General features: G+C 40.1%; 1 pseudogene; it reads right to left on the minus strand.

Moving 5' to 3' along the window:
- Positions 1-3,475: 3,475 nt before the first annotated feature.
- On the minus strand, positions 3,476-101,358 carry LOC119532547 (annotated as a pseudogene).
- Between the last annotated feature and the right edge of the window lie 509 nt (positions 101,359-101,867).

Below are 101,867 nucleotides of genomic sequence, written 5' to 3' on the forward strand. Positions count from 1 at the left end.
GACTCTTAGGCACAATTACAAGTGGGCTTAGCCTCCCCTTTGCAGTAGGAAGCTTCATAAGGGCAAGCCCTAAGGTCAAGGGCTTGGCCTACTAAACTGGTAGTTCCTAATGCTTGTGAGGAGATCAGTAATTCCCCAGGTGGGGAAGTTTAATATTTCCTCATTTTTCCCCAGTCCCTCAAGGGGGCTTTGCAAAAACTTTTTATTCTCTGCCCAAATTATTCTGGGATGTATCAGGGCTTCACACCAACCTGTACAAACCTGTCAGATCTTACTTCCTATTCTAAGTTCCATGTAATTGTGGTGTTTGAATAAACTGATCATGCAGGTTAAATTACATAGGGTGCTACAGAAAATATAAATTTTATGCCAATTAAACATCTCTTCCTTTGTTTTTGTGTTTTTTTTTTTTTGCAAATTGTTTATATTTCCAGTTGTTGAGACAACTATTTTTTTTTTTTCATTTTTATTGCGATTGTTCAGATACCATACAATTATCCAAAGATCCAAAGTGTACAATCACTTGCCCCTGGGTATCCTCATACAGCTGTGCATCCATCACCACACTTAATTTTTGTTCAATTTTTAGAAACTTTTCATTACTCCAGACAAGAAATAAAGTGAAAGATGAAAAAAGAAAAAAAGAAAAGGAAACTCTAAACCTCCCCTATCCCTAACCAACCCCCTCAATTGTTGACTCCTAGTATTGATTTAGTACGTTTGTTACTGTTTATGAAAAAATGTTGAAATACTACTAACTGTAGTATATAGTTTGTAATAGGTATATAGTTCTTCCCTATATGCCCCTCTATTATTAACTTCTAATTGTATTGTCATACATTTGTTCTGGTTCATGAAGTGATTTCTAGTATTTGTACAGATGATCATGGACATTGCCCACCACAGGATTCAGTTTTATACATTCCCATCTTTTGACCTCCAACTTTCCTTCTGGTGACATATATGACTCTGAGCTTCCCCTTTCCACCTCATTCACACACCATTTGGCGCTGTTAGTTATTCTCACATCTTGCTACCAACACCCCTGTTTATTTCCAAACATTTAAGTTCATCCTAATTGAACATTCTGCTCATACTAAGCAAGAGCATCTACATTTCTTCCACAAGGCAGGAGGGAGAGTCAAAGACAGTAGAGAGGCAAAAGAAAGAGGAAACAAAAAAAATGACAGCTAGGAAGCAGCAAAAGGAAAAATAACCTTAAATCAAAGTAGAATAAAGAACCAGACAACACCACCAATGTCAAGTGTCTAACATGACTCCCCTATCCCCCCCTCTTATCTGCATTTACCTTGGTATATCACCTTTGTTACATTAAAGGAAGCATAATACAATGATTCTGTTAGTTACAGTCTCTAGTTTATGCTGATTGCATCCCTCCCCCAATGCCTCCCCATTTTTAACACCTTGCAAGGTTGACATTTGCTTGTTCTCCCTCGTAAAAGAACATATTTGTACATTTTATCACAATTGTTGAATACTCTAGATTTCACCAAGTTACACAGTCCCAGTCGTTATCTTTCCTCCTTTCTTGTGGTGTCTCACATGCTCCCCATCTTTCTCTCTCAACCATATTCATAGTTACCTTTGTTCAGTGTACTTACATTGTTGTGCTACCATCTCCCAAAATTGTGTTCCAAACCACACACTCCTGTCTTCTATCACCCTGTAGTGCTCCCTTTAGTATTTCCTGTAAGGCAGGTGTCTTGTTCACAAAGTCTCTCACTGTCTGTTTGTCAGAAAATATTTTGGGCTCTCCCTCATATTTGAAGGACAGCTTTGCTGGATACAGGATTCTTGGTTGGTGGTTTTTCTCTTTCAGTATCTTAAATATATCACACCACTTCCTTCTTGCCTCCATGGTTTCTGCTGAGAGATCCGCACATAGTCTTATTAAGCTTCCTTTGTATGTAATGGATCGCTTTTCTCTTGCTGCTTTCAGGATTCTCTCTTTGTCTTTGACATTTGATAATCTGATTATTAAGTGTCTTGGCGTAGGCCTTTTCATATCTCTTCTGTTTGGGGTACGCTGTGCTTCTTGGATCTGTAATTTTATGTCTTTCATAAGAGATGGGAAATTTTCATTAATTATTTCCTCTATTATTGCTTCTGCCCCCTTTCCCTTCTCTTCTCCTTCTGGGACACCAATGATACGTACATTATTGCACTTTGTTTCATCCTTGAGTTCCCGGAGACGTTGCTCATATTTTTTCATTCTTTTCTCCATCTGCTCCTTTGCGTGTAGGGTTTCAGGTGTTTTGTTCTCCAGTTCCTGAGTGTTTTCTTCTGCCTCTTGAGATCTGCTGTTGTATGTTTCTATTGTGTCTTTCATCTCTTGTGTTGTGCCTTTCATTTCCATAGATTCTACTAGTAGGTTTTTTGAACTTTTGATTTCTGCCGTATACATGTCCAGTTCTTCCTTTACAGCCTCTATCTCTTTTGCAATATCTTCTCTAAACTTTTTGAATTGATTTAGCATTAGTTGTTTAAATTCCTGTATCTCAGGTGAAGTGTATGTTTGTTCCTTTGACTGGGACATAACTTTGTTTTTCTTCGTGTAGGTTGTAATTTTCTGTTGTCTAGGCATGGTTTCCTTGGTTATCCAAATCGGGTTTTCTCAGACCAGAACAGGCTCAGGTCCCAGAGGGAAGAAATATTCAGTATCTGGTTTCCCTGAGGGTGTGTCTTAGAAAATTGCTCCACCCTTTGATGCCTCGGGTCACTGTGCTTTTCTGCCCAGCAGGTGACGCCTGTTAGCCTATAATTCTTGACTGGTGTGAGGCAGTGTGGCCGTGTTCCCCCAGGCTCTGGGGTCTGGTTCTGAATGGAAAGGGCCCCACCCCTTTCCTCCTAGAGAAGACAGACCCCCCAGGTGGAGGTCATTAGCATTTCAATGGTCTCTCGCTCTCTGCTTGTGGTGTCTCCACCCTTCCGGGAGTCACAGCCCTGGAAACTGAAAATGACTGGGGCTTTCTCCACTGAGCCGAAAAAGAATCAGATAGCCCCCTTCAGACCCAGTCCAAGGCTCTCCAAGGTCAGTCGTCACCCAAAGCCTCTGTCTGTTTTTTGGGGCTGCGTACCTGTAGTGAGCAGTTCACACTCGCTACTTAAAACCCCAGCTGGAGCTCAGCTGAGCTGTATTCGCTTGCTGGGAGAGAGCTTCTCTGTGGCACCACGAGGCTTTGCAGCTCGGGCTATGGGGGAGGGGGTCTCCCGACCTGGTTCCGCAGGTTTTACTTACAGATTTTATGCTGTGTTCTCGGGCATTCCTCCCAATTCAGGTTGGTGTATGATGAGTGGATGGTCTCATTTGTCCCCCCGCAGTTATTCTGGATTATTTACTAGTTGTTTCTGGTTTTTTGTAGTTGTTCCGGGGAACTACTTAGCTTCCACTCCTCTCTATGCCGCCATCTTGCCCGACTCTCGAGACAACTATTTTTGAAAGTTGAGTTTACCTCTAGTGTTGAAACCAGAGCCAGCTGTTAAGCAGCCAGAATGCTACAGTAATTGAATACGTGACCATTTCTCTTTATTCTCCTCTTAGAAGTTGTAGATGTCTATTTAGTTTGATGATCTGTCGTCTTAACGAAGCTGCCATCTACAGCAGTCATGTCGTCTGAAGTTCCTTCAATTGATGTATCTGTGTTTGAAACGCCGCACCTGACGTTGTCACGATGAGGATCACAAGCGGTGGCAACAGACCCACCACGCAGCACAGGTGTGGAATCAGTTCTGGCCAGTTGTGCATTTTGGGAACCGCGTTTTCACTCATAGAGCACTCTCTTTTTAGCCTGCCAACTGCACGGATTTCTTCATTTTGAGGGGTTGGAGGAGGTCTTTCTAAATCCAGAAAATCTGGTGGTCTTTCACTTAGCATGACTACACGAGGTGGTGTTTTTAATGCCAGAGGTTTAAAGGGAGTTGCCTGAATAAGGTCAAGATCTGCCAGTCCTGGAAACGGAATGTCTTCATCATTTCCTGCCTCGAGAATCCTCTCTGGAGCCTGCATTATGACACCAGCACTTGGAACTCTGTCTTGGAATCCTTGTTCCATGTCAGCACTGGGTGGTGCTACCTTTAATTTTTCTGGGACCCTCATTTGCTGACTGATACCTTTGGTGCATTCCATTTCGTACTGAATTCAACTAATTTCTGCCACCGCAGCAGCAGTGGGAGTGAGAAATGCTGCCCCACTCGCCGATGTGTACCAGCGACTGCTTGCTATTGGGCATTATCTGCTTCTGTGCTTCCCATTAAATTCTTTAACTTACATCAGTGTGTATGTGATGGGCCTAGAGCCACTTTTGTCCCCCTGGGCCCACAGGAGGGTCCCCCGCGAGGGACATTCTCAGAGGCCGCTGACCGCACGAAGGCACCTGGGCAAGCACCAGCCAGAGCTGCCCCAGTGGGCTGGGAGAGACTCGTCGTCCACAGTCTTTTAACCTAAACCCTCCTCCACTTGTTTTTCCTGACAATGATGCTTCTGTCCTCAGGAGCTTTTCAAAATGCTTCATGAATTACAAAAAATTATCAAAGTATAATATAGATACAGAAAAGTTCACATTTCATGTATACTCCGAGTTGTATTTTCATAAACTGCAACCAGCAAGAATGGAACACACCAGCACCCTCAAAACCCCCAGGTTCAACCCCATCCTGACTTCTAACCATGGATAGGTTTACCTGATTTTGACCTCTACAGAAGTGGAGTCATACCAGCATGCACTTTTTTGTGCCTGACTTCTGTCACCCAATGTGACGCGTGTGAGTGTCTGTAAATTTGGACGTGGCTGTGGCTCATTTGTTCTCATTGCGTGTAGTAAGCCACTGGGTGACAATTCTGCAATGGAGTGGACCATCCCACTGTGGAGGGGCATTTGGTTATCATGACCAGACGTTGTAGCTGGTTCACTTCTCTTGGTGGATACGCTCCTTTGTTCATCCCAAGTAAAGCCCTGGAAGTGGGACCGCGTATGCTCAGCTTTTCGGTGGAGTAGCGGGTCCCCTTCAGGACCAAGTCATGTATTTTCCCAGCTCTTGGGGACCTGAGGGCTGCCATCCTCAGTTGGGTGTCCTCTCCGGTGGTTTAAAGCAACGCAGCTTTACTCTCTTACAGTTCTGGAGGTTGGAAGTCCAAAATAGATTTCCTATGTTAAAATAAAGATGTCAGCAGGGCCTGTTCCTTCTAGAGGCTCCAACATAGAATCTGTTTTCTTGTCTTTTCTGCTTCTAGAGCCTGCTGCATGCTTTGGCTTGTACCCCCAGACAACAACTGGATCCCCCCGACTTCTGCTTCCATCAACACATCTCCTTTTCTCGTTCTCCTGTCTCCTGTTTCAATTCTGGGGACCCTTTGATTACCTTGGGCCCACCCAGCTGATCCAGAATCTTCTGCCCATCTTGAAATTCTTAACTTAATCACAGCTGCAAATCTGCCTTGGACAGGTTGGGTCACATATCCTCAGGTTCTGGGACCTGGGCATGTTTGAGGGCCAGGATTCTGCCTGACACAGCACCCAGTGACTGGCTGATGGACGGGCATAGAGGCCCAGCCCCCAGCCCCAACTTGGGTCAACTTGGAAGGGCTGCCCCAGCTCCGGAGCTCCGTGGGGGCTGGGGTCTCACTGGGACTGCATTGCAGCCACCTTCTCCCAATGCCCAGTCTTGCTTCCTGTGCTGGTTTGAATGTATTATATCCCCCAGAACACCATTATCCTTGATGTACTCTTGTGTGGGCAGAGCTATCAGTGTTAATTAGATTGTAATTCTTTGAGTGTTTCCATGGAGATGCACCCCACCCAACTGTGGGTGATGACTCTGATTGGATTATTTCCATGGAGGTGTGGCCCTGCCCATTCACCATGGGCCTTGATTAGTTGACTGGAGCACTATATAAGCTCAGATGGAAGGAGGGAGCTTGCTACAGCCAAGAGGGACACTTTGAAGAACACACAGGAGCTGAGAGAGGAGCTGCAGCTTACAGAGACATTGTGGAGACGGCCGTTGGAAGCTGACACTGACATTTTAGAGAATGCCATTTTGAAACACAACCTGGGAGCAAGCAGACACCAGCCATGTGCCTTCCCAGCTAACAGAGGTTTTATGGACACCACTGGCCATCCTCCAGTGAAGGTACCCTGCGGTCGCAGTTGAATTGTCTGGGGGGGGGGCGGCCGGTTGCTGAACCCTCGGCTCTCGGCGTTGCTCGGAGGGTACCGGCGGCGGGGGCTCTTTCCCGGAGGCGAGGGCGAGGCGGGGGACTGGGCCCGGTCCCCGGCGGAGGCGTGCAAGGTGTGGAGGGCGGCGAGAAGGAACAGGCAGGACACGGTTCTTTGAGGGTGAAGAAGCCAAGAGAGTTTATTAGGGGTGAGCACAGGTTATATAGGCTGGCATAGAGGGCGGGGGTAGTTACAAGTCAATGCTGAGGGGATAAAGGCTAGGATTGGTTCTGAGAGGGTGCGGAAGTTAGGATTGGTTCTAAGAGAGCACGGAGGTTGTTTGAAAAGGGGCGGGAGTTGCTCTGGCAACGGTGTCTGGCAACAATGTATGCGCACTGGTGGTGATGGGAGTTGCACTGGCAACGGGGAGTGTCCGGGCAAGATAAGGGGGTGGGGAAAAGGCGGTTCCCTCCGGCAAGCCTCCCCTAACAGTGGTATTTTGGGTGAGGAAATGGGGCCTGCCTCCGGCCTCACTTTCCCAGGCCCGGGGGGCTGTGAAGGGCGCTGTTCACCCGTACCCACTACCCTCCCCAGGGGTGGCCGATCCCCTGGCCCAGGCCCGCCAAGTCGAAGCACGTAATCAGTGTCCCGCAGTACCCGATTGTTGATGCCTTACCTTGGACACTTTATGGCCTTAAGACTGTAACTGTGTAACCAAATAAACCCCCTGTTATAAAAGCCGATCCGTCTCTGGTGTTTTGCATTCTGGCAGCATTAGCAAACCAGAACCCTTCCCTTCTCTACTTCCTACAGAGGTGAATCCCAAGGACACTCCATAACAAAGCTCCTGCACTGTGGGAATGTTGCTCCTCCCATGCTCAGTGATCTTGGACTATGAACTTATTGCTTGACCTTACTCTACGGGACCCCTCTGTCCTGAGGTGAGGCAGAGTTCTTCTAGAGATGATTTGCTTCTTCTTCTTTCGCCAGTCGCCAAGGGATGGGGCCGAGTGGGGATCACGTTCGCCCTGCAAAGGTCAGCCGTCGATGCAGGGTTCTGGGGTTCAGCCTCCAGCACCCCCGGCCCTCCTGGTCACCCAACATGCAGATGCCAGCTCCCCAGTTTTTGCGGAGATCAGTGATGCCTCAGGGGGGTTTGCTCTTTGCAGTGCCCAGTCGGTCCTCAAGGGAGGAGCCCCTCCACCGGGTGCCAGAAGCAGGGTTTTGCTTTTTGCCTTTCCTGCTTCATAACTTGGCTGTCCTCCCTAAAACAGCGTTGGGTCAACGTGGTGGTTCTGAGTTAGTCCTCTCTTTTTCATATTTATAGGAATGACTTTCCTATTTTACTGTTTGCCTGCTGTTGGCTTTTGGTAAATAAACAGTCTTTACCAAGTTTAGGAAGTGTCTTCCTATTAAAATTTAGTCTTTGATTCTCTAATTTGTTGTTGTAATTGGATTATGTCCATTGGTTTTCTTGAGATTGGTCCATCCTTGTTTATCTGAAATGAATACTACTTGATCATAGTGCGTTATTTTAATATATAATAGATTAAATGTTATAATGCTTTATTTATTTATTTTTTCTACCCATCTTAAGAAATGAAAATTCTTCATTTCTTTTTTGGAATAACTTAAGAACATTTTCATGATAAGGATATGCTAACTTCACAAATTGAATGGAGAAGATTTCTAACTTTTTTATGGCTTGGAATACCTTGACTATTATAGAAATTATCCTTATTTGAATGTCAGCAAGAACTAATTTGTAAAACCATCTGGGCCTATAACTTCTATGGGGGCTTCCATTGTTTATACATTTTAAACATTAAAATGTAATTTGGTGTTTGCTTCTGGTAATTCTGAATCCCAGGTAATTTGAAACAGCTCCCCTTTCAAAGACAGCAAGAAAAGCTCCATCAAATAAAATCTTGAAGGTCCTTGAGATAGAATAAGATAGTGGAGAATTACTGCACCAGAATCTGAAGGGAAACAACCCAGGGAAATGAGCCTGGCATTTTAGGTTGCATCTACCCCGGGGGAATTGCTGATTCTATATGGGGGTGTGCCAGTTTGAATGTATCATGTCCCCCAGAAAAAGTCATATTCTTTGATGCAATCTTGTGGTGCAGACATATTACTGGGGATTAAGTTGGAATGTTTGGATTAGGTTATTTCCATGGAAATGCGCCCCACCCAACTGTGGGTGATGACTCTGATTGGATAGTTTCCATGGAGGTGTGGCCCCGCCCATTCAGCGTGGGCCTTGATTAGTTGACTGGAGCACTATATAAGCTCAGACAGAAGGAGCGAGCTTGCTACAGCCAAGAGGGACCCTTTGAAGACACACTGAGAGAGGAGCTTCAGCTTACAGAGACATTTTGGAGATGGCCGTTGAAAGCAGACTTTTGCTCTGGAGAAGCTAAGAGAGGACAAATGCCCCAAGAGCAACTGAGAGTGACATTTTGAGGAGCTGAAGCCTAGAGAGGAATGTCCTGGGAGAAAGCCATTTTGAAACCAGAACTCTGGAGCAGATGCCAGCCATGTGCCTTCCCAGCTAATGGAGGTTTTCCAGACACCATTGGCCATCCTCCAGTGAAGGTACCTGATTGCTGATGTGTTACCTTGGGCATTTTATGGCCTTAAGACTATAACTATGTAACTAAATAAACCCCCTTTATAAAAGCCAGTCCATTTCTGGCGTTTTGCATTCCGGCAGCATTAGCAAACTAGAACAGGGGGTACTGAGAGGCTGAGTGATGCTTTCTTTGAAAGTAATATTTTTAGTGAGTCTGGCTATTTCTGATGTTTTCTCTCTTTCTTTTGTTTTCTGAAGTTTTACCCTAATGTCTCTGGGTGTGCCTTCTCTCACTTCTGGTTGGGGTTTAATAGTTTCCTAAGTCCGTGCTTCATTGCTTTCATCAGTTTGGGTCAATTCTTTGTCACTGTCTCTTCAATGATTATTCCACCCCTTTAATGTGTATTGTCTGATTATGGTTCTGCCGCTATACACATGTAATTTCTTTGTTTTTTAAATACACTTTTATTGTGAAATTTAACATATATACATAACAGTGATATCTTTCAAAGTACAATTTAACAAGTAGTTAGATAGCAAATTTCAAAGAATATTGTAGGTTATAGTTCCACAGTTTCAGTTATCTCCTTGTTGTGAAATATAAGATATATACAGAAAGGTGATAACTTTCGAAGTACAATTTAATGAGTAGCTATAGAGTGAATTTCAAAGAATGTTATGGGTTACAGTTCCACAATTTCAGTTATTTCCTTCTAGCTATTCTAATACTTAGCATCTAAATTATATATAAATATATACACACACACAGATTCGGTATTTGTAATACTTTGTTAAATCCTATCTTGTCTATTGCTACCCCTTCCTCTCATTTTATCACTTTCTCAATCTTCAGGGGTGCCTAGGCAGTGAGCACCCTAACTTGTTCATATTGGAAAGGGGTGTCAACCTTAAGGGGAAGGGGGCTGCATCTGGTTGGTCTTAAAGAGGCTGTTGCCTCTGGGTTTTAGGACTTGTCTGACACAGGAACGCTCTAGTGGATTTAAGTTTCTGAGAGATAAACTTAGTGAGTGAAACTTTTACAGAGACTCAGTTGGGAACATAGGTATTTGGGACTCCTGTTGGTTAGGGCTTATCATACTGTGGCCGTTTGACATATCCAGCTGGAGCTTGCACAAGAGTAACCTCCAGGACAGCCTCTCAACTCTATTTGAAATCTCTTAGCTACTGTAACCTTATTTTGTTACCTTTCTTTTCCTCCTTTTTTTCAAGAAGGCACTTTCAATCCCTCAATGCCAGGGTCAGGCTCATTCCTGGGAGTTGTGTCCCGCATCACCAGGGAGATTCACTCCCCTGGGAGTCGTGTCCCACATGGGAGGAGGGAAATGAATTTATTTGCAGAGTTGGGCTTAGAGAGAGAAAGGCCACATCTGAGCGAAAAAAGAGGTTCTCTGGAGGTGCCTCCTAGGCATAATTATAGGAAGGCTCAGCCTCCCATTTACAGCCCTAACTTTCACAAGAGCAGGCCTCAAGATCAAGGGCCTGACTTATTAAGTAGGGGGTTCCTAATTTCACATAGCATATATTCTGTCCAAGGTAAACAATCAGTGTCTTGCATTATCTTCACTTAGTTGTACAATCCTCGTCACTCTCAATTTTAAACAATTATCATCACACAAAGCATCCCAGAGCTCTTATCAGCCACTAATTATTTCTCCCTAGGATTAGTGTAGTGCTAGTAAGGTATTACTATTAAATATAGTCTATAATATGTAATGGGTAGTTTTTCCTTATACTACTCTGTTGTTAACTCTTTGTACCAGTGTCATACCTTAGAAGTATATCATGCAAACACTTATTTACATTTGTAGTGCTGATCTGTGGTTTATATTACTTTAAACAACCGCTTTCGATCATGTTCGCCTTCAATGAAGCTCTGATACTTATAATCCCATTAATGAACAATCATCACCCCTTCCTTTAAGTTTGCCCTCATTATCATGTCTGTACATATGAGGTTATTATTTCCCCCTCACTAGCTTCTGTTTGTCTCTAGGTCCCCTATATTCTACAATATACTGATTTGACATTGTTCAGGGAGTTCACATTAGTGGTAACATACAATATCTCTCCTCTTGTGTCTGGCTTATTTCACTCAGCATTATGTCTTCAAGGTTCATCCATGTTGACATATTTCAGGACCTCATTCCTTCTTATTGCTGCATAGTATTCCATCGTATTTTTATACCACATTTTGTTTATCCACTCATCTATTGAAGGACACTTGTATTGTTTCCATCTCTTGGCAATTGTGCACAATGCTGTTATGAACATCTGTGTGCAAATGTCTCTTCGTGTCACTGCTTTCAGATCTTCTGGGTGTATACCGAGAAGGGAAATTGCTGGATCGTAGGGTAACTCGATATCTAGTTTTCTGAGGAAACATCAAACTGTCTTCTGCAGTGGCTGTACCATTATACATTCCCACCAGCAATGAATAAGAGTTCCAATTTCTAAACCTCCCCTCCAACATTTGTAGTTTCCTGTTTGTTTAATGGCAGCCATTCTTATTGGTGTGAAATGATATCTCATTGTGGTTTTGATTCACATTTCCCTAATAGCTAGTGAAGATGAACATTTATTCATGTGTTTTTAGCTATTCATATTTCCTCTTTGGAAAATTATTTTTTTCATATCTTTTGCCCATTTTATATTGGGCTGTTTGTACTATTATCATTGAGTTGTAGGATTTCTTATATATGCAGGATATCCGTCTCATTAGATATATGGTTTCCAAATATTTTCTCCCATTGCATTGGCTGCCTCTTCACCTTTTTGACAAATTCATTTAGGTGCAGAAGCTTTTGAATTTAAGGAGTTCCCATTTATCTATTTTTTCTTTTGTTTCTTGTGCTTTGGGTGTAGGGTCTAAGAAGCTACCTCCCAATAGTAGGTCTTGGAGATGTTTCCCTACATTGTCTTCTAGGAGTTTGATGGTACTGTCTCTTATATTGAGGTCTTTGATCCACTCTGATACACTTTTTGTAGAGGGTGTGAGGTAGGGGTCCTTGTTCATTCTTTTTTGCTATGGCTATCCAGTTCTCCAAGCCCCATTTGTTGAAGAGACTGTTCTGTCTCAGCTCAGTGGATTTGGGGACCTTATCAGAAATCAGTCAACCATAGATCTGGGGTCTATTTCTGAACTCTTGATTCAATTCCATTGATCAACACATTTATCTTTGTGCCAGTACCATGCTGTTTTGACTACTGTGGCTTTATAGTAGGCTTTAAAGTCAGGAAGTGTAAGTCCTCCCATTTTGTTCTTCTTTTTTAAAATGTTTTTAGCAATTCAAGACCCCTTTCAATCCAGAAAAATTTGATAACTAACTTATCCAAATCTGCAAAGTAGGTTGTTGGAATTTTGACTGGAATTGCATTAAATCTGTAGATCAGTTTGGGTAGGATTGACATCTTAATGATGTTTAGCCTTCCTAGCCATGAACACAGAATATCTTTCCACCTCTTTAGGTCCCCCTTTCTTTTGGTAAAGTTATAAAATTTTCTGTGTAGAGGTCTTTTACATCCTTGGTTAAGTTTATTCCAAGGTACTTGATATTTTTAGTTGCTATGTGAATGGAATTTTTTTTTCTTGAGTGTCTTTTCAGTTATGTCATTTCTAGTGTATGGTAACATTACTGACTTTTGTGCATTAATCTGGTATACTGCCCCTTCGCTGAATTTGCTAGCTCAAATAGCTGTGTCATCAATTTCTCAGGATTTTCCAAATGTACAATCATATCTTCTGCAAATAATTACAGTTTTACATCTTCCTTTCCAATCTGGATGCCTTTTATATCTTTGTCTTCCCGGGTTGCTCTGGCTAGAATTTCTAGCACAATGTTGAATAATAGTGGTTACAGTGGACATCCTTGTCTCATTCCCAATCTTAGGGAGAAGCCTTTCAGTCTCTCCCTGTAGAGTACTATGGTGGCTGTGGGTTTCTCTTATATGCCCTTTATCATATTTAGGAAGTTTCCTTCAATTCCTACCTTTTGAAGTGTTTTTATCAAAAAAGGATGCTGAATTTTGTTGAATGCTTTTTCAGCATCTATCAAGATCATTTGATTTTTCCCTTTTGATTTGTTAATGTGTTGTATTACATTGATTGATTTTCTTATGTTGAACCACCCTTGCATGCCTGGAATGAACCCTACTTGGTCATGGTGTATGATTCTTTTAATGTGTCTTTGGATTCAATTTGCAAGTATTTTGTTGAAAGTTTTTGCATCTATATTCATTAGGGAGATTGGCCTGTAGTTTTCCTTTCTTGTAGCATCTTTATCTGGTTTTGGTATTAGAGTGATGTTAGCGTCATAAAATGAGTTAGGTAGTGTTCCTTTTTCTTCAATTTTTTGAAAGAGTTTGAGCAGGAATGGTGTTAGTTCTTTTTGGAAAGTTTGGTAAAACTCCCCTGTGAAGCCATCTGGCCCTGGGCTTTTATTTGTAGGAAGATTTTTGATGATGGATTGGATCTTTTACTTGTGATTAGTTTGTTGAGCTCTTCTATTTCTTCTTGGTCAATTTAGGCTGTTAATATATTTCCAGGAAGTTATCATTTTCCTTTAAATTGTCTAGCTTGTTGGAGTACAGTTGTTCATAGTATCTTCTTATGATTTTTAAAATTTCTTCAGGGTCCACAGTAATGTCCCCTCTCTCATTTTTGATTTTGTTTATTTGGGTCTTCTCTCTTTTTGACTTTGTCAGTCTAGCTGAGGATATGTCAATCTTGTTGATCTTCTCAAAGAATGAACTTTTGGTTTTTATTTATTTTACTGTTTGTTATTCTCCATATTATTTACTTCTGCTTTAATCCTTGTTATTTCTTTTCTTCTACTTGCTTTAGGGTTAGTTTGCTGATGATTCTCTAGCTTCTTCAGTTGTTCATTTAGTTCTTTGATTTCAGCCCTTTCTTCCTTTTCAATGAATGCATTTACAGCTATAAATTTCCCCCTCAGCACCGCCTTCACTGCATCTCATAGGTTTTGATAGTTGTATTCTCATTTTCATTTTCTCTAGATATTTAGAAATTTCTTTTGCAATTTCTTCTTTTATCCACGGATTGTTTAGGAATGTGTTGTTTAACCTTCACATATTTGTGAATGTTCTGGTTCTTTGATGATTAGTGACTTCTAGTTGCATTCCATTATAGTCAGAGAATGTGCTTCAAATAATTTTAATCTTTTTAAATTTATTGAGCCTTGTTTTATACCCCAGCATATGGTCTATCCTGGAGAATGTTCCATGAATGTTGGAGAATAATGTACATGATGTAATGCTCTATATATGTGTATTAAGTCTAATTCATTTATCACATTGTTTAGGATCTCAATTTTCTTTTTGGTCCTCTGCCTGGTTGTTCTATCTATAGAAGAGAGTGGTGTATTTTGAGTCTTCCACAATTATTGTAGATACATCTATTGCTTCCTTCAGTTTTGCCAATGTTTTTCTCATGTACTTTGGAGCACCATGATTGGGTGCATAAACATTTATGATTATTATTTCTTCTTGGTGATTTGTCCCTTTTATTAATAAATAGTGTCCTTCTTTGTCTCTTATGACATCTTTACATTTAAAGTCTATTTTGTCTGATAATAGTATTCTACCCCTGCTTTCTTTTGGCTTTATCTTGCATGAAATATTTTTTTCCATCCTTTCATTTTCAATCTCTTTGTGTTGCTGGGTCTAAGATGAGTCTTTTGTAAATAGCATTTTTTAAATGGTAATGTAGTATTTTATTTATACTATTAATGGACATTTGCAATATTAATGGAACTTAATCTAAGAGAAATTCAACTTACATTATGTTTTAAAAAATCTCAATACCATTTATTAATAAGAGAATCAAAATAATTATGGTCAAAATTCTTATATCAAAAACATAAATAAATGCTTGGTGTTAACATGTCTACATAAATTCAGTTTTTGGTGTAAAGTTCTTTGGCTGCAAGAAAGAACATTTGGTTTACTTCACTAATAGGAATATCTCTTAATGCCGTATATATGTTACTAAAATGGCTGCTTCGTGGTATTTCCTCTGCTGTTGATTTTTTTCCCATTTTTTAAATGGAGATTGTTCACATACCATACAATTATCCAAAGATACAAAGTGTACAATCACTTGCCCATGGTACCATCATACAGCTGTGCATCCATCACCACAGTTAATTTTTTTTTTTCAATTTTGAGAACATGTTCATTACTCCAGAAAAGAAATAAAGACACACAAAAAAGGAAACTCAAATCCTCCCATACCCTTAAACAACCACCCTCCATTATTGATTCATAATATTGGTATAGTACATTTGTTACTGTTGATGAAAGAATGTTAAAATATTACTAACTATAGTATATAGTTTGCAATAGGTATATATCTTTTTCCTCTATAACCCTCTGTTATTAACTTCTGGTTATAGTGTCATACATTTGTTCTAGTTCATGAGACAGATTTCTAATATTTGTACAGTTAATAACAGATGTTGTCCACCACAAAATTCACTGTTTTATACATTCCCATCTTTTAACCTCCAACTTTCCTTCTGGTGACATACATGACTCTGAGCTTCCCCTTTCCACCACCTTCACTCACCTTTCAGCACTGTTAGTTATTCTCACAATGTGCTACCATCACCTCTGTCCATTTCCAAACTTTTAAGTTCACCCTAGTTGATCTTAACATCCTGCTCATAATAAGCAACTGCTCCCCATTCTTCAGGCTCATTCTATACCCTGATAACTTACATTTCATGTCTATGAGTTTACATATTATAATTAGTTCATATTTGTCCTTATGTGTCTGTCTTATTTCACTCAATATAGTGGCCTCAAGTTTTCCTCATCAACCCATTTTTTTAAAGATGGTTTTGTTCAAACACCATATATTCTGTCCTAAGTAAACAACTGATGTTTCCCTGCATAGTCACGTATTTATGTATTCATCGCCATCGCCACTATCTGTGTAAGGACATCTCCATTTCTTCCACAAAGGAGGAGGAAGAATCAAAGAAGGTAGAGACACAGGAGAAAAAGAAAAAAGAAAGAGAGGAAAATAAGAAAAACAAAACAAAACAAAGCATGACAGCTAGGAAGCAACAAAAGGAAAGATAGCATTAAACTAAAGTAGAATAAAGAGTCAGACAACATCACCAATGCCAAGAGTCCAATACCCTTCCCCTATGTGCCCCTCATATGCATTTAGCTTTGGTATATTGCCTTTGTTATATTTTTTTAGTAATTCAATTTTATTGAGATATGTTCATATACCATGCAGTCATACAAAGCATGTCAATCAATTGTTCACAGCACTACCATATAGTTGTGTGTCCATCACCAAAATTAATTTTTGAACATTTTCAGTACCACACACAAAAAAAGTGATAAGAATAAAAATTAAAATTAAAGTGAGAAAGAATAATTAAAGTCAAAAAGAAAAAAGATCACTGGGTGCTTTTTTTGCCCCCATTTTTCTACTCATCCATCCATACACTACTGGACAAAGGGGAGTGTGATCCCCATGGCTTTCCCAATCACATTGTCACCCATCATAAGCTACATTTTTATACAATTGTCTTCAAGATTCAAGGGTTCTGGGTTGTAGTTTGATAGTTTCAGGTATTTACTGCTAGCTATTTCAATTCATTAGAACCTAAAAAGGGTTGTCTCTATTGTGCGTAAGAGTGCCCACCAGAGTGACCTCTCGGCTCCTTTTGGAATCTCTGTCACTGAACCTTATTTCATTTCATTTCACACCCCACTTTTGGTCAGGAAGATGTTCTCCATCCCATGATGCCAGGTCCAGATTCCTCCCTGGGAGTCATATTCCATGTTGCCAGGGGTATTTACACCCCTGGGTGTCAGATCCCACATAGTGGGGAGGGCAGTGATTTCATCTGCCAAGTTGGCTTAGCTAGAGAGAGAGGGCCACATCTGAGCAACAAAGAGGCATTCAGGGAGAAGGCTCTTAGGCACAATTATAAGCAGGCCTAGCCTCTCCTTTGCAGTAACCATCTTCTCAAGGGCAAGTCCCATGATTGAGGGCTCACCCCATCAAACCATCAGTCCCCAATGTCTGTGAGCACATCAACAACCATCGAGGTGGGGGAGCCCAGCAATGTTCACATTAGTGGTAGCATATAATGTTTTTCTTTTTGTGCCTGGCTTATTTCACTCAGCATTACGTCTTCAAGTTTCATCCAAGTTGTCATATGTTTCACGACATTGTTCCTTCTTACTGCTGCATGGTATTCCATTGTGTGTATATACCACATTTTATTTATACACTCATCTGTTGAAGGACATGCGGGTTGTTTCCATCTCTTGGCAACTGTGAATAATGCTGCTATGAACATTGGCGTGCAGACATCTGTTCATGTTACAGCTTTCAGATCTTCCGGGTATATAACGGGAAGTGCAATTGCTGGATTGAAGGGTAACTCTATATCTTGTTTTCTAAGGAACTGCCAGACTGACTTCCAGAGTGGCTGAAACATTATACGGTCCCACCAACAATGAATAAGAGTTCCATTTTCTCCACATCCTCTCCAGCATTTGTAGTTTCCTGTTTGTTTAATGGCAGCCATTCTAATTGGTGTGAGATGGTATCTCGTAGTCTTAATTTGCATCTCTCTAACAGCTGGTGAAGCTGAATACTTTTTCAAGTGTTTCTTGGCCATTTGTATTTCCCCTTCAGAGAACTGTCTCTTCGTATCTTTTGCACATTTTATAATTGGGCTGTCTGTGCTATTGTCATTGAGTTGTAGGATTTCTTTATATATGCAAGATATCAGTCTTTTGTCAGATGCATGGTTTCCAAAAATTTTTTCCCATTGATTTGGCTGCCTCTTCATCTTTTTGACAAATTCCTTTGAGGTACAGAAACTTCTAAGCTTGAGCTGTTCTCATTTATCTATTTTTTCCTTTGTTGCTTGTGCTTTGGGGGTAAGGTCTAGGAAGCGACCTCCTAATACAAGGTCTTGAAGATGTCTCCCTACATTATCTTCTAGGAGTTTTATGGTACTGTCTTTTATATTGAGGTCTTTGATCCACTTTGAGTTAGTTTTTGTTTAGGGTGTGAGGTAGGGGTCCTCTTTCATTCTTTTGGATATGGCTATCCAACTCTCCCAACCCCATTTGTTGAAAAGACTGCTATGTCCCAGTTCAGTGGCTTTGGGGGCCTTATCAAAGTTCATTTGACCATAGATCTGGTGGTCTATCTCCTAATTCTCAATTTGATTCCACTGATCAATGTAACTATCTTTGTCCAGTACCATGCTGTTTTGAGTACTGTGGCTTTATAGTAAGCTTCAAAGTCAGGGAGTGTAAGTCCTCCCACTACATTTTTCCTTTTTAGAGTGTTTTTAGCAATTCGAGGCATCTTCCCTTTCCAAATAATTTGATAACTAGCTTTTCCAAGTCTGCAAAGTGGGTTGTTGGAATTTTGATTGGGATTGCATTGCATCTGTAGATGAGTTTGGGTAGTGTATTTGTTAGGGCTCTCTAGGGAAACAGAATCAATGAGAGGTGTCTCTGATTATCAAATTGTCTAATCAGCACCAAAACGTCTGCCCCACAAGACTACATCAAAGATAATGGCGTTTGGGGGACACACATTCAAACTGGCACAGGTAGAATTGACATCTTAATGACATTTAGCGTTCTTATCCATGAACATGGAATATTTTTCCATCTTTTAAGGTCCCTTTCTATTTCTTTTAGTAGATTTATGTAGTTTTTTTTGTATAGGTCTTTTACATCTTTGGTTAAGTTTATTCCTAGGTACTTGAGTTTTTTAGTTGCTATTGAAAATGGTATCTTTTTCTCGAGTGTCTCTTCACTTCTTTCATTTCTAGTATATAGAAACATTACTGACTTATGTGCATTAATTTTGTATCCTGCTACTTTGTTAAATTTATTTATTAGCTCCAGTTGCTGTATTGTTGATTTCTCAGGAAATAATGACAGTTTTACTTCTTCCTTTACAATTTGGATGCCTTTTATTTCTTTCTCTTGCCGGATTGCCCTGGCTAGCACTTCTAGCACAATGTCGAATAACAGTGTTGACAGCGGGCATCCTTGTCTCATTCCTGATCTTAGAGGGAAGACTTTCAGTCTCTCACCACTGAGTACTCTGCTGGCTGTGGGTTTTTCATATATGTTCTTTATCATATTGAGAAAGTTTCCTTCAATTCCTACCTTTTGAAGTGTTTTTTGTCAAATGCTTTTTCAGCATCTATTGAGATGATGATTTTTCTCTTTTGATTTGTTAATGTGTTGTATTACATTGATTGATTTTCTTATGTTGAATCATCTTTTCATGCCTGGAATGAACCCCACTTGGTCATGGTGTATGATTTTTTTAATGTGTCTTTGGATTCGATTTGCAAGGATTTTGTTGAGAATTTTTGCATCTATATTCATTAAGGAGATTGGCCTGTAGTTTTCCTTTTTTGTGGCATCTTTGCCTGGTTTTTGTATTAGATTGATGTTCGCTTCATAAAATGTGTTAGGTAGTGTTCCATTTTCTTCAATGTTTTGAAAGCGTTTAAGTAAGATTGGTGTCAGTTCTTTTCAGAAAGTTTGGTAGAATTCCCCTGTGAAGCCATCTGGCCCTGGGCATTTATTTGTGGGAAGTTTTTTGATTACTGGTTGGATCACTTTGATTGATTGGTTGAGGTCTTCTATTTCTTCTCTGTTCAGTCTAGGTTGTTCATATGTTTCCAGGAAATTGTCCATTTCCTCTACATTATCCAGTTTGTTGGTATATAGTAGCTCATAGTATCCTCTTATAATTTTTTTAAATTTCTTTGGGATATGCAGTAATATCACCTTTTTCATTCATTATTTTGTTTATATGGGTCTTCTCTCTTTTTGATTTTGTCAGTCTAGCTAGGGGCTTTTCAATCTTGATCTTCTCAAAGAACCAACTCTTGGTGTTATTTATTCTCTCTATTGTTTTTTTGTTCTCTATGTCATTTATTTCTGCTTGAATCCTTGTTATTTCTTTTCTTCTACTTGGCTTAGGATTAGTTTGCTGTTCATTTACTAGCTTCTTCAGTTGCTCCATTATTTCTGTGATTTTAGCTCTTTCTTCCTTTTTGATGTATGCATTTAGGGCTGTAAACTTCCCCCTCAGTACTGCTTTTGCTGCATCCCATAGGTTTTGATATGTTGTCTTCTCGTTTTCATTCATTTGTATATATTTAGCAATTTCTCTCGCTGTTTCTTCTTAAACCCACTGATTATTTAGGACAGTGTTGTTTGACCTCCAGATATTTGGACATTTTCTAGGTCTCGGTTGGTTATTGACTTTTAATTGTATTCCATTGTGGTCAGAGAATGTGCTTGGAATAATTTCAATTTTTTAAAATTTATTGAGGCTTGTTTTATGTCCCAGCATATGATCTATTGTGGAGAAAGTTCCATGAGCACTAGAGAATAATGTGTATCCTGGTGATTTGGGATGTAATGTTCTATATATGTCTGTTAAATCTAATTCATTTATCAGATTGTTTAGGTTTTCAGTTTCCTTATTGGTCTTCTGTCTGGTTGATCTATCTATAGGAGAGAGTGATGTGTTGAAGTCTCCCACAATTATTGTGGAAACATCAATTGCTTCTTTTAGTTTTGCCCATGTTTGTCTCATGTATTTTGTGGCACCATGATTAGGTGCATAAACATTTATGATTGTTATTCCTTCTTGTTGAATTGCCCCTTTTATTAGTATGTAGTGGTCTTGTTTGTCTCTTATAACATCCTTGCATTTAAAATCTATTTTATCTGAGATTAATATTGCTAATCCTGCTTTCTTTTGGCTGTGGCTTGCATGAAATTTTTTTCCCATCCTTTCACTTTCAATTTCTTTGTGTCCCTGTGTCTAAGATGTGTCTCTTGTATGCAGCATATTGATGGTTCATATTTTTTGATCCATTTTGCGAATCTATATCTTTTAATTGGGGAGTTTAATCCATTTACATTCAAAGTTATTACTGTGAAGGCATTTCTTGAATCAGCCATCCTATCCTTTGGTTTATGTTTGTCAGATATATTTTTCCCTCTCTCTCTTATTGTCCTTTAATGAACCAATATTGAATCTCTTTAATACTGAAACTTTCTCCATCTCTCTCTCTCCTTTCTTTGTTACTCTGTTGGTAGGGCTTCCTTTAGTATCTGAAGTAGGGCAGGTCTTTTATTAGCAAAATCTCTCAGCATTTATGAAAAATTTAAGCTCTCCCTCAAATTTGAAAGAGAGCTTTGCTGGATAAAGAAATCTTGATTGGCAATTTTTCTCTCTGAGAATTTTAAATATGTCATGCCACTGCCTCTTGCCTCCAAGGTGGCTGCTGAGTAGTCACTACTTAGTCTTGTGTTGTTTCCTTTGTATGTGGTGAATTGCTTTTCTCTTTCTGCTTTCAGAACTAGCTCCTTCTCTTCAGTATTTGACAGTCTGATCAGAATATGTCTTGGAGTGGGTTTATTTGGATTTTTTCTATTTGGAGTTCCTTGGGCATTTATGCTTTGTGTATTTATGTTTTGTAGAAGGTTTGGAAAGTTTTTCCCAACAATTTCTTTGAATACTCTTTCTAGACCTTTACCCTTCTTTTCCCCTTCTGGGACACCAATGAGTCTTATATTTTGGACGTTTTATTTTATCTATCATATCCCTGAAGTCCATTTTGATTTTTTCAATTTTTTCCCCATTCTTTCTTTTGTTCTTTCATTTTCCATTTTGTTGTCCTCCAGGTTGCTGGCTTATTGTTCAGCTTCCTGCAGTCTTTTACTATGAGTATCCAGAATCTTTTTAATTTGGTCAATAGTTTCTTTTATTTCCATAAAACATCTATTTTTTTATTTACTCTTGTAATTTCTTCTTTATGCTCTTCTAGGGTCTTCTTCGTGCTGAGGGCTGGCCTAACCCTCAGCAACGGTCAGGGTCCTGATAGGGGGGCTGGAGTTGGCGAAGAAACGAGACAGACACCTTGTTGTGTCTGGGTACGAAGATGAAATCTCCGACCAAGCAGAGCATCAGAGCTTTATTTTTATAATTTTCTATAACATACACACTAGCATTCAGGCATGCAATACTAGAATAGTTTGGCTAAATTTCAGACATTATTTATTCTTACACAATGATCAATGGGCTAGCAGGGACAGACTCCCTGGAGCGTAGCAAGACACAGCGTTTCGGCACAGACATAGCAGTTCTTATTATTAGCACCAAGCAACCTATAACTATTTTTTGTGTTCATGTTTTAGAGTCTGTTAATCATTACCTTTTTGTTTCTTCTAACTAACTCTTTCAAAGCTACTTATTTCTTCTAGCTAACTCTTTCAAAGCTTGGGAAGGGGGATTTCTGCCTAGTTGACAGGTGGCCAGTGGGAGTGAGCAGAAAGGGTGACCTAATGTCTTCTAAGGAAGGAGCAGGCATTGTCACTTACGCTGAAGCTAATGCAGGGTAAGCCACTGGCTCATTAATGTAGCTAGGTGTGGGAGCATTCCACCACCACAGAGCCCAAAAGACGCCAAATGAGAAAAAGAAGCAGTATGAATATAAGAAACAGCAGCAAGAAACAAATTCCCTTTAGGCAGGAGTCATAGGCGCCACTCGACCCTCCGCCTTGTGGAACGGTCACCACGACATGTACTGAAGGCCCAGGGACCGTGCCACTAGGCCGACTGCTGGGTGCTGAGTTGGCTGCCCACATCTTCGTGTCCTTTATATTCTGTGCCATGCTCTCATTGTTTGTCTTTAATTCTTTGATTAATTGCTCCAATTACTGCATCTCTGTTGATCTTTTTATTTGGGTGTTTGGATTTGGGTTATCCGTATCACCTGTTTTTTTCATATGCTTTAAATTTTTCTGTTGTTTTTGGCCTCTTGGCATTTGCTTAACTTGATAGGGTTCTTTTAGGATATGTAGGCTGATTCAAAGACTAATGTCTAATTTGCCAGATCTATAGCTTGGTGGTGTACACTTTCTCTAATTAACCAGCAGGCGGCGTCCACAAGTCACCTATTTCCTTCAAGTCAGTTCTCCCCAACTTTGTCTTGGTGGTGCGTGTGGGTCTGATTCTTGTTGGGGTCCAATTGGTGCACCAAATTTGGGTGTGTTGTTGGTGCTGTCCGCCCTGAATGTGGGGTGTCTGTCTGAGCGGTTAGGGAGGGAGGGTGGCTTTAATAATCAAATGTCCCAGGTGTTGCTGGAGATTTGAGGCTGTTGCAAGAGTCTAAACCTTCATTTCAGTCTCACCACAGATTGTCTCTGCCGCTGACCCACAAGTTCTTGGTATTGGCGTAGGGTCCCTGGGATTTCCGAGTGGATCCCTCTTCCAAACTGTGCCCTCCTAGGGCCTCTGCTGAGGGAAGGTTGTGCTACATCACAAGTGCATACCATCCCTCAAGGGAAGTTCTGGGCTGCAGGGCTATGTAGGGGCATCCCAGCCTGCCAAAAGGATGGCTGTATGGGGCATGTTAATTTCCCCCTTTTTGCACAGCTCCGCCTTCCTAGCTCCGGGACACTTAGTCGTGGGTACATGAAAGGCTATTGTCCATGCCCGATATTGTGGCATGTGCACATGATGCTGGAAACACTTCCCATCACACTGGGGTTTTTGGTGCGGCTCTGGGCTGTGGCACTGGCACCAGGCAGGAGTGTTCCCAGCTCACTGGGAAGATGGCTGTAAGGAGTGAGGTTATTTTCCCCTTTGGGCTCACTTCTGCCTTCCTCACTCAGAGACAATTAGCAGCCAGATATTGAGGCATACCCACAGCCCATTCCTGCCACGCTTCACTGTGTGGTTCTCACTGATGTATCCACAGCTGCTTTTGGGTTTTTTAAAAAAGAACTAGTCTGACTCCAAATGCCAACCCATGATTTCTCCACACCACAGCATGACTGCCAGATATTCAGCAGGCTTACTCACTCATTTCAGAATGCAGACTCCTGGTTTCACCAAGTGCATGGTCTCTGTAGATTTAGCAGACCTTGTCCAGCTGGTGCATCACTGGAACTGGTGTTCTGGGTCACTTTCTGGCTTTTATCTAGTATTTTTCATCGAGGTTTTTTTTTGCCCTGTCTCTCCTAACCACCATCTTCTGGAAGTCACCTTTGTTGTATTAAAGGAAGCATAATACAATGTACCTGTTAACTGTAGTCTCTAGTTTGCATTGATTGTATTTCCCCCCAATCCCACCCCATTTTTAACACCTTGCAATGTTGACTTTCATTTGTTCTACCTCATGTAAAAACATATTTGTACCTTTTATCACAATTGTTAAGCACCCTATGTTTTCCTGAGTTATACGGTCCCAGTCTTTATCTTTCCTCTTTCCTTCTGGTGTCCCACATGCTCCTAACCTTCCTCTTTCAACCATACTCACAGTCATCTTTGTTCAGTGTACTTACATTGCTGTGCTAGTATCTCCTAAAATTGTGTTCCATACCTCTTACTCCTGTCTTTTCCTTTCTGTCTTTCCTTCTCCCTTTAGTGTTTCCTGTAGAGCAGGTATCTTGTTCACAAACTCTGTCATTGTCTGTTTGTCAGATTATATTTTAAGCTCTCCCTCATATTTGAAGGACAGTTTTGCCAGATATAGGATTCTTGGTTGGTGGTTTTCATCTTTCAGTATCTTAAATATATCACCCCACTTCCTTCTTGCCTCCATGGTTTCTATTGAGAAATCCACACATAGTCTTATTAAGCTTCCTTTGTATGTGATGGATTGCTTTTCTCTTGCTGCTTTCAGGATTCTCTTTTTATCTTTGACATTTGATAACCTTATTTTTAAGTGTCTTGGCATAGGCCTATTCAGATCTATTCTGTTTGGGGTACACTGCACTTCTTGGATCCATAATTTTATGTCTTTCATAAGAGATGGGAAATTTCATTGATTATTTCCTCTATTATTGCTTCTGCCCCTTTTCCCTTCTCTTCTCCTTCTGGGACACCAATGACATGTACATTCCTGCATTTTGTTTTGTCCTTAAGTTCTTGGAGATGTTGCTAATATTTTTCCATTCTTTTCTCTATCTGTTCTTTTCTGTGTAGGCTTTCAGATGCCTTGTTCTCAAGTTCCTGAGTGTTTTCCTCTGCCTCTTCAGATCTGCTGTTATGTCTCCATTGTGTCCTTCATCTCATGTGTTGTGACTTTCATTTCCATAGATTCTGTCAGTTGTTTTTTTAACTTTCAATTTCTACCTTATGTATGCCCAGCGTTTTCAGTATATGTTTCCTCTCTTTTGCCATCTCTTCCCTAAACTTTCTGAATTGATCTAGCACTCATTATTTAAATTCCTGTATCTCAGTTGAAGTGTAAGTTTATTCCTTTGACTGGGCCATAACTTCACCCCTCCTAGCTTAAGTTGTAGTTTTCTGTTGTCTGGGCATCTGGCCTCCTTGGATACCCCAATCAGGTTTTCCTACACCAGAACTGGTTCAGGTCTTGGAAGGAGGTGATAGTATCCTGTCTCCCTGAGGGTGTCTTAGAAGATTGGTACACCCTGTGAGGCCTCAAGTCACTGTGATTTTCTGCCCAGCAGGTGGTGCCTGTCAGCCTATAGCTCCAGACTGGTGTAAGGAGGTGTTGCCTGTGGCTGTTTTCCCCCAGGCTCTGGGGTCTGGTTCTGAATGTAAGGCAGGTAGCAGAGCTTGGCACCATCTCTTTCCTCTTAGGGAAGATATACCCCCAGGGAGAGGTCATTTGCATTTGAATTCTCTCTGACTCTGTTATCTCCACCCTTGTCTGGGTCTGAGCACTGGGAATTGACAAGGGCTGAGGCTTTCTCCACTGAGCCAAAAAAGGGACAGAAAGACCCCCTTCAGGGTCAGTCTGCAGTCCCCTTCAGTTTCACCCATTGGCCAGAGACAGCACCTGGTCCTCTGGGCTCCCCCTCCCTCCCAGAGAGGTCCTCTGCCTCTCCAAGCTCAGTCATCACCAAAAACCTCTGTCTGCTTGGTGGGGATTTGTAGCTTGTATCGAGCAGTCCATGTTTCCTAACTAAAACCCCAGTTGGAGCCCAGCTGGGCTATATTCACTTGCTCAGAGAGTGCTGCTCTCTGGCACAGTGAGGCTTTGCAGTTTGGGCCATGGGGGGAGGGGGCTCCCAGCTTGGGTCTGCAGTTTTTACTTACAGATTTTATGCTGTGATTTCGGGCATGCCTCCCAATTCAGGTTGGTATATGATGAGTGGACGGTCATGTTTATCCCCCCACAGTTACTCTAGATTATTTTCTAGTTGTTCCTGGCTGTTTATTAGTTGTTCCAGGGGGCCTAACTAACCTCCACTCCTCTCTATGCTGCCATTTTTTTTCTCCTCTCTGTAAATAGCATTTTGATGGTTCATACTTTTTAAACCATTCTGCCAATCTGTGTCTTTTAATTGGAGAGTTTAATCCATTCACATTCAATGTTATGACTGTGAAGTCAGTTCTTGAATCAGCCATCTTATCCTTAGGTTTTTATTTGTCAGATCTTCTCCTGCATGCTCTTTTTTTTCTAACTCACCCTTATTAATACTCTTCAGTTCTGTGCCTTTCTCTAGGCCTCCCTCTACTTTCTGTTTTTCTCAGCTGGTGGAGCTCCCTTTAATATTGCTTGTAGGGCAGATCCCTTGTTAACAAATTCCCTTAGCATTGGTTTGTCCATGTATATTTTCAACTCTCCCTGAATTTTGAAGGAGAGCTTTACTGGATAAAGAATTCTTGCCTGGCAATTTTTCTCTTTCAGAATCTGAAATATGTCATACCACTGCCTTCTCGCCCCTGTGGTGCTTGCTGAGCAGTCAGTACGTAGTCTTATGTTGTTTCTCTTGTATGTGGTGAGTCGATTCTCTCTTGCCACTTTCAGAACTTTTTCCTTCTCTTCAGCATTTGACAATCTGATCAGTATATGTTTCAGAGTGGGTTTACTTGGATTTGTTCTATTTGGAGCTCATTGGGCATCTTTGATTTGCCTATTTATGTCATTTAGAAGGGTTGGGAAGTTTTCCCCAACTATGTCTTCAAAAACTCTTCCTAGCCCTTTACTCTTCTCTTCACCTTCTGTATGCATTTATTCTTATAATTGTGTGCTTCATGTTGTCCATCATTTCCCTGAGATCCATGTCAAATTTTTCAATTTTTCCACCATTTGTTCTTTTGTGCATTTGCATGCAATTCTCTTGTCCTCTAGTTCCCTTAGTATTTCTTCTGCCTCTTCAAATCTGCTGTTTTGTGTCTCTAGTATATATATATTTGGCCCTTAAGGAATTTAATGAGGTTTTTTAAATACTTTCACAAAAATTTTAAAAGACCCCCTTTATGATTATGTTGTAACTCAAAGATAACAAATGTGGAACATTGTATCACATCTTTAGGGGGGTGTTTTATACACACGTATACACACCTGCTAAATACACAAACACACTTTTGATTCTTTAAGAATTTAAAATATAATCTAAAACTTGTTTTTCTTAGTCTGTTTTGTGCCTTAAGGTAAGATCCCAATCAGATATTTCTGCTCCACACAGCAAAGACTTGCCGTGGAGCACTGTGCAGTCCACACGATTCCTCCCCAGCTCACTGTGCTTTCTTCCCTTTTACTCCCACCAAAGATAGCACTTCAGGATTTAGGGGTGGGAAGGATATTAACGAATAGTTCTAGTTTATATTCAAGGTAATCAACCTAAAGCCTTAAAACTTTTATTACTCATATTCAGTCCTTACAATATACTTTATAACAACAGTTGTTTTCTTTTTTTAAATAACAATAGTTTTAAGAATGAACAAGTCACTCAAATATAGGGAGAAAGTATAAGTTGTCTTTATATTTTAATCTATTTTTCTAATGTCTACTTTTTGTTTTCTAATATACATATTAGCACAGGAGTACATACACATGATTTACACAACTTCATATTGGGGCTGTGTACATGCTTTATTTTTCAGTAGGATGCAAAATCTAATATTTGGAAGGCCTGTGGTTGAAGAGGGGTGAACTGGGGCTGGTTCCCAATCTTAGCAAATCGGGAAGTGAATCCTTTCTCTTTTCATTCTACTGAAGACTCATGAAGTAAGAAAGCCAGTCTGCTGGGCTGCTATATTTATTTCAGTTGAAATCAAGTACTGGCACTTGCTTCTGGCTCCATTTCATACCTGCAAGTTAGGCCCTTATGGGGCTGGCTTCCAAGCATCTTGCTAATCTACAAAGGCAATATAAAGGTGACTGTTCTACTTGGTATAACATTATATCCTTTAGTAAACTGAGGTTCTCCAACCAGTGAGAACTGATTAAATTATTCTCTCTCAGCCCCAGGGAGCAATTAAACACTAACTAAATGTTAGATTAGAAGTTTGGAAAGAGTTATAACAGATAAGTGAAATCAGTACTTAAGATTTTTATAAAGTTTAAATGCAAAAACCCCAACAATGATTACAATTGAGATTTGTTTAAAGTAATACATTTGTAGCCCAAATAGTTCTTAAATTGTACATTTTAGGTTTTACCAACTTCATAAAAATACTTTGGGGACAGCTGTATCCACATTTCAATTACGTGATTATTTCTTTGCCCATTCTTCTCTCTTTTCTTTCCCGAATAACTTCTTTCAGATATGGTTCAAGTAAGAATTTATCCTCCTCATATTTTTATTATTATTTTTTTTTGTTAAATTCAGTTTTATTGAAATACATTCACACACCATACAATCATCCATGGTATACAATCAGCTGTCCACAGTATGATAACATAGTTATGCGTTCATCACCACAATCTATTTCTGAACATTTTCCTTACATCAGAAAGAAACAGAACAAGAATAAAAAATAAAAGTGAAAAAAGAACACCCAAATCATCCCCCCATCCCACCCCATTTGTCCTTTAGTTTTTATCCCCATTTTTCTACTCATCCATACCCTAGATAAAGGGGGTGTGATCCAGAAGGTCTTCACAATCACACTGTCACCCCTTGTAATCTACATTATTATATAATTGTCTTCAGGAGTCCAGACTGCTGGGTTGGAGTTTGGTAGTTTCAGGTATTTACTTCTAGCTATTCCAGTACATTAAAACCTAAGACGTGTTATCTATATAGTGCATAAGAATGTCCACCAGAGTGACCTCTCGACTCCATTTGAATCTCTCAGCCACTGAAACTATTTTGTCTCATTTTGCATCCCCCATTTGGTCAAGAAGATACTCTCAGTCCCACGATGCCAGGTCCAGATTCATCCCCGGGAGTCATATTCTGCATTGCCAGGGAAATTTACAACCCTGGGAGGAGGGGAGGGGGGCAGCAAGTTCACCTGTCGAGGTGGCTCAGTTAGAGAGAGGGCCACATCTGAGCAACAAAGAGGTACTCAGGGGGAGACTCTTAGGCACAATTATATGCAAGTTTAGCCTCTCCTTTGCAGTAACGAGCTTCATAAGTGCATGTCCCATGATCGAGGGCTCAGCACATCAAACTGCCAGTCCCAGTGTTTGTGACAACATCAACAGCGGTCCAGATGAGGATGTCCAACAATTCTGCACCTTCTCCCAGATCCTCGGGGCTGGGGAGGGGGAGGCTGTAAATATATTTTTTATTATCTGCCCAAATTACTCTGGGATGTGTCACTGTTTCACTCCAGCCTATACTAACCTACCGTATCTCACTTCCTATTCAAAGTTCCATGCGATTGTGGTATTTGAACAAATCGACTGTAGAGTTCTACCATTTAGAAAATTTAGATCCTGTACCAAATAGATATCTCTTCCCTTGGTCTCATATGGAAGTTGAAGTTTTAAAACACAGTCAGTTTCGACCTTTACCTTTGGCCTGGCTTGCCCTGGTCTTAACCAGACCTGCTTCATTCATATCACTAACTGAAGTCTGGGCTCTTTTTCAGCTTTTTTTTTTTTTTTTAAACAGTGGCTGTATGCACTAACACTGACATTCATATCTGCCGAGCTCTAGCTCTGAGTTTCAGGTGTCTCAGAGATACGCATTGTTCCAGAGACCAATCAGGTTATACGCTAGGGGATCAGCATCTCAAAGTTTAGAGATAGGCCTTACAATTCAGGGATAGAGTTAACTGCTGTAAGAGCTTACAATCTAGGGACTATTACAATAATTATGTCCACATTAGGCTATGTTCTAAGATTCAATTCTGAGTTTACACATTGTAGATAGTCCATATTGGTGAGGCATTAAAGTGTTTGCCTTTATTTGTGGTGCACTTCACTCAAACACTGTATACAGGATCCATTCACCTCGTTGTGTGTCTCACAGCTTCACTCCTTCTTGTAGTTGCTCAATGTTCCACTGCATGCATACACCACAGTACACCATTCCATTCTTCAGTCAATGTACCCTTAGGTCATCTCCACCCTTTGCAAATCATGATTACTGCCTCCATGAACACTGGTTTGCAAATGTCCATTCATGTCTCTGCTCTCAGATATTCAAATGACATACCCCATAATGAGGTTGCAGGACCTTTTGGTCCCCACATACTTAACTTTTTGTGGAACAACCACACTGACCTTCAGAAAGGCTACACCATACTACCTGCTCATCAACAGTAGACAGGTACATCACTCTCACCATGTTTTCTCCAACACTTTGACTCCTATATATATATTTTCCTACAATTTTATAGAGTTATATTCACATACCATACATTTATCCACAGTGTACAATCAGTTGTTCATGGTATCATCATAAAGTTGTACATTTATCACCACAATCAGCACTTGAACATATTGATTACTACAAGAAAAATTGTTTTTTTTTTTAGCAATAAGAAAAAAAATGATAAAAAGAAAAATAACATGTGATACAATACAATATAATAGTAAGGACAGCAAATAACACCACTACCAAGAATCCCATATTTCTCCCCTATATCCCCCTCTCATATACATTTAGCATTGGCATATTGCCTTTGTTACATTTAATGGAGGTATATTACAATGTTACTGTTGACCATAGACTCCAGTTTGCTTTGATTATTTTTTTTCCTGAATACCATCCCTTTTTCAACTCTCTACATGGTTGACATTCATTTGCTTTCCCACATGCAAAAACATTTTTATATTTGTATATTTAGTGACAGTCATTGGCCACTCCAGTTTTTGCCACGTTATACAGTCCCAGTCTTTATCATCTATCTTTACCTCTGGTGTCTTACATTCTCCTATCCCACCTCTTTCAGCTTTACTCACAGACATCTTTGTTCAGTGTACTTACAATACTATGCTACCATCACACAGTATTATGCTATCTATTTCTGGATCTATGCAATCAATCCTAAACATTCTGTAGTCCTTCAGCATCAAATGGCTGGTCTCTGCCCTCTTTCTATCTCCTGGTCGCCTGTGTTGTCAGCTTTTAACTCCCAAAGTTTGTTTATGAATGTCTGTTCATATTAGTGAGACCATACAGAATCTGTCCTTTTGTTTCTGGCTAACTTCACTCAACATAATGTCCTCAAGGTTCATCCACATTATTACATGATCCATGTCTTTGTTCTGTCTTACAGCTGCATAATATTCCATCATGTGTGTATACCACAGTTTGTTTATCCACTCGTCTGCTGATGGACATTTGGGCTGTTTCCATCTCTTGGCAATTGTGAATAATGCTGCAATAAACATCAGTTTACAAATGTCTGTTTGTGTCTTAAGTTTCAGTTCCTCTGAGTATACACCTAGCAATGGAATAGCTGGGTCATATGGCAAATCTATACTCAGCTTCCTGAGGAACCTCCATACTGTCTTCCAGAGTGGTTGCACCATTCTACATTCCCACCAACAATGAATAAGTGTGCCTCTTTCTCCACATCCTCTCCAGCACTTGTCATTTTCTGTTTTTTGGATAATGGCCATTCTGGTAGGTGTGAGATGATATCTCATTGTGGTTTTGGTTTGCATTTCCTTAATAGCCAGTGAAATTGAGCATTTTTCCATATGTTTTTGCGCCATTTGTATTTCCTCTTCAGAGAAATGTCTGTTCATGTCTTTTGCCCATTTTTAAATTGGATTGTTTGTCTTTCTGTTATTGAGATGCAGGATTCCTTTATATATTCGGGATATTAAACCCTTATCTGATATGTGGTTTCCAAATATCATCTCCCATTGTGTAGGTTGCCTTTTTACTTTTCTGACAAAGTCCTTTGATGTACAAAAGTGTTTAATTTTGAAGCAATCCCATTTGTCTATTTGTTCTTTGGTTACTTGCGCCTTGGGTGTGAGGTCTAAGAAACCACCTCCTATCACAAGATCTTTAAGATATTGCTCTACATTTTAATCTAAGAGTTTTATGGTCTTGGTGCTAATGTTTAGGTGTTTGATCCAATTTAATTTAATTTTTGTATAAGGTGTGAGATGGGCATCCTCTTTCATTCTTTTGGAAATGAATATCCAGTTCTCCAAACACCATTTATTGAACAGGCTGCTCTTTCCCAGTTGCTTTGGCTTCACTGCCTTATCAAAGATCAGTTGTCCGTAGATGCGAGGGTCTACTTCTGAACACTCAATTCAATTCCATTGATCAGTATATCTGTCCTTATGCCAGTACCATGCTGTTTTGAGCACTGTAGCTTTATAATATGCTTCAAAGTCAGGTAGTATGAGACCTCCCACTTCGTTCCTCTTTCTCAAGATATTTTTGGCTATTCGGGGCACCTTACCCTTCCAAATAAATTTAGTTATTGGTTTTTCTATTTCTGTAAAGTAAATTATTGGGATTTGAATTGGTATTGCATTGAATCTGTAAATCAGTTTAAGTAAAATTGCCATCTTAACTATATTTAGTCTTCCAATCCATGAACATGGTATGTTCTTCCATTTTTTAGGTCTTGTTCAATTTATTTTATTTTTTATTTATTTATTTTTTAAATCTTCATTTTATTGAGATACATTCACATACCACGCAGTCATACAAAACAAATCGTACATTCGATTGTTCAAAGTACCATTACATAGTTGTACATTCATCACCTAAATCAATCCCTGACACCTTCGTTAGCACACAAACAAAAATAACAAGAATAATAATTAAAGTGAAAAAGAGCAATTAAAGTAAAATAGAACACTGGGTACCTTTGTCTGTTTGTTTGTTTCCTTCCCCTATTTTTCTACTCATCCATCCATAAACTAGACAAAGTGGAGTGTGGTCCTTATGGCTTTCCCAATCCCATTGTCACCCCTCATAAGCTACATTTTTATACAATTGTCTTCGAGATTCATGGGTTCTGGGTTGTAGTTTGATAGTTTCAGGAATCCACCACCAACTACCCCAATTCTTTAGAACCTAAAAAGGTTTGTCTAAATTGTGCGTAAGAGTGCCCACCAGAGTGACCTCTCGGCTCCTTTTGGAATCTCTCTGCCACTGAAGCTTATTTCATTTCCTTTCACATCCCCCTTTTGGTCAAGAAGATGTTCTCCGTCCCACGATGCCAGGTCTACATTCCTCCCCGGGAGTCATATTCCACGTTGCCAGGGAGATTCACTCCCCTGGGTGTCTGATCCCACATAGGGGGGAGGGCAGTGATTTCACCTTTCAAGTTGGCTTAGCTAGAGAGAGAGGGCCAAATTTGAGCAACAAAGAGGCATTCGGGAGGAGGCTCTTAGGCACAAATATAGGGAGGCCTAGCCTCTCCTTTACAGCAACCGTCTTCCCAAGGGTAAAACCTATGGTAGAGGGCTCAACCCATCAAACCACCAGTCCCCTATGTCTGTGGTCATGTTAGCAACCATCGAGGTGGGGTAGGCGAATACCCCTGCATTCTCCACAGGCTCCTCAAGGGGGCACTACATATTTTTCCCCCCCTTTTTTTTTTTAACTTTTTTTCTTTTTTAAATCAACTGTATGAAAAAAAAAATACAACAAAAGAACATTTCAAAGAGACCATAACAAGGGAGTAAGAAAAAGACAACTAACCTAAGATAACAGTTTCTTATAGTTTTCTATGTAAAGGTCTTTTGTGTCCTTGGTTAAGTTTATTCCTAAATACTTGATTCTTTTGGTTGCTATTGTAAATGGGATTTTTTTATTGATTTCCTCCTCTTGTTGCACATTACTTGTGTATAGGAACACTACAGATTTTTGTGTGTTGATCTTGTAGCCTGCCGCTTTGCTGCATTCATTGACTATTTCTAGTAGCTTTGCTGTAGATTTTTCTGGATTTCCTACATATAGAATCATGTCATCTGCAAATAGTGAAAGTTTCACTTCTTCCTCTCCAATTTTGTTGTCTTTTATTTATTTTCTTGCCTAATAACTTTAGCTAGAACTTCCAGCACAATGTTGAATAACAATGGTGATAGGGGTATCCTTGTCTTGTTCCTGATCTTAGAGGGAAAGCTTTCAGTCTTTTGTCATTGTGTATGATGTTAGCTGTGGGTTTTTCATAGATTGCCTTTATCATATTGAAAAAGATCCCTTCTATTCCTATCCTTTGAAGTGTTTTCATCAGGAAAGGATGTTGAATTTTGTCGAAAGCCTTTTCTGCATCAATCGAGATGATCATGTGGTTCTTCTGCTTTGATTTATTGATGTGGTGTATTACATTAATTGATTTTCTTGTGTTGAACCATCCTTGCATACCTGGAATAAATCCCACCTGGTGGTGGTGTATAATTCTTTTAATGTGCTGCTGGATTCAATTTGCGAGTATTTTGTTGAGGATTTTTGCATCTATATTCGTTAAAGAAATTGGTCTATAATTTTCCTTTTTTTGTAGTATCTTTGTCTGGTTTTGGTATTAGGGTGATGTTGGCTTCATAGAGTTAGGTAGCTTTCCCTCTTCTTCAATTTTTTTGAAGAATTTGAGCAGGATTGGTACTAATTCGTTCTTGAATGCTTGGTAGAATTCACATGTGAAACCATCTGGTCCTGGGCTTTTCCTTTTTGGGAGCTTTTTGATGACTGACGCAATCTCTTTACTTGTGATTGGTTTGTTGAGGTCATCTATTTCTTCTGGAGTTAATGTTGGTTGTTTATGCTTTTCTAAGAAGTTGTCCATTTCATCTAAGTTGTCTAGTTTATTAGCATATAGTTGCTCATAGTGTCTTCTCATTATCTCCTTAATTTCTGCAGGGTCGGTAGTTATATTTCCTTTCCCATTTCTGATTGCATTTATTTGCATCTGCTCTCTCTCTCTTTTTTTTTTTTATTAGCCTAGGCAGCAGTCCATTGATTTTATTGATTTTCTCAAAGAACCAACTTCTGGTTTTGTTAATTCTTTCTATTGTTTTCCTGTTCTCAATTGCATTTATTTCTGCTCTAATCTTTGTTATTTCTTCCCTTCTGCTTGATTTGGGGTTAGTTTGCTGTTCTTTCTCTAATTCCTCCAGGTGAACAGTTAACTCTTCAATTTTTGCTCTCTCTTCTCTTTTAATATAGGCATTTAGGGCAATAAATTTCCCTCTCAACACCGCCTTTGCTGAATCCCATAAGTTTTGATAAGTTGTATTTTCATTGTCATTTGCCTTGAGGTATTTACCAATTTCTCTTGTAATTTCTTCCTTCACCCACTGGTTTTCTAAGAGGGTGTTGTTTAGCCACCATATGTTTGTGAATTTTATGACCCTCTACCTTTTATTTATTTCCAACTTCATTCCATTGTGGTCTGAGAAAGTGTTTTGTATAATATCAATATTTTTAAGTTTGTTGAGACTTGCTTTGTGACCCAACATGTGGTCTATCCTAGAGAATGTTCCATGAGCACTTGAGAAAAAAGTGTATCCTGCTATTGTTGGGTGTAGTGTTCTATAAATGTCTGTCAAGTCTAGTTCATTTATCATACAATTCAACATCTCTGTTTCTTTAGTGATCCTCTGTCTAGATGTTCTGTCCATTGATGAGAGTGGTGTATTGAAATCTCCAACTATTATTGTAGAGGTATCTATTTCTCCTTTCAGTGATCGCAGTGTTTGCCTCATGAATTTTGGCGCATTCTGTCTTGGTGCATAAATATTTATGACTGTTATGTTTTCTTGATGAATTGACCCTTTTATTAATATATAGTGTCCTTCTTTGCCTCTTTTAATTGTTTTACTTTTGAAGTCTAACTTGTCTGATATTAATATAGCTACTCCCACTTTTTTCTGGTTGTTGTTTGCATGAAATATCTTTTTCCAACCTTTCACTTTCAGTCTATTTTTGTCCCTGTGTCTAAAGTGAGTTTCTTGTAGACAGCATATAGATGGGTCCTGTTTTTTAATCCATTCTGCCATTCTGTGTCTTTTTATTGGGGAGTTTAATCCATTTACATTTAGCGTTATTACTGTAAGGGCAGTACTTTCTACTACCATTTTGTTTTTTGGAATTTATATGTCATATCTTATTTTTTCCTCTCTCTCCTTTTACCTTTCCTGATAATCTTCATTTCTGCACTCTTCTCCAACTCTCTCTCTCCTGTCTTTTCCTATCAGCCTGTAGCACTCCCTTTAGTATTTCTTGTAGTGCTGGTCTCTTGTTCACAAACTCTCTCAGTGTCTGTTTGTCTGAAAATGTTTTAATCTCTCCCTCATTTTTGAAGGAAAGTTTTGCTGGATATAGAATTCTTGGTTGGCAGTTTTTCTCTTTCAGTATCTTAAATATATCATGCCACTATTTTCTTGCCTCCATGGTTTCTGCAGAGAAGTCTGTACATAGTCCTATCGACCTTCCCTTGTATGTGATGGATCGCTTTTCCCTTGCTGCTTTCAGAATCCTCTCTTTGTCTTTGACATTGGGCAATCTGACCAGTAAGTGTCTTGGAGTAGGTCTATTGGGATCTATTCTATTTGGGGTACGTTGTACTTCTTGAATCTCTAATTTTCTGTCTTTTATAAGAGTTGGGAATTTTCAGTGAACATTTCTTCTATTACTCTTTCTGCCCCTTTTCCCCTCTCTTCTCCTTCTGGGATACCCATAACACGTATATTTGTGCGTTTCATGTTGTCACTCAGCTCCCTAAGACCCTGCTCATATTTTTCCATTTTTTTCACCATCTGTTCTTTTGTGTGTATGAATTCGAATGACCTGTCTTGCAGTTCACTGATCCTTTCTTCTGCCTGTTCAAATCTACTGTTGTGTCCCTCCATTGTGTTTTTCATCTCCTCCATTGTGGCCTTCATTCCCATGAGTTCTGCCATTTGTTTTTTTGTTTATGAATTCTTCTTTATGGTTGTCCAGTGTCTTCTTTATATCCTTCAGCTCTTTTGCTATATCTTCCTTCATTTCATTGAATTTATTTAGCACTAGTTGTCTCCAGTCCTGTGTCTCAGCTGAGCTATTAGTTTGTTCCTTTGGCTGGTCCATGTTTTCGTGTTTCCTGGTATGGCTCGTTATCTTAAGTTGTCTAGGCATCTGATTTTCTTGATTAGTTTATTTTGGAGCTTGTTTTCTGTCTTTTACCTAGTGGTTTTCTTGTTGGTTGGCTTTGTTCTCTGGCCTCTGTTATTCAGTTCAACTTATTCTAGACCTCTAACTTAGGTTCTATTTAGTTGATCAGAATTTTTCCCCTCTTGTTTTTTCTGTTTCTTGCTTTGCCTCTATGTAACCTTTTTGTGAGTGGGTCTCCTCAGATATGATCGACCCTAGTCAGATTTTCCCAGTCTAGTGAGGCCCAGGTCTCATTGGGAGGGTATGGAGTTTTCCTGAGAATGAGACCCTCCTATGAGGCCTTTAGAATTGGTGCTTTTCCTCTCCTGTCCAGCAGGTGGTGGTAGCCAGCCCACAGCTCCCCCACCAGTGTAAGGAGGTGTGGAGACTTTAGTTCTCCTGGTGACTCTGATCCTGTCAGGTGTCGGAAATAAAGCGGTACCTGTAAGGGAATAAACGCTCTCTCGGTTCTGGAGGAGAAAAGAATTTATTTACGATCTTGCAAGATGGGGCGTCCAGCCAAACACGCGGAAGGCTGGCGCGCCAGAGGAAGAGAATGGCGATCTTTAAATCTCCTACTCCTAATTCGCAAGTCCCTCCCCTGTTTCCCCATTGACTGGGTACTACAGAGGTTACAGCCTATCCGAGAACACTAACTAATTCATCTTTTGAGATTTTAATTTGTACAGCCAATCCCAGAGAGCCAACTAGCTCATTATTGAGATTTTGAACCGATTAGCCAATCCCCCCCCCAAATTTTTATTTTTTATTTTTTTGCTGTGAGTTCCCGCCTCTGATACTACATCATATCTCTTTACATCAGGCAGATTCTCTCTTCTCTTTGTCTGGGGCTTGTTTAAACTGGTTTTGCCTCCATTTCCCTTATTCCATGCTGTCTCTATGTGAAAATGAAACTTATTCCTTTCTTACATCAGGGACGTGGCTGACTGAAGCCGGAATCTGAATTCCAGGCCCTGGGGTCTGAATTCCCAGAAGGAGGACTGCCAGTTGAGCTGGACCTCCCTCCAGTCTCCCAATCCTCAGAACTCCAGTTGTCTCTCAGGGGCACTATTCCCTTCTCCTCTCTCCTCTTTGGGGCCTCTCCAGGTAGATTCCTTGGTCAGCCTGAGTTGCCAACTAAAGACGGGGGTGGAGGCCTTCAGTAGTGAATACGGAATTAAGAGACACTGTGGGTACTCTGTCTCCCCCAAGCCCAGCCCAGTCCCCCAACCTGGGCTTTCCGATAGAAAATAACCACATGTATTACTTTTAGATTAAAAAAAAAAAAAAAAAAATAGAAAAGAAAAACAAGAAAAAGAAAAAAGAAAAAAAAAAAGAGTCTCTTTTAAAAGTCTTTCCCCAGCCTGGAAGTTTTGTCAGTGTCAGAATAGAGCATTTAAAGATATGCTTTGGGCTATTGTCTGATAATTACTCTCCAACCGCTTCAGTTCCACCCCTGCCGGGGGCTATTGAAATGCAAAAAGATAAGGGATCAGTGAGAAGCCAGAAGGGACAAAATGTAGGGGGAAAAAAAATGGCTTTTTTGGAGTCTGGGAATGGGTGCCCGCTTTTACGTGCCCCACTTCTCGGAGCCCAGCCCTTCTTTAGCACCCCAGCTCCCAAAGTTAGTTAATTAATTCTGCAGTTGAGGCTGGGTTGAGCCCCACTTCTTGCCCTCCGCAGATTGCCGTTTTTTGTTTTTTTTTCCCCCCTTTCAGGGAGCCGGCAGCAAGATAGTCTGTGAGGTCTGGGTGGGGAGGGGCGCCAGACCCCGGGGCCGGGGAACTTACAATGTTCCCTGCGATCTCAGTTTTTCCTCCAATTCCAAACTTGCGTCTGATGTGTGACTGGTTACTGGAGACCCCAAAAACAGTGTTTCATATAGTTCTTGGGTAATTGCCAGCTGCTCTAGGGGAGAGACAAAATTCTGCACCTCACCACTCCGCCATCTTGCCCCGCCCCTTATCCTCCTCATATTTTGTCCACTGCTCTTTAGGCAAGATCTCTGCTGTCTCATGTTTGGGTCCAGTGCTCTCCTAATGCAAAAACACCCTGTCATTATAAAGGTTCTCAGGAAGCCTTCTTATGGCTTCTTTTACATCTCCATTCTCAGCTATTGTATTCTCTCCCACTCACCCCAGCTGACTGAACTCTGAAGCATTACATACCATTTTCGAATCCCATCCAGCCACCAGCCCGATGCTACAAAGCAGGCAGCCCACCGTTCTGACCCCTCTAGTATACTTTTAAGTTTGATCAACAGTATCTTTTATTTCCATAAGCCCTGCTGTTTTTTATTCACTCTTTCTTTATGCTCTTCTAGAGTCTTCTCAATGTCCTTTATGCCCTTAGCCAACTCACTGAAGTTGTTTTGGAGATTTGTGTGTACTTCTTGATTAATTGCTCCAAGTCCTGGGTCTCCTCTGGCTTTTTAATTTGGTCATTTGGGTTGTCTATATCTTCTGGTTTCTTCATGTGCTGTATGATTTTCTGTTGTTGGCCTTGGGGCATTTGCTTATCTTGATAAGGTTATTTTGGGATATGCAGGGATATTTTAGCATTTATCTATAATTCGGCAGAGCTACAGCTTGGTGGAGTGCACTCTCCCTGTCCTACAAGCAGATGGCACCCTTGAGACACCTTTTCCTCTCAGGCCAGCACTCCCCCAACTCACCTGTGCACTAAGTGGGATCCAGCCTGGATGGGCATCTGATCAGTGAACCAGTTCTCCATGTGCACTTGGGACTGCCGGCCCTGTGGGTGGGGGACGGGCCCCGTGCAGTTTGGCAGGGAGTCTGCTCCAGGACACCGTGGTCCTGGCTGAGCGTGGAGTGCTCTGGGGCTGTGGCGCTGTGCATCTCACCTTCCAGCTCAAATGCACCGCGGTCCCTGTCCACCCTGCACCTGCGAGTCCCTGGGGTTGGAGAGGGGCTCCTGGCACTTCCGTGTGGTGCCCTTGCCTCTCGGCTGTGCTCACCTCAGGCTTCCATGGAGGAAGAGTGAATATAGTCACAAGTCCACCGAATCCTGAGTTTCCTCATGGGAGTCTTGGCCACGGGGCCGTGAAAGGTTATCTCCCAGCCAATGCTGGAATGAGTGCATGGGGCATGGAAAGCTGTCCCTTCCCACTCTCAGTGGCTGGCTCCAACAGCCAGTCCCCGGCACAGAAGCTCTCGGCTGCAGGGCCATGAAGGGTTATCTCCCAGCCAACTCCATGGAAATCTGCTCCCTCCCACACTTGTCAGCTGGCTCCAGCTGCCCGTCCCTGACAGTGGTCTGGGCCAAACCCAGTCACCCGTCCCTTCAAACGCAGTCTCTCTGCCTCTTCAGCTAAGTCCCCAGTATGTGGTGCAGAGGTCCCTGCCCGGGCCGGTGACACCCTGGAACTACTGTTCTAGAGCACTTTCTGCCCTTTATCTAGACTTTTTCATGGAGGAGAATTTTGCTCTGCCTTTCCTAATCTGCCATCTTCCTGAAGTATGTGTAATTTTCTTTACACAGATGTTGGACCTTTCACTTTCTCTTCTGTTTCTCTTAGCAGCCCTTCTGCCCCTCCCCATTCTTTTCTTTCATTGTACTTTATTCTGGATATTTTCTCCAAAGCCAGCTTTAGCTTAATTTAATTTGTTATTATGCCTATCAATTAACTTTGTAATTTCAATTATTTTCTTATTATTTATGACAATGGTAAGTTTTTATGTGAGCCCTTTGATCCTGGAAAACAGCAAAGGCTAAGAAATCCCCCAACCCCGTGTATCCCTGAAAATGGGCCACCATAAAGAATGGCCCTTCCCTGTGTTTCTGGGTGAGACTCTGATGCCCCCTCCGTGTTCCCCAGGACGCAGCCGGACCCCGACCCTCCCCACCCCTGGCCTTCGCCTCATAAACAATTAGCTGAGCTGCTTGTCCCCTCGGATCCTTGTTAACCAAACTCTGGTGAAGCGTCTCCCCTCCCCCAGGCCCCTGAGCTCCAAGGCCTCCAGGAAAGCAGCTGTTTTACCAGAACGTGCTCCTGTCTCCCATCGGATCAGGCCTCCCTTGCACCCCACTTCCCTTCCCAGCCCTCTAGGAAAGAGAGACCCCCCAGCCTCCCAGTCAGGACAGGACAGCAGGGCCTCCCTAGAGCCGCAGCCCCTCCCTCCAGTGCAGCAGCCCCTCCCCGCTGAGCAGGCCGGGATTTGTTTTAGTTGACGCTTAGTTATGGAATTTTACTTGGCTTCTGTCTGAGCCGGGGGTTCCCTAGAAAGCAGCGTGAGGCAAAGCTTTGCGCTACTGTCTTGCTGGAGAGTGAGGAAAAAGGGCATGGGGTGGAATGTCGGCAAGTCAGGGCAGGAAGTAACTGCAGCTCGTTCTCCCAGGCGCGTCCTGAGAGAGGGTGTAAGACGACGGTGCATCAGCCGGTTCCATGCAGGAGGAAGGGGGAGTAATTTATTTACCAGTGTCCAAATCCTGTTTATCAAAGGTCCACTCTAAAGGAGGTTAATCCCCCCTTCCCACCTTCGGGCTGCACGTTTGTGGATCCTAAGCAGGTCCTGTGGCAAAAGGCAAGACCTGGGGCTCAGCAAGTTTGAATTCCAGAATTTCAGAGTTGACCAAGATGGAAATTTGACCCCTGGGTTGCTGTGATCCAGGGGTCAACGGCCGCTGTGTTGGCAGGTGTGCCCTCACACCAGGGACAGGTGACGTGACCGAGCCTCCAGAGGGGAAGCAGGGCAAGGGACAACTCCCAAATTCCTGGGGTGCAGGAGAAAGGAAGGGCGTCGGGGAGCTTGTGTGTCCGGTGTTGCAGGGTCAACACAGTGGGGAGCCAGAGGACTTCCAAGGGCTGAAGCACCGCGGGGCCTTGTAGGGCCAGGCTCTTATCCCATCAGCCGAGAATGGATGCTGGACAAAGCTGACAAAGTTTTGCAGAGTATGCAAAGCAAGTTAACTCTAAAAGGCCAAAAGTTGTTTATCTGGGCTAGTTTATGTAAGAAAGGGTTAAGTTTAGCTTTCACATAAAGGCAACACGGAGTAGGGAAAATGGAAACTAAACAAGACTGGCTCAAACGGGCTCTGCAGTTAAAGGGAAGGAGAGAGCCCCTGACGTAAGCCCAGAGTTGGTGCTAGCTATAATCAAAGGCGGGAATTCTCAGCAGGAAATTTAAACTGGATGAGCTCTCTCAGATACGCTGTACAGCTCAAAATCTCGAAGGCAGGCTAGTTAGTTTCTCAGGTAGCCTGTAACCTCTGGAGTACCCAGCCAATGGGGAAACAGGGGAAGGACGTGAGTATTAGGTGTAGGATATAACTATCGCCATGTTCTTTTTTTTGGCATGCCTGCCACGTTTCTGGCTGTGCGTCCATTCTTGCAAGATCGTGAATAAATTCTTTTCTCCTCCACAACTGGGTGAGCATTTTTAAGGCATAATGCTTGTTTCTAACAGTTTAAAGACAAGTGACCATTTGTATATCTTTAGAGAAACATGTATTCAAAGCCTTTGCCCAATTTTTAATTGTGTTGTCTTTTTGTTGTTGAGTTGTAGTAGTTCTTTATATATTCTGGCCACTAAACCCTTCACAGATACACAGCAATTTTCTCCCATTCTTTAGATTGTCTTTTCACTTCCTTGATAGTGCCCCTTAAAGTTACAAAAGTTTTTAATTTTGATGAAGCCCATTGTTTGGGTTTGCTAAGGTTGCCATTATGCAAAACACCAGAAATGGATTGGCTTTTGTAAAGGGGGTTTATTTGGTTATAAAGTTGCCATGAAAATGTCCAAATTAAGGCATCAATACAAAGATACCTTCACCAAAGGAAGGCCAGTGGCATCCAGAAAACCTCTTTAGCTGGGAAGGCACGTGGCTGGCGTCTGCTCATCCTGGGTTGTGTTCCAGCTCCTCTCTTTTGCATTCTTCAAAATGTTGCTCTTGGGGCATTTTGTCCTCTCTTAGCTTCTCTGCAGCAAACACTGGGCTAGCATCCCCAAAGTGTCAGCAAAAGTCTGCTTTCAGTGGCTGTCTAAAAAAATATCTCTCTGAGCTCTTCTCCAAAATATCTCTCTCAGCCGCAACACTGAGTTCCTTCTGTTTGTCAGCTCTTTTATGTGGCTCCAGTGATTTAATTAAGACCCACCCTGAATGGGTTGGGTAACACCTCCATGGAATTTATCCAATCAAAGGTCTTGCCCACAGTTGATTGCAACACATCTCCATGGAAACACTCAATCAATAGGTTGCAACCTAATCAACACTAATATGTCTGCCACCACAAGACTGCATTAAAGAACATGGCATTTTTGGGGACATAATACATCCAAACTGGTACACCCATTTTATCTATTTTTTCTTTTGTTGCTCATGCTTTTGGTGTCATATCTAAGAAATCACTACCAATCCAAGTTTTTGAAGTTCACCCCTATTTTTCTGTCTAAGAGTTTTATGGTTTTGGCTTTTATGTTTAGGTACTTGACCCATTTAGAGCTGATTATTGTATATAGTGTGAGGTGGGGGGCGGTCCCCCTTCATTCTTTTCCAAGTGGAAATCCAGTTTTCCCAGCACCATTTATTGAAGAGACGATTGTTTCCCCAATTAGTGTACTTGGCCTTTTTGTCAAAAATCAGTTGGGTGTAGATGTATGGGTTTATTTCTGAACTCTCAATTCCATTCCATTGGTTGATTATGTCTATCTTTATGCCAGTACCACACCGTTTTGATTACTGTGGTTTTGTACTGAGTTCTGAAATAGGCAAGTGTCAGTCCTCCAACTTTCTTCTTCCTTTCCAACAATTATTTGCCTATTTGGGTCCTTGTGCTGGTTTGGATATATTATGTCCCCCACAAAAGCCATGTTTTAATCCAATTTCTTGGCACATTTGGATTAGGTTGTTTCCATGGAGATATGACTCACCCAAATGTAGATGAAACATTTTGATTAGATATTTCCATGGAGGTGTGGCCCTGCCCATTCAGGGTGGGCCTTAATTAGATCACTGGAGTCCTTTAAGAGGAACAAGACCCAACATAGATGGAGATGCTCGCTGATGCTTAGAGTTGAGGACAGAAAGACATTTGGAGATTCTAAGTTAAGAGATGAAGCCCAGAGTTTGCCCTGGAGAAGCTAAGAGAGGACCCCCAGATGCTTAGAGAGAAATGCTCTGGGAGAAAGAAGCAAGGATGCACAGGAGCATGGAGAGGAGCTAAGACAGAAGCCCAGAGACATTTGAAAAATGCCATTTTGAAGCACAACCTGGGAGCAAAGGAGCAGCAGATGCCAGCCATGCACTTCCCAACTGACAGGGGATGCCATTGACCTTTCTTCAATGAAGGTATCCTCTTGTTGATGCCTTAGTTTGGACACTTTCTTGGCCTGAGGACTGTAAATTTGTAACCAAATAAACCCCCTTTATAAAAGCCAATGCATTTCTGGTATTTTGCATTCTGGCAGCATTAGCAAACCAGAACAGATTTTGGTACCAGAGAAGTGGGGTGCTGCTGAGTTTGCAAATACCAAACATGTTGGAGCAGCTTTTTAAATGGATAAGGGGAAGATTCTGGAAGAATTGTGAGGAGCTTGATAGAAAAGGCCTAGATTGCTTTGAAGAGACAGTGGGTAAAAATATGGACTCTAAAGATAATTCTGATGAGGCCTTAAACAGAATTGATGAATGTGTCATTGCCAACTGGAAGAAAGTGATCCTTGTTTTAAAGTGGCAGAGAACTTGGCAAAATTGAGTCCTGGTATTGGACGGAAGGCAGAATTTGAAAGCAACAAGCTGGGATACTTAGCTGAAGGGATTTCAAAATGAAATACGGAAAATGCAGCCTGATTTCGCTTTGCAGCTTATAGTACAATGTGAGAGGAAAGAGATAAGCTGAGAACTGAACTCTTGGGTACGAGGAAACCAGAAATTGATGGTCTGGAAAATTCTGGGCTTCCAGAAAGTAAGACCCCAGAAGACAGTGTACCACATGAGAATTTAATGAAAACTGGAACCAGCCAGCCATTTCAGTACAAGCCAGGATTGGTGATAGAATTATCTAGAAAGGATTTGTGAAAAGTCCTATTTTCTGTGGATTTGACCCCTGTATGCTGCATGCCAAGCCAACAGTTTTTTGTGAAATCTGTATAGATGGAACCACTGCCAGTCTGGACTAAAAGGGACAAAAAAGGGACAAATTGAAGGAAAGAAGACTTCAAAGGCTGAACTATGGAAGCTAAGGTCTGGAGCCAAGAAGCCTCAGTCCAGGAGAGCAGACCTACCCATGCATGTAGAAAGGGCGAGTTTGCCCCAGAGGCAGAGGGTGGGCCTTCCACCTCCAGGCCCAGGAAGAGAGCTGCTGCCCCAGGCCTCAGAGAGGGTGGAGCACATACCCTGGGGACTGGGGAGAGCCTGGCTGCTACCCCACTGTTGTGAAGGGTTGAGCATGGGTCCCAGAGATGGAAGAGAATCTGGGTGCTGCCCCGAAGTTTGAGGAGGGTGGGGCCAAGAAGAAGGTGGTCTCCCCAATGTGTGGATATATTGGAGCATTCACCCCAACATTTGGAGAGAAAAGGGCTGCTGCGTAAGCCTTTGGAAAGGGCGGGACTGCTGCTCTCTCAAACTCCAAGGATAAAACATTCTGTAAATGATTCTCAGACTTTGAAATCTAATGAAGTTTGCCCTGCGGGTTTTAGGAACTGTTTCAGATCTTTGAACCCTGTTTTCCTTCCAATTTCTCCCTATGGCAATGGGAATGTTTATCTGTGGACTGTCCCTCCTTTGTGTATTGGAAGCAGATAACTTATTCTAAGTTTCACAGGTCCATAGCTAGAGGGGAGTTTTGCCTTAGGACAGACCATGCCTGTAACTGATTTTGATAAAACTTACACATACCTGTTGTTACTGAAATGATTGACGCTTTTGTGATATTGTGATGGAATTAGTGTATTTTGTAAATGGAAAAAAAAAGTCTTTTGGGGGTCCAGGGGGCGGAATGTGCCAGTTTAGATATATTATGTCCCCCACAAAAGCCATGTTTTAATCCAATCTTGTGGAACACTTGGTCTAGGTTTTTCCATGGAGATATAACTCACCCAACTGTAGGTGAAACACTTTGATTAGATATTTCCATGGAGGTGAGACTGCACCCATTCAGGTTGTGCCTTAATTACGTCACCAGAGTCCTTTAAGAGGAACAAGAGCCAACACAGATGGAGATGCTCGCTGATGCCGAGCGATACTTGAAGTTGTCAACAGAAGGACAATTGGAGATTCTAAGCTAAGAGATGAAGCCCAAAGTTTGCCCTGGAGAAGCTAAGAGAGGACCCGCAGATGTTTAGAGAGAAATGCCCTGGGAGAAAGAAGCAAGAATGCACAGGAGCTGAGAGAGAGGAGTGAAGACAGAAGCTCAGAGTCATTTTGGAGAAAGCCATTTTGAAACACAGCCCAGGAGCAAAGGACCAGCAGATGCCAGCCACGTGCCCTCCCAGCTGACAGGTGTTCTGGACACCACTGGCTTTTCTTCAGTGAAGATATCATATCCTCTTGTTGATGCCTTAGTTTGGACACTTTTATGGCCTTAGAACAGTAAAATTTGTAACCTAAGAAATCAATAAAAGCCAATCCATTTTTGGCATTTTGCATAACGGCAATGTTGGCAAACCAGAACAGGCCTCTTGCAATTTTATATGAATTTGAGGATCAGCTTTTCCATTTCTGCCAAAACTGCTGCTGGGATTTTCATAGGGATTGCATTGAGTCTGTAGATTGCTTTGGGAAGTATTGACATCTGAATAATATTACTTATAATAATTATACATAATATAATAATTATACATATTATTATGGTCTTCCTATCCATGAACACCAGATGCCTCAACATTTATTTAGGTCTTCTTTTATTTCTTTCAGTAATTCTTTGTAGTTTTCAGTGTACCTGTTCTTCACCTCCTTGGATAAATTTATTCCTAGTTATCTAATATTTTAGGAGCTATTGTGAATGAGATTTAAAAATCATTCCATTTGAGACTATTCTTTGCTAGAAATGGTCAATAAGCATATGAAAGAATGCTCAATATCATTGGACATCAGGGAAATATGAAAAAATACCACAATGAGATACCACTTCACACCCATTAGGATGGCTATTTCTAAAAAAAAAAACAAAGTAAGTGTTGGCAAAGATGCAGACAAATAGAAACCCTTATGCATTGCTGGTGACACTAGAATGGTGGAAATCAGTTTGGCCATTCCTCAGAAAGTTGAAAATAGAATTACCATATGACTTACAAACCCACTTCTTGGTACATACTCAAAAGAATTGAAAGCAGGGACTTGAACAGATATTTGTGTGTTTATGAAAGCATTATTCACAATAGCTAAAAGACAGGAACACCCAAGTGTCCATTGATAGATGAATGGATAAATAAAATGTGAAATAGATACGCAATGGAATATTATTCAGCTGCAAAAAGGAATTAAGTCCTTATACATGCAACATGGCTGAAACTTGAAGACATCTTGCTGAATGAAATAAGCCAGACGCAAAAAAACAAATATTTAAAGATTTCACTTATATGAAATACCTAAAAGAAGCAAACTTCATAGAGACGTATAGTAGTTACAAGTTACCAGGGGTTGGGGGTGCGAAGAGGGGGCTGTAGCTAACGGATCAGGAGTTTCTGTTGAGGTGATGAAAAAGTCGGGGTAATGGATATTGGTGAGGGTAGCACAATACTGTGAATGTAATTAATGCTGCTGAATTGTATGCTTGAATGTGGTTAAAATGGGAAATTTTGAGTTGTATATTTGTTGCAACCATAAAAAGTGAAAAAACAGACCAAAACCAAAAGAAAACAAAAAACAATTGGATGAGTAAGAATTTGAGCTTGGTGCCAGTGTGTTTTTTTCTAACAGACCCGGGCTGCTGTGAAGAGATGAAGGAAACACTGAACCACTCCACAGAGACCATCTTTGGCTCATCTACGTACAGCAAGGACGGGAGGTTAAAAGCTCTTGAGTTCCTTCTGTGTGGAGTCGTGGCTTGGCATAGAACTGGTTACCATGGTGACAGTGCAAGCCAAACAAACGATGGGAGAAAAAAGCTCTGGGGATAGATGAGGCCAAGAGAGTGGGCAGTGATCCAATTCTTTATTTTTTAAAATTAGTTTTCGGACCTCTGCCAAAATTCTCTATCTTATCTGTTATGTCCTTAAAGAATGCATATTTTGATATCTATGTTGGATAATTTATGATAATTTTGCTCTCTGGGTTTTCTGTAGGCCTGCTACTATTTCCACTCATTTCCCCCACATTTTGGGGTGTCTCCTTGTACCCCTCTCATGGGATGGACCCCACGTTTGCCCTGTGACAGGAAGACTTCAAGATGCAGCTGTGACTGGAGTTTCTCCATCAGACGCCAGAGGGCACCAGAACTCTACGGATGCCTTAACCCAGGTTTAGGGAGTCGGGATTCCAAGGTGAACTTGACTTTCCACCCCAAAGGCCGGGATGCTCCGGGCTTATCCCGAGGCCAAGCCCATGGGTCCCTAACCAAGTGCGTGAGCAGGTGTCTCGGACCCCACCTTCGGTGTGCCTTGGACCCCATCCCTTTCCCTCTGGCCCTGGGGCAGACACGACTTAGAGCTGATTTTCAAGAGTCATAAAGGAAATCAAAGGCCCTGGAATGGTATCTCTAAGCACCGAAAGAAAAATAGCTGCCAAAGTAGGATTTTCAATGCAAATAAAATATCTTTCAAGACTAAAGGTAAAAAAAATAAAGGCATTTTCAAGGACAGCAGAGAAAATCTGTCATGAGCAGGTTCACAATAAAGAAATACTAAAGAACATTCTTCAGACAAAAGGGAAATGAACCCAGATGGAAGGTGAGGGATGTGGGAAGGGATAAAGAGAAACAAAATAGTAAATATATGGGTAGATCTAGATTAGTATTCACAGGACAGAATAACAATAACATCTCCTTCGTTAAAAATATACATAGAATGAAAATGCATTGCAACATTGGCCTCGAATTTGTGAGAGTAGAAAGAGTTAAAATGTTCTAAAATTTTTGCATTGTTCATAAAAGTATCATTTAATATTAGACTTTGAGAAGTCCGGGAAGCAGGTTGTAATTTCTAGGTAATTACTAAAGGAATAATAAAAGACCATATAACTTCTAAGTTCATAGAGTAGAAAAGATGTAATAATCAGAAATAATCATTCCAGTTACTTTTTTGTGGAAATAGAAAAACTTATCCTAAAATCCTTATGGAATATCAAGGGACCCTGAATAGTCAAAATGATCTTGAAAAAGAGGAACAAAGTTGGAGGACTCACACTTTCTGATTTAAAAATTTACTACAAAGCTATGATGATCAAAACTGTGTGATACAGGCACAAAGCTAGACATATAGACCAATGGAGTAGTATAGAGAACTCCTAAATAAACCCTCATATTTAGGGTCAATTGATTTTTGACAAGGGTGCCAAGGCCATTCAGTGGGGAAAGGGCAGACTTTTCAACAAATGGTTATGAGAAAAATGGATATCCATATGCAAAAGAATAAAATCGGATCCTTACCTAACACCATATATAAAAATGAACTCAAAATGGATCAAAGACCTAAATGTAAAGCTAAAACTATAAAATTCTTGGAAGAAAACCTGGGAAAATTTTCCTGACCTTGGAGGTGGCAATGGATTCTTAGATTTTTACACCGAAAGCACAAGCAACAAATGAAACAATAGACGATTTGCACATCATCAAAATTAAAAACTTTTGTGCATCAAAGGACATTATCAAGAAAGTGAAAAGATGACACAAAATGGGGGAAAATAATTGTAAATTATAGATCTGATAAAGGATTAATATTCAGAATATTCGAAGAACTCTTACAACTCAACAATAACAACAAAACAAGCCAGTTAAAAAATGGGCAAAGCACTTGTGCCAGTTTGAATGTATTGTATCCCCCAAATGCCACTATCTTTGATGTAATCTTGTGTGGGCAAACCTATCAGTGTTAATTAGATTGTAATTCTTTGAGTGTTTCCATGGAGATGCACCCCACCCAACTGTGGGTGATGACTCTGATTGGATAATTTCCATGGAGGTGTTGGCCTGCCCATTCAGGGTGGGTCTGAATTAAATTACTGGAGCACTATATAAGATCAGACAGAAGGAGCAAGCTTGCTACAGCCAAGAGGGACACTTTGAAGAAAGCACAGGAGCTGCAGATGAGAGACAGTTTGAAGATGGCCATTGAAAGCAGACTCTTGCTCCAGAGAAGCTAAGAGAGGACAAATACCCCAAGTGCAACTAAGAGTGACATTTTTGAGGAACTGCAGCCTAGAGAGGAACATCCTGGGAGAAAGCCATTTTGAAACCGGAACTTTGGAGCAGATGCCAGCCACGTGCCTTCCCAGCTAACAGGTTTGCTGGACCCACTGGCCATCCTCCAGTGAAGGCACCCGATTGTTGATGTGTTACCTTGGACACTTTATGGCCTTAAGACTGTAACTGTGTAACCAAATAAACCCCCTTTTATAAAAGCCAATCCATCTCTGGTGTTTTGCATTCTGGCAGCATTAGCAAACTGGAACAGCACTTGAATAGGCATTTCTCCAAAGAAGATAGGTAAATGGCAAATAAGCCAGGAAGAGCTGCTCAAGATCATTAGCTATTAGGGAAATGCAAATCAAAACCACAATTAGACGCTACTTCACGCCTAGTAGGATGGCTATTACTAAACAAGCAGAAAATAACAAATGTTGGCAAGGAGGCAGAAAAATAGGAACCCTGGTACATTGTTGTGAATGTAAAATAGTGCAGCTCCTACAGAAAACAGTTTGGTGGCACCTCAGGAAGTTAAACGTAGAAGTATCATGTGACCTGGCAATTCTATTTCTAGGTATATACTCAAAAGAATTGAAAATAGGGACTTGAGAAATTTTACACCAATATTCATAGCAGCATTATTTTCAATAGCCAAAAGGTGGAAGCAATCTAAGTGTCCATCAACAGATGAATGGATAAACAAAATGTGGCATATATATACAGTGGAATAATACTCAGTTATATAAAAATTGAAGTGCTAATACATGTTACGAACACGGATGAACCTATCATGCTGAGTGTAATAGACCAGACACAAAAGGACAAATATTTTATGATTTCACTTATATGAAATACCTAGAATTAGCAAATACATAATGACAAAAAGCAAATTACACTTTACCAGGGATCAGGAGGTGGGGGGATGGGGAGTTATTGCTTAATGGGTACAGAGTTTCTGTTTCGGGTTAAAAAAATGTTTTGGTAAGGGGTGGTGGTGATAGTGGCACTATGCTGTGAATTTACTGTATCTCCAAATTGTACAAATGAAAAGTGGTTAAAATGGGAAATTTTGTATTGTGTATGTTACCATAAATTTTTTTAAATTTCAAAAAAAAATTAGTAATGAACAACTGGAAATTGAAATTAAAAACATCACCAGTTACAATAGCATAAAAGTATGAAACATGAAATATGGAATACATCCAACAAAATAGGTGAAAGACTTGCACCCTGAAAATTCTAAAACATTACTGAGTGAACTTAAAGACCTAAATTAATGTAGAAATAAACCTTGTTCATAAGTCAAAGACTTAACATTGTTAAGATGTTAATTTTCCCCAAATTGTTTTATAGATTCAACACAATCTCAATCAAAATCCCAGCAGGCTTTTTTTTTTTTTCGGGGTTAGTTGGCAAACCGGTTCTAAAATTCCTACGTAAATGCCAACGACCTAGGTTAGCCAAAACAACGTTGAAAACAGAACATCATTTGGAGACTATTCACTACTGATTTCAAGACTTATTTACAAAATGATGGCAAACTAGATAGTGTGTTATTTGTGTATAGATAGACAAATAGATGAATGGAACCAGAGTTCAGAAATAGACCCACTTATATATGGACAACTGATGTTATCAAAAGTGCAAAGGAGAAAGGACAGCCTTTTCATGAATTGATGCTGAAACAATTGGAAATCTGTATAAAAATGGATTTTAACCTATTTCTCACACCATGTACAAAAATTAACTCAAAATAGATCATAGACATAAATATAAAAGCTAAAACTGAAAAACCATAAAACTTCCAGGAGAAAATAGTCATTACTTAGGATTAAGCAAAGGTTTCTTAAGTATGGCACCAAAAGCACAATTTATAAAGAACTAATTGATAGATTGTATTTCATCAAAATAAAGAACTTCTACTCCTCAAAAGACACTATAAAACAATAAAAAGACAAACCACAGAGAGAAAACATTTGCAAACATTCACCTGAAAAAGACTTGTATCCAGAATATATAAACATTTCTCAAAAACTCAATACTAGGAAAACAGACAATCCAATAAAAATGGCCAAAGGATTTGGACAGACAGTTCATTAGAGCAAATGTACAGATGGCAAAGAAGTACATGGAAAGATTTGAACAGCTCCTTCACCAAAACAGCTCTATGGCACAGAAGCACATGAAACGTCATTAGGGAAATGCAAATTAAAACCAAGACGAGATATCACTACCCATCTATTAGATTGGCTAAAGTAACAACAACAACAAAACCGACCACACAAAATATTGGCGGGGATGTGTGGGAACTGGACTGTTCATACATTGCTGGTTGGGAATGTAAAATGACTTAACCACTTTGGAGATAGTTTGGCATTGTCTTAAAAAGTGAGTCACACACCTACCACATGATGAAGCCATTCCACTCCTAGTTATTTCTCTAAGAGAAAGGGGACTACATGCCCATACAAAGGGTTGTCCCTGAATGTCCACACCAGCTTTATTGTTGCAGCTAAAATGTAGAATCAACTCAAGTGTCTATCAAGTGGTGAATGGATACACAAAATTCTATACAATGGAACAATAAGGAAGAAAATATTGATGCATGCTGGAACACAGATAAACCTCAAAAATATTGTGCAGAGTCAAAGAAGCCAGACACAAAAGACCATACATATGAAACCTCCGGAGAAGGCAAACTTGTAGAGACAGAAAGTAGATTTGTGGTTGCCTGGGGCTGGGGGTGGGATGGGGTTGGGAACTGAGGATTAGCTGCAGACAAGCATGAAGAATCTTATTGGGGTGTTGAAATTTTTCTAAAACTGGTGATGTTTGCTCAACTTAGTAAATTTTCTAAGAATCATTTACCGGCATTTTTAAAATGGGTGAATTTGATGGTATGTAAATTATATATTAATAAAGTTCTTGGAAAAAACTTCTGAGATGCATCTAAAGTCAAGTTTAGCGGGGAATGTAAAGTTTGAAATGCACATATCATAAAAGAATAAAGGCTGGAAATCACTAAGCTATGTATCATTCTCGAGGGTAGAGAAAAGAAACAACAAATTAAATGCCAAGAAATGAGAAAAGAGATAATGAAGAAGAGAATACAATGATGTAGAAAACAAGTAGAAAGGGTCTGTAAAACTCTACTTTTGATCTTTACACAGGTTAATAAAATGGATGAACCCAGGGAGAGACTGATAAAGGATATGAGAAAACCTAGATAACGTCAGGATGAAAGTCAGGGAGTTACCACAGATCCTGCAGATACTTAAAACATGAGCATATTATGAACAATGTAATGCCAATCCATTTGAAAATTTATATGAAATGACTCCTACAAAAACAGAACCTACCAAAAAGGACACAAGAGGGGATAGAAATTATGAATATTTTATAATTGTTAAATAAATTGAATCCATAATTTAAAAGCTACAAGGAAAAGTCCATTCACAGACTGAATTACTGGAAAGTGCTACCAAGTGTGAAGAAAGAAATAGATTTGGTTTTACATAATCTCTTCCAGTGAATCAAAAAATGAGGAATATTCTTTATCTTATTTTAGGATATGAGCATAATTTTGACACTAAACCTGTGAATAACATTTTGAACAAGAAATATAACAGGTCAGTCTTACTCACAAACATAGATTCAAAAATCCTAAACAAAATATGAGCCCATGGAATCCAGTATTATATAAAGAAGTTAATTCAGCTCCACAAATTTGGGTTTCTTCCAGGGATGTTAAGAGTGGCTTGGCATTTGAAAATCAATGTAATTGACATTAATAAAATAAAGGATGGATATTATATGATCCCCTCAACACTGTAGAGAAAGTGTGAAATGAAATTCGACATCCATTCCTGATAAACAGTTCTCTTAGTAAAGAAGGAAAGAAGGTAATTTCCTGACTCTGAAGGAGGATATTGTCTCAGTTTGCTATGTTGCCATTTGCAAAATCCCAGAGATCGATTGGCTTTTATAAAAGGGGTTTGTTTGGTTACAAAATTAGAGTCTTAAGGCCATGAAGTGTCCAAGGTAAGGCATCAAAAATAGGGTAGCTTCACTGGAGAAAGCCATCGGCATCTGGAAAACCTCTGTTAGCTGGGAAGGCACGTGGCTGGCGTCTGCTTGCTCCAGGCTGTGTTTCAAAATGGTGTTCTCCAAAATGTCAGCTTTCAATGGCCGTCTTCAGAATGTCTCTCTCAGCTGCAGCTTCTCTGAGTGCCTTCTGTCTGAGCTTTTATAGGACTCTGGTAAGCTTATCAAGACCCACGCTGAATGGGTGAGGACACACCACCACGGAAATAATCTAACCAAAGGTATCACCCACAGTTGGGTGGGTCACATCTCCATGGAAACAGCCTAATCCAAGATTCCAACCTAATCGACACTAATATGTCTGCCCCCACAAGATTGCATCAAAGGACATAGCATTTTGGGGGACATAATACATCCAAACCAGCACAAGTATCTACAAAAACCCCTGTGATAGGCCTCCGGCTTGGAGGTGAGCTGGGGAAATCTTTCCTTTTGAGAGTGGAAACAAGAGAAGAGTGTCTCTATTATCATGCTTCAGAAAAGAAAGAATGAAAAATGAAAGGAAAAGGGATTGGAAAAGAAAGCTTTCCTTATATGCAGATTATATCCGCACACATATAAGCTATGCACAAAATAAAACCTAGACTGCTGCTTGCACTGTGAGAATGGAGGCCACGCTGGGCCGGCAGGTTGTCGACTCCCCAGAAGACGTGGCCTCCCGGAGGGGTGCGCGGTCACCGCGGAGGGCCCCGGAGGAAGCTGTGGGGACTTGAGTCCCCTCCACGCAGAGCTCAGCTTCTTGGAAGGAGAGGAAGGGGCTTCGTCCTGCAGAGGGTGTCCTGCGGGCTGCAGGGACAAGTCAGGGTCTGCGTGGGCTCCCTCAACGGGACTATTCGGGGGTGGGTCTCTTGTTGAGATCCGAATTTTCTTGGGTGAAAGACGGACCTCCAGGTTTGGGGGAGGCCAGACATGGCTTGTTCAAGCCCAGAAAGATGAGTTAATTCTTGAAGGAAATGACACTGAACTTGTCTCAAATTCAGCTGCTCTGACTCAGCAAGCCACTGCAGTGTAGAAGCAAAGATAGCAGAGCAAATTTTGGACGTTATCTGTATCTCTGCACACTGGTGAATTAGATCTAGGAGCTGTCCAGCTGTGGAAACAAGATGCCAGATGAGTCCAAAGACCTATTTGTGGTATTTTAATGCAGTAAAATTCATCTGTTGGAAAAGACAGGGGAAATGTAAAATACAAGTTACAAAGAAATTAAAAAATAAAAGTTACAGGTTAATTCTCAGAATTAAGTGAGTTTATCAAGTTTGTTATACTCAAGGGCAATATTCAAAATCAACTGCATTTCTAAATATCAGTAATAAACACATAGACATCAAAATAAAAAGATGACATTTCTAATAAACATATTATATACCAAAGAATAGATCTAACAAAAGATAAAATTTCTGCACAGAAAACCATAAAATGCTATTGAGAGAAATTAAAGAATACCGAAGTAAATGGCGAACTTTATCATGTTCATGAATTTGGAAACTCGATATTGTAAACATGTCAAACCAATCTATAGGCTTACTGTAATCCCAATAAAAGTCCCAATGGATGTTTTGTGGAACTTGTCAAGCTCATTCTAGAATTTATATGGAAATACAAAGAGTCAGAATAAAAAAGACACTCGAGGAAAATAAGGTGGGAAATTTGTTCTTCCAGGTATCAGCTGATTTTACATAATATTGACAAAGAATAGAAAAACAGAATAATGGAATAGAACCCATAGCCTCCAGAAACCCACACCATATACAACGAAGGTGACCTCACAGGACAGTTTTCTTAAATAAGACATAAGAATATTAATAATAAAAATTGATAATTTGGACCATGTTAAGTTAATAACTTCTGTCATTTAAAGACACCATTGAAAGAGTGAGAAAGCAAACTATAGAATGAGAAAAGATTGGAAATACATATAAATGACAAAGGACTGATATTCAGAATATGTGAAGAACTGCTGCAAATCTATCAGAAAAAAGAGGGAAACCCAAGTGAAAAATGGCCAAGAGATTTCATCATGCACTTCTCAAAATAAGATTACCAAAGCAAATAAAAATCTGCAAAACTCTCAGACTCATTAGCAATGAGTAAACTGAAAATTAAAGCCACAACAATAAACCCTTCTGCACCCATCAGAATGGTTAAAATAAGAAAGTCAAAACAAATGTAGGTGAGACTGTGAATCAATGAATGCTCAATTACTGGTGGTTGGAGTTGGTTTTGGTAACTTGGAATTACCATGTCATAAAAGAATTTGGCATTATCTACTAATGTTGAAGATATCCAAATACCTTATGACCCAGGAATTTTACTCCTAGATAAATATCCAACAGGATTAGTGAATTGGAACAAAAAATGGAAAGAATGGAAAATAAAGAGGCAAGTGGGATAAAATGAAAAGGTAAAACATTTAACTGAAGTCTCAGAAGAGAGAATGGGAAGAAGTAATATTTGAAGTGATAATGCTCAAGAATTTCTCCAAAATTGCTGAAAGACACAACTTGCAGATTTAAGAAGCTCTGCAAATCTCAAAGGGGAAGAGTATCGCACCTAGGCAAATCATAGCATGACTACCAAAAACCAAATATAAAGGAAAAATCTTAAAAGAAACCAGAGGACAAAAGACAGATGACTTCTGTTATGGATTGAATCATATTCCCCACAAATGCATGCTCAAGCCCTATACATGGGAAACCTTTTGTGAACAGGGTCTTTGAAGATGTGATTGGTTAAGATGAGGCCAAACTGAATCAGGGAGGACTTAATCCAGGATAACTAGAGTCCTTACAAGCCAAGGAAATTTGGACACGGTAGGAGGAGCCGCAGGAGACAGAAGGCCATGGGACGGAGGCAGAGGTTGTGGTTTTTTTTTTTTTTTTTTTTTTTTTAGGAATAAAGAATAAAGAGCCTAGATTTTATTTAGGACATAAAAATATCCCCCACCCCCACCAAAAGAAAAGACATTGAAGCCACAGATGTAGGGAAAGAAAGATATGGGAGGGACCCACAATTCATTTTATGTTAACAGAGAAGACAATACTTATTGGCACAATTTACTACGTAGGTAAGTCGCTGTGGATACAGTTTTGAGTTACACGAGCAGTGTTCCAGAAGGGAAAGTAATTTTGGTAAATGCTCTGAGGTTAAGAAGAATCTTTTGTAAGTGGCATATTCACTTATTTGATGTTTAATAGCAAAGCCAAGGACTGATGGCATGGCATGTGATGGGGATCTTTTGATGCTTCTTTCCAAACAGCTTAGTGATCCCCTCCAGTCTGCCACCAAGTCACCCCATCTGCAATCCCCAGCTGGACTGGGCTACCTGCTGCATTACTTGGTTGCCCATCAAATGAGAATCAAATGTGTCTCACTGACAAGCCCCAACTCACGATGAGACTTCATTGATTTGCTCACAGCAGAATGTGGTTTTCCTTTGAACTGGACCACTGATTAATCCTGGCCAGCTACTATCAGATTGATGAGATCATTCTCTGTCCTCACCCCTTCTGGGGCCATCAGTTACACATTCACTCTGTCAGCTAAATCCATTTTCCTTGGTTGTTTCCAGAAGCCATCTTTGTTGCAGGCCCCACAGTAAAGCTCTGTCCTTTCTGTCCCAACTATATGGCTGGCAGAGGAATGGCTAAGGGTAGAGGGAGAGATTTCTACTTTTTACTCAATCTTGTATTTGTGATATGCAGTCATGTGCATAATTTATTCACATTCACTTCTGAATATTAATTTGTTTGATAATTGTATGAAATTTAAGTATCCATTTGCCTGTTCATGAATTTTAGGTGTTTCTAGGTTTTAAGAAACACCCAATACATTAGGTACTACTGATATTGCTAGGAATGCTTGGGTACACATCTCCTGGTGCACATGTGTGAAGATTTCCCAGTGGAATTGCTGGGTTATGTTATGCACATTTCCAATCGGATATTGCTACATTGTTCTCAAAATGGTTCCCCTCATAGTCTCAAGGTGGCTGCAGCAGTTCCAGACATCACGCCCAAGCACTATAGTAGCCAAAAGAAGAGAGACTTATTCTTCTGGTTCCTCCCCTTGAGAATGAGTTCATCTTTCCAACAGGCTTTTCCTCAAGTCTGTTGACTGGGATTAATTCATATGCCCATTCCTAAACCCAGCATTGGAAAATGGAATGGGTTATCACAAATGGCAAAGACCCGAGTTTCTCAACTTTGGTACCACTGGCATTTTAGACAGGATAATTCTTTGTTGTGAGGGGCTCTTCTGTGCACCCTAGTTTAACAACATCCCTGGCACTACCCACTAAATGCCAGTATTGCTTGCCTCATTGTGACCATTAAAAATGCCTCCAGACATTGCCAGATATCCTCTAGGGGACAAAGTGTCTCTTGTTGAGAACCACCAGCTTAGAGTAATCATTTGGTGAGGAACAGAAGGTGGGAATTCAGCCACCATGAGCACCACAGGCTTCAAGCTAGGATCAGTGCAGGATGCACATGAACCTCCCAGAACCCTATTTTTTTTAGATTTTTTTTATTGAGATTTTTCAGATACCATACAACTATCCAAAGATCCAAAGTGTACAATCACTTGCCCACAGCACCACCATACAGCTATGCATCCATCAACACAATTATTTTTTTTCAATTTTTAGAACATTTTCACTACTCCAGCAAAGAAACGAAGACAAAAAAAGGAAACTCACATCCTCCCATACCCCTAACCATGCCCCCCCATTATTGATTCATAGTTTTGGTATAGTACATTTGTTACTGTTGATGAAAGAATGTTAAAATACTACTAACTGTAGTGTATAGTTTGCAATAGGCATATATTTTTTTTCTATGTGCCTCTCTGTTATTAACTTCTAGTTATAGTGTCATACATTTGTTCTGGTTCATGAGAGGGATTTCCAATATTTGTATAGTTAATCACGGGCATTGTCCACCACAAGATTCACTGCTTTATACATTCCCATCTTTTAACCTCCAACTTTCCTTCTGGTGACATGTGTGACTCTGAGCTCACCCTTTCCACCACCTTCACACACCTTTTAACACTGTTAGTTATTCTCATTACATGCTACCATCACCCCTGTCCGTTTCCAAATATTTAAGTTCACCATAGTTGAACATTCCGCTCATAATAAGCAACCGCTCCCCATTCTTTAGCCTCATTCTATATCCTGGTAACTTATATTTCATTCTATGAGTTTATATATTATAATTAGTTCATATCAGTGAGACCCTGCAATATTTGCCTTTATGTGTCTGTCTTATTTCACTCAATATAGTGCTCTCAAGATTTCTTCATCAATCCATTTCTTTTAAGATGGTTTTGTTCAAACACTATACATTCCATCCTAAGTAAACAATCGTTGGTTCCCTGTATAGTCACATATTTATGTATTGAGCACCACTGCCACTCTCTATATAAGAACATTTCTTCCACAAAGACAGAGGAAGAGTCAAAGAAGGCAGAGAGGCAAAAGAAAAAGGCAAGAGAGAGAAAAACAAACAAACAAACAAACAAGCAAACAAAAAAACTTGATAGCTAGAAGGTGACAAAAGGGAAGATAGCATTAACCTAGAGTAGAATAAAGAGTCAGACAACATCACCAATGCCAGGAGTCCCACACCCTTCCCCTATTCCCCACCCCCCATATGCATTTAGCTTTGGTCTATTGCCTTTGTTACATTAAAGGAAGCATAATACAATGTTTCTGTTAATTCTAGCCTCTAGTTTGCATTGATTATATTTTCCCCCCAATCCCACCCTATTTTTAACACCTTGCAATGTTGACATTCATTTGTTCTACCTCATGTAAAAACATATTTGTACCTTTTATTACAATCGTTGAGCACCCTAGGTTTCCCTGAGTTACACAGTCCTAGTCTTTATCATTCATCTTTTGTTCTGGTGTCCCACATGGTCCCTGCCTTCCTCTTTCAACCATACTCACAGTCATCTTTGTTCAGTGTACTTACATTGCTGTGCTACTACCTCCCAAAATTGTTTTCCAAACCTCTCACTCATGTCTTTTCCTTTCTATCTGCAGTGCTTCCTTTAGTGTTTCCTGTAGAGCAGGTTACTTGTTTACAAACTCTGTCATTATCTGTTTGTCAAGAGAATATTTTAAGCTTTCCCTCAGATCTGAAGGATAGTTTTGCCAGATATAGGATTCTTGGTTGGTGGTTTTTCTCCTTCAGTATCTTAAATGTATCACCCCACTTCCTTCTTGCCTCCATGGTTTCTATTGAGAAATCCACACAGTCTTATCAAGCTTCCTTTGTAAGTGATAGATCGTTTCTCTCTTGCTGCTTTCAGGATTGTCTCTTTATCTTTGACATTTGATAATCTGATTATTAAGTGTCTTAGCATAGGCCTATTCAGATCTATTCTGTTTGGGGTATGCTGTGCTTCTTGGATCCATAATTTTATGTCTTTCATAAGAGATGGGAAATTTTCATTGATTATTTCCTCCATTATTGCTTCTGCCTCTTTTCCCTTCTCTTCTCCTTCTGGGACACCAATGACATGTAAATTCTTGCTTTTCATTTGGTCTTTAAGTTCCCAGAGATGATGCTTATATTTTTCCATTCTTTTCTCTATCTGTTCTTTTGTGCGTAGGCTTTCAGGTGCCTTGTTCTCCAGTTCCTGAGTGTTTTCTTCTGCCTCTTGAGATCTGCTGTTGTATGTTTCCAGTGTGTCTTTCATCTCTTGTGTTGTGTCTTTCATTTCCATAGATTCCACCAGTTGGTTTTTTGAACTTTCAGTTTCTACCTTATGTACGTCCTGTGTTTTCATTATACAGTTCATCTCTTTTGCCATATCTTCCCTAAACTTTTTGAATTCAGTTATTATTAGTTGTTTCAATTCCTGCATCACAGTTGAAGTGCGGGTTTGTTCCCCTGACCGGGCCATAGCCTCATTTTTCTTGGTGTAGGCTGTAGTTTTCTGTTGTCTAGGCATGGTTTCCTTGGTTACCCCAATCAGGTTTTCCCAGACCAGAACGGGCTCAGGTCCCAGAAGGAAGAAATATTCAGTATCTGGTTTCCCTGAGGGTGTGTCTTAGAGAATTGTTTCCTGTGATGCCTCCGGTCACTGTGCTTTTCTGCCCAGCAGGTGGCACCTGTTAGCCTATAATTCTTGACTGGTGTAAGTTCTGACTCGAAGGTGGGTAGTAGAGCTGGGCCCCACCCCTTTCCTCTTTAAAGAAGACAGACACCCTAGGGAGAGGTCATTAGCATTTCAGTGGTCTCTCTCTGCCTGTGCTGTCTCCACCCTTGTCTGGGTCAGAGCACTGGGAACTGAAAATGGCCGAGGCTTTCTCCACTGAGTCGAAAAAGGAACAGAGCTAGTCCAAGGCAACCCTCCAGCTCTCCAAGGTCAGTCATCACCCAAAGCCTCTGTCTACTTGTTGGGAAATCGTACCTCATAGTGAGCAGTTCACACTCACTAATTAATACCCCAGTTGGAGCTCAGCTGAGCTATATTCGCTTGCTGGGAGAGAGCTTCTCTCTGGTACCACGAGGCTTTGTAGCTTGGGCTGTGGGGGTGGGGTCTCCTGATTTAGATCCGCAGTTCGTTCTTACAGGTTTTATGCTGTGATCTCAGGTATTCCTCCCAATTCAGGTTAGTGTATGATGAGTGGACAGTCACGTTTGCTCCCCTGCAGTTATTCCGGATTATTTGCTAGTTGTTTCTGGTTTTTTTTAGTTGTTCCAGGGGGACTACTTAGCTTCCACTCCTCTCTATGCCACCATCTTAGATACTCCTCTCAAGGTTGAGTTTTGATGGCCAGCAGGCCACTGTCACCGCTTATGGAGCTACTGGACTTCTACACGAAAATATGAACTTCGGTTCCCTGCCTCAAACCATACACAAGAATTAATTAGAGATGGATCATAGACCTAAATGTGAAAGGTAAAATAATGAAACATCTAGAAGAAAACAGTAGAATGTCTTTATGGACTTGGCTAGGCATTTGTGTCTTGTATTTCTTAACAGGACACAAAAAGCATAAACCATTAAAGATAACATTGATAAATTACAAAATTCAACAATTTTAAGAATGAATATTCATCAGAAGACATAATTGAAAATTGGAACTGTTGAGGTGCCACCTTGCAACTATCATGGTAAGAATTGATTCAGGCAGGAACCATCAATGGGTACATAAAGATGGGAGTGGGGGATTTTGAAGAAGAAGCAGAATAGTCTCAAAACATCTTGCAGATTACTGCTTACAGTGGGAAAAACAGACTAAGTGACCAAATGAATGTCACCAGTAAGGACAAAACCAATACTATGTGTCATCAGAAGTAATTCCTTGAGAAGGACTGAATGATCTTAATATAATTAAGAGAAAACTCAAGCTAACCAAATTGAGGGACACTATAAAATAATTGGCTTGTGTTCTCCACAATGTTACTGTCATGGAAAACAAAGAAAGGAAACTGAAAAAGTTTTGGCAAGTATGTGCAATCAGTGATCTAGGACTGCATAATATACTAGAAAAAATTGCTATAGGGTACATTATTGGGACAATTTAGGAAATTCGGATATAAGACTGTGTTTTAGTTTGCTAATGTTGCTGGAATGCAAAACACCAGAGACGGATTGGCTTTTACAAAAGGGATTTATTTGGTTACACAGTTACAGTCTTAAGGCCATAAAGTGTCCAAGGTAACAAATCAGTAATCAGGTACCTTCACTAGAGGATGGCCAATGGCGTCCGGAAAACCTCTGTTAGCTGGGAAGACACGTGGCTGGAGTCTGCTCCAAAGTTCTGGTTTCAAAATGGCTTTCTCCTGGGACGTTCCTCTCTAGGCAGTTGTTCCTCAAAAATGTCACTCTTAGTTGCACTTGGGGTATTTGTCCTCTCTTAGCTTCTCTGGAGCAAGAGTCTGCTTTCAACGGCCATCTTCAAAATGTCTCTTATCTGCAGCTCCTGTGCTTTCTTCAAAGTGTCCCTCTTGGCTGTAGCAGCTTGCTCCTTCTGTCTGATCTTATATAGTGCTCCAGTAATTTAATTCAGACCCACCCTGAATGGGCGGGCCAATACCTCCCTGGAAATTATCCAATCAGAATCATCACCCACAGTTGGGTGGGATGCATCTCCATGGAAACACTCAAAGAATTACAATCTAATTAACATTGATAGGTCTGCCCACACAAGATTACATCAAAGATAATGGCATTTGGGGGACATAATACATTCAAACTGGCACAGACTGTAACTGCATCAATGCTAAACTTCCTGGTTTTGATAAACGTATTGTGGTTATGTATGTTTTTCCTTAGGAAATACACTTTTGATGTATTAAAGGGGTAAGATGTTCAGAGCCCAAATTCAAATGGTTTCAAAAAAATAGTTACACACATACACACATTATAAATAAACCTATTTTACCATTCCTTAACAACTCTTTATGGACATAGGATTTCATTTCTCTTGCTTTTTTTTTTTTTTTTTTGGCAGGAAGACTATATAAGAGATTCTTGTCCTTCTTAGGATATTGGAGGCACTTAATGGAAGTCTCTTCCAATACTCAGTGTCACCATTTATTACTTGTTTAGGTGAGCCCTTCAGTTTTCTTTACTGTAAAAGAAAACTTTCCTACTTTGTAATAAATAAATAATCTGTGGGGAGATACTTTGAAACTATTTGTTTGTCCTCTTCCCCAACAAACTTTAACTGAATGATTTTAGCACCCATTGATGATTCTTGACAAAATCAGTTATTGACCATAATGGCTGCAAGCATGTAATATTCTAACTCTATCACTCTTACCACATGTAGTAGCTGGAATTCTATGAGAAATGGGTTTCTCTTCTTACTTATTTGCTTACTTATTTATTTACCTTTTTTTTGGTAACAACTTTACTGAGATACAGTTCACATATTATATGATTCACCTATTTAAAGTGTACAATCCAGTGGTTTTTAGCATATTTATAAAGTGATGCAATCAACACCAGTAGGTTTTAGAACATTCTCATCACCCACAAAAGAAATCTCGTACCCCAGGTCCTTTAATATCATGCACCATTCCCCACCTCCATGCCCCACAGCCCTGAACAACCACCTATCTGCTTTCTGTCCCTACATGTTAGCCTATTATGGACATTTCATATAAATGGAATCACATAATATATGGTCTTTTGTGACTGGCTTTCTACATTTCACTTAGCATAATGTTTTCAAGGTTCCATCATATTGTAACACATATCAGTACTTAATTCTTTTTTATTGCCCAATAATATTCCATTTTATGGAATATATCACATGTTTATCCATTCAGAACTTGAGAGATATTTGTTTTTTTTTCCCACTTTTTGACTATTATGAATAATGCTGCTATGAACATTCGTGTACAAGTTTTTGTGTGGACATGTACTTCCATTTTTCTTGGGTATATACCTAGGAGTGGAATTTTTAGAGTCAAGTGTTGACTCTATGTTTAACTTTTTGAGGAACTCTAGGCTGTTTTACAAATTACCATTTTACATTGTCACCAACAATGATACGAGGGTCCCAATTTCTCCACAACCTTGGGAACGACCCTGATTATCTGTCTTTTTATTATAGCCTTCTAGTGAGTATGCAGCAATATCTCATTGTGGTTTTGATTTGCATTTTCCCGAATACTTATGATGTTGAGCATGTTTTCATGTGCCTGTATATCTTCTTATTGGCCACTTGTATATCTTTTTTGGAGAAATGTCTATTTCAAGTCTGTTCTATTTCCTTGTCTGATCAAGCAAATTCTATGCAATGCGTTGGCTTAAACACTGGGATTTTATTGCCTCACAGTTTCGATGCTAGGAGGAATCCAAAATCAGGGTATCATCAAGGCAATGCTTTCTTCCCAAAGACTTGAGTTCTGGGGCCGGCTGCTGGTGATCCTTGGTCCTGGGATCCCCTGTCACAGGGCAGTGCACATGGTGGCCTTTCCTGACCTCTCCCTTCTCTTCTGGGTTCTGTTAATGTTTAGCTTCTGGCTTCTCCCTCTGTGGCTTTCTCTCTGTCTGAATGTCATTCTGCCCTTAAAGGACTCCAGTAATAGGATTAAGACCCATCCTGATTGGGTTGGGCCACATCTTAACTGAAGTAACCTCATTAGAAGGTCCTACTTACAATGGGTTCACTCTCACAGGAATGGATTAATTTAAGAACATGTTTTTCAGGTATACATAGCTCCAAACCACCATAAAGTCCTTTATCTATTTTTCAGTTGAGTTGTCTTTTTATTGAGCTGTGAAAGTTCTTTGTGTATTTTAGGTACCAGCCCCTTGTCACACATTTGATCTGCAAACATTTCTACCATTATGTGGGCTGTCTTTACACTTTCTTGATAATGTTCTTTGATGCACAAAAGTTTTAAATTTTGGTGAAGTCTAATTTATTTTTCTTTTGCTGCATGTGATTTTAGTGTCATTGCTAAGAAACCATTGCAAAATCCAAGGTCCAATAAATTTACCCATATGTTGACTTCTAAGAATTTTATAGTTTTAGCTCTTAAATTTAGATCTTTGATGCATTTTGAACTAATTTTTGTATATGGCATGAGGTAGGGGTCTTCACTCATTTCTCTGCATGTGGATATCCAGTTGTTCCAGAACCATCTGCCGAAAAGACTATTCTTTTCCCACCAAATGGCCTTGGCACTCTTGATGAAAATCGTTTGACCTTAGATATATGAGTTTATTTCTGAACTCTCAATTCTATTCTATTGATTTATATGTCTATCCTTAATGCCAACAACACATTGTTTTGAATACTGTTGCTTTGTATTGAGTTTTGAAATCAGGAAGTGTGAGTCTTCCAAATTCGTTCTTTCACAAGATTGTTTTGGCTAATTTGGATCCCTTGAGTTTACATGTGAATTTTAGAATCAGCGTGTCAATGTCGACAAAGAATCCAGCTGAGACTCTCATAGGAAAAGTGTTGAATCTGTGATCAATTTCAGGAGTATTGCCATATTAACAATAAATATTCAGTATCCCAATCCATGAGCATGGGTTGTCTTTCCACTTAATTACAGCTTCTTTAATTTCTTTCATTGATGTTTTGTAGTTTTCTGAGCATAAGCTTTGTACTTCTTTTGTCAAATTTAACCCCTAGCATTTCATTCTTTTTGATGCCATCATAATGGAATTGTTTTCTTAATTTCATTTTTGGTTGATTCATTGCAAATGTATAGAAATACGATTGATTACTGCAACCTTACTGAACTCATTTATCTGTTCAAATAGCTTTTTACTGTATTCCTTAGGATTTTCTATATACAAGGTCATGTCACCTGAGAATATAGTTTTACTTTTTTCTTTCCAATCTGGATGCCTTTTATTTCCTTTACTTGCCTAGTTGCCCTAGCTAGAACCTCCAGTGCAATGCTGAATAGAAACGGTAAGAGTGGACACCCTTGTCTTGCTCCTGATCTTAGGGGAAGGCACTCAGTGTTTTATCTTCAAGTTGAAGTTTGCTGTAGGTTTTTCATAGATGCCCTTTATCAGTTTGAATATGTTTCCTTCTATTCCTATTTTGTTGAATGTTTTTATCATGAAAGGGTGTTGGATTTGTCAAATCAAAAGTTCGTGAAGACTCAATATTAATTTGTCAAATATTTGGTAGAATTCACCAGTGAAGCCATCTGGACCTGTGTTTTTCTTTGTGGGTAGTTTTATGATTACTAATTCAATTTCTTTGCTTGTTCTATGGCTCATCAGATTTTCTTTTTTTCCTAGTGTCTGTTTTGGTAGTTGTGTCTTTATGGAAAAATTACCATTTTATTTAGGTTGTCTAATTCATTGGCATACAATTACTCATAACATTCCTTTGTAATTAAAAAAAAATTCTGTAAGATTGGTTGTAATGCCCCGTCTTTCCTTTCTGATGTTAGTAATTTGAGTTCTGTCTCTTTTTATCTTGGTCTGTTTAGCTAAAGATTTGTTAATTTTGTTGATCTTTTCACAGAACCAACTTTTGCTTTTGTTGATTTTCTCTATTATCTTTTCTATTCTCCATTTCAATAATTTCTTTTCTAATCTTTATTATTTCCTTCCTTTTGCTCACTTTAAGTTTAGTTTGCTCTTCTTTTTCCAGTATTTTAAGGTGAAAGGTTAGGTTATTTGACATCTTTCTTCTTTTTTTAAATGTAGATTTATAGCTATAAATTTTCCTCTAAGCACTGCTTTAGCTGCATCCCATAAGTTTGGGTATGTGTGTTTTCATTTTCATCCCAAAGAATTTTTAAATTTATCTTGTGATTTTTTATTTATCTATTGGCTATTTAGGAGTGAGTTGTGTAATTTCCACAAATGTGAGAGTTTTCCAACTTTCTTTCTGTCATTGAACTCTAATTTCATTCCACTGTGGTTAAAGAACATTGTATTATTTTTACCCTTCCAAATATATTGAGGTTTGTTTCATGACCTAACATATGATTTACCTTGGAGAATGTTCCATGTACACTTGAGGACAACGTATACTTTGCATCATTGGGTAGAGTGCTTGATAGAATCTGTTAGATCTGTTTGGTTTATAGCCTTACTCAAGTCTTCCAGGTCCTTTCAGTTTCTGTCTAGAAGTGAGCAGTTGCCATCTTGGATTAGGAGCCTTACGTATAACATTTGGGTGTCCTACTTCAACCCATTACAAGTGTCCAGTTTGAAGGGGGTTCGCTGCTTGGGCTTTCCAGAATAACTTTAAATAGAAGTTGTAATAGTGCATATTCAGGCCTTGTTCCCAGCCTTAAGGGGAAAACATTCAGTATTTTACAATTAAGTGTAATGTTAGCTATAGGTTTTTTGTAGAGACCATTTATTAGATTGAGGAAATTCTCTTCTATTTGTAGTTTATTGAGAGTGTTTTCTAATCATGAAGAGGCATTTATCAAATCTGTTTCAGTTTCTATTGAGCTGATCATATGGTTTTCTACTATATTCTGTTAATGCAATAAATTACATGACATGTTTGATTTTTAATGTTAAACCAACTTTGCTTTCCAGGAATAAGCCCCATTTGGTCCTTGTTCTGGTTTGCTAATGCTGTCATTTGCAAAATACCAGAAATGGATTGGCTTTTATAAAGGGGGTTTATTTGGTTACAAAGTTACAGTCTTAAGGCCACAAAGTGTCCAAGGTAAGGCATTGTGCCAGTTTGAATGTATTATGTCCCCCAAATGCCATTATCTTTGATGTAATCTTGTGTGGGCAGGTGTTATCGGTGTTGATTAAATTGTAATTCTTTAAGTGTTTCTGTGGAGATGTGCCCCACCCAACTGTGGGTGATAACTCTGATGAGATAATTTCCATGGAGGCGTGGCCCCACCCATTCAAGGTGGGTCTTGATCAGTGGAGCCATATAAATGAGCTGATGGGCAGAGGGAACTCAGTGCAACTAAGAGTGACATTTTTGTGGAACTGCAGCCTAGAGAGTAACCTCCTGGGAGAAAGCCATTTTGAAACCAGAGCTTTGGGGCAGATGCCAACCACATGCCTTTCCAGCTAACAGAGGTTTCCGGACACCATTGGCCATCCTCCAGTGAAGGTACCCGACTGCTGATGTGTTACCTTGGACACTTTATGGCCTTAAGACTGTAACTGTGTAACCAAATAAACCCCCTTTTACAAAAGCCAATCCGTCTCTGGTGTTTTGCATTCTGGCAGCAATAGCAAACTAGAACAGGTGCCTTCACTGGAGAAAGGCCATTGACATCTGGAAAACCTCTGTTAGCTGGGAAGGCAAGTGACTGGCATCTGTTTGCTCCCAGGTTGCATTTCAAAATGGGATTCTCCAAAGTGTCATCTTTCAATGGCTGTCTTCAAAATGTCTCTGGAAACTGCAGCTCTGATTTCCTTCTGTTTGTCAGCTGTTTTATATGACTCCAGTGATTCAATTAAGATATACTCTGAGTGGTTGGGGTAACACCTCCATGGAAATTATCCAATCAAAGGTCCTTCCCACAGTTGATTGCATCACATCCCCAAGGAAACAATCAGTAGGTTCCAACCTAATCAATACTAATATGTCTGCCCCCACAAGATTGCATCAAAGAACATGCCATTTTGGGAGACATAATACATCCAAACCAGCACAGTCCTGATGTATTATCCTTTTAAAAATATATAAAACTTGATTTGAAACAATATTTCTTTTTTTATTTTTTCATCTATGTTCATGGGGGTTAGGGCCTGTTATTTTCTATCTTGTAAGGCCCTTCTCAGATATTAGTATCAAGGTAATTCTGGACTTGTAAAATGAGTTAGGAAATACTCCCCTTTTCTCTAATGTCTTGAAGAGTTTTTATAAGATTGGTGATTTTATTCCTTAAATGTTTGGAAGAATTCTTGAGTGAGGCCTTCTTGACTAAAGTTTTCTCTGTGAGAAGATTTGACTTTTATTACAGACAAAATTTCTTTAACAGGTATATGACTATTGAAATTTTTTATTTCTTCTTGGGCCATTTTTCAAGGGTTATGTTTTTTAAATTGTGTAGTTTTATTCATTTCATCTGAATGGTAAGTTTCTTTGCATGATTTTATTCCTAATATTTCTTATTTTCTACAGTGATGTAGATTCATTATTTGTGCTTTCCTCTGTCTTTTTTAAAAATTAAATTAAGTTTTATTGAGATACAGTCACATACCATACAATCATCCGAAGTGTACAATCAACTGTTCACAGTACCATCATATAGGTATGCATTCATCACCAATCTATTTTTTCCTTTTTAATTTTTATTGGTATTGTTCAGATACCATACAATTATCCAAAGATCCAAAGTGTACAATTGGTTGCACCTGGTACCCTCATACAGCTGTGTATTCATCACAGCACTTAATTTTTGTTCAATTTTTAGAATCTTTTCATTACTCCAAACAAGAAATAGAGTGAAAGATGAAAAAAGAAAAAGAAAATAAGAAAAGGAAACTTGAATGCTCCCATATCCCTAACCAACCCCCCTCAATTGTTGACTTGTAGTGTTGATACAGTACATTTGCTACTGTTTATGAAAGAACATTGAAATATTACTAACTGTAGTATATAGTTTGCAATAGGTATGTATTTCTTCCCTATATGCCCCTCTATTATTAACTTCTAATTGTATTGTCATACATTTGTTCTGGTTCATGGAAGAGATTTCTAATATTTGTACAGTTAATCATGGACATTGCCTACCATAGGATTCGGTTTTATACATTCCCATCTTTTGACCTCCAACTTTCCTTCTGGTGACATATATGACTCTGAGCTTCCCGTTTCCACCTCATTCATGTACCATTTGGCACTGTTAGCTATTCTCACATCTTGCTACCGACATCTCTGTTCATTTCCAAACATTTAAGTTCATCCTAGTTGAACATTCTTCTTATACTAAGCAACCACTCCCCATTCTGAAGCCTCGTCCTATATCTTGGTACCTTACATTTCATGTCTATGAGTTGACATATTATAATTAGTTCCTATCAGTGAGACCCTGCAATATTTGTCCTTATGTGTCTGGCTTATTTCACTCAGTATATTGCCCTCGAGGTTTTGTCAATGCTTTTTTTTTTTTAAAAGATGGTTTTGTTCACACACCATACATTCCATCCTAAGTAAACAATTGATGGTTCTCTGTATGGTCGTATACTTATGTGTTCACCACCTTCACCATTATCTATATAAGGGCATCTACATTTCTTCCACAAGGCAGGAGGGAGAGTCAAAGAAGGTAGAGAGGCAAAAGAAAGAGGAAAAAAAATGACAGCTAGGAAGCAGCAAAAGGAAAAGTAACCTTAAATCAAAGTACGGTAGAGTCAGACAACACCACCAATGTCAAGTGTTTAACATGCCTTCCCTACTCCCCCCCTTATCTGCATTTACCTTGGTATATCACCTTTGTTACATTAAAGGAAGCATAATACAATGATTCTGTTATTTACAATCTCTAGTTTACTTTGATTGCACCCCTCCCAATGCCTCCCCATTTTTAACACCTTGCGAGGTTGACATTTGCTTGTTCTCCCTTGTAAAAGAACATGTTTGTACATTTTATCACAATTGTTGAACACTCGAGATTTCACCGAGTTACACAGTCCCAGACTTTATCTTTTCTCCTTTCTTCTGGTGTCTCACATGCTCCCAACCTTCCTCTCTCAACCGTATTCATAGTTATCTTTGTTCAGTGTAATTACATTGCTGTGCTACCATCTCCCAAAATAGTGCTCCAAACCATGCACTCCTGTCTTCTCCTATCACTCTGTAGTGCTCCCTTTAGTATTTCCTGTAGGGCGGGTGTCTTGTTCACAAAGTCTCTCATTGTTTGTTTGTCAGAAAATATTTGGAGCTCTCCCTCATATTTGAAGGACAGCTTTGCGGAATATAGGATTTTTGGTTGGCGGTTTTTCTCTTTCAGTATCTTAAATATATCACACCATTTCCTTCTTGCCTCCATGGTTTCTGCTGAGAGATCCACACATAGTCTTATGAAGCTTCCTTTGTATGTAATGGATCACTTTTCTCTTGCTGCTTTCAGGATTCTCTCTTTGTCTTTGACATTTGATAATCTGATTATTAAGTGTCTTGGCGTAGGCCTATTCAGATCTATTCTGTTTGGAGTACGCTGCGCTTCTTGGATCTGTAATTTTATGTCTTTCATAAGAGATGGGAAATTTTCATTGATTATTTCCTCTATTATTGCTTCTGCCCCTTTTCTCTTCTCTTCTCCTTCTGAGACACCAATGATATGTACATTCTTGTACTTTGTTTCATCCTTAAGTTCCTGGAGACGTTGCTCATATTTTTTCATTCTTTTTTCCATCTGCTCCTTTGCGTGTAGGCTTTCAGGTGTTTTGTTCTCCAGCTCCTGAGTGTTTTCTTCTGCCTCTTGAGATCTGCTGTTGTATGTTTCCATTGTATCTTTCAACTCTTGTGTTGTGCCTTTCATTTCCATAGATTCTACTAGTTGTTTTTTTGAACTTTCAATTTCTGCCTTATATATGCCCAGTGTTTTCTTTACAGCTTCTCTCTTTTGTGAAATCTCTAAACTTTTTGAATTGATTTAGCATTAGTTGTTTAAATTCCTGTATCTCAGTTGAAGTGTACATTTGTTCCTTTGACTGGGCCATAACTTCAATTTTCTTAGTGTAGGTTGTAGTTTTCTGTTGTCTAGGCATCTGACCTCCTAGGCCGCCCCAATCAGATTTTCCCAGACAAGAGTGGGCTCAGGTCACAGAAGGAGGAAATATTCAGTATCCAGTTTTCCTGATGGTTTTTCTTAGAGGATTGACACACCTGTGCTTTTCTGCCTGGTGGGTGCACCTGTCAGCCTGTCACTGCCTGTGTAAGAGGGTGTGGCCTGTGGCTCTCCTCCCCCAGGCTTTGGGGTCTGGTTCTGGAAAGACTGAAAGACGGGCAGTAGAGCTGGGCCCCTCCCTTTCCTCTTGGGAAGCTATGCCCCCTCCAGAGAGGTCTTCTGCACGTCAATAAGTTCTTTGTTTCTGTGACTCTGCTGATCAAAGTGTTTTGATTTTAAAATGGCTGAGGCTGTCTTTACTGCAAAGCGCTGTGGGGTGAAAACAGCTGAGGTTTTCTCCACAGAGGGAGAAAGGGACAGAAAAGCTCCCAGGTTCACCCGTGAGCCAGAGATAGCACCCGATCCTCTGGGCTCCCCGTCCTGAGACCAATATGTCCCCCAACTCTCCGAAGGTCAGTTGTCACCAAAAGCCTCTGTCTGCTTGTTGGGGATTTGCTGTCTGTATTGAGCAGTTAATAGTAAAACCCCAGTTGAATCTGGGCTGAGGTCCACTTGCTTGTTTGGAGAGTGCTGCTCTCTAGCACCACGAGGCTTCCGTGAGGGAGCGGCTCTCGGCTCTTGGCTCTCAGCGCAGGTTCACAGTTTTTACTTACAGATTTTATGCTGTGATCTTAGGCATTACTCCTAATTCAGGTTGGTGAATGATGAGTGGACAGTCAAGTTTTTCTCCCCGCAGTTATTCCAGGTTATTTACTAGTTTGTTGGTCATTTATGAATTGTTCCGGGGGGGACTAACAGTCTTCCATGCCTCTCTATGCCGCCATCTTAGCTCCTCCCCAAGAATGCTGGCTAGGATGTGGACACTTCTGCTCACTTAGGGTGCTAAGAACATAGCTTCCACCTGCAGGATCCTGACCTCAGAGGACTCAGGGGTTGGCAGGGTGGTGACGCAGAAAGGGTGCAGGGTCCAGGGGCTCCAGTGGGAAGTGGCTGTCCCCTTCCAGACTGAAACCCAATTCCACCAGCTTGGCAAACTGCCAAGCCCACCCTCACTCCCCCACCCCTCCCAGCACCAGAAGCTCTGGGACCGCAATCTACTTTTGAACATTTTCCTTACATCAAAAAGAATCAGAATAAGAATAAAAAATAAAAGTATAAAAGAACATCCAAATCATCCCTCCCATCCCACCCTAGTTTTCATTTAGTTTTGTCACCATTTTTCTACTCATCCATCCATACAATGGATAAAGGGAGTGCGATCCACAAGGTTTTCACTATCACACTGTCACCCCTTGTAAGCTACACTGTTACACAATTGTCTTCAAGAGTCAAGGCTACTGGGTTGGAGTTTGATAGTTTCAGGTATTTACTTCTAGCTATTCCTATACATTAAAACCTAAAAAGTGTTATCTATGTAGTGCGTAAGAATGTCCACCATTGACTTCTTGACTCCATTTGAAATCTCTCAGCCACTGAAGCTTTATTTTGTTTCATTTTGCATCCCCCTTTTTGTCAAGATGATGTTCTCAATACCATGAAGCCAGGTCCAGATTCATCCTCACGAGTCATATCCTGTGTTGCCAGGGAGATTTATACCCCTGGGAATCAGGTCCCATGTTGGGGGGAAGGCAGTGAGATCACCTGCCAAGGTGGCTTAGCTAGAGAGAGAGTCCACATCTGAGCAACAAAGAGGCACTCAAGGGGAGACTCTTAGGCACAATTATAAGCAGGTTTAGCCTTTCTTTGCAGTAATGAGCTTCATAAGGGCAAGTCCCGAGACAGAGGGCTCTGCACATCAAACTACCAGTCCTCAGTGTTTGTGAGAACAGCAGCAACAATCAGGTGAGGAAGCCCAACACCCCCGCATCTTCCCCCAGCTCCTCAGGGGGGCCCTGCATATATATATTTTTATTTTCTGCCCAAATTACTTTGGAATGTGTCGCTATTTCACTCTAACCTATATAAACCTACCATATCTCACTTCCTATTTGAAGTTCCATGTAATTGTGGTGTTTGAATAAACTGACTGTAGAATTTATACTGTTTAGAAAATACAGATCCTACACCAAATGCACATCTCTTCCCTTGGTCTCACATGGAAGTTGAGGTTTTAACACACAGTCAGTTTCAACCTTTACCCTTTGGCCTGATTTGCCCTATTCTTAACCATATCTGCTTCATTATTATCTCTAATTGAAGACTGGGCTCTTTTTCAGCATTTTTTTTTAACAGTTTGTGTATGCATTAATAATGACATTCATATCTGCTGAGCTCTAGCTCTGAGTTTCAGGTGTCACACAGATACTCAGTTTTCCAGAGACCGATCAGATTATACACAAAGGGATCAGCATCTCCAAATCTGGAGAGGGCTGTTATGATTCAGAAATAGATGAGACTGCTGTAAGAGCTTACAATCAGGGACCATTACATTAAGTGTTCCCCTGAAAGGCTGTGCTCTAAGATTCCATTCTGAGTTTATACATTGTAGTTAGTCCATATTGATGAGGCATTATAGTGTTTGCCTTTGTTTCTGGTGTACTTCACTCAAAATGCTGTTGACAGGATCCATTCACCTAGTTGTGTGACTCACAGCTTCATTCCTCCTCGCAGTTGTCCAATATTCTATTGTATGCACATACCACAGTTCACCATTCTGTTCCTCAATCGGTGTACCCTTAGGCCACCTCCACCCACTGCAAATCATGCATACTGCCTCCATAAACACCAGTGTGCAAATGTCCATTCATGTCTCTGCTCTCAGATATTCCAAGTACATACCCATAATGAGGTTGTAGGACCTTATGGCCCCACATACTTAGCTTCCTGTGGAACCATCACAGTGACCTCCAGAAAGGCTACACCATTCTGCCTCCTCATCAACAGTAAATAGGTTCATCCCTCTCTCCATGCTTTCTCCAGCACTTTTACCCCTATTTATATTTTTTCCTATAATTTTATAGAGATACATTTACACACCACACAATTATCCACAGCATACAGTCATGGTATCATCATATAGTTTTACATTTATCACCACAGTCAGCACTTGAACATATTGATTACTATGAAAAAAAAAAGGTTTTTCTTAGTGAATAATAAAAAAGATAATAAAAAGAAAAATAAAATGTCACACAATACAATATAATAGTAAGGGCAGAAAGCAACACCACTACCAAGAATTCTATATCCCTCCCTTATATCCCCTCTCATACACATTTAGCTTTGGTATATTGCCTTTGTTACATTTAATGGAAGCATATTGCAATGTTACTGTTGACCATAGACTCAAGTTTGCTTTGATTATGTTTTTTGCTTTGATTATGTTTTTTTTTTCCCAAATGCCATCTCTTTTTCACCACTCTGCATGGTTGACATTCATTTGTTCTCCCACATGTAAAACCATTTTTATATTTGTACATTTAGTAACAGTCATTGGGCACTCCATTTTTTGCCAAGTTATACAGTCCCAGTCTTTATCATCTATCTTTACCTCTGGTGTCATACATTCCCCTATCCCATCTCTTTCAGCTTTACTTGCAGATATCTTTGTTCAGGGTACTTACAATATTGTGCTACCATCACAGTATTATGCTATCTATTTCTGGATCTATACAATCAATCCTGCTGAACATTTTGTAGTCCTTCAGCATCAAATGCCCTATCTCTATACTCTTTCTTTCTCCTGGTAGCCTGTGTTATCAGCTATTAACTCTCAAAGTTTACTCATTAATGTTAGTTCATATCAGTGAGACCATACAGTATTTGTCCTTTTGTTTCTGGCTAACTTCACTCAACATAATGTCCTCAAGGTTCATCCATGTTATTATATGTTCCATGTCTTTCTTCTGCCTTACAGCTGCATAATATTCCATTATGTGTATATACCACAGTTTGTTTATTCACTCATCCATTGATGAACATTTGGGTGGTTTCCATCTCTTGGAAATCATGAATAATGCTGCAATAAACATTGGTTTACAAATGTCTGTTTGAGTCTTAACTTTCAGTTCCTCTGAGTATATACCTAGCAATGGAATAGCTGGGTCAGATGGCAAATCTATACTCAGCTTCCTGAGGAACCTCCACACTGTTTTCCAGAGTGGTTGCACCATTCTACATTCCCACCAACAATGAATAAGTGTGCCTCTTTCTCCACATCCTCATCAGCACTTGTAATTTTCTGTATTTTGGATAACGGCTCTTCTGGTACTTGTGAGATGATATCTCATTGTGGTTTTGATTTGCATTTCCCTAATAGCCAGTGAAGTTGAGCATTTTTTCATATTTTTGAGCCATTTGTATTTCCTCTTCAGAAAAGTGTCTGTCCATGTCTTTTGCCCATTTTTTTAATTGGATTGTTTGTCTTTCTATTGTTGAGTTGTAGGATCCCTTTATATATTTGGGATATTAAACCCTTATCTGATATGTGGTTTTGAAATATCATCTCCCATTGTGTAGGTTGCCTTTTTACTTTTCTGACAAAGTCCTTTGATGTACAAAAGTGTTTGATTTTGAGGAGATCCCATTTGTCTATTTGTTCTTTGGTTTCTTGCACTTTGGGTGTGAGGTCTAGGAAACCACCTCCTATCACGAGATCTTTAAGATATTGCCCTACATTTTCTTCTAAGAGTCTTATGGTCTTAGCATTGATGTTTAGGTCTTTGATCCATTTTGAGTTAATTTTTGTATAAGGTGTGAGATAGGGGTCCTCTTTCATTCTTTTGGAAATGGATATTCAGTTCTCCAAACACCATTTATTGAAGAGGCTGCTTCATTTATTGAAGCTGCATTGGCTTGACTGCCTTATCAAAGATCAATTGTCCATAGATGTGAGGGTCTAGTTGTGAACACTCAGTTCAATTCCATTGGTTGGTATATCTATCCTTATGCCAGTACCATGCTGTTTTGACCACTGTAGCAAAGTCAGGGAGTGTGAGATCTCCCACTTTGTTCCTCATTTTCAAGATATTTTTGGCTATTTGGGGCATCTTGCCCTCCCAGATAAATTTGGTTATTGGTTTTTCTATTTCTGGAAAGTAAGTTGTTGGGATTTTAATTGGTATTGCATTGAATCTATAAATCAGTTTAGGTAAAATTGCCATCTTAACTATGTTTGGTCTTCCAATCCATGAACATGGTATGTTCTTCCATTTTTTTTAAGGCCCTGTTTGATTTCTTTTAGCAGTTTCTTGTAGTTTGGTGTGTAAAGGTCTTTTGTGGCCTTGGTTAAGTTTATTCCTAAATACTTGATTCTTTTGGTTGCTATTGTAAATGGAATTTTTTTCTTATTTCCTCCTCTTGTTGCACATTACTTGTGTATAGGAACACTACAGATTTTTGTGTGTTGATCTTGTAGCCTGCCACTTTTCTTTATTCATTGACTAGTTCTAGTAGCTTTGCTGTAGATTATTCTGGATTTTTTACATATAGAATCATGTCATCTGCAAACAGTGAAAGTTTTACTTCTTCACCTCCAATTTGGATGCCTTTCATTTCTTTTTCTTGCCTAAGAAGCTAGAACTTCCAGCACAATGTTGAATAGTAATGGTGAAAGTGGGCATCCCTGTCTTGTTCCTGATCTTAGAGGGAAAGCTTTCAGTCTTTCCCCATTGAGTATGATGTTAGCTGTGGGTTTTTCATATATTGCCTTTTTCATATTGAGAAAGCTCCCTTCTATTCCTATCCTTTGAAGTGTTTTTTCAAGAAAGGGTGTTGAATTTTTTCAAATGCCTTTTCTGCATTGATCAAGATGATCATGTGGTTCTTCTGCTTTGATTTACTAATGTGGGGTATTGCATTAATTGATTTTCTTGTGTTGAACCAGACTTGCATACCTGGAATAAATCCCACCTGGTCGTGGTGTATAATTCTTTTAATGTGCTGCTGGATTCAATTTGTGAGTATTTTGTTGATGATTTTTGCATCTATATTCATTAAAGAGATTGGTCTATAATTTTCTTTTTTTGTAGTATTTTTGTCTGATTTTGGTAATAGGGGGATGTTGGCTTCATAGAATGAGTTAGGTAGTGTTCTAGTTTGCTAATGCTGCCAGGTTGCAAAACACCAGAAATGGATTGGCTTCTATAAAGGGGGCTTATTTGGTTACAAAGTTATAGTCTTAAGTCCATAAAATGTCCAAGGTAAATCATCAACAATTGGGTACCTTCACTGGAGGAAGGCTGATGGCATCTGGGTAACCTCTGTTAGGTGGGAAGGCACGTGGCTGACATCTGCTCCAGAGTTCTGGTTTCAAAATGGATTTCTCCCAGGACATTCCTCTCTAGGCTTCAGCGTCTCTCCAAAATGTCACTCTTAGTCACTCCTGGGGCATTTGTCCTCTCTTAGCTTCTCCAGAGCAAGAGTCTGCTTTCAACGGCCATCTTCAAACTGTCTCTCATCTGCAGCTCCTCTCTCAATTCCTGTGCATTCTTCAAAGTATCCCTCTTGGCTGTAGCAAGCTTGCTCCTTCTGTCTGAGCTTATATAGTGCTCTGGTAAACTAATCAAGGCCTGAGATAATGGGCAGGGCCACACATCCATGCAAATTATCCAACGAAGGATCTTGCCCACGGTTGAGTGATCACATCTCCATGGAGACATCCAATCAAAAGTTTCCAACCCAATCAACACCAATATGATTCCTGCCCACAGAAGACTGCATGGAAGATAATGGCATTTTAGGGGACATAATACATTCAAACTGGCACAGGTAGCTTTCCCTCCTCTTCAATTTTTTTTGAAGAGTTTGAGCGGGATTGGTACTAATTGTCTCTTGAATGCTTGGTAGAATTCACATGTGAAGCCATCTAGTCCTGGGCTTTTCTTTTTTGGGAGCTTTTTGATAACAGACTCAATCTCTTTACTTGTGATTAGTTTTTGAGATCATCTATTTCTTCTTGAGTCAATGTTGGTTGTTTATGCTTTTCTAGGAAGTTGTCCATTTCATCTAAGTTGTCTAGTTTATTAGTATATAGTTGTTAATAGTATCTTCTCAATATCTCCTTTATTTCTGCAGGGTCAGTAGTTATGTCTCCTTTCCCATTTCTGATTGTATTTATTTGCATCTGCTCTCTCTCTCTTTTTTTGTTAGCCTAGCTAGTGGTCCATTAATTTTATTGATTTTCTCAAAGAACCAGCTTCTTGTTTTGTTGATTCTCTCTATTGTTTTCCTGTTGTCAATTTCATTTATTTCTGCTCTAATCTTTGTCATTTCTTCCCTTCTGTTTGCTGCGGGGTTAGTTTGCTGTTCTTTCTCTACTTCCTCCAGGTGAACAGTTAATTCCTCAATTTTTGTTCTCTGTTTTCTTTTATTATAGGCATTTAGGGCAATTAATTTCTCTCTTAGCACCTTTGCTCCATCCCATGAGTTTTTATTTTTTATTTTTTTAAATTGAGATTGTTCACATACCATACAATTATCCAAATATCCAAAGTGTACAATCACTTGCCCATGGTACCATCATACAGCTGTGCATCCATCACCACAGTTAATTTTTTTCTCAATTTGTAGAACATTTTCATTACTCCAGAAAAGAAATAAAGACACACAAAAAAAGGAAACTTACATCCTCCCATACCCTAACCAACCCTTCTCCATTATTGATTCATAGTATTTGTATAGTACATTTGTTACTGTTGATGAAAGAATGTTAAAATACTACTAACTGTAGTATATAGTTTGCAATAGGTATATATTTTTTCACTATATGCCCCTTGTTCTAGTTTGCCAGTGATGCCAGAATGCAAAACATCAGAGATGGATTGGCTTTTATAAAAAGGGGTTTATTTGGTTACACAGCTACAGTCTTAAGGCCATAAAGTGTCCAAAAAAAAAAAAAAACACATCAACAATCAGGTACCTTCACTGGAGGATGGCCAATGGTGTCTGGAAAACCTCTGTTAGCTGGGAAGGCATGTGGCTGGCATCTGCTCCAAGTTCTGGTTTCAAAAATGGCTTTCTCCCAGGATGTTCTTCTCTAGGCTTCAGCTCCTCAAAAATGTCACCCTTAGTTGCTCTTGGGGTGTTTGTCCTCTCCTAGCTTCTCTGGAGCAAAAGTCTGCCTTCAAAGTCCATCTCCAAAATGTCTCTGTAAGCTGAAGCCCCTCTCTCAGTTCCAGTGCATTCTTCAAAGTGTCCCTCTTGGCTGTAGCTCCTCTTCAAGATGTCACTCCCAGCTACACTGAGTTCCTTCTGTTTGTCAGCTCATTTATATGGCTCCAGTGATTTAATTTAGAGCCACCCTGAATGGGTGGGGTCACAACTCCATGGAAATTATCCAATCAGAATCATCACCCACAGTTGGGTGGGGTGCATCTCCCCAGAAACACTCAAAGAATTACAATCTAATCAATGCTGATATGTCTGCACACACAAGATTACATCAAAGATAATGGCATTTTGGGGGACATAGTATATTCAAACTGGCACATGCTTCTATTATTTACTTCTAGTTATACTGTCATACATTTGTTCTAGTTCATGAGAGAGATTTCTAATACTTGAATAGTTAATAATGGACATTGTCCACCACAAGATTCACTGTTTTTTACATTCCCATCTTTTAACCTCCAACTTTGCTTCTGGTGACATACATGACTCTGAGCTTACCCTTTCCACCACCTTCACACATCATTCAGCACTGTTAGTTATTCTCACAATGTGCTACCATCACCTCTGTCCATTTCCAAACTTTTAAGTTCACCCTAGTTGAACATTCTGCTCATAATAAGCAACTGCTCCCCATTCTTTAGCCTCCTTCTGTATCCTGGTAACTTACATTTCATGTCTATGAGCTTACATGTTATATTTAGGTCATATCAGTGAGACCCTGCAATATTTGTCCTTATGTGCCTGTCTTACTTCACTCAATATAGTGCCCTCAAGCTTTCTTCATCAACCCATTTTTTAAAGATGGTTTTGTTCACACACCATACCTTCTATCCTAAGTAAACAATTGATGGTTCCCTGCATAGTCACGTATTTATGTATTCATCGCCATTGCCACTATCTGTATAAGGACATCTCCATTTCTTCCACAAAGGAGGAGGAAGAGTCAAAGAAGGTAGAGAGACAGGAGAAAAAGAAAAAATAAAGAAGAGAGGGAGAAAAAAACATGACAGCTAGGAAGCAACAAAAGGAAAGATAGCATTAAACTAAAGTAGAATAAAGAGTCAGACAACACCACTAATGCCAAGAGTCCAATACCCTTCCCCTATGTCCCCCCATATGCATTTAGCTTTGGTATATTGCCTATGTTATATTAAAGGAAGTATAATACAATGTTTCTATTAATTATAGTCTCTAGTTTGCCTTGAATGTATTTTCCCCAATCCCACACCATTTTTGAAGCCTTTCAATTTTGACATTCATTTGTTCTACCTCATGTAAAAACATATTTGTAGCTTTTTATCACAATTGTTAAGCACCCTAGGTTTCAATGAGTTATACAGTCCCAGTCTTTATCTTTCCTCTTTCCTTCTGGTGTCCCACATGCTCCTAACCTTCCTCTTTCAACCATACTCACAGCCATCTTTATTCAGTGTACTTACGCTGCTGTGCCAGTATCTCCTAAAATTGTGTTCCAAACCTCTCACTCCTGTCTTTTCCTTTCTGTCTGTAGTGCTCCCTTTAGTGTTTCCTGTAGAGCAGGTATCTTGTTCACAAACTCTGTCATTGTCTATTTGTCAAAGAATATTTTAAGCTCCCCCTCATATTTGAAGGACAGTTTTGCTGGATATAGGATTCTTGGTTGGTGGTTTTTATCTTTCAGTGTCTTAAATATATCACCCCACTTCCTTCTTGCCTCCATGGTTTCTATTGAGAAATCCACACATAGTCTTATCAAGCTTCCTTTGTATGTGATGGATCGCTTGTCTCTTGCTGCTTTCAGGATTCTCTTTTTATCTTTGATGTTTGATAATCTGATTGTTAAGTGTCTTGGCATAGGCCTATTTGAATCTATTTTGTTTGGGGTATGCTGCACTTCTTGGATCCATAATTTATGTCTTTCATAAGAGATGGGAAATTTTCATTGATTATTTCCTCTATTATTGCTTCTGCCCCTTTTCCCTTTTCTTCTGGGACACCCATGACACATTTCATGTTGTCATTTAATTCTCAGAGATGTTACTCATGTTTTTCCATTCTTTTCTTTATCTGGTCTTTTGTTGTGTAGAATTTCAGGTACCTTGTTCTCCAGTTCCTGAGTGTTTTCTTCTGCCTCTTGAATCTGCTGTTATGTCTCCATTGTATCCTTCATCTCATGTGTTGTGCCTTTCATTTCCATAGATTCTGTCAGTTGTTTTTTTGAACTTTCAATTTCTACCTTATGTACGCCCTGTATTTTCATTACACACTTCATCTCTTTTGCCATATCTTCCCTAAACTTTCTGAATTGATCCAGCACTAGTTGTTTAAATTTCTGTATCTCAGTTGAAGTGTAAGTTTGTTCCTTTGACTGGGCCATAACTTCATTTTTCTTAATGTATGTTGTAGTTTTCTGTTGTCTAGGCATCTGGTATCCTTGGTTACCCCAATCAGGTTTTCCCAGACCAGAATGGGCTCAGGTCTTGGAAGGAGGCAATAGTATCTGGTTTCCCTGAGGGTGTGTCTTAGAAGATTGGTACACTCTGTGAGGCCTCAAGTCAATGTGCTTTTCTGTCCAGCAGGTGGCACCTGTCAGCCTGTAACTCCAGACTAGGTGAGGAGGTGTGGCCTGTGGCTGTTTTCCTCCAAGCTCTGGGGTTTTGTTCTGAATGGAAGGTGGTTAGTAGAGCTTGGCACTACTAAGTGTATTTTTCCACTTGGGGAAGATACACCACCTGGGGAGAGGTCATTTGCATTTGAGTAGTAGCTGACTCTTCTATCTCCACCCACGTCTGGGTCTGAGTGCTGGGAATTGAAAATGGCTGAGGCTTTCCCCACTGAGCCAAAAAAGGGACAAAAAAACCCCTTCAGGGTCAGTCTGCAGCTCCCTTCAGTTTTACCTGTTGGCCAGAGACAGCACCTGGTCCTCTGGGCTCCCCCTCCCTCTCAGAGAGGTCCTCCAGCTCTCCAAGGTCAGTCATCACCAAAAGCCTCTGTCTGCTTCTTGGGGATTTGTAACTTGTATTGAGAAGTCCACATTTGCTAATTAAAACCCCAGATGGAGCCCAGCTGAGCTATATTCGCTTGCTTGGAGAGTGCTGCTCTCTAGCACAGTGAGGCTTTGCAGTTTGGGAAAGTGCTGCTCTCTTGCACCATGAGGCTTTGCAGTTTGAGCCTTGGCAGGAGGGGGTTTCTGGCTCAGATCCACAGTTTTAACTTACAGATTTTATGCTGAGATCTTGGGCATTCCTCCCAATTCAGGATGGTGTATGATGAGTGGATGGTCATGTTTGTCTCCCCCCAGTTATTTCATATTACTTACTATTTGTTCCTGGTTAGTTATTTGTTGTTCCAGGGGGACTGACTAGCTTCCACTCCTCTCTATGCCACCATCTTCTTCCCTGCATCCCATAAGTTTTGATATGTTGTGTTTTCATTGTCATTTGCCTTGAGGTATTTACCAATTTCTCTTGTAATTTCTTTCTTTACCCACTGGTTTTCCAAGAGTGTGTTGTTTAGCCTCTATATATTTCTGAATTTCACACTCTTCTGCCTGTTATTTATTTCCAACTTTATTCCATTATGATCCAAGAAAGTGTTTTGTATAATATCAATATTTTTAAATTTGTTGAGACCTGCTTTGTGACTCAACATGTGGTCTATACTAGAGAAAGTTCTATGAGCACTTGAGAAAAAACTGTATCCTGCTGTTGTTGGGTGTAGTGTTCTATAAGTGCCTGTCAAGCCTAGTTCATTTATCATACAATTCAACATCTCTGTTTCTTTATTGATCCTCTGTCTAGATGTTCTATCCATTGATAAGAGTGGTGTATTAAAGTCTCCAACTATTATTGTAGATGTATGTACTTCTTCTTTCAGTGTTTTCAGTGTTTGCCTCATGAATTTTGGGGCACTCTGGCTTGGTGCATAAATATTTATGATTGTTATGTTTTCTTGATGAATTTACACTTTTATTAATATATAGTATCCTTCTTTGTCTCTTTTAATTGTTTTCCTTTGGAGTCTAATTTGTCTGATATCAATATAACTACTCCTGCTTTTTTCTGGTTGTTGTTTGCATGAAATATCTTTTTCCAACCTTTCACTTTCAGTCTATTTTTGTCCTTGCATCTCAAATGAGTTTCTTGTAGACAGCATATAGATGCGTCTTGTGTTTTTAATGCATTCTGCCAGTCTGTGTCTTTTTATTGGGGAGTTATTCCATTAACATTTAGTGTTATTAAGGGCAGTACTTTCTTCTACCATTTTTTCTTTTGGATTTTATATGTCATATCTTATTTTTTCCTCTCTCTCCTTTTACCTTTCCTGATAATCTTCATTTCTACATTTCATTTCATACCTCTCTCTCCTGTCTTTTCCCATCAGCCTGTAGCACTTCCTTTAGTATTTCTTGTAGCACTGGTCTCTTATTCACAAACACTCTCAGTGTCTTTTTGTCTGAAAATATTTTAATCTCTGCCTCATTTTTGAAGGACTGTTTTGCTGGGTATAGAATTCTTGGTTGACAGTTTTTCTCTTTCAGTGTCTTAAATATATCATGCCACTGTCTTTTTGCCTCCCTGGTTTCTGCAGAGAAATCTATGGGTAGTCTTGAGCTTCCCTTGTGTGTGATGGATTGCTTTTCTCTTGCTGCTTTCAGAATTCTCTTTGTCTTTGACATTGGACAATCTGATTGGTAAGTGTCTTGTAGTACATCTATTGGGATCTATTCTGTTTGGGGTATGCTGTACTTCTTGAACCTGTAATTTTCTGTCTTTCATAAGAGTTGGGAAATTTTCAGTGAATATTTCTTCTATTATTCTTTCTGCCCCCTTTCCTCTCTCTTCTCCTTGTGGGATACCCATAACATGTTTAATCATGCCCTTCATGGTGTCACTCAGCTCCCTAAGACCCTGCTCATATTTTTCCATTTTCTTCACCATCTGTTCTTTTGTGTGTATGAATTCAAATTTTTTGTCTTCCAGTTCACTGATCTTTCTTCTGCCTGTTCAAATCTACTGATGTGTCCCTCCATTGTGTTTTTCTTCTCCATTGTGCCCTTCATTCCCATAAGCTCTACCATTTGTTTTGTCAAATTTATGAATTCTTCTTTATGGTCATCCAGTGTCTTCTTTATATCCTTCATCTCATTTGCCATATCTTCCCTCAGTTCATTGAATTGACTTAGCATTAGTTGCCTCAACTACTTTATCTCAGTTGAATTATTAGTTTGTTCCTTTGGTTGATCCGTATTTTCATGTTTCCTAGTGTGGCTCATTGTCTTAAGTTGTCTAGGCATCTGATTTTCTTGATTAGTTTATTATGGAGCTCATTTTCACTCTTTTATGTAGGGGTTTCTTGTTGGTTGGTTTTGTTCTCTAACCTTTGTTGTTCCGTTCAACTTATTCTAGACCTCTAACTTAGGTTCTATTTAGTTGATCAGAATTTTTCACCTCTTGTTTTTCTGTTTCTTGCCCTGACTTTATGTGGCCTTTTTGTGAGAGGGTCTCCTCAGATATGGTCAACCTCAGTCAGGTTTTCTCAGTCTAGAGAGGCCCAGGTCTCAGGAGGAGGGTATGTGGTTTCCTTGTGAATGAGACCCTCCTGTGAGGTCTCTAGACTCAGTGCTTTTCCTATCCTGTCCAGCAGGTGGTGCTTGCTAGCCTGCAGCTTCCCCACCAGTGTAAGGAGGTGTGGAGACTTTAGTTCTCCTGGTGACTCTGATCCTGTCAGGGGTGTGGCTGACTTAAGCCGGAATCTGAATTCCACTCCCTGGGGTCTGAGTTCCCAAAAGGAGGGCTGCCAGTTAAGCTGGACCTCCCTCCACTCTCACAATCCTAGGGACTCCAGCTGTCTTTCAGGGGCACTATTCCCTTCTCCCCTCTCCTCTTTGGGGCAACTCCAGCTTAATTCCTTGGTCAGCCTGAGTTGCCAATTAAAGACTGGGGTGGAGACCTTCTCCAGAAGTGAATCTGGAATTCAAAGGAGTTCTGGGTACTCTGTCTCCCACCCCAAGACTAGCCTAGATCTTCAACTTGTCTAATAGAAAATAGCCACATATGTTACTTGCAATTGTGTAAAAGGCTTTCCCCAGCCTGGAAGTTTTGTCAGTGTCAAAATAGAGTATTTAAAGATGCACTTTGGGCTGTTGTCTGGATAACTACTCACCAACAGCCTTTGCTGGGACTATTGAAGTACACAAGATAAGGAGTCACTGAGAAAGGAGAGGGGACAAAGTAGGGGGGAAAAAAGAGCATTTTTGGAGCCAGAGAATGGGTTCTCCCCATTCCCAGAGCCCAACCCTTCTCTATCACCCCTAGCTCCAAAAATTAGTTAATTAATTTGTTAATTAATTCAGCAGTTGAGGCTGGGTTGAGCTTTCCTTCTTGCTCTCAGCAGATTGTTGTTTCTTTTCCTTTCAGGGAGCCAGCTGCAAGACATTCCACAGGGTTTGGGCAGGGAGGGGTGCCTGACGCCTGGTTGGGGGAACTTAAAAAGTTCACTGAGATCTCAGCTTTTCCACTGGTTCAGAACTTGTGTACAATATGTGACTGGTCACTGGAGACCTTGAAAATACTGTTTCATAGAGTTTCTGGATAAATACCAGCTGCCCTAGAGGAGAGACTAAATTCCATGTCTCACCACTCTGCCATCTTGCCTCACCCTCTTCTCTGTCTTTTAAAAATCAGTCTTGCTAAGGGTTTGTAGAGATTTTAATCTTTACAAGGAACCACCTTTTGGTTTTGTTAATTTTCTCTGTAGTATTTCTGCTTTATATATTTTTTGATTTCAGCTCTTAGATTTACAAACTCCTTTCTTCTACTTTCCTGGTTTAACTTGTTATTCTTTTTTAATGTCTTGAGATGGAAGCTTGGATCATTTATTTTCAATCTTTCTTCTTCTCTGAAATATGCATTCAAAGCTTTTAAGCCCTGCTTTGTCTGCCTCCCAAAGTTTTGATGTGTTGCACCATCATTATTATTCAGTTCAAAGTATTTTCTAATTTTCATATTGATTTATTTTTTGACCTATAGCTTATTTAGAAGTACATTGCTTGACTCCCAAACATCTGGTAGTTTTCTAGTTATCTCTCTGTCATTGATTTCTAGTTAATCCTAATGTGATCAGACAACATACTTTATATGACTTCAGTTCTTTGAAATTTATTGAGATTTGATTTATGCCCTAATGTATGGTTTATTTTGGTAAATGTTCCACATGCCCTTAAAAGGAATATGTATTTGGAAGTTTTTGGAAGTGGTATTATATAGATGTCAATTAGGTCAAACTGCTTCATCATGTTGCTTGATCTCATATACCTATTTTTTCTCTGCTTATTGTATCAATTTCTGAGATAAGAGTGTTAAAAAATCTTCAACCAGATTTGAAAATACGTTGATTTCTCTTTTTATTTCTGCCCACTTTTGCTTTGTATATTTTGAAGCTATGCTTTCATGCTTAGAGTGCTTTGTTTTCCTGTTGAATTGACTCTTTAATCGTTATGAAACACAACTTGTTGTTTCAGGGACTACCTCTGGCCTTCAGGTCTACCTTATCTGGTGATATCACTTTAACTCCAGTGACAGCAAGGTGTGACATCACCCATCCCTTCTCTTTCAACCTTTCTGTGTCCTTCAATTGTACTTGTATGCAAAGTGTGTGTCTCGTAAACAGCATATTGTTGGATCTTGATTTTTATCCACTCTAAAATTTTTGCTTTTAATTGGAGTGTTTATTCCATTACACTTAACAAAATTGGTTGCTATAGTTAAATGTAATGGAATAAACACTCCAAACAAATAGCAAGGTTTGTTCTGTGTTTTTGTTCCTAATTGACCTTCCCTGTCTTCTTTAGGAATAATCAAGTATTTACAGTATTACATTAAATTCATTAGCTCTTTAGTTAGACATTCTCATATCTTTGCAGTGATTTCCGTGGACTAGAGATTTCAATTTGCATTCCTGACTTATGATAGTTTACCTTAGGTTAGCACTTTTACCACTTCCCAAACAGTACAAGAATCTTACAAAATTTTCTCTCCTCCTGCCTTTTATGCTAATATTTTCACATATTTTTATTTCTCTGTGTAACAGCACAAAACATTATTACTAATTTTGTTTCAAATAGTGAATGGACTTTCATTAAATAATTAATTTATATTTACCCACGTTTACTCTTTCCCATATTCTTCATTCTTTCCTGTAATTCTTTGCGTCCATCTGGAGCTATTTCCCTTTGGCCTAAAGAAACCTCACCTGGTGTTTCTTGTATGGCTTGTCTGTTGGTGACAAATTCCCTAAGCTTTTGTTTATCTGAAAATGTTTTTATTTCACTTTCTTTTTTTTTTTAACTTTTTGTTTTGAAGGAATTATAGATTTAGGGGAAATTGCAAAGGTAGTACAGAGAAATTCTGTGTACCCTTTGTCCGTTTTCCCCGATGCTTGCATCTTATATAATTATACAGAATATCAAAATCAGGAAATTGACAGAGGTACACTGTGTGTGCACAGTTCTATAACATTTTATTATGTGTGGGTTTGTGTCTCCATGCCCCAGTCAAGATTCAGAACTCATCCATTACCACGACAATCTACTGGTGCCAACACTCGAACAGCCTGAGTGAAGTGTAGAAACCTTACTCCAGTTAAACCCTTTACTTTCCTCCATTTATAATAAGATTGTCTTAACCATTTTCTCCACAAGCATTGAGATCCTCATCAGGCAATGTTATATTTTTTGCTTCAATTATCAACATCATTTAGAAAATGCAAGACAAGAAGGAGACATTATTGTATTTATCCATATTCTTGCTAGTTCCGATGTTTCTTCTTCCTACTGATGTTTCAAAGTTCCTTCTTTTTTTCATTTCCTTTCTGTTTCAAAAAGTTCTCCTGACAAATTCTCTTAGTTTTCCTGTGCCTTACAATGTTTTTTTCCCCTTCATTCCTGAAGGACAGTTTTGCTCGATGTGGAATTTGGGGTTGACAGATCTTTTCTTTCTGCACTTGAAAAACATTGCATAACTTCCTCCTGGAAATCCTCTGTCATTCAAATCGGCTTTCCCCTGTGGCTTCGGAGTCATTTCTTGCTGCTTGAGAGAAGTTTTCTTTGTCATTAGTTTTCTGAAGTTTGATCATGAGGTGTCTTTGCATGAATTTCTTTGGGTTTACACTGTTCTTGGATCTGTATTTTTACGTCCTTTGCCAGACTTGAGAAATTCTCAGCTATTATCTTTGAATAACTTTTCAGTCCCACCCCTTTTCCTCTCTTGTCGCCAGAGGACTTTGATGACATGAATGTCAATCTTTTGTTGTCGTCCCACACATCCCTGAAGTTCTGTTAATCTTTTTTTCAGTCTGTTTTTTCTGTGTTCAGATTGAGTGATTTCTGTTTTTCTATCTTCAAGTTCACTGATTCTTTTGTTTGACATCTCCATTCTGCTGTTGTCCCCATGTACTGAGGGCTTTTTTTGTTTCAGTTATTACGTTTTTTTAGTCCTAAAATTTCCATGTCGTTCTTCTTTATACTTTCATTTCTATCTCTGCATTTGTTTCAAGCATGTTTGTAATTGCTCATCAGCAGCTGCTTTAAAATCCTTGTTAATTCCAACATTCGTGTCATCACATTGTCCACCTTTTACAGTTGTCAGTGAGAGAATTAGCTCTACAAGGCAATCTATCATGGCTAAGTCTCTTTTAAAAAATTCAACACATTATAGTCCATTCGGTGATAAAACACCCCCAAATTTGGCTGATAGCACCTCTTTAAGGAGGTTCTTGAGAACTTTTGTCATGTCTGTGTCAGTTTAGAGTACTTCCTTACTTTTTTTTAAACTGCAAATTTTATTGAGATATATTTACACATCATAAAATCCATCCAAGGTATACAATCAATGTCTCACAGTATCATCATTTGGCACAAATAAATGGTCTTGGTTAATCTTTTATGTTTCCTGCCCCAGGCCTGCTCTCAGCTTCTAGGCTATTTCAGCGGAGAGAGCAAAGAAGTAAATATTTAAAAATTAGTTCATACTGACATTTCTGATCTTATCCCAGCATCTTGAGGAGGGAGATCTTCCCCTTCTCCTTTTTTGCATCCCTTTTCTCCTACAATGAAGCCTGGTCATCAGTGACATCAATATATTTACTTTTTTGCTTAATCCTACACTACACAGAAAATCATTTAAGAATTGCAGCCCCAAATCCACTAGCAACAGCACATTTCTAAGGAAAGTTCAGGATTTCTTTTCTTTCTTAAAATATATTCCACTGAAGTTATACATGAATGTGTTAAAAAATTACCTGGATTAATTCTTGTTTTTCTTCTATGTGTTTACATTATCAAACTGATATAGAGTTATATCCATTTGTTTCTGTTTGCATTTCATTTCAGGTACCCCTCCCCCATCTTGTTGATTTAATTTTATTTTATGAATGTGTAAAATATTAATGTGATTCAAAAGACAAAATGGTATTAGAAGTTACATTCAGACAAGTTCATTTCCCCTCCCTTTCCCTTACTATGTGTGAAACTGAGCATTTAAAAATATATTGAAGCTAGCCAATTTCACTGGAATCTGTTTTTACCTTTCTGTTTCTTTTGGCAGATATTTATAATTTTCTCTATTTCTTTAGTGAAAATACAGCTGTTTATAATTTCTGTTTCTCTTGGGATAAATTTTGGTAAATTGTACTTTCTTAGAAAATTATCCATTTCACTGAAGTTTTCACATTTATTTGCATAGAGTTGTGCAAAGTAGTCTATTATGATTTTTAAGAAGTCCTCATTTTCAATGTGTATTACCTCTTATCATTTTTTATTTTGTATACATGTGCTTTGTTCCTTTTTTTTTTCTTGATTAATTATTGGCTTGTTAATTTTTTTGAAGGATCAGCTTTTAATTTATTAATTAGTTCTATGTTTTTCTATTTTCTACCTCATTGATTCCTGCTTTTATCTTTATTATTTCCTTAATTGTTCATTCTTTTAGTTTATTTTGTTGTTCATTTTCTAGGCTTTTTTTTTTTTTCAGTTGGGAGTGTAGTTCACTTATTTCCATTCTTTTGTTTTTACTGATATAAGTATTTAGGTTATGAATTTCGCTCTGATAACTGTCATAAAAGTATCTCAAAAATGCTGATATGTCACATTATCATTATCCTTATTTTAAAAGAAATCCTGCAATCCCAGTTTGTATTTTGCTTTTCCTCTGAGAGTTGTTTGAGAGATTTCAACTTTCCAGGTAGAAAATTTATTTTTTTAAATTTGTTTTTAATTTCCAGGTTTAATGCATTCTGATCTATTTGTAGCATTTCTACTTAATGAAAAGTATTGTGATTTCGTGTTTACGTGTGTTTTGGTGAATATTTCATGTATGTCTGAGAAGGTACAAAATTCTCCTGTAAATTTTATACATAACCATAAGATCCACTTATTGAATACGTTACTTGGTTATCCTATAACCTGCCTTTTTTTGTTTCCCTTGTCCTTGAGTAGTGTGTTTGAGTCTCTTCTTAGAAGGGTATTTCTGTTCATTTTTTTTTACGTGTCCTGTAGCTTTTGCTTTATAAAGGTGTGTCACAGCCCAAGAGGGCTTTTGTAGCCAAAGGACTAAAGAAAGCACTGGACATGTTCTGAGACATGAGCTTTTATTATAGGGCTTACCTATAGGGTGGGGAAGTCGAGCCACGTTGCCCTGAAATCAGGAGTTTCTCTGAATGGATTCAGAACTGCTCTGAGTGGCAGTGTGTTTGGAGCACAACGTGGAAATAGTCCGCACTTCGGGGGGCTGAATAAGCTGCTTGTAAGGGCTCGACATTCCAACGAGTATGAGAGCATAAGATGGGGAGCCGGGTGGTGAAACGTAGGAAGGGGTTGATTGTAATCAACAGGGAGGAGGGGAGGATTATAGGTTATCTTGTAGATGACAGTATTTCAGGGAGTCTCAGGGAGGAGGTATAGATTACATTTAGCACCTGATATTATAAGGAGAAGAGGTCAAACCTTAACTGTCCTAGGTCACACAAGCTGCTGTGTGCAGTCTTCAAGAACTTGGGGGCCCGGGGCTCCCACAATGTAGGTGGTTGCCATGCTGATTGCCGCATAGATATTCAAAACTGTTAAATATTCATTGGCCTAATATTCATAGTCGCATCTAATGCCTTTGGCCTTAATTGCACCTTGTCTGGTATCAGAGTCAAACCTCTACTTTTTTATTGTCTCCGCTTGCCTGATACATCTTTGCTTATCCCTTGATTTTCAGTCTTTCTAAATCACTCTGTTTAGAGTCATGTCTTCTCTGTGAGCCAACTGGAAAGTCTTTTTCTTTTAATAGGTGAGTTACACCTTTACCACTGGGAACGAAATTCTAGTCTTGGCTTTGCCATATCACTGCATGTACCACTTACTGTATTTATCGTGTTATATTTATTATGTTTCTCATACGGTTTTGTTGCTTTGTTTTTCTTATTTGTTCCTTTCTGTTTTTATATTTATTTTGGGAAAGTTTGTGTTTTTGTTTGAGTGACTAGAGATATCTAATATCTTATATTATGTTTGGTTAGCTTGAAACATACAGAACTGGCATTTTTGTAGGTCAAAAATGGTCAGAGATAGGCAATTTCAGATGGTGAAACGAATCAAAGGCACACTGGTTTGTTGGCATTAAATCCTCCTGCCTCGTAATCTATGTGACAGTCGGTGAGCTTTTCCATGTCCCTCTTTGTCTCTTCCACCTCCTCCTGTTTTCAGTTGCATTATTTCTATTTTGCCTGAACATACATTTGTGTATTATTCCTCCGCCCTGACTCTTATTGTTATGTTAGCCTTAGAGCTACACTAAAATATATTTAATCCTCACCACCAGCCCTCAGGAAGAGCTTGTGAGTGCAATGTTTCCTGGGTTCTGGAACATTTGAAACTGTCTTTCACAGCCTCGATTCCTGAAGGACAGCTTGGCTTGGTAGTCCTTGCAATTTCCAATTAGGTTCATCCAGGTGCTCAAAAATGTCAAGTTAAGTACACTATTTTTTGAAACCAAAAGAGATCTGCAAGTGAGAATCATTTACATCCCCACCCCCCTGCCCCATTTCATCTTTTAGCTCTTAAAGTCTTGACAATCTTGTTCTTTGGAGACCCACTTCGCTATATAACACTCAAGCCTGGGATTCTGGTGTCATTTTTTCACATAGCATCGAAACAGACGGATGGTACTGTCACAGCTGGGATTTTATCAGTCACCTGACTGATCATATCATTTGGAGCTGCATGCAAACTTTTTTGTACAAGAGGCTGTGAATAACGCCACGGATTAGTTGAATCTCAGGATTTTTCAGAACGAACTTTGAGGTAGATCTGTCCCACCTTCCCTCATACACCAATGTCTGTTCACAACACAAGTGGTCCCTCCAAAAGGATTTCTGTGTGTATTCCAAAGTATTCATTTAGCAGCTTGAATGCTTCATCCCATTTAATTTGTTTGGGGATGACTTACAAGAGCAAACGCTGTTCTCCCAGCCTCTCTCCTGTAAGGATGCTAATTAGGGCTATTCACTGAGCCCAATTAGTTATGCATTAATATATAGATTCATCAATCTGCAATGAAAACTTTTTTGACTGAACAAACCTTTTAATCAGTGTTATCTTTGTCATCCGACATGTAGTCAATTCGTTTACTAATAATATTATTTGAAAATGCCACCTTTTCCATTTTCTTTGCTTCATTAGTCTCAGACACAGTGTTGACAATTTCCAATCAGGCTGTTAAAATGAGCGATTCTGCAATTATGTGTCATTTCGGCTGTAGTTCTTAATTGCTCGACCTTGTAACCAGCTCCTTGAGCTCCATCGGATACTGGGGCAATCGATCTTGGAAAGGAACTTTGTTTCTTAATTCCTGCTTGCGGATGCTTACAAAAGGTCACATCTTTTTTTTTCTGCACAGAATGAATGTTGCGTGGTGAGATGCTGGCTTGCTCTACTTGGCTCCCTTGCCTTGTTGGATAACTCCCATCCAAATAAGATATTTAGGCTGGGGATGGGGTTGGGTGGGTGTGGGTGGGGTGGGGTGGGTAATTGTCAGGGCACATGGATCCCAACATGCGGCAATCCTCATTATGTTGTTTAATTAACGACTTAAATTTTTGGGGGGAATTACTGCTTGTCTCGTGACCAGGATGACTTTCCAACTTTAATTAAAAAGTTGTCAGTTATGAAGGGAATATAAATATCTGTAAAAGTACCTCCATTTGAATATGAATTACTTAAAGAGAATTGAAGCCTCTACAGCTTCAGAAAATCAGTTGTCCAAGGAATTTAAAAAAGATTGTCTGCATTATTAAATGTTTTTTTAAATAAAAATTTTGAAAGTGAGCATGAGTTAGAGAAAATAGGATGTATTAAAATATTGATTTACATTTAGTCCAAGAATTAAAATTCTGAAAAGTTCACAAAATGTGACTACTATTTACACACGTGTAATAAAATTCATTTTGAAAAGATAGATTTCCTGATGCTTAAATGCCTACAGTCCCCTTTAATGAATTAATTTACTTAAAGTATGTTAAATCATTACTTTTCAAAGACATAGAACTACTTTTAAGGTTTCTAAACCAAATAATAATTTATTGTGAAATTTCATTAAAAATCAGACTTTGGGTAATTGTTAATATCAGTTTTTTTAAATTTAATAAATTTTATTTTGAAATAAATTAAATCTTACAGGAACGGTCGCAAAAACAGTATAAACCCCATACACAGAACTCCATCATACCCCAACCCCCTCCCCCGATACCCTGTCCACCACCTTTAAGATCCTGTCACACCACTGTTTCTTTCTTTCCCTCCCTCTCTCCCTCCCTCCCTCCCTATCTATCATCCATCATCTGTTGCTCTGTCCTCTGAACATATGAGAGTTAGCTGCACATGTCTTTGAGCAAACAATATAATTCACATATACCTTTCCCATGGACAAGAACATTCTTTTATGCAATCTCATTAAGCGCAGCTAAGAAGTTCAAGAAATTCAACATTGATATAAAGCTTACATTCTATATTTCCTTTTTTTTCTTTCTTTTGTCCCACCTGTGTCCCTTTCAGCCTCCTCTCCTCCATCCTCAGATCCCATCCAGGATCATCCTTGGCATTTAGTTGTCATTATCTACTTAGACTGTCTTTTTTTTTTTTTTTTTTCAATTGTGGAGACATATATACAGCCCAAATCTTCCCATTCCAACCCCTCCCTAGCATTCCATTAGTGGGATTAATCATATGTAGAATGTTGCAATGCTATCACCCTCTCACCATCCATTTCTAGAAGTTTCCCTTCACCCCAAACAGAAACCCTACACTCATTTCTTAACTCCCCATTGCCCCTTCCCCCACTTCTCGGAACCCCTACTCTACTTTTCATCTCTATGGTCGTATTCTCTGATGCTTTCTTTGTATTTACTGTGGGGCTTAAATTTAACATCTTAAATCTATAACAATCTTGTTTTTCTTTGATACCAACTTAACTTCAATATGACACATAAACTACGTTCCTATACTCTATCATTCCCCCACCTTTATGTAGTTCTTGTCAAAAATTACATATTTTCCATTGAGTCCAAAACCACTGATTCATCATTACAGTTTATGTATTTTAGATCCTGTAGGAAGTAAATAGTGGAGTTATAAATAAAAAATACAGTAGTATTGGTATTTATATTTACCATGTGATCTTTACTGGAAATCTTTATTTCTTCATGTAGTTTCAGTCAATTGTTTAGTGTCCCTTCCTTTCAGCCTGCTCAACTCCCTTTAGCATTTCTTATAGGACTGATTACTGGTGATGAAGTCCCTCAGCTTTTGATTATCCAAGAATGTTTTTGTCTCCCCCTCATTTTTATCCTCCAGGTGTTTGTGAATTCTCCAAGTCTCTGATGGTTGTTGACTTCTATTTGTATTCCATTATGGTCAGAGAATATGCTTTGAACAAATTCATTTTTTATTTTTTATTTTATTGAGGTTTGTTTTTATGTCCCAGCATACGGTCTGTTCTGGAGAAAGATCCATGATCACTAGAGAAGAATGTGTGTCCCAGTGACCTGGGATGTAATATTCTATATATGTCTGTTAAATTTCTCTGTATCTCTCTCTCCTTTCTTTGTTTCTCTGTTGGTAGGGCTCCCTTCAGTATCTGAAGTAGGGCAGGTCTTTTATTAGCTAAATCTCTCAGCATTTGTTTGTCTATGAAAAATGTAAGCTCTCCCTCAAATTTGAAGGGGAATTTTGCTGGATAAAGTATTCTTGGTTGGAAATTTTTCTCTCTCAGAATTTTAAATATGTCATGCCACTGCCTTCTCACCTCCATGGTGGCCCCTGAGTAGTCACTACTTAGTCTTATGTTGTTTCCTTTGTATGTGGTGAATCACTTTGCTCTTGCTGCTTTCAGAACTTGCTCCTTCTCTTCAGTATTTGGCAATCTGATCAGAATATGTCTTGGAGTGTGTTTATTTGGATTTATTCTATTTGGAGTTCACTGGGCATTTATGCTTTGTGTATTTATATTGTGTAGAAGGTTTGGGAAGTTTTCCCCAACAATGTCTTTGCATACTCTTTCTAGACCTTTATCCTTCTCTTCCCCTTCTGGGACACCAATGAGTCTTGAATTTGGATGTTTTATTTGTATTTATTTATTTATTTTTTTAAATCTTCATTTTATTTAGATCTATTCACATACCACGCAGTCATACAAAACAAATAGTACATTCGATTGTTTACAGTACCATTACATAGTTGTACTTTCATCACCTAAATCAATCCCTGACACCTTCATTAGCACACACACAAAAATAACAAGAATAATAATTAAAGTGAAAAAGAGCAATTAAAGTAAAAAAGAACACTGGGTGCCTTTGTCTGTCTGTTTGTTTGTTTGTTTCCTTCCCCTATTTTTCTACCCATTCATCCACAAACTAGACGAAGGGGAGCGTGGTCCCCATGGCCCTCCCAATCGCATTGTCACCCCTCACAAGCCACACTTCCATACAATTGCCTTCAAGATTCATGGACGTTTTATTTTATCTATCATATCCCTGAGATCCATTTCGATTTTTTCGATTTTTTTCCCCATTCTTTATTTTCTTCTTTCATTCTCTGTTCTGTGGTCCTCAAGGAGGCTGAGTTGTTGTTCAACTTCCTCTAATCTTGTATTATGAGTATCCAGAGTCTTTTTAATTTGGCCAACAGTTTCTTTAATTTCCATAAGAACTATTTTTTAATTTACTCTTGCAATATCTTCTTCATGCTCTTCTAGGGTCTTCTCTATGTCCTTTATATCCTGTGCCATGCTCTTGTTGCCTGTCTGTAGTTCTTTGATTAATTGTGGCAAGTACTGTGTGTCTTCTGATCTTTTGATTTGGGTGTTTGGGTTTGGGTTCTCCATATCATCTGGTTTTATTATATGCTTTAACATTTTCTGTTGTTTTTGGCCTCTTGGCATTTGCTTTACTTGATCTTCAATTTGTCAGATTTGCAGCTTGGTGGCGTACACTTTCTCTAACTAACCAGCAGATGGCATCCGTGAGTCACCTATTCCCCTCAAGTCAGTTCTCCCCAACTTTGTCTTTGTGGTGTGTGGGGATCTGATTCTTGTGGGGTCCAATTTGTGCACTTAATTTGGGTGTGTTGTCGGTGCTGTCCACCCTGAATGAGGGGCATGTGTCTGAGTGGTTAGGCAGGCAGGGCAGCTTTAATAATCAAACCTCCCAGGTGTTCCTGGAGATTTAATGCTGTTCTCTGCCGCTGACCCAAAAGTCCTTGGTATTGGTGTAGGTTCCCTGGGATTTCCGGGTGGTTCCCTCTTTCCTGCTGTGCTCTTCCAGGACCTCTGCTGAGGGAAAGAGGGCTGTGCCATGTCACAAGTTGTGCCAGCCTTAAGGGAAGCCCTGGGCCGCCGGGCTATGCAGGGGCATTCCCAGTCTGCTTCAAAGATGGTTTAATGGGACACGTTAACTTCCCCCTTTCTGCACAGATCCGCCCTCCCAGCTCCGGGACAATCAGCCGTGGGTGTATTAAAGGCCACTGTCCATGGCCGATATTGTGGCATGTGCATGGTGCTGCAGGAAAGACTCCCTGTCACGCTGGGTTTCTTGGCATGGCTCTGTGCTGTGGGTTCAGCCCCAGGCAGTAGTGCCCCTGCCCGCCGGGAGATAGCTGCAAGTTGTGCATTTTTTTCCTCCTTTTGGCTCCCCTTTGCTCCCCTGAGCCCAAGACAATCAGCAGTGGGTGTGGGAAGGGGCATTCTCCACACCAGACACTGAGGCGTTAGCCCAGCCCACTCCCGTTGTATCTGCAGCTGCTCCTGGGCTTTTTTTTTTTTTTTTCAAAGAACTAGTCCATCTCCAAATGCCAATCTACTGTTTCCCCACACCTCAGTGTGGCCGAGGGACTTTCAGCCGACTCACTCACTCCTTTCAGAATGCAGACTCCTGGTTTCACCAAATGCACAGTCCCCGTAGATTTAGCAGACCTTGTCTGGCTGGTGCTACTCTGGAAGTGGTGTTCTGGGTCACTTTCTGGTTTTTATCTAGTATTTTTCATGGAGGTGTTTTTTGCTCTGTCTCACCTAGCCGCCATCTTAGGTTCTCCCCTAATATCAGTTTTTTTAAAAATAAGCTAAAAAAAGAAATCAAGAAGTAGCAACCAGGAAAAAGGAACTAAAATCAATTATGTTTTATTTGGATGCGCCCCATACTAGAAAGTCATCATCACCACTGAGATAAAAAAAACAACAATCATAGAGCCTACTATAGAATTAACACTTGTGAAAAATCAGAGCAAATCTAAAGGAAAACGAAATATTTTACACCATCTTGCACAACCAAGAACTTCATTGATAAACCACTGGTGACTGAACTCAACTCATTGGTTGGTTGATGGAAAGACCAGGTCATACCATGAGGTAGCCTTGGGGGTTGCCCCCTGGAGTGGGTGCTGCAATACAGCCCTAGATGCCAGAATAATAAAGACTAAATTCAGGAAATTCACAGAGGAGGTGTCCAGCTAAGGTTCCACCCACAGGGAAGGGTGTCAAGTCCAGCTGCACAACTGGACTGGGGGCTGCCATCTTGATTCCAGGTGGCTTTTGCTGAGGGGGGCAGGGCAGGCATTCAGAGAGTCTGGGCCCTGTGTTGCCGAATCCATCCACCCTGACACCTGCCTGACCTCTGGGCTTCCCTTTGCATAACACACGTTCGATTGCTTTAGCCTGAGTCAGAGTGGTTTTTGTTCCTTTCAGCCAAAGACATCTAGATTGAGATGGTTCTCAGTTCAATAGACAGACGGGAAGCTGGATGAGGAGCTGCGCATGGAGAGAGAAGGCTGGAGACCCCTCTCCAGTGGTGCCTGGTGGGGTCTGGTGGCAAAGGAGCTGTGCCAGGCGCTTACCCCCGGGCCTAGAGGAAAAGCCTGCAAGGGCAGGTGAGGGGACCAGTTCATCTTGCAAAGTTTTGTTATGATTCAGAAAGGACTGACATTGTTTGGGAAGTGGGGGTGGGAGGGGAAGGAGTGACCTCTCTTCTGAGACAGACCGTGAGTGATGGTGGCTATGAAACGCTCACCTTTAAAGGTCAGCCCAGCAGACGTGCGCCTCCGGTAACCGCGGCCAAATTCATTAACTTGTCACGGCCATGCGGAGCCTGTCAGATGTCCTTCCACTGGACATGCATTAATCCCAATGACTCCCAGGCCAAAATATGAAGGGTGTGCGTTTGTGTGTGTGTGTGTGTGTGTGTGTGTGTGTGTGTGTGTGTGTGTGTGTGGTGGATATAGGGAAGCGATGGCCAGCGCTTAATTCAATTCTGTTCACTTAATTATAAAATTTTGCTGAGGACAGTGATAGCTGGCGCAGGTTGAGGGTGTGCCGTGTGCCAGCTCGGGGCAAGCCCTTGATGATCATTGTCCACACCCTCTTTCGGAGGTGTGCGTGCTGAGTCCCATCTGGGAGCAAAGGAGGCTTGGAAGGCTGGGCGATGTCCTGGATGTCCTAGTGGCCAAGCTGGGTGTCACCTCCGACCTTCAGATCCAGAGGCCACGCTCTCTGCTGCCGTCGACCCTCCCCACCCACCAGGTGCCGCTGTGCTGAGCCGTGGGGACCTGACCTTCTGGGCCCCGTAAGGGGGAGTGGGGCTCGCATTTTCCGGGTGCAGGCCAGCTCCCGGGGGCTATAAGCGGGTGGCGGTGTCTCACCTGTGAATGGGCTAAGGGTGGGAGGAGGGTCTGGAGGCTGAGGAGGACCCCCTCAGGCAGGCACCCCCCCACCTCGGTCACCTGCAGGCAGGGGGAGGCCCCGCCCCCCTGGCCATCCCCCCTCCCCTCCCCCAGCAGGTAGAGCCGGCAGGCTTCCCCCCCGGACACCAGGGCCCCGCCAGCCGCGCCTGTGCATGTGCAGGCCTGTGGTGTGCAACACGTGTTCAAAGCCGTGTTCGCTCGGAGGCCACGCGTGAGGAAGAGAGACGCCAGGTCACCGCGGGCAGCGGGGAAGTTTTAGCGCTCATGCCTGCAAGGAAGGGCGTCAGCTACCCGCAGCCCCCCCAGAGGAGCCACAGACGGGCGGGTGTCCTCCCGGCTTCCCTCTCCCAGCTCCGCTGCTCTCTCGGGTCCGCATCCACTCATTCCACGAGTGTTCGCTGGCACCAGCTACGCCCCAGGCACGCCCCTCACGCTCAAGCCCCCTCGTCCTGGTTTAGCTTCCGGGAGGGCGGGGATGACAGGGACAGTCAGGGGAAGGGGGTGCTCTACAGAGGACGGACAGGGAAGGGCCCCCGAGGAGGGGACATGTTGCCAGGGATCGGAATGAAGCAGGAGGGGGCCATGGGGGGCCGGGGAGCAGAGGGTGGAGGGGCAGGTGGAGGCGCAGCGAGGGGTCTGGGTGGGTGGAGCTGGGGGCGGGGCGATGTGAGGGGCGGGGCGACGTGATGGGCGGGCGATGGGGGGCGGGGTGATGTGAGGGGCGGGGTGACGTGAGGGGCGGGTGATGCAGGGGCGGAGCGATGTGATGGGCGGG

Source organism: Choloepus didactylus, chromosome 4 (genome assembly GCF_015220235.1).
Source record: "Choloepus didactylus isolate mChoDid1 chromosome 4, mChoDid1.pri, whole genome shotgun sequence".
NCBI classification, from domain to species: domain Eukaryota; kingdom Metazoa; phylum Chordata; class Mammalia; order Pilosa; family Megalonychidae; genus Choloepus; species Choloepus didactylus.